Source organism: Saimiri boliviensis, chromosome 6 (genome assembly GCF_048565385.1).
Source record: "Saimiri boliviensis isolate mSaiBol1 chromosome 6, mSaiBol1.pri, whole genome shotgun sequence".
NCBI classification, from domain to species: Eukaryota; Metazoa; Chordata; class Mammalia; order Primates; family Cebidae; genus Saimiri; species Saimiri boliviensis.
Window position 1 is genome coordinate 118,450,397 of NC_133454.1, and position 144,179 is coordinate 118,594,575.

The 144,179-nt window shown below is 42.3% G+C and overlaps 5 protein-coding genes and 1 long non-coding RNA gene across 17 annotated transcripts; 4 read left to right on the plus strand and 2 right to left on the minus strand.

Moving 5' to 3' along the window:
* Positions 1-5,617: 5,617 nt before the first annotated feature.
* FAM111B (FAM111 trypsin like peptidase B) lies at positions 5,618-27,452 on the plus strand. Its single transcript, XM_039470990.2, has 4 exons — positions 5,618-5,946; positions 7,331-7,380; positions 8,208-8,379; positions 22,741-27,452. The coding sequence occupies exons 3-4, from the start codon at positions 8,299-8,301 to the stop codon at positions 24,739-24,741; spliced, it is 2,082 nt and encodes a 693-aa protein (XP_039326924.2). The 5' UTR covers positions 5,618-5,946; positions 7,331-7,380; positions 8,208-8,298; the 3' UTR covers positions 24,742-27,452.
* Positions 27,453-33,179: 5,727 nt separating this feature from the next.
* On the minus strand, positions 33,180-68,227 carry LOC120364665 (uncharacterized). Of its 2 annotated transcripts, XR_012518172.1 has the most exons (4): positions 68,025-68,227; positions 50,594-51,527; positions 45,008-45,116; positions 33,180-34,297 (listed from the first exon to the last, which is right to left on the minus strand). It is a non-coding gene; the product is annotated as an uncharacterized LOC120364665 (long non-coding RNA). The 2 variants fall into 2 exon arrangements; XR_012518173.1 differs by lacking the exon at positions 50,594-51,527.
* Positions 52,842-63,110, plus strand: LOC101049708 (serine protease FAM111A-like). Its single transcript, XM_010334976.3, is given in 3 exon segments — positions 52,842-56,327; positions 59,718-60,626; positions 60,628-63,110. Coding segments are annotated over 3 exon segments (1,656 nt in total). The 5' UTR covers positions 52,842-56,243; the 3' UTR covers positions 61,291-63,110.
* LOC101034567 (FAM111 trypsin like peptidase A) lies at positions 67,763-79,770 on the plus strand. 10 transcript variants are annotated; one of them, XM_074401513.1, is made up of 6 exons: positions 67,763-68,088; positions 68,226-68,448; positions 68,717-68,960; positions 69,717-69,746; positions 72,588-72,697; positions 75,479-79,770. In XM_074401513.1, the coding sequence occupies exons 5-6, from the start codon at positions 72,617-72,619 to the stop codon at positions 77,228-77,230; spliced, it is 1,833 nt and encodes a 610-aa protein (XP_074257614.1). In that variant the 5' UTR covers positions 67,763-68,088; positions 68,226-68,448; positions 68,717-68,960; positions 69,717-69,746; positions 72,588-72,616; the 3' UTR covers positions 77,231-79,770. The 10 variants fall into 10 exon arrangements, with proteins under 10 accessions (XP_074257614.1, XP_074257612.1, XP_074257613.1 ...); XM_074401511.1 differs by having other exon boundaries at positions 68,717-68,949; positions 72,580-72,697; XM_074401512.1 differs by having other exon boundaries at positions 68,717-68,949.
* Positions 79,771-94,900: 15,130 nt separating this feature from the next.
* On the plus strand, positions 94,901-139,373 carry DTX4 (deltex E3 ubiquitin ligase 4). Of its 2 annotated transcripts, none has more exons than XM_074401519.1 (9): positions 94,901-94,957; positions 110,756-111,479; positions 118,193-118,254; positions 118,604-118,765; positions 120,893-120,954; positions 122,201-122,353; positions 125,270-125,431; positions 130,094-130,183; positions 135,476-139,373. In XM_074401519.1, exons 2-9 carry the CDS (start codon positions 110,863-110,865, stop codon positions 135,707-135,709), a joined length of 1,542 nt encoding a protein of 513 aa, XP_074257620.1. In that variant the 5' UTR covers positions 94,901-94,957; positions 110,756-110,862; the 3' UTR covers positions 135,710-139,373. The 2 variants fall into 2 exon arrangements, with proteins under 2 accessions (XP_074257620.1, XP_003920503.3); XM_003920454.4 differs by lacking the exon at positions 94,901-94,957 and adding an exon at positions 101,007-101,506.
* A 1,000-nt stretch (positions 139,374-140,373) lies between these two features.
* On the minus strand, positions 140,374-143,925 carry MPEG1 (macrophage expressed 1). The gene has a single exon (XM_003920163.4). It carries the CDS (start codon positions 143,727-143,729, stop codon positions 141,579-141,581), a length of 2,151 nt encoding a protein of 716 aa, XP_003920212.1. The 5' UTR covers positions 143,730-143,925; the 3' UTR covers positions 140,374-141,578.
* Between the last annotated feature and the right edge of the window lie 254 nt (positions 143,926-144,179).

Genomic DNA, 144,179 nt, shown 5'->3' on the forward strand with positions numbered 1-144,179 from the left:
CTAGAGACAGGTGAGGAACCCTTAGTTAAAATGAGAGGAAGGTGAATTTACAAAGAAGGTTAAGCCACTACGAGGCGAGGCAACCTTGAACTAACAGGTGTATCTTCTGCTGGCGCAGGTGCATCTCCCACGCCCATCCCTGCATTGAGCGTCACAAACGCAGCCTCCTAAAAGTATTGGAAGCTTGGGAGTCAGAGAACGGAAAATTGAGCTACCATTGGCCTTAATGGATGTCAATCTTCCCCCGCCGCTTTCTTCCCCGCCTCCTTGCCGCTCCCTATTGCGGTAAGCTAGTTCTCTGTCGTCATCTGCTGGCAGCGCGCGGTACTACACCAAACGCGCAACCGTACCTTCGCCTGCTCTGAATACTGGCAAACTGCGGGCTGGGCGGGGTTTTTAAGGGCGCAGCTCGCTTGCCCTGAGTGGTGCTGAAAGGAGGCTGCCAGTGCAGATCTCATTCCCACAAGATGCAAGCAAAGAAGCACCGCGGACGCTCGGGAAGGGTCACAGAGCGACAGGCAGGGCGGTTGACCAGCTGACGGGACTCACTTATGAGAAATACAAATTACCAAGCCACAGTCCATCCAATGATATCAAAACAGGATCTCTACAAATGGAGCTCAGCGATCTGTGTCTTGACCAGCTCACAATAGGATTTTCATGCAGTTTTGTTGATGCCCGGATTCGTTAAAAGCTGCTTACTGAGCCTCACCCTAGGCCTACTGAACTTAAATATATTGGGGTCCCAGAATCCCCATTTAAAAAACAAATAAGCCTATCCAAGTGATAGGTTTGAACGTTAAAGTATAGAGAATCACAAACTGGCAGACGTCTTTAATTTACAAATAGGGAATGGAGACCGCCGCCCCCCCACCCCCCCACCCGCCACCACCACCACTACAAGAGGGAAAGGAATTTGCCCAAGGTCTCCCTGCAAGATCCTAATGAAACGTGAAGCTCTATGGTTAAAACCTTATTTGACACCCTTTCCCTCCTCCAACTAGTCATGTGGCCCCTGGCAAACTATCCTGTTCTAATCTGTGAAATGGGAGCAACAGTCACACCTACCCCAACCAGTGACTGCAAATATCAAATGGGACCAAAATGAGTCAACTACCAAGCACCACCCCACTGGAAGTAGAGGTTCCACTAAATTTTGATCACCCTACCCCCATCCATCTCCTAGAACAACTGTGTGGGGCTGGAGGTGAAGCAACTCAGCCACACGTTGGTCCCAAACCATGTTCACATTTACCCACAGCTCAATGAATATTTCTTTTCTTGGAGAGAGAGAGAAAGAGAGGCTCCCTGGAACCTCTGGAGTCCGGGGTGGGGGATGTTATCCTTCTCATGAGTGCACTGTCTTCTTAAGATAGGATGGACTATGGGGTCTATATGGGAAGAGTTAGCTGCCAGGGCTTCAAGGCTGGCTCCTAAGCAGTTGCTGGAGGCTTAGAGACCTCACTCCAGTTCTCTATCAAATAGGGACAGCTTATTAGCAGGAGTGAGTGAGGTGAGCCCACTATGAACCCATAGGAGGAAAGAAAAAGACCATCCCATCTAAGCTTTTACATACCCCAGTGCAAGCTCCAGAATGTGGTGCTCAGGCTCTTATCTCTAACCTATCACCAGAAGCCAGTTCTTCTCAGCCCTTCCTGCCGCTTCTGCCATTGTACATCCAGACAATTCCGCATTTCCTTTCTATCAAACTCCTACTCATCTCTCATCCATCAAGTCTAAATTTAAATCTCTTTCTCTGTGATATACTCTCAGGATAGAGGTAGTGGTGCCTTCCTCTGTATTCCAAGAACATGTTGTTTGCAACTCTAAATACAGAAATCAGCCTACTGTTAAGCTTCAGGTGCATCTTTTAGGGGTTCAAGAAGGAATCGCTCTCCAAAAACACTGGGCTTATTCCCTAACTTCACCAGACCTGACCTTAGTACTTCATCCATTCCCACCTCTCCCAGCCATGTGAGAGGCCTTTTCTTTATGGGTTTGACAAGCACTAGTTATTTGCCCAAAAGTATTCTTGTCATAGTTATAATAAATTCCAGCCAACAAAATGCTTTCTGCCAAGGTAATGTTCCTTTTTATGGCAAACACTTTGCCCCCAGGGATGTTAGACAACTTCAGCAACCTCATATAAGCATTAACTGAAAGTGAGGCTTCCTTGGTGGCTCAAAAGATTCCCCGAGCATCCCTACTCTGTCACTGATGCCAAATTGCAATGAAGTTGCATCAAAGCTCTCAGAGCACAGCTGCAAAGGGAAAAGCAAAGCTAGAGCTCTACTCTGAACCTGCAGCTTTAGGCAGTTAGTTTCTCTCTGAGGGTCCATTTTATACTTAAGGAAGAAATGGAAGATTGCTACCAAAAATGGCATAAGGTTACTTACTCCAATCATGTGATCAGTTGCTACTCCCGTGAGGAGCAAATAAAGAGGAAGATGCATAGCTATTCCTAGGCTCGAGGAGCAGGAAAGCTCTGGAATTGGTCTGCCGCATGTGCTGCATGGGGCACCATTACAAAGGAACAAGAGAGGTCCACTAGGAGGTAAAATACAGAGCATTTAACTCACAGGGGCTCTGGGAAACAGGCAGGCTTCTGTATTTATCATTCGCTGTGATACATCTCTGTGAACCTTCTTCTCCCTTTTAATTTTCCCTGTACTTTAATTATATTTCTGAGACTTGGTATAGTGGCTCAAGCCTGTAATCCCAGCACTTTGGGAGGCTGAGGCTGGCAGAACACCTAAGGTCAGGAGTATGAGACCAGCCTGGCCAACATGGTGAAACCCCATCTCTATTAAAAATACAAAAATTAGCCAGGCGTGGTGGCAGGCACCTGTAATCCCAGCTGCTAAGGAGGCTGTGGCATGAGAATAGCTTGAACCCAGGAGGCAGAAGTTGTAGTGAGCTGAGATTATGCCACTACACTCCAGCCTGGGCAGTACAGCAAGACTTTGTCACAAACAAACAAACAAACAAACAAACAAACAAACTTCTCAGTTAATGGCCAACATTGTTATCATCATAAGTCCCAGTTTCCCTAGCTTTCTCCCTCCATGTATCTTCTATTTTTACCTATGTTCTTCTCACCCAGGTTTGGCGTCTTGCCCCTTCTTAAACCTCCCTGGGCATCATGTGTTGAATGTCCACTTCCCTCCTTATATTTCAGTTGGAGTGCATTAGCATCTCCAAGTCAACATGTCAAAAGCAGAATACTGATACACACACACCACTCCTGGCACACACAGCGTCTTCTTCCTCAGACTTCCCCATATCAGTTAATAGAGACTTAATCCTTCTAGTTGCTCAAGTCAAAAACCCAGGAATCATCACTGAGCCCTCTTTTTCTCTTATTTATGGAACACCCCAGCCACAGCAAATTCCATGGGCTCACCTTCCAAAATAAATGTGGAATCTAGCCATTTCTAACACCTCCACCATTACCATCTGAGTCCGGGCTTCTACATCTTTGCCATCCTGGAATAGAATCTTAGCTGCCTCTCCCTTCCACATCTCCTCTTGTCCTCCTAGAGTTTGTCCCACACACAGCTGCCAGAGTGATTTTTAAAGATATGTCAGTATATTACTCCCTTGCTTCAAATCCTCCATTTAAGATAAATTTCACATTTGTAACAAAACCCAGACTTTTTCATATGGCTGACCAGGTGCTTCATGCTAACGGAATGTGCACGTGCTTCTCCCTAAAGAGTGCTTTTTGCCAGGAAAAAGTCTCTATCTCCAGTGATGTCAGGTAATTTCCACAACAGCATTCTCTGCCACCTTTTGCTTTTCATAGCTTTTTTCCTCCAGATTCTACAATGAAAGGAAGATCAAGTCTCCTTGTGTAGCAGGAGCAGCGGTGAGAAACAGAGCTCTTGAACACGGAATGGAGAAGGAAGAAGTCTTTATTACAGCTGGGAGCTGAGAAATAATTTGTTCAAATTCAGCTCGTCTAACAAAGGAAGGTTCTACCTTTATATAGGCTTATACTTTAGATATTACGTGTGGAAGAAACTTAGGTTTACAGCCTTAGAAATCACATACGAAAACGGTTTCGGTTTACAGCTTCAGGAATCACATATGAAAAGGGTTTCAGTTTACAGCTTCAGGAATCACATGTGAAAGGGTTTCGGTTTATAGTTTTAGGACTCACATGTGAAAAGGTTTCGGGTTTGATTTTGTTTTAAGTAAAAACTGTCTTCCAGAGAGTTTCCCGAAGATCAAGCCTGCCACCTACGGGAAGGTGAATCAGGAGGCGCCAGTCAGCCTTTTCTTCTATTGAAATGCAGTGTGACAGTCAAAGGGGAAGTTGATCCCAGATGCCTGGGTCTCCTTCCTCACTTGTGCAATGATTTACTCTTCGATGGATATTGGTGCCAGTCACTTGTACCACTTTCAGACGATTTAAGAATAACAGCGATTCGAGAGAGTAAGTTTTCCCTTCTCTTTTTCTGTTTGATATTTATTTTTACAATTATACTTACAAAGTTTGCTCTTTCCAAACACCACAAGACCCGTGTAATTTAAGCAGTGATTTTAGGAAATCTCTTTATATTTGACATTAAGTTCAGAAACATGATCATGATTATTCCATCAAAACTCTCAACTTTTACATAAACATCTGCCCTTCTACCAGTTGCAAAATAATTGTCACCATCACCCCTTAATCAGCCATCTTCTCCCCTTCTTTGACCAGCCTCTCAAAAATAACACCCAATACTGAAGGCATGTCCTTCTATTCAGGTTCTTAGACAGTAAGACCTTCTGTTCTTACAGCAAGTAGAACAGTAAGACGTTTGCTCAAGCCCCATGCAAAGCACTTCTTTGATCATCAGTTTAGGGATGCTCGGCTTTGGAGTCTTCATCCGAAGGGTAAAATTCCTCACTCAGTAATGCGTGTCGTAGGAACCAGGCCTAAGCACTGATGGCCGCTTCCTTGTCCAGGATGGCACTGTCCGTGTTCGCCAGCCCCTCCGAGAAGTTGGCTCATATGCGGGGCAGGCCAAGTCCATCCAGATGTCACGCAGACGCGGGTGCATCTTTGGGACCTGCAGTCTGCTGGAGGCTGGGCCTCTGCATCATCCGGGTGTAGCTCTCTCTGCTGCGGCCGCGGGATCCCACTTGGAGGCTCGTCCCGCCACCGCCCCAACCCCGCTGCTGCAGAACAGCAGGAACCGCCAACCACTTTGGCGGGCTATGCCCGGCGGCTCCCGCGGGCTGGCTGCTGCCGCTGGTAATGAAACCGCGGGGAAACTGAAACCGACAGGCACCTCCCATTCCCGCCCAGCTGCCGCGCTGCTCCTCCTAGTCCTCCACTAGGAGACTAGGGACGCCGCTGAGCGGGAAGGAGCAGGGCAGCGATTGCTCCTCCTCATCCTCCACTAGGAGACTAGGGACGCCGCTGAGCGGGAAGGAGCAGGGCAGCGATTGCTCCTCCTCATCCTCCACTAGGAGACTAGGGACGCCGCTGAGCGGGAAGGAGCAGGGCAGCGATTGCTTAGTTTATCCTGGGAGGCGGGAGCGGGCGGTGGACTGAGCCTTGCGGGGAGGGGATCGCTGGGGCATATAGATGGGTCGTCCGGACAAATAGGGAGCTTGGGCGGGTGGGCGCGCAGTCCCCTCGGCCCCGCCTTCCGACCCACCCGTGCGCGGGCGGCTGACTCTGCCATCCCTTCCAGGAACTTCGGTCACTGTCTAGAGCTTGCCAATGGCCTTCCGAAGTGGATGAGCGATGAGTCATTTCCATCCAATGAGAGAAAAGAGCCTCCAGAGACTCTCCGCCCATTGGCCAGCGCGACTGTCTATTCCTAGGCGAGCAAGGGCGCGCTTCCCGGCAGGAAAAGCTGGGCTGAGAGCGACGCCAGCAGCCTTCTCAGCCCCCGCTGGAAGCCGTGCGGACGCTGGCACCTGCGCCGTCTGGACAGACTCTCCGGTTCTGTGAGTGGTTTTTCTGGTCCTGCGTAGGACCTGGAGTTCTTAGGGGGTGGCCGGCAAGGGCAATAGGCAGACGGACCACAGCCCAAAGTAAAGGAGGTTTTGGATGGGGAGCTGGGCAGCCCTGCCTGTTGTGGTAATTCCCTTCCCTCCCCTCGGCTTCAAAGGCCAAGAGTTTTGCTCCTGAAAAGATACATGGGGATCCTCTGGGTGTTCCTGAAGCTCAAGAGAGTCGTTTGACCCCGGTGGGTCCTTTCCCTGTCTTGTGCCCTTCGCACCCATAGGACGAGACCAGGTTCAGTTAAGCAGAGCAGAAACTTTATTCACTGATCAGGGAATTGAGAAGGGGAGCTCCTGCTCAAAGTGCCTTCTCTCCCGGGGTGTAGTGAGGGGGTGCTTTTTAAGGTCTTCTAGGGCACGTAGGTGGAGACTGAGGGCAAGGATTCCGGGAAAGAGATGGGGCTTTCCAGGAAGAGCTGAGTATGGCAGTCTCGTACTTTCTGTTCCCTCCCACCCCCACCACCAGTACGTGTACCTAGCAAGGTGCATTTCTTTCGGGGCAGAGATTTCTTATGGTAATTAGCAATGATTCAGGTTAGGGTAGCGCTGCTGAGCTCCTTTCCCATCTTGTAGCCCCATGGTTACTGACATCCAGCCTTTATTTCTGTAAGCAAGCACAGGTTACCTTCCTAGGTTATGAGGCTTTAGGAAAGCATTGAAGTCATGCTGTGGTGACATAGGCAGTTGTTGAAACAACATGGTGTGCATTTGAGGCGGGGATTGTGGGGCGAGGCAGGTAAAAATGCAGATTCCATAGCTACACCCCGACATACTGAATCAGAGCCTGTGAGGGTGGGATCTGGAATCCTTTTTAAAAGGCTCAGAGGAACCAATTCACAGGAACAATAAAAGTTTGATCTGAGCCAAACTCCTTAATCCAGATATGAGGAAACGGGGATTCCCTAAAAGGGGTACAGGGAGAAAGTTGGAGGAAAGTTAGGCTATAATCGTTTTAGGGTGGTTCTTTCATGGGAAAGAACCTGGGAAGTTTTCTCAGCTGATGCTCTAATCAGTACACAGCCGAACACTTTAGGTGAACCCTCTTCATATATCCGGAGTTTTCTCTCTGTTCATGTGTCCCTCCAGGTCTATGGTCTGTGACCTCTTGTCACTTTGATCTCTCAGCTTTGTCTCCTCAAATCTGGAATTCCAGCTAGCTTTGCCTTGCTGCCCTTCCTTGTGACAGTGGCCTGGAGACTCCCTCAAGGTAGTCTGCTAGAGTAGATTATAGGACACATTTCAATTGTCACTGTCCTTAACTGCATGATTTCCAGTTCCTTGTAAACCATCGTTTCATGTATTTTGCTCTGTTTTGTTTTGTTTTCAGAATAGGGAGAAATCCAGTCCCTGTTACTCCATTTTCGCCAGAAATTCAAGGTAATGACTTTAAATGTTCCTGACTACTAGTTCTATCATCTCTCTCACTTCTGGATCTGTCTCTATTCGCAGATGTTTCTAGTCATTACGGTCATATTTTTCCACTTTTTAAATGCTTGCTGATTTTTGACTAGATATCAAGCTTTGTTAATTTCACAACTCTGGGTGCCAGAAATTTTTACATTCCTATCAACCTTCTTGACCTTTGTTCTAGTATATTGCTATTTTGTATGGAAACCATTTTATACTTTTAAAGCTTGCTTTTATTTGTTGGGTTGGACCAGGACTAGGGCTAATTTTGTCCCACTTTGGAAGCAATACCTTTCTGAGTACTCTGCCTGATACTGCATGAATTATGAAGTTGTCTGGTCAGAATTTGGGAACTGAAACTTTTCCCAGTCCTGTATGAGCCTCAGAAATTGCTGCATCTGCCCCTTTTGGGTAGTTAGTTGTTTTCCTGCTCCTTTTCAACAGTTTCATTATAGTCATGCATTGGTCAAGCTGAAATCTCAAGGGATACCCACTACAGACTCTGATACTCTGTGCTCCTGTGGCTCTCTTCTCCCTAGTTCTCTGCCATACAAGCTCCAGCCATCTTGGCTTCCTAAAACACCCAGCTTGTCTTCTCAACTCAGGGAAACTGCTAGATTCTGCCTGTTTCCCCTCCCTGAGATATGCCTTGGAAACTCCACACAGTAAGCTAGATAGCTACAGGGCTTACCTCATATGACTTCTTTCTCAGATATCAAAGACGAGGTCCCACACTACCTGATGTCCAGGGTTTGAAAGTTGTTATTTCATAGATCTTGTCTTTTTTGTTTTTTCAGACATTTCAGGTGACAGAATAAATTCAATCCTTGGTTCTCCGTCTTGTCCACTAGAAGGAGTGGAGTTAGTTATATTCTCTTTGAGCTCATCATGAATTCCATGAAGACTGAAGAGAACAAGTCACTTATTGCTACAGAAGGTGACCAGAGTACTAGACCTGAAGTTTCAAAGGTATATCTACTTTTTTACAACTCCTCACTAGAGTGATAGTCTAACCATAATGCCATACGAGGTTCGTGGAGGTAAGTTCTTAAGGAATGATACTTATAAGCCCTTCCCTTAGGTTCTTTAAAATATATTTGGGGAGCTCACACACGTGCTTGTGGAAAGCAAACTGAGTTAATAATGCTAAACATGTCTTTAGTTAATCAACAAAATGACTAACAAACAATATAGACACATCATGGAGAGTATAGACAGGCAAAAATAATTAGCTAACGTTTACTGAGGAAACACTGTGTGCCTGGAATTGTGTCCCATCATGTGGATTATCTCATTTAACAATTATAGAACTATATAGTAGGTATTAATACATCCTTATTTTACAAAAGAAGAAACTGAAGCTCAACTTGCTTATAGTTGCATAAGTAATAGACTGCAGAGCAAGAATCTGAAGCTAGGCGGTCAGACTACAGAGACTGGTTTTTGAACCATACGTTTTGCTCAAAATATGCAAAACGATAATACTAAATTGAGACGTGAACAAGTGACTTTAGAATACAGAGAAAAGAATGCTTAATTAGACTTAAGAAATTATAGCAGTGTCATATGAGAAAGATCTTAATGAATGAATAAACCTAAAATTGTCAAACTCATAGATATAGAAGTGGTTGTCAGGGCTGGGAAGAGAGGAAAATGGAGGTATTAGTCAAGGGGTACAAAGTTTACTTACACAAGGTGGTAAGTTCTAGGGATTTGTACAGCATGGTGCTTATAGTTAATAATATTGTATACTTAAATTCTTGATAAAATGATAGATCTTATGTTAAGTATTCTTATTACAAAAATAATAAATGAGGGCAGGAAGAGACTTTTGGAGGTGATAGATTGATGGCATAGATTGTGGTGAAAATGTATCTGCACACTCATCAAGTTGCATACATTAATTAATGCATCATTAATTATGCATTTAGTATGTCTAAAACTGATTTGTTTTTTAAAAACAATGAATAACATTTCAATAGTGTATCAAGAATGAAGGAATGGCCTGAGTAAAGTCATGTATACATGAAAGCATATTTGAAGAACAGGATAGCTGCGTTTGATGGTATGTAAGGATAATTCAAGAATGTGGTAGGCAAATAATGCTTTCTATACTGGTAAGGTAGTGTTGTGCCAAGATCACAGTAGGCTTTGTATCAATAAGAGCTTTCCGTATTGCCAGTAAAAATATTTTCTAATTGTGAAACAATAAAATGGATTCATTGCTTCACATGAGTGGACATTCCAGAATTCATCTGAGCTCTTAATTCAGTGGTATACAATTTCTTCAAAGACTTATTTGTGTGTTTTGTCTCTACGTTCTGCTTTTCTTGTTATACACTGGCTGGCTTTCTGCATAGTGACAAATAGAGCTGCAGTAATATCAAATGCTTTACTCTCCTGATAATGAGTCTCTCCTGGTTTCCTGAGGAAACTTCTCCTTGCAATCTAATTGTCTCAAGTAGCTCACCCATTCCTGCACAAAACCATGTGAGGGCACTTACAGATATTCTTAAGCTGCCATGAATTCATTTCCATACATATATGGCTCCTAAAAAGTAGGAGAGAGGTAGAATAGCTTTCTGGAAAATAGCAGTATCTTTCACTTCTTTGAACTCCATGTGTAGGCTCTGGATTTTCTCGTAAATAAAGGAGATGTGTTTACAGACTTTATCCTTGTATTGTTTAGGAGTTACTCAATTCACTTTAGACTTTGTTAAGTATTAATGTTAAAATACTTAGAACTATTTTTATTCAAGAGAGTTGCCACTAATCACATGTGATTATTTAATTTAAATTCAACTTAACTAAAATCAAATAATGAAAAAGGTGAATAAAACAAATTCTCAGCTGCACTAATCACATGTCAGGTACTTAAGAACCAATGTGGCTGTGGTATCAGAAAGTACAGATGTACAACATTTCATCACTGCAGAAATTCTGTTGGGCAGTTCTAGTCTATGGCATCCGATTATAGAACAGAACTAGAGTGTTAAACTGCCAAACGATTTGTGGAGAAGGAATGAAAGGGAAAAATCAAAATAAAGGAGGCAACGAAGCAAAGGAATATAAATTTAGAAAAAGTAGAAGATACAAAATGATAGAAATGTACACAAAAAAACACAAATCCAAATTATTCAAAAGACTTTAACTTTTATTGTTTCTTTTAAATTTATTTATTTCATATACAGTAAAATTCAGTCTTTTTGGTATACAGTTCAATGGCTTATGACAAACACCTACAGTCATGTAATCATGACCAGAATCAAGAAACAAAGCAGTTCCACACCCTAAATAATTCCTTGTGTGGTTTTATTACTCTAAATAATTCTCTGTATTCCCCACTTATCCCTTTTCACTCCAGTCCCTGGCAACCACTAATCTGTTCATTACTCTAGTGTTGCCTTTTCCAGAACATCATGTAAATGGAACACACACTGAATCATACCCTTTGAGTCTGGCTTCTTAGAACATTCTATATAAGATTCATGAGTGTTGTTGCATGCATTGATGGGTTTTTTTTTGTTTTATGTCTGAGTAGCATTCCACTGTGTGAGTATATCAAAATCTGTTTAGCCATTCACTCACTGAAGAACATTTGAATTGTTTCCAGTTTGGGGACTTTGTAAATAAAGCTATTGTGAACATTTGCATAACAGTTTTCATATGAAAATTGGTTTTCACTTCTCTTGGATTCACCTAGCAGTGGAATTGCTGTCATGGAAAGTGAATGTTTCACCTTTAAAGGAATTGTCAAAATGTTTTTAAAATGGCCATATAATTTTGCATCCTCACTACCAATGTGTGAGAGTTCCAGTTGTTTCACGTACTTATCAACACAAAATTTTCTGATTTATTCATTCTCAGAGGTAGGTACTGGCATCTTTTTGTAGTATTAGTTTGCATTTTACTAATGACTAATGATTTCAGCATCTTTTCATGTTCTTATATCATCCACATCTTCTTTGGTCAAGTGTCTATTAAAATATTTTGTCCATTTTTATACTGGTTAGTTATTGCTGAGTTTTGAGAGGGCTTTACATATTTTGGCAATAAGTTCTTTGTCACTGCTTTTCTCATAACATTTGCGATATTTGTTGATATTTCATCTCTCTGGGGGTTGTCTTTTCATCTTCTTAGTACTGTTTTGGGAGGGAAAAGTTTTCAATTTTGATGAAGTTCACTTTATATATATTTCTCTTTGTGGATCATGCTTTTGTTTTTTACATCAAAGAAATTTGCTAAATCTAAGATCACAAAAAACATTTCTAAGTTTTCTTCCAGAAGTTTTATAGTTTTAGGTTTAAGTCTACGACTGATTTTAAGTTTGTGTTTGTGTGTGTGGTGCAATATCTGAATCAAAGTTTATGTGTTTGTATAAATTGTGTTTTAATTGTATAAAAAAATTAACTCAATTGTGGATGATTAGCATCTTAACAACAGTGAGTCTTCCAATCTTGAACAAGGTACATTCTCCATTTATTTTGGCCTTGTTTAATTTCTTTTGCTATGGGGCATCTGGGAGAATAGCAAACCTGGTGAATGAAGGCAGGATAGGGAGTGGGGGGTTGAAGGGGCAGTGTGACTGGTGCACTACTCTTTCCAAGGCCACCAGACAAGGCGAGAACTATAAAGATCAGAAGTAAAAGGCACAAGTGACAGAAGTTAGTCATCCTAGCATCATGCAGCTTTAAGATTTTCTACTGAACTGTGAGTGGCTCCTCCTAGCAGACTTTCTGCTATTACCTCTAGGTCTCTGGAGTGTGTCTGTACTGTCTTGGTCCTTTGACTAGAAACCCTTACTTCCTCCACCCTCCCTAAATTCCTCAAAGGAGAGACCTCCAGCACTAGAATGTCTCTCCCCAGAAAACGTTCTGCACAGATGAAGTCATGTCTCCATCAGGGGTACCCAGACTAAGAGCCCCCTGCAAACTGGGTGGTCAAGATCAGAAGTTATTGGGACTTATGTATGCCAGATTCAACAGTCTACCGGGAAATTTATACACATCTTATGGGAGTCTCACCACACCAGGAGGGAAATGTTTTCCAATTTGACAGAAAACAGAGGAGAGACATTTGTTCAGAATGCATTTGAAGCCTAAACCCTCAGTTAGCAAACTTTATTGACCAGCTCCTACTTTAGGGACTGGGCGTGTGAAAGGGGACAGAATCCCAGCTCTGTCTACCTCACTTTTCAAAGAGGGAAAGACACAATTAAGGAAACAGACAAATAGAAACGTTTAGTTACTGGATCAAGAACACACAAAGATAATAGAAAGGGGTGAGTGCATGGCTGGGAGTGCTACTCTGGTTGGGGAATCGGAGAGGCCCCTGAAGAGGCCCTGCAAACACCCAAGGAAAGGCCAGACAGAATGGTGAGTGTAGAAGCCCTGAGATTGGCTAGGGATTCCTGTCCAGGGCCTGAGTGTGCAGTGTAGCTGGGACCAAGGAGAGAGGAACTGAGCAGCAGGAGACAGGGCAGAGAGAGGGGTGGGCAAGGGCTAAAACACTCCACCTTCATGGGCCTTGGAAAAGAGGGGATGGGAAGATGCTTGAAGGGACAGAGGGGTTGAAAGTAAAGGCTATTCCCCAGGCATCCAGGCTAAAGAGGCGAGGATCTGGAGTGGCCTGAGGCTGGGAGTTGGAGGGGCGGAGAGGAGGGGATGGAATGGATGAGAGTTATGAAGGAAAATAGAGATAGGAGAATGTAGGACTTAAACTGGAGGCCAGAGAGGGAGCAGAAATGACAAGTGGGTTTTGACCCTAAAACACAAACACTTTAGCACTGACAGGAACTTTGCCTTTTTCTTTGTTTTCTCTCATTGGCCAGGACAGTAATCACTTTGTTCATTTATTCAGTGAACATTTCTTGCAAACCTACATGCGTGGTATGTCATGGGCACCAAGGATATACCAGTGAATACAGTGATATCCTCGTTCTCTTGGAGCTTACACTATAGAGGGAAAAATAAATTGTGTGTGTGTGTGTGTGTGTGTGTGCGTGTGTGCATGCACATATGCCTGTGAGTTTTGATATGGGCAGAAGGGAAAAGAGAATGGAAGAAGCTGTTATGGAAATGGTCATAGTCAGCTTCTCTGATAAGGTGATATCTGAGACTTCAACTGAGTGAGATGTTGAGTCTTAGTTGGAAATATCTTGAGGAAGAACATTGAGTACAGAGAAAGCAGAAAGTACAAAGGTTCATAAGTGAGAGGATGCTTGTTGACTGACCAATAATTCTAGTGCTTGTTGATTTTCATATGATAATCAGTACCTGTGTCCCTTTCATTAGACTTGGAACTCTCTAACGAACATGCCTCAGTTTTCCTCATCAGACAGGAGTGGTCAGAGGGTTGGAATGGGGGCCACTTTTCTCTCTTCATGCTATTCCTCTTTCCCTAACCCTGGTCAGACTTAGAAATGGGGTTCAGGGAAAGACAAGAGTTGAGTCCGTTACAATCTGGAGAAAAGGTAGAGAAAGCCAAGGAATAGGAAGGTTTGATGCTAAGGCCACCACTCATACCCATGCTGTTTCTGCTTTTAACAGCTGGAGGTCCTACTGTGTCATCCAGTTCCCCATATCTGCCACTGTTGTGGCATCTGTAAAGTTTATTCTCCGTAGATTTATTGCCGAGTTAAAAAACGAGGAAACTGAGGCCAGCAAAAGAAAATTAGATGCCAATTTATTCAGCTCCCGGGCGAGGTTCTGTGGTCCTGGGAAGAGGAGCCAGGGAAGTCGTCCCTGACTCCTCTCAAGAATGGGGTTTTATAAGGAGTGAAGGCGTTCAACTGGATTTGGAGAAACAGGATGTGGACGGAGTGAGCTGCTATTGGTAGGTAGGTGAGATTTCCGGTGAGCGGGCTAAGTGCTGAGTGCAGAGGGGATTTCCAAGGGTGGGGTTAGGTGCCGAGTAGAGAGAGGATTTCCAAGGCAGGCTAGGTGCCAGGTGCAGAGGGGATTTCCAAGGCAGGCTAGGGTACCGAGTGCAGAGGGGATTTCCAAGGCGGGCTAGATGATGGGCATATTCTGATAATGTAATTTTCAAGCGGGGAGAGAGATGCGCGTGTTCGAACTCCTGGAGAGACAACCAGCCTTACAGCATCCATCACACTAAAACTCCCTACTTCCCGTCTTAGCAGCCACAAGTTCTTAGGCTCCTATGCAGTAGAAATTGACACAAAGCCAAGTGAATTTCCCAGACAAGGCTTTATTAGGGGCTTCTGCTTGAATACAAGGGAGACAGCATGAGAGTTCTCCAGATGGCTCCCAAAGGAAAGATCCTTTTGGTGTTTTAAGAGAGGTGACATGAAAAGCATGAGATATGTTAATATCATGACATGTGTTGGGTGGAGTGTAGAGTATGCAGGCGCAGTGAGAATTCATGTTAGTACTTATATCACATGATGAAAAAATGGTGAATAAGTAAGTCCCTCTCGTGGGTGAGGATTTTCATGTTATAATGAGGCAAGGAGTAAAGATTAGTCATTCTTCTGGTCCTGTGTGCTCGCAGGTGGTAGGGTTAATGCCCTTGAATGAGATTTATGGTAGAATGCTTCTTATCTTAGTTTCTTTAAGGTCTGCCAGTCAGCAGGGAAGGCAGCAGTGGAAGGACAAGGTCTGGTAGTCAGTGGGTATGGAAAAATGCATTATTGGGGGTGGAGGCAGTCCCCTTCCTACTCTGTCCCACTAAGATATTTACCTCCTGCTGCATTCTTTGCCTCTCTGGCTGTCCTGCCGGGGTTGGGAGTAATCTCACTGTGCGAGTGCTGTGGATGTGGTCAATTCCAGCTCTACTCCAAGGCCTCGAGACTGAGGAGATACTTAGGAGACTCCAGAATCTTAGAATCTCAGCTTAGATTCCACCTAGACTCTGGCTCATGTCCTAGGCCTTAGTCACTTCCTCCTTATTGTTCCTCAGTGATTTCTGTTTGTCTAGCTATCTTGCTGACAGAACATGTTGCTCTAAATTCTGCCGATTCAAACTTCTGTTCTTACCAAAAAAGCGTAACGGGCATCTCCAAATATGCCTGTCCACACATGAACTCTTAGAAGGCATACGGCGAGTGCAGATTACCCAATCCAATAATTTATTCTGATTTTTAATCTAGATACTCCCCTCCTGGTGAAGTGAAATGCAGCATCCCAGAAGGTCCTTCGCACAGAGCATTCTAGGTCTCAGCGAAGGGACCTTCAACAACCAAGTCCTCCTTTCCCATGTGAGCCCCTCTTCTGGGGCCCAGAGCTATAAAGGAAAGAGTGACTGGCTTCTGGGACTCCTGCCTGAGGAGAAGGCAGTTGGGAGACATCAAAGAAAGGCCTCAGAGTATAGAGGAGCTAAGCTAGCTGGGGCTGTCCAGCTGCTCTTTGCCTTTTACTCAGGGGTTCTCAAAACCTGGCCCCTAGGCCAGCAGGATCAACACAAACTGAAACTTCACCCCAGACATACTCGGTCACATACTCTGGGTTAAGCTCCAGCAATCTGTGTTTCAAGAAACTCCCGGGTGATTCTGATGCAGAGTGGTGACAGGAACTCAGACCCAGACTGGGACTATGAGGCAGGTTGAGTCCTAGCTGTCTAGTAGACATTGAATGTGAGAGGTCATGGACAAAGCCCTTCCATTTCTCCATTTGTCAAGCCCTAGGATGTTTACCAGGTCTCTGAGGCAGTGACAGAAGCAAGTGAACATCTCAATGGGAGATGCATAGACAATTGTAACCTTCCCTCTTTCTCACTCTAGAGGGAAAACAAATTAAATGCGGTTGCTTTGAATGTCTTTGGGTAAAGTCACAGGGGATCTGCCTGCCTCTCTGAATGAGCCAGATAATTTGATTTACCCTATTTAGTTAGAGATCTTGCTATACCTTAAGCAGAAAACCTACCACCACTACCACATACTTTCCTACAACCTTGGAAAGGAAGAGATGTTTTAGTTGTAATTTTCTATCCCTAGACCCTCCTCCCTCTTCCACTCTTTTTTGGCATGGGGACTTTTCTGTACTGCCTCCTTAAGAACTCAGGTCCCATGAAAGTGTAGAAAGAACAATTACATTTTGTTTGGCATGTTTGCTTTTTTGATAGTTTCTGGAGAGATTAGGAGGCCGGGTTTTTACATCCTCCTTTAGGGATGCAAGTACGATTACTCCAAAAGTTTTCACTTCCTTCACACTTACCAAGGGTCCCCATAAGAGCCTGGACTTTCACATATATTATCTCACTTACCAACCACAGCTCAGATACGTTAAACAAGTTGCCCAAGGTCACACATTGGGTGGTAAATGTAGCAGAGCCTAGATGTGTGCTTCTTCCCTCTGGACCTTACCACTTCTCACAGAGGCTTCATAGGGTAAGATGGGACTGACACTGAATCCTCAAGCCACTTAGTACCTTGTTCTGCCCTTCAAGGAATCTGCACCCCAGGCAAAGCCTTCCTCAAGGTTAGGGAGTGAGGAAGTGACTCCCCAATTCTCCTGTCACCAGTAGAGGGTCTTGACTAAAAGTTATCCTGCCTCTTGACATTTTAAAGAAGGAATTTGTAAAAAAACAAACAGAGCAACAAAAGAATGGAACAACAAAAGCATAGATTTATTGAAATGAAAGTACACTCCACAGAGTGGGAGCAGGATTGAGCAAGGGACTCAAAAGCACTGGTTACAGAATTTTCTGGGGTTTAAATATCCTCTAGAGGCTTTTCATTGGTTACTTTGCTTAACCCTATGTAAATGAAGTAGTGGTCCACAACCAGTTTAATTGGTTGCAGGAGGGGAGCAACCAGAGTTACTTTCCATTTTTCATCTGCAATGCAGTGTAAAGCAGGAATTGGGGCCATGATTTGCAAAGGGAGTAGCCTCTGATTCTTTTGTTACTTGATTGTGGAGAGGTGGGATTTTCTTTTTGATTAAGTTCTAGGAAGTGAGGGTGAATCATCCTTAGGTTTCCTGCCTCCAGATCCTGTTCTGCCTCACTCCTTCAGTCCTGGGGCATCCTTCTCCTCGCCAGCCTGTTTCTTCCCTTGGCTCCCAGGTTGTTTAATTTCCTGTGATATTTTTTAGGACAAAACTCTTGCACATCTTGTTAAGTTTTCTACATAGATTACCTGTTATCTGTGAATTATGATAATTGTATTAATTTCTTTCTGATTCAGATGCCTTTTATTTCTTTCTTTTTGTTATTGCCCTGGCTTAAACTTCCAGCAGAATTGTGAATAGAATCTGCCAGAGCAAACAGTCTTGCCTTTTTTTTAGTCTTGGGAATGCATTGAAACCTATACCATTAAGTATAATGTTACCTGCAAGTTTTTCATAAATGTTCTTCATGAGATTGAAGAAGTTTCCTTTTATTCCTAGGTTGCAGGTATTCTTATTAGAAATAGATCTTAGGTTTACCAAATGCTGTTTATGTGTCTATTGAGATGATTCTATGTATATAGAGAAATTTTAATTATTCTAAATGGCTTATTACGGTGACATAGTTTTCAAAAGTTAAACTAACCTTGAATTCCTGGCATTTACCTATTAGTTCTTGCATTTATGGTTATATTGGCATGTAATCTTCTTTTCTTGTAATGTTTTTTCTGTATATTATGGAGATATTTTTCCCTATTGCTGAGGCAATATTCTTTTCAGTATTATACTCAATGCCCCATGAATTATGATTTTTTTCTCTATGTCTGGTGGGAACAACAACTATTCCCAGCCCTGTAAGAGCTCCAGGGATTGTTCCTTCTAATGTTTTTGGAAGGATGGTTTTTCTGACTTAGGTGATTTCCTCATATGCATATGCTGATCACTACTCATCTGAAGACTCATGGGGACCCTCTCCTGCTCTTCAAAAGCTAAGCCCATTGGCTTCCCAGAACTTAGTTCCTTTTCCTCAATTCATTTGCTACTCAGCTTTGCCTGGATTCTTTTCCCTGCGCAGTGGCCTAGAGCTTCTCTTCAGGCAGTAAGCTGGGGCAGTCATAGAGTTTGCATCTTTTTTTTTTTCTGTTTCTTAAGGATCACTGTCCTTCCTTGACTAATGGTCAATGTCTTGGAAACCATTTTGTTTATTTTGTCTATTTCACCAGATCTTTCAGGCAGGAGTGTAAATTAGTTCTATGTTATTTCATGGTGGCCAGAGTAGAACCTCAGGATGCTGCTTTTTAAATTTTCAAGAGGCTTTAATTTTAATTAGTGGAAATTATGGGCTATAATGGGCTTACTTTACCTTGGCTGCCCCTATTAATATCAAATATATAAATATAAATATACCAGAAGGCTTCTTAGCTAGATTAAGGGCATCTTCAAAAATCTCACAGGGAACATCATGTTAAATAGTGAATCATTATAAGTATTTCCTTTACATTTCAGGAGAATAGAGAAGTGCTCACTATTGTTGCCTTTATTTAGCTGGTAAATAAAATTTATTTTAGCCAATGCAATGCGATAAGAAAAAATAGTAAAAGATAATATTTGATGATTGAAAAGAAGAGAACAAAGTATATTCATGAAATATCCACAGTTGATATCATTATCTATTTTTGAAATCTAAAAGATTTATAGATAAAATATTAGAATGATCATAATGTAGCAAATTGGCTAGATTTAACATTGATATTTACAAAATGATGGATTTAGCTTAGTAAGCAATATTAGAAAATGTGGTACCCCAAAATTATTTTGTAATATCTAGAGAAATCTTTACCTAGGAATAAATGTAAAAATGAATTGTTAACCATTTATGGAGAAAATTATTTTGTTGAAGACATGAAAAGGAAACATAAATCAATGTCAAGATATACTAATGAGTAGGAAAACTCAAAATTAAAACAGCGTTTGGCAAATATATGGAAAAATATACCATTTGAACAGAGCAGAGAGAGTAGAGACAGACTCACAAATTATATGAAAATATCTTTGTATTAGTTTGTGCTATGACATGAATCTTTGCATCCTCCACAATTCACATGTTTAAATCCTAATCTCCGTGATGATGGCATTATGAGATGGGGCTTTGGTGGGTGATTAGATCATGAGGGCTCTACATCATGTATTTTGTTATAAAATCCAGACTAGACAGTCTCTTATGAGTAATAAAGTACCACAGACTGTATGGCTTAAAGAACAAAAATGCATTGTCTCATGGTTCTGGAGGTTCAAAGTCCAAGGTCAAGATGTGAGCAGAGTTGATGACCTGTTAGGGCTGCGAGGGAAAGGTCTGTTCCAGGACTCTCTCATTGGCTTGTAGTTGGCCACGTTTTTCCTATGGCCCTTTACATCATCTTCCCTCTTGTCTCTGTCTCTATGTCTAAATTTCCCCCTTTGTAAGGAAATTAGGGGTATTGGATTAGGGTCCCATCACTGCAGGGTGACCTCACCTTAACTCAGTATATTAACAAGAACTGTATAGCCAAATAAGGTCACATTTTGAGGTAGTAGGGGTTAGGATTATAACGTGAATTTTGAGGGGACACAGTTCAACCCATAACAGTCTTATGTGACAAAACTGGAGGTACAAATCAGTAGAGAAAGAATGAACAATGCAGTCAGTATTGCTGTAATAATTAGTTATCCACATGCAAAAATAAAAAGTGATAGTTACTTCAAGTTATATACAAAAAATAATTCCAGATTAAAAACTTGAATGGTAAAAGCAAACGTTTACAGTTTTTAGAAAAAAAAGAATATATCTTATGAAAGTTGTTCTAATGACATAAAAAGATTAATAAATTTGACAACATTAAAATTAACAACTCCTATTTTTTATGACACCTGAGATTGAAAAATCAAGAAGAAACTCAGAATATGTCTAACACAAATGATGAATAAGCAATTTGTGTCTACAATATTTAAAGTACTTCTAGAATCAATAATAAAAAGAAAATCCAGTAAAAGAATGAACAAAAGACATAAACAAGCACTGTAGAGACTGAAGCGTGAAAAAGTATTCAATCCCTTTAGTAATTAGGAAACTGTTTAAACCCTCAGTAAGATGATATTCACACCAACAACACTGGGAAGCATTAAAATATGGATATTACCAAGCTTTGATGAAGACGTAAAATAATGAGAGCTCTTATTTCTCACTGGTGGGAATGCAAGGTGGAACAACACTGTAAAATAATATGGCAATATATGTTAAACCATTTTGTAAAATAATATGGCAATATATATTATAGTAAAGGGGATTACACAGTTTCTCTTCTTGCTCTCCTATTGCCTCATATTTTCAAATACTTATGGCTCAAATCTATTTCTGAAGTTGAGCAGTTCTATTTCTAAGTGTGTTCTTGAGAGAGACCCTTGAACGCATGTACCAGGAAACATATTGGAGAATATCATAGCAAAACTTGCCACTGCTTTTGGTAGAAGAACCCCAGAAATAACAGAAATGTGCATAAACAGTTGATTTCTTCAGTGAATTCTCTCTAAATGTAAAAATTGATACAGAACTTTATCAACTAGGATGAACCTCAAAAAAAGTGGTGCAAATCACAGAACACATTCAGCTGGATGTGTTTATATAAAATCAAACAATGTATATAAAATGAAACAATGTATACCCTTTATCTCTTGTATGCTGTGTTTTTAAGAAACTATAAAACATATTAAATATGCAAAAGCAGTTGGTGACACCTTATATTTCATATAATAAACAGCCACGTATCTCCTTCCCAACTTAAAAAGTAACACACTACAAATCATTAGAGGCATAGTGTGTCTCTCCTTCATCTTATCTCCCTTTCTCATTCTCATGAATAACCACTAAACCTGAATTTGTTTTAAAACTATCATTGTCTTACACTTATTTAGGGGCATATACATATATAGTAAAAGCTGAGGACTATTCACAGGATACTAGCTTGGGTCCTCAAATGGGTAATGACACCATTATCAGATTCAGGAACACAGGAAGAGGGACACAATTAAATTTGTAACTCTGGTTTTGAAGGGATTAACAGTGAAATGCCTCTGATGTATCCAAGAGTAGATGTCAAAGAGGCAATGAAATATTAATATCTGGAGCTCAGATTAGAGGTCAGTGTTACAGAGATAGATTTGGACAATAAATATTTGAAAACATGAGGTGATAGGAGAGCACCAAGGCAAAAGGAAAATCACTGTTCCTAAAAGCCAGTCTTATTCCCCTGCACCTACCTACTAAATGATCCAAGCCCAGCTGTCCCTTCTGATTTTACTCTCCAGGCTTATTCTTCTATTCATATAGACTAGATTCAGTACTTCAGGCTTCACAATGATTTCCTTCTAAGTTATGTGACTCTTGTCATATAATATTTTTTACATATAATATTTTTCACCAAAATATATTTTCTTAGTACTATCAAAACCATTGACAGAACAGCAACTAAACAGATTTTTAATAGGAATTTTTGAAAGGTGATGCTTCAAATATCCAAAAGATAAATTAAGTCCAACTCTACTAGTAAGTGAATAAATGTGCATTCTAAAAACATTCAAATTAGATAGAATTTCATCTATCAATTGATAAACATTTAAAATGGAAACACTCAAATAATTTTAAGGAATCAATCACAGGATTGAGGTTGGTCTCCTTGAGCAGCTGGAGAGAAGGGACAGAGTTGATACAATTCTCTGGGAGGCAGAATATATGTTGCAAAATATTTTTATATCCTTAGTTGCAATATTTCCACCACTGGGAATATGACCTATGGAAATATTCAGATGTGCAGACAAAAAAAATGTCATATTTGTAGAAAGTTTCTTCATAGTTAGATTAAAACCTAGAAATGATCTAAATATTCAGCACTGAAAGAATGGATTACGAATTATTATGCAGTGAAATATTCTATAGCCCCTCAATTTGTGGTTTTCAAGGTTGCTTAATGACACAAAGTAGTGACAGATTGCTTAATGAAAAATAAACTCATACACAACATGGTATTTAAGAAGAATAAGATTTAGATCTGCATATGAACCAATATAGGGCCATTTCTGATCCATTTCGAGTTAGGTATAAAGTAGGAGTCCAACTCATTTCTTTGCATCTGGATATCCAGTTATTCTAGCACCATTTGTTACAAAGATGATTACTTCCCCCCATTAAATGGTCTTAGAACCATTGTGGAAAATCAGAGTTCTATTCTTAAAAATCAAAAAACAGAATCAAGTTATACAGGGGAAAAAAATAAAAATAAAATGTAGAATGAGTATCTCTGGTAATAGAACAGTGATTGATTTTTTTCTCCATTATTTGTTAGCCATTATACTATCCAATTCTTCATAATATCTATTAGTTCTATCATTAGAAAAAATATGAAACATTATTAAAGGTGATTCTTTTTAACCTCTTTAATCTTTTCTTTTTAAGGATACTGTGATAAAGCAGACATGTGCTGACACACCTGTTGATCATTGTCTATCTGGCATAAGACAGTGTAGCAGCACCTTTAAGCTTAAAAGTGAAGTCAACAAGCATGAATCAGCCCTGGAAATTCGGAATCCAAATCTGAACAATAGAGAATGTTGTTTCACCTTCACTTTGAATGAAAACTCTGGAAAATTAAACCACAGTGTGTTTACAGCATATGGTAAACCCAGTGAGAGTATCGACTCAGCTCTGAGTGCTAATGAGCATTTCAGTGAAAGGATGAAGAATCATTGTAATAAGAACATTATTGTTTATGAAGAAAAAACAATAGAAGGATATATAAATTTAGGAATGCCTCTCAAGTGTCTGCCTATTGGTTCTCATTTTAAAATTACAATTGATAAAACAAAGAGTAGTGAAGAAGATGGACACATATTACGTCAATTTGAAAATCCAAACATGGAATGCATTCTTTTTTATGTTATTGCTATTGGAAGGACAATAAAGAAGATTGTTAAGATCAAGAAACTTCATGAAAAAGGATGTAAACTTTGTATTTATGCCTTGAAGGGTGAGACTATTCAAGAAGCCTTATGCAAGGATGGCCGATTTCGGTCTGACATAGATGAATTTAAATGGACACTAATGGAAGGTCATAAGAAAATTTATGGAAAACAGTCCATTGTTGATGAAATATCTGGAAAAGTCTTAGAAATGGACATTTCAAAAAAAGAAACATTACAAAAGAAAGACATCTATAAAAAAATTAAACAGAATGAAAATGCCACTGATGAAATTAATCACCAAAGTCTGGTCCACAAACAAGAGAAAGATGGAGAGACTGAAGATGTAGAACACAGCAGAGAGAAAATTCTCTCACCTCAGAATCTAGGGCATGATATTAAATCTAGGCAGTATGCTATTAATCTGGATGTCCAAAAGGAGGCAACTAACCTCTTAAAGAATTTGCAAATGTTGAATGAAACCATAATATCTCAGTATCCACATTTTAAAGAGGAGGCACAGTGGGTGCGAAGATATTTTCAGGAAGAACAGAAGAGAATGAATCTTTCACCATTTAAGCAATTCAGCATATATAAAAAGTTCTTTGGAAAAATTACTGCAAACGCTATTTCAGTTGCAACCTGTGAACAACTTACTTATCTTAGCAAGTCAGTTGGGTTCCTGGAATGGGACAATAATGGAAACACAGGCAATGCTACTTGCTTTGTCTTCAATGGTGGTTATATTTTCACCTGTCGACATGTTGTAGAACTTATGGTGGGTAAAAACACAGATCAAAGTTTATGGCCACACATAATTAGCCAATGTGCAAAGGTAACCTTCACTTATAAAGAGTTCAGCCCTACTGGTAACAACTGGTTTTTTATTGAGCCATGGCTTAAAGTGTCCAATGAAACTCTAGATTATGCCATTTTAAAACTAAATGAAAATGGAAATGCATTTCCTCCCGGCCTATGGAGACAGATTTCTCCTCAACCATCTACTGGTTTGATTTATTTAATTGGTCATCCCAAAGGCCAGATCAAGAAAATAGATGGTTGTGCTGTGATTCCTATAAATGAACGATTGGAAAAATATCCAAATCATTGTCAAGAAGGGTTGGTAGATCCCCATGGTACTAATAGTAATGTGTACCCTATGTTTACCCAAAGAAGTTTCCTATCAGAGGTTTGGAACACAAAAACTCTTAGTTATGATACTTGTTTCTCTGATGGATCCTCAGGCTCCCCAGTGTTCAATGCATCTGGAAAATTAGTTGCTATGCATACCATTGGGCATTTTTATAAACATGGATATAATGTGTTTGCCCTTATTGAATTTGGTTATTCTATGGATTCCATTCTTTGTGATATTAAAGAGACAAATGAGAGCTTGTATAATTTATTAAATGATGAGAAACTTGAGACTTACAATGAAGAGAAAAGTAAACAAGAATTATTACTTCAAGATCATCAAATTGAACCCATGGAATGTTAGAAAAATGATGCTGTCTTCAAGAAAATATGCCAATAATTTTTGGCAAAGATTTCATGACAAAAACACCTAAAGCAATTTCAACAAAACTAAAAATTGGCAAATGATAGCGAATTAAAGCTACTGCAGAGCAAAAGAAACTATCAACAGGGTAAACACACAACTTACAGAATGAGAGAAAACATTTGCAAACTAAGCATCCAGTAAGGATATAATATTCAGAATCCATTAGGAACTTAAATAGATTAACAAGCAAAAAACAAGCAACCCCATTAAAAAGTGGATAAAGGACATGAACAGACACTTTTCAAAAGAGGAGATACATGTGGCCAACAAGCATATGAAAAAATACTATCATTAGTCATTAGAGAAATGCAAACTGACAAAATGTCATCACACTAATCAGAATGGCTGTTACTAACATGTCAAAAAATAACAGATGCTAGCACAGTTGCAGAGAAACAGGAATGCTTACACACTGCTGATGGGAATGTAAATTAGTTCAGCTATTGTGGAAAGCAGTTTTGTGATTTCTCAGGGAACTTAAAACAGCTACCATTCAACTCAGCAGTCTCATTCCTGAGTATATAACCAAAGGCATATAAAGTGTTCTACCTTAAAGACACATAGACATGTATGTTCATTGCAGCACTATTCACAATAGCAAAGACATGGAATCAAACCAAATGCCCATCAGTGGTAGACGGGATAAAGAAAATGTGACACATATACACCATAGCATACCACACTAGCCAGAGCAATGAAGCAAGAAAAAGAAGTAAAGGGTATTCAATTAGGAAAGGAGGAAGCCAAACTGTCTCTATTTACAGATGACATGATTGTATATCTAGAAGACCCCATCATCTCAGCCCAAAATCTCAAACTGATAAGCAACTTCAGCAAACTCAGGATGCAAAATCAATGTGCAGAAATCACAAGCATTCGTATATACCAATAACAAACAAAGAGCCAAATCAAGAGTGAACTCCCATTCACAATTGCTTCAAAGAGAATAAAATACCTAGGAACACAACTAACAAAGGATGTAAAGGAACTCTTCTAGGAGAACTACAAACCACTGCTCAACAAAATAAGAGAGGACACAAACAGATGGAGGAACATTCCATGCTCCTAGTTAGGAAACATCAGTATCGTGAAAATGACCATAGTGCCCAAAGTGATTTACAGATTCAACACTATCCCCATCAGGCAACCAATGACTTTCTTCACAGAACTGGAAAAAAACACCTTAAACTTCATATAGAACCCAAGGAGAGCCTGCGTAACCAAGTCAATTCTAAGCGAAAAGAACAAAGCGGGAATCATCACACTACCTGACTTCAAACTATGCTACAAGGCTACAGTAATCAAAACAGCGTGATACCGATACCATTATCCTAAGTGAACTAATACAGGAACAGAAAGCCAAGTATTTCATGTTCTCTCATGTGGAAGCTAAATATTGAGTACACATGGACATGAATAGAACAACAGATATAGGACCTACCTGAGGGTGGAGGATGGAAGGAGGCTGAAGAATTAAAAACTACCTGTGGGGCACTCTTATTACCTGGGCGATGAAATAATCTGAACACCAAACCCTGGTGACATGCAATTTACCTTTATAACAAAATTGCACATGGACTCTTGAACCTAAATAAAAGTTTATATATATATATATATATATATATATATATATATATATATATATATATATATATGATGCCAATAATTGAGAGTATTGGGGGCTGTTTTCTTTTATTCAATTTCCTGATTAGAAAACTGTTAGATAATTATGTGGATGTGCAAAACATGTACTAGAGCTCAAATGCTGATTTTATCTTGGCTTTTTAAAATTTTTAAACAAATCTCATGCCTCACTTCAAATGTTTAGCTCACTTTTACACTTAAAAATAATTTGTTATTTGTCATTCTAAATGCCTATGATGGTATACCTTCATTACTGACAAGGTAGTTCTTGTTCTCTGCCTAACTAGATAGTGGTAAATACACTGTTAAAAAAGGAAAAAAAATATGTATAGTTCCTCTACAACTCAAAATTACTCAGTAAACATAATTTATTTCCTTCCACGCTGCCTGTGACTCAACCTACATTGCAAATGGCAGTAGAAAATTACAGTTTTTCAGTTCTTTGCTCTAATCGAGGAATAGCTCACACTTTTCTAGTAGATATGAAAAGTAGCTTGCTTAGTCTTTATCCCCATCCTCCTATTTTCAGAATCTAGAAAGATAGAAGCTATATATTTTAGGCTGATTTGTAACTAAGATTCTGAATACAAATGAGATTCCTCCAAATAGATACTATTTGTAAGATAAAAGTAAAATGAGGGTCATCCTTCTTCCACTCTGGCAAGCTGGGTCATAGAAAAGTGAATGTCTAGAGATAGTAATGCTGCTGACTACAGTGTCAGTGTCTAGTCACCAGTATCATGGATATCCACAAGTAGTTTCAGCAGTAGCAACAACCAGAAGCAATGTTGCAGTGTCTAGTCATTGACTTTGATAAAGTGGAAAGGTGTTTCTGATGGTAATGATTTCCTAATTCAGTTTCCTGATTTCTGGATTGCAGATAAGAGAGATGTGTTTGTGAACTTAATAATTCCATTGTTGGCCTCCTGATTCTCACTGCTGTTATCATCCTAAAGATTTCCAACACTTGATCTTTGTATTAAATCTCTTTAACTTGCACTCAACCCTGACTGATATACTTTCCTTGACAAATTGCAAATTGTTGGACTTTCCAAATATGTGGTAGTCTCAGTGGTGCAAAACCTTAAATCTGACCTACAGAAATTGTTCATTCAGAAATGCTAATCTTTATTCAAAAGAATACTAAATTTCGGAAAAAACAAATCAGGAACTTAAGCAAGAGAGAAGTTTATTTCTCATATAATAGTCCAAATGCACTGTCCTTTGTGGTCATGGGAGTTCCAACCTGTGAGATATTATTTCTTCAATGAGGCTATACTATAGACCTCAACATGCAACATGGCCAAAATGGCTGCTAAACTAACCAGCATGCCTGCACTACAGCCGGGAGTAATTAGGAAGAAGGAGAAAGCACCTCTTCTTATTAAAAACAGCATCTGAAAACTACATATAGCATGGCTGTTCACACCCAGCGTTCACAGCTCAGTTCACTGGAAAGGAGGCCGTGGAATGTAATGTTTATTCCATACGACCAGATGTCTAGCCTAAATTCTATAACTGGAATAAGGGGAAAATGGACATTGGGCAAACTCATAGTCTCCTAAGAGAAGTAACCAGGAGTTACTCACCACCCATCTCACCCCTCTAGTACATGTATGTATGTATGTCCGCTCCTTTCCACATATGAAGTGTACTTACCCACTTCCCAAGATGATCCAGATTTTCTTGTCAATGTGTATTGCTCTTCAGCACATCCGAATGAGGCTCCCTATGGTGCAGAGACTTAACTCCATACCCCCTGCTCCATCCACATACCCAATATACTATAGTGGAGTATGGACATAATCCAATAAATTTTATTCATAAAAAGAAGAAATGGGAAATGTAGCAGCCACAATCCTATAGCAATGACCAAATTCTGTTGTGCAGGAATTTACAGGATGTCCGGCTCTGGCAGGGGAGTACAATTTTTGGTTAGCTCATACTGCAAGTCCTGATTACTTCTCTTTGGAGTTGGAATGTCCTTAACCATTGTCCTTCATGGCCGCAGACTTTGTCCTGCAGGGTGTTCTCTTGTGTCTGTCTATAGTGGCCATTTATTTTTAAGTCTAGTTATATTGATCTAGTATTTATGTGCAGGAAATTTCACTCTTTTGATGTACAGGTCAATGAATTCTGACACAGACATACTGTTGAGTAATTACTACTACAGTCAAAAAATAGTACTTTTTATAAAATAAAACTACAGTCCTGTCAACATGCTTACAAAACTTCAGTGGTTATCTTTCCCTAACTTCTATATTTGTTTATTTTTGTTTTACATATGAATTGCTCGTCAGAATCAAAAAAGTCTACATATTTTGTTGTGTGAGTCTCCAAAGTCACAATTTAATGTGTATATTCCCCCTTTTATTTTTTCTAATATTTGCTTGTTGAAGAAAGTCATATTTTCTCTATGAAGTGTTCTACATTCTTCACTTTACCATTTATTCATGTGATGTCTATTTGATGTGTAGCTGTAGACCCAGCATTTCTTGTAAACTGGTAGTTAAAGCTAGAGGTTTAATAATATTCAGTTTTTACTTTTTCCCAAGAAAACTTCCTGGGGGATGCCAAGGGATTTCCATCCTCTTACTTGCATTAACTGTGGGCCAGTATCTGATTCGTATTTGCATGAGCATTATGAAATTTATTATAAATACTACTGGCTTCCCAGGACTGAGTGTTAAATATAGAATCTTCGGAGAATGCACCACTTCAAAAACTAAACCAAAGTAGTGTTCCATCTTCTTTTATTGAGAAATTTTAAAATCAATTCCAACACAGTTTTTGATGACAGAGTTTAGTAATTTCTGACAATGATCTCTACATACAATTTGTCTTTTCCACCCAATCTTATAACAAGTCTTGCAATGGAAGAGGCTGCCACTAAGGTCTCTGACATGCCCTGGAGATATTTTCCCCATTGTCTTGGCAATTTGGCTCCCTGTTACTTATGAACATTTCTGTAGCCAGTTTGAGTTTCTTCCCTGAAAATGGGTGTTTCTTTTCTACCGTAGGGTCAGGCTGCACATTTTCCAGACTTTTACATTCTTCCCTTTAAACACAAGTTACAATTTCAGATCATCTCTCTCAAGTTCTGATGTAGTTTGATTGTATCCTCACCCAAATCTCATCTTGAACTGTAGCTCCCATAATCGCCATATGTCCTGGGAGAGACCAAGTGGGAAGTAATTGAATCATGGGGGGCAGGGTTTTCCCATGCTGTTCTTAGGATTGTGAATAAGTCTCACGAGATCTGATACTTTTATAAAGGGAAGTTCCCCTGCACATGCTCCCTCTTGCCTGCTGCCATGTAAGCTGTGCCTTTGCATCTCCTTCATTTTCTACCATGATTATGAGGCCTCCCCTACTATATGGAACTCTGAGTCCATTAAAACCTTTTTCTTTATAAATTACCCATTCTTTGGTATTTCTTCATAGCAGTATGAAAATTGACTAATGCATTAAATTGGCATCATAGAGTGGGGTGCTGCTATAAACATACCCAAAAACATGGAAGCAACTTTGGAACTGGGTAACAGGCAGAGGTTAGAAAAGGTTAGAGGGCTCAGAAAAAGATAGGAAATTGTGGGAAAGTTTGGAACTTCATAGAGACTTGTTGAATGGCTTTTCCCAAAATGCCAATAGTGAAATGGACAGTGAATTTCAGGCTAAAGTGGTCTCAGATGGAGATGGCCCTGCCCTAGAGATCTGTGGAACTTTGAACTTGAAACAGATGATTTAGGGTATCTGGTGGAAGAAATTTCTTAGCAGCAAAGCATTCAAGATGTGGCTTGGGTACTCTTAAAAGCATTCAGTTTTAGTCATTCACAGAGATACGGTTTGGAATTGGAACTTAGGTTCAAAAGGGAAGCAGAGAATAAAAGTTCAGAAAATTTACAGGCTGGTGGTCTGATAAAAAAAATAGCTGAGCATGGTGGTGCGTGCCTGTAATCCCAGCTACTCAGGAGGCTGAGGCAGGAGAATTGCCTGAACCCAGGAGGCGGAGGTTGCGGTGAGCCGAGATCGCGCCATTGCACTCCAGCCTGGGTAACAAGAGTGAAACTCTGTCTCAAAAAAAAAAAAAAAAGAAAAAGAAAAAGAAAATAAAACCTCATTTTCAGAAGATAAATTCAAGCCAGCCAAAGGAATTTGCATAAGTAATAAGGAGGCAAATGTTAATCAACAAGACAATGGGGAAAATGTATCCAGAGCATGTCAGAAGTCTTCATGGCACAGCCTCCCATCACAGGCCCAGAGGCCTAGAAGGAAAAAATGGTTTCATGGCCTGAATCCCAGGCCTTCCCACTTTGTGCAGTCTTGGGGCTTGGTGCCCTGTGTCCCAGCTGTGGCTAAAAGGGGTCAAGTTATAGCTCAGACTGTAGATTCAGATGGTGCAAGCTCCAAACCTTGGTGGCTTACACATGCTATTGGGCTTGCAGGTGCACAGAAGTGAAGAATTGAGGTTTGGAGACCTCCACCTAGATTTCACAGGATGTATGGAATTCCTCGATGTCCAGAGAGATGTTTGCTGCAGGGATGGAGCCCTCATGGAGAACCTCTGCTAGGGCAGTACAGAAGGGAAATGCAGGGTGGCAGCCCCCATAGAAAGTCCCCCCTGAGACACTGCCTAGTGTAACAGTGAGAAGAGAGCCACCATCTTCCAGATGCTAGAATGGTAAATCTATCAACAGCTTACACCATGCTCCTAGAAAAGTGGCAGACACTCCATGCCAGTCTGTGAAAGCAGCCAGGAGGAGCACTGTACCCCACAAACCCACAGGGGCACAGCTGCCCAAGATCATGGGAACCCACATCTGGCATCAGTGTGACCTGGATGTTAGACATGGAGTCAAAGCTCATTTTGGAGCTTTAACTTTTAACTACCCCTCTGGATTTTGGACTTGCATGGGGCCTGTAGCCTCTTCATTTTGGCCAATTTATCCCATTTGGAATGGGTGTCCCCATGCAAATCTCATCTTGAATTGTAGCTCCCATAATCCCCATGTGTCCTGGGAGGGACCCAGTGGGAGGTCATTGAATCATGGGGCAGGATTTTCCTGTGCTATTCTCATGACAGTGAATAAGTTGCATGAGATCTGATGGTTTCATAAAGGGCAGTTCCCCTGCACACACTCTGTTGCTTGCCACCATGTAAGGCATGCTTTGCTCCTCCTTCGCCTTCCACCATGATTGTGAGGCCTCCATAGCCATGTGGAACTATGAGTACATTAAACCTCTTTTTTTTTATAAGTTACCCAGTCTCAGATACTTCTTCATAACAGTATGAAAATGAACTAATACAAGTTCAAAGTTCTACAGATCTCTAGGTCAGGGGTAAAATGTCTCCAGTCTCTTTGCTAAAGTATAACAAGAGTGAACTTTGCTCCAGTGTCAAATAAGTTCCTCATCTCCATCTGAGAACCCCTCAGCCTGTACTTCATTGTTCTTATCATTCTCAGCATCTTGGTCAAAACCATTCAGCAAGTCTCTAGGAAGTTCCACACTTTCCCACATCTTCCTGTCTTCTTCTGAGCCCTACAAACTGTTCCAAACTCTTCCTGTTACCCAGTCTCAAAGTTGCTTCCACATTTTCAAGTATCTTTCTAGCAGTGTCCCAAACTCGTGGTACCAATTTTCTGTATTAGTCTGTTTTCACACTGCTACAAAGAAATACCCAAACTGAGTAATTTATAAAGGAAAGAGGTTTAGTTTACTCACAGTTCCAAATGGCTAGGAGGCCTCAGGAAACTTATAATCATGAAATTAGGGGAAGTAAATATGTCCTTAGTCAGGGTGGCAGGAGAGAAAAGAGTGTATAGGAATAGCCCCTTATAAACCCATCAGATCTTATGAGAACTCACTGTCACGAGAACAGCATGGGGGATCCAATCACCTTCCCCATGATCCACTCACCTCCGATCAAGTTCCTTCCTTGACACTTGGAGATTATGGGGATTAAAATTCAAGATGAAATTTGCATGGGGACCCAGACCCAACCCATATCAGTTTGACTTTTATGGGGAATCTGACAATTTGGAAGAGATGGCTGAGTAGCTGACCAGACATTTGAGTTAGAATCATGAAACTGAGGGAGGAAAAATTTAGAGTTTAAAGCCCGTCAAGTGGTAGAGAACATAGTAAACACCACAGAATTTTGGATAGGTAAAAAGTTGTTGTACTCAAAGAATAAAAATGTTCCAGAAATATCCCAGTCTTCACAAGTCAATTTGAAATCATCTCAATCCCGATTAAGCTAATGCAATCTAGGATTACAAGTGACCCCACACACAGCTGCCTCCAAAAATTAATGGTAAAGTCTCTTTCAAAGAAAGTTTTATCATCCTGGGCTTCTAATTTTTCCTAGAAGACAAAATTTGCTACTGCAAAATAAATGTAAATCTTGGACTTTTATAGAAAGTTAAGGAACTTTTGCTGGCAAAATTAATCAGGAAAGATAGTAGAACTGTAGATTTAATGAGAAATATGTGACAGTATTTTATCCAATACTAAAATGGGAGATACATATTTTAACTATAAGTATGTACCTATAAGCCCATTCAAGGGCTCACAGTGCTCATTGAAGTGATGAGCCTTCTTTCTTCATTACTACCTGAAGAGGATTGGATCCTACTCTCTGCACAGACTCATTCTTTCCTTACCTGAGCATGTATATTGACATTTCCTGTTTTAGATTTTATTGAAACTGAAAGAAAGAACTGTACAACTAAAGGTGAAGTATAACTTTAATGAAAATTACATCTTCAGACATTTTCATAAAGCCATGGATGCTCTTATTAAATGCTGGAACCCAGTCCTCCTCCTGCTACAACCACACATATTGATGTTTTCAAATTACCTGATCCTACTATTGCAAATAAATCTCCACTGAGTTATGCATGGAAGTATTTAATAGGGTAAATCAGTTGCAAAAACCTATTTTTAAATAGCATGAAAATAAAGCAAGCCCTTCTTGGCCCCAATTCTGAAAGCCCTGTCATATCACTGCTTAAGCTTACCTGCTGTATTCCCTCTGCCTCCATCCCTCTGAACTGAAGATGGGTCCCATAAGATGGACCAGCCCCACAATGGTTCCAAGTGGTTATAGTAAGATTCGTTTGCCACCTAAATTTTAGGTAAAATTTGTCACTGGACTTTTCAGGACCTGAGCACATAGACCCGAGAATTTTGCAAAAACAAACACATCTGAATTTGGAATCTATATCTTAAATGTTATCACCTCTGTGACAGTAGCCCTGAAACCCTCTCTGTGCTACCACTGAAGCCTATTTGCTTCTGTATTATGGTTATAATTCTTTTTTAAACTTCTATTCCTCTACTAGATTGTGACTTAATGAATGATGAGGACAATGTTACATTCATCTTAGGAATCCCAATGCTTGACACTATACCTGGCATGCACTAAAAATTTTCTCCATAAAGACTGAATAAAATTTATAAAAGGATACTTTAGGTTTACAGGTCATAGACGTAAATTAATGGAAGGTAACAACTATCCCATAGAGGACATTAGAGATACTGGTTTTCCAACAGCTACATGGAGTGGGACCATACAAACCAGCTAAAGGTAAGGCCCTGCAGGTGCAGCTTCTCCAGCACTTTCTTTCTGTCTTTGCTGCATGATTCTCATGAGCTGCATCCAACCTTGTAAAGTCAGCCAAGAAGGGAAAATCAGAGGCTGGTTCATTCCTTGCTGGTGTGATGATATGAGGAGTCATCATTTTTGGACATATCTCATTGGTTTCTGTAGTTTTTGTTGTTGTTGTTTTGTTTTCTTTTTATTCTGGTCAATCCAATCATTTGGTTCAACTGCTTCTGCAATGGCCTGCCAAAGGAAACGGGGCTGAGTATATGAATTAATTCCCAGGCTTCAGGGAGTAGAAAATGCCTGCAATTGGTTTGGGCGTTGCAGTGTGGTTTTGCTCTTGCTGACTATAAAAAGTTTAGGGAGAAAAATGAAAGTTAAGGAATTAAACTCCTTACTATATAATATATTGGTTTACAAGAAAAAAAATGTTTCTCACACACACACACACACACACACACACACACACACACGCAGAGTAAATAAATATATTTAAGGACCTGAACTGCTGTTTTCTTTACAGGGCCAGAAATACTTGGCAGCTAACTTAATAAAACAGAGGATCTTGAAAAGTCATTCGGGCTCTTGCAGAGTCAAGAAGGTCTTGGGTAGTCATTAGGACGGTGAGGCTTGGAGGAAAGAGGGGTGAGTTTCTGCATCCCGCGGTAGGAAGAAGACGGAGTCCACAGCAGATTGTGTGCCCCAACTAGTCCCTGTGGCCCGGGTGCTTGAACCTCAGGCTACAGCTAGGACAGGCACGTGGTTATTTCCTTTTCTGGAAGTAGGGAGGCTAGCAGCCTCTGGAGGTTTGGTAAAGCGGACATCCCCTTAATATCTAAACAGAGGCTCCTTATGAGGGTGTTACCCTCCTAGAGGTTCTTTGCCTTCTGGGTCTTGGACTGAGCTGGAGTCTATGATCTGATTCTTAAGAATCCCAATCTCACAACACTTTTGACCTGAAGTGGAAATGAACATCACCTTTTCCTGCTAGTGGTCGAGTAATTTGGTAATATTTATTCAAACCTTAAAAATCATGTACAACCATCTAGACAGTATATATCAAAACAGAGTTACATGGTAGTTGTAAGAGAAGTAACAAAGGCAAAGTCACCCTATCATTTCTGGAGCGTTTATGCCACGTGCAACTCCACGACCATCCCATAGGCTACCTCATTTAGCCTCATGCCCTCTATGAGACAGTATTAGCAGGGGCATGTTCTTTACATGCAATGACAGAACCAGTACAGAGGCAAACAGAAAGATGTAATGGCTTTCAGGGTCGCGCTCAGCACAGTGTTCTGTCTACATTTTACCACCCAAAGCCCAACATTGATGGGATAGGGAGAAACTGCAAATGCACCTGGCAACAGGTGTGTATACAAGGAAGGGGGAAGATCTGAGAACAATTTTCTACACTTGGTGACTAGTTCTTCCAATTCTCCAAGTATTTCAAACTAGATTACAAAGCAAACATGTATATTTAATGTAGAATGTGTGTGCATTTTAATATATTGAATAGGCTATGAGATGTGACCTTGAAAAGCACTAGGCTTAGATACAACATTGCATTAAACTGCTGTGGATCCACAAATGTGAGAATCATATTCATTCACTTCTGTTCCCCAATATCCAGCATAATACCTGGTACAAAGTAGGAATTAACATGTCTTTTAAATAAATGAAACTATTTTGGAAATGGTATTATTTGTGTACCTTTTCCATCCTCCCCATTTCAGGGCAGAACTCTTAACATTTTACCCTTCATAGAATCTGGGACCGGATCTTGTAAATTGTCACCACAAATTTATACCTTGAATAGATGATTGGATAGATATAAAAAGAGTAAAGCAGGAAGAAGTAAGGCACTATGCCTTTTTGCATTTAGATACAAGAGGCAGCCATCATTCAATAGAATGAGTTTGGCTTCTAGTTTCAAATGGGATTACAAATTCTGATGAGGATGTTTCTGCACAATTATTTACTAAAGCTTTTTGTGAAATGGCTAAGATAATCTCCCCTTCCCCACAAGGTTATTAAGAGTATTAAATGAAACAGACACATGTAAATGCCAAAATCAGGGAGGAACTCAAAGCAGTACAGCAGCAGATGTCATTTCCCTTCTACACTCTCCTGGTCCTTCCTTGGGCAGACATAAAGTGTTAGCCAGGCCAATGAAAGCAGCGAAGCAGCCAAGTTGGACTTTGCCAAGGGATCCCACGCCATCACTACTTCTTTTAAAAGTTACTACATCCAGCCAAACTAAGCTTCATAAGTGAAGGAAAAATAAAATCCTTTACAAACAAGCAATTACTCAGAGATTTCATCACCACCAGGCCTGCTTTACAAGAGCTCCTGAAAGAAGCACTAAACATAGAAAGAACAACCTCTACCAGCCACTCCAAAAACATACCAAATGGCAAAGAGCATTGACACAATAAAGAAACTGCATCAACTAACAGGCAAAACAGCCAGCTAGCATCAAAATGGCAGGATCAAATTTACACATAACGATTTTAACCCTAAATGTAAATGGGCTAAATGCCCCAATCAAAAGACACAGACTGGCAAATTGGATAAAAGGCCAAAACCTATTGGTGTGCTGTATCCAGGAAACCCATCTCACATGCAAGGATACACAAAGGCTCAAAATAAAGGGATGGAGGAAGATTTACCAAACAAATGGAGTGCAAAAAAAAAAGCAGGAGTTGCAATTCTAGTCTCTGATAAAATAGACTTTAAACCAATAACTATCAAAAGAGACAAAGAAGGACATTACATAATGGTAAAAGGATCACTGCAACAAGAAGAGCTAATGATCCTAAATATATACACACCCAATACAGGAGCACCCAGATACATAAGGCAAGTTCTTAATGACTTACAAAGAGACTTAGACTCCCACACAATAATAGTGGGAGACTTTAACACCCCACTGTCAATATTAGACATATCAACGAGACAGAAAATTAACAAGGACATCCAGGACTTGAACTCAGACCTGGACCACGCAAACCTAATAGACATTTACAGAACTCTCCACCCTAAATCCACAGAATATACATTCTTCTCAGCACCACATCACACCTACTCTAAAACTGACCACATAATTGGAAGTAAGTCACTCCTCAGCAAATGCAAAATAATGGAAATCACAACAAACAGTCTCTCAGACCACAGTGCAATCAAGTTAGAATTCAGAATTCAGAAACTAACTCAGAACCACACAGCTTCATGGAAGCTGAACAACAGGCTCTTGAATGTTGACTTGATAAACAATGAAATGAAGGCAGAAATAAAGATATTCTTCGAAATCAATGAGAACAAAGACACAACATATTAGAATCTCTGGGACACATTTAAAGCAGTGTCTAGAGGAAAATATATAGCAATAAATGCCCAAATGAGAAGCAAGGAAAGATCTAAAATCAACACCCTATCATCACAACTGAAAGAGATAGAGGAGCAAGGTCAAAAAACTCAAAGCCTAGCAGAAGACAAGAAATAACTAAGATCAGAGCAGAACTGAAGGAGATAGAGACACAAAAAAACCTTCAAAAAATCAAGAAATCCAAGAGCTGGTTTTTCAAAAAGATCAACAAAATAGACCACTAGCCAGATTAATTTTAAAAAGGAGAATAATCAAATAGATGCAATAAAAAAATGATAAAGGGGCTATCACCACAGATTCCACAGAAATACAAACCATTATCAGAGATTATTACAAACAACTCTCTACACATAAAGTAGTAAACCTGGAAGAAATGGATAAATTCCTGGACACTTGCATGCTCCCAAGCCTAAGCCAGGAAGAAGTTGCAACCCTGAATAGACCAATAACAAGGTCTGAAGTTGGGGCAGCAATTAATAGCTTTCCAATCAAAAAAAGCCCAGGTCCAGATGGGTTCACAGCTGAATTCTACCAGACATACAAAGAGGATCTGGTACCATTCTTTCTGAAACTATTCCAAACCATCTAAAAAGAGGGAATCCCTGACCACATAATTGGAAGTAAATCACTCCTCAGCAAATGCAAACGAATGGAAATCACAACAGTCTCTCAGACCACAGTGCAATCAAGTTAGAATTCAGAATTCAGAAACTAACTCAGAACCACACAGCTTCATGGAAGCTGAACAATAGGCTCTTGAATGTTGACTGGAAAAACAATGAAATGAAGGCAGAAATAAAGATGTTCTTCGAAATCAATGAGAACAAAGACAAAACAGACAGACCACTAGCAAGATTAACTAATCCTTCCAAAATCATTTTATGAGACCAACGTCATCCTGATACCAAAATCCAGCAGAGATTCAACAAGAAAAGAAAACTTCAGGCCGATATCAGTGATGAACATAGATGCAAAAATCTTCAATAAAATACTGGCAAACTGATTGATTGCAACAGCACATCAAAAAACTTATCCACCATGATCAAGTAGGCTTCATCTGGGGATGCAAGGCTGGTTCAACATACTCAAGTCTATAAAGATAATGCACCACATAAACAGAACCAAAGACAAAAACCACATGATTATCTCAATAGATGTAGAGAAGGCCTTTGACAAAATTCAACAGCCCTTTATGCTAAAAACACTCAACAAACTAGGTATTGATGGAACGTATCTCAAAATAATGAAAGCTTATTTATAACAAACCCACAGCCAATATCCTACTGAATGGGCAAAAACTGGAAGCATTCTTTTGAAATCTGGCAAGGGATAAGGATGATCTCTCTGATCACTCCTATTCAATATAGTATTGGAAGTTCTAGCCACAGCAATCAGGCAAGAAAAAGAAATAAAGAATATTTGATTAGGAAAGGAGGAAGTCAAATTGTCTCTATTTGCAGATGATGTGATTGCATATTTAGAAGACCCCATCGTCTCAGCCCAAAATCTTAAACTGATAAGCAACTTCAGCAAAGTCTCAGGATACAAAATCAATGCACAAAAATCACAAGCATTTCTATACACCAATAGCAGACTTAAAGAGAGCTAAATCAAGAATGAACTGCCATTCACAATTGCTACAAAGAGAATAAAATACCTAGGAATACAACTAACAAGGGATGTAAAGGACCTCTTCTAGGAGAACTACAAACCACTGCTCAACGAAATAAGAGAGGACGCAAACAGATGGAGAAATATCCCATGCTCATAGTTAGGAAGCATCAGTATTGTGAAAATGGCCATAGTGCCCAAAGCGATTTAAAGATTCAACACTATCCCCATCAGGCTACCAATGACCTTCACTGAACTGGAAAAAAACACCTTAAACTTCATATGGAACCCAAGGAGAGCCTGCATAGCCAAGTCAATTCTAAGCAAAAAGAACAAAGCTGAAGGCATCACACTACCTGACTTCAAACTATACTACAAGGCTACAATAATCAAAACAGCATGATATTGATACAAAAACAGAGATATAGACCAATGGAACAGAACAGAGGCCTCAGAGGCAACGCAACACATCTACAATCATCTGATCTTTGACAAACCTCATGAAAACAAGCAATGGAGAAGGGATTCCCTGTTTAATAAATGGTGTTGGGAAAACTGGCTATGGGCAGAAAGGAGAAACTGGACCACTTCCTGACACCTTACACTGAAATTAACTCCTGATGGATTAAATACTAAAACAAAAAACCTAACACCATAAAAACCCTAGAAGAAAATCTAGGCAAAACCATTCGGGACATAGGCATAGGCAAGGACTTCATGACTAAAACACCAAAAGGATTGACAACAAAAACCAAAATAGACAAATGGGACCTAATGAAACTCCACAGCTTCTGCACAGCAAAAGAAACAGTCATTAGAGTGAATTAGCAACCAACAGAATGGGAAAAAATTTTTGCATTCTACCCCTCTGATTTAGGGCTAATATCCAGAATTTACAAGAACTAAAACAGATTTACAAGAAAAAACAAACAAGCCCATTCAAAAGTGGACAAAGGATATGAACAGACACTTTACAAAAGAAGACATATATGAGGCCAACAAACATATGAAAAAATGCTCATCATCACTGGTCATTAGAGAAATGCAAATCAAAACTACATTGAGATACCATCTCACGCCAGCTAGAATGGTGTTCATTGAAAAATCTGGAGACAACAGATACCGGAGAGGATGTGGAGAAATAGGAACACTTTTACAGTGTTGGTGGGAGTGTAAATTAGTTCAACTATTGTGGAAGACAGTGTGGCAATTCCTTAAGGACCTAGAAATAGAAATTCCATTTGACCCAGCAATCCCATTACTGGGTATATATCAAAGGATTATAAATCATTCTATTATAAAGACACATGCACATGAATGTTCATTGCGGCACTGTTTACAATAGCAAAGACTTGGAACCAACACAAATGCCCATCGATGATAGACTGCACAGGGAAAATGTGGCACATAGACACCATGGAATACTATGCAGCCATAAAAAACAATGAGTTCATGTCCTTTGTAAGGACATGGATGAACCTGGAAACCATCATTCTCAGCAAACTGACACAAGAATGGAAAATCAAACACATGTTCTCACTCATAGGTGGTTGTTGAACAATGAGAATACATGGACACAGGGAGGGAGCATCACACACCAGGGTCTGTAGGGGGTTACATAGGGGAGGGACAGTGGGGGCTGGGGAGTTGGGGAGGGATAACATAGGGAGAAATGCCAGATATAGGTGATGGGAAGGAAGGCAGCAAACCACACTGCCATGTGTGAACCTATGAAACAATCTCACATGTTCTTCACATGTACCCCAAAACCTAAAATGCAATTAAAAAAAAGTTACCACAAAAGTAATCATTAGAAAGTTTTATATATAATAACAATGGCACTTTTAACTTGATCTCACATCTTGATTTAGCAAACAGGTATTGATTTTCAGTGGCTTTCAATGATTAAGAATAAGTTATAGCAACAACAAAAAAAGGAAATTTGTGTAGAATGTGATGAACCTGGAATTTTTGGTTATATATGTATAGGTATACATATATTATACACACACATAGAGAGAAAAAGAGGAAGAGAGAGAGAGAGATAGCAGTAATGGCTTTTAAAATAAACTCAAATGATAACAGAAAACAAAATATCTTCATGTATATCATAATCTTTTTTCTACAACAAAGCCTTGTTTTTAAAATGTACACAAGGTTATAAACTTTTATGTATTTTATATAGTTTCTTAAAGATACATTATCAAATTAATATTTTCTAGCTGGAGTGTCATATTCAAGGGTGATAGCAAACACTCCAAGCACACCAACTGTTACAAAATAATTATGTCTATGTGTATTATTGTTTTAATAATAAAATTAATCATAAATGATATGAATTATTGATTAAATTTAATGTTTATATACTATAAATCTATGAAAAGCCACAACAGCATTATTTTTACACACTTTTAAAGAAGTCAAATAAGAAGTGTAACCTTTGAGTATAACAGAATTCATTTCTGCAGCAGAATTACAAATACAGGAATTATAAATACAAATGATACTCCATTAAGTCCATTCTACTTTTAACTGTACAACTATTCACAGCCACAGGCAGGAATAAAAACGTGTATATAGGTGTGGAAGAAAATTAATCTATGCTGTTACCTTTATATTTGACCTTGCATGTAAAATAATTTCAAGAAGGGGTTTTCCCAAATAACCACTAACAAACAAGCAAGCGGAAATACACGAAAGAAAAAAAAAAAACTACTTACTGACAGTGACTTAAGTGTGGAGGAAAAATCCCTTTGCAGCTAATGTTGGAACAAGTGTGTCCCCTGTAGATTTAGTCTAAGAATTAAGAAATTGGCCGAGCACTGTGGTTCATGCTTGCAATCCTAGCACTTTGAGAGGTCGAGGCGAACAGAATGCCAGAGCTCAGGAGTTTCAGAACAGCCTGGACAATAAGGACAAACTCTGTAGCTACTAAAAATAAAAATAAAAAAAATTTAAAGTAAGCCTAGCTGGGCATGGTGGTGCATGCCTGAAGTCCCAGATACTCAGGAAGCTCAGGCATGAGAATCGCTTGAATGTAGGGGATGGAGGTTTCAGTGAGCCAAGATTATGCCCCTTCACCCCAGCCTGGGTGACAGAGCGAGACTCTGTGAAAGAAAGAAAGGAAGAAAGAAAGAAAGAAAGAAAGAAAGAAAGAAAGAAAGAAAGAAAGAAAGAAAGAGCGAGCCGGGCGCGGTGGCTCAAGCCTGTAATCCCAGCACTTTGGGAGGCCGAGGTGGGTGGATCACGAGGTCAAGAGATCGAGACCATCCTGGTCAACATGGTGAAACCCCGTCTCTACTAAAAATACAAAAAAAAATTAGCTGGGCCTGGTGGCACGTGCCTGTAATCCCAGCTACTCAGGAGGCTGAGGCAGGAGAATTGCCTGAACCCAGGAGGCGGAGGTTGTGGTGAGCCGAGATCGCGCCATTGCACTCCAGCCTGGGCAACAAGAGCGAAACTCCATCTCAAAAAAAAAAAGAAGGATAGAAAGAAAGAAAGAAAGAAAGAAAGAAAGAAAGAAAGAAAGAAAGAAAGAAAGGCGGGAGGAAGGGAGGAAAGGAGGGAGGAAGGGAGGGAGGAAGGAAGAATGATAGGAAGGGAGAGGAAAGAAAGAAAGGAGAAAGAAGAAAGAAAGAAAGAGGAAGGAAGGGGAAAGAAAAGAAAGAAAGAAAGGAAAAAGAAGAAAGAAAGAAAAGAAAGAAAAAGAAAGAAAGAGGGAGATAAGGAGGGAGGGAGGGAGGGAGGGAAGGAAGGAAGGAAGAAAGGTAGAAAGAACAGAAAGAGTGAGTGAACCTGTTTAATGAAGCATTGACACAGAGCCCAGGCTATGATTATAGAATAGGGCCTTCATAGTAATTGTAAGAATTCTGGTCCTTAGAAGACAAAAGTTAAATTCAATAAAAAAGTTTAATGTCAAAATAGCTTTTTAAAACTTGTTTGTAGTCTTTATAATGTAAACTTTATTTGGCTTAGATTGTACTAAGCTGTATTTTGTAAATGAAATTGACACTTCATTTTTGCCTGAAATTAGGAGTAAAAACAATAGCCAAAGTTTGCTACAGAGAAATAAATGTCAACATTAGCTTTTCTTTGAAAAGGTAGGGAACTTTAATTAGTAATACAAGTTAAGAAAACAACAAAGATGTGGGATAATGAAGAAAAATATGTGACAGTAATTTTTCATCCAAAAAAGGGTTACGTTCCTATTACCTAAAGCCAAAATCTGTTTCACTGCAAATATATATAAAGATTAAGAATTGTTATTTTATGCCGTTTCCCCAATAAGCCAACATATAACTTATCAAGCCATAAATGTTTTTAAAAGAAATATGATTAAAATTATACAAAATTTTATAAAAATTTCAGAAAGAATGTTGATAGATATCTTGGTACATAGTAGGTTTAGTTGCACAGATATTAGGCAGAGGAACATATTTTATATCTTCTATACTAATAATTTTTTATTATCTCCTTGTGCACTAATATTTCAATGTATCAAAATCATTTGAATAACCTTTCTAGTAAATTTCAACTTTGTAGATTTAAAAATCTTTTTAAACTTTATTTAAGTTTAGTGGTGCCTGTGCAGGTTTGTTTTATAGTAAACTAGTGTCCTGGGGATTTGATGTACAGATTATTTCACCACCAAGGTGTTAAGCCTGGTACTCATTAGTTATTTTTCCTGATCCTCTCCTTCCTTCCACCCTCCACTCTCCAAAAGCCCCCAGTGTCTGTTGTTCCATGTGTTATCATCATCTAGTTCCCACTTGTAAGTGATAACATGAATAATGGCCTCTAGCTCCATCCGTGTCCCTGGATAGGACATGATCTCATTATTTTTTATGATTGTGCAGTATTCAATGGTCTAATCAGTTTTGTTTTCTTTCTTTGTTTTTTGGTTTGTTGTTGTTGTTATTGTTGCTGTTTTCATTGTTTTGTTTTGTTTTGTTTTGTTTTGTTTTGTTTTGTTTTGTTTTGTTTTCTGACAAGGTTTTGCTCCTTGCCCAGGCTGGAGTGCAATGGCATGATCTTGGCTCACCTCAACCTCCGCCTCCCGTGTTCAAGTGATTCTCCTGCCTCAGCCTTCCGAATAGTTGGGATTACAGGCATGTACCACCATGCCAGGAGTAATTTTGTATTTTTAGTAGAGATAGGGTTTCTCCATGTTGGTCAGGCTGATCTCAAACTCCTGACCTCAGGTGATCCACCTACATCAGCCTCCCAAAGTGCTGGAATTACAGACGAGAGCCACCGTGCCTAGTCCATACTCAGTTTTCTTTATCCAATCTACCACTGATAGGCATTTAGGTTGATTCTTTGCTATTGTGAACAGTGCTGCAAGGAACATATGTGTACATGTGTCTTTACGACAGAATGATTTATAGTCCTTTCAGAATATACCCAGTCACAGGATTGCTGGGTTGAATGGTAGTTCTGTTTTTACATCTTTGAGGAATTGCCACATTGTTTTCCACAATGGTTGAACTAATTTACACTCCCACCAAGTGTATAAGCATTCCTTTGGAAACAAATTTTATCACTGTCTTCAATTCTTAACACCCATGTTTTAGAAAGTGTTAAGCCTATTGTCCTTAAACCACTATTTGCATACACACTGAAATGTAAAATAGGCAAAAGAGAAAGAAGGAAGAAAGGAGGGAGGGAGGAAGGGAGAAAAGAGAGAGAGAGATGGAAAGAAAGATGAAAGAGAGAGAAGAAAGAAAAAAGAACGAAAAAGAGAGGAAAAAAGAAGAAAGAAGGAAAGAAAGAAAAAGGAAAGAGAGAAAGAAAGGAAAGAAAAGAAAAGGAAGAAAGAAAAGAAAAGAGTAACTCATCTATGAAGAAGGTCCGTTCCGCACCAAGTCTCAGACGCCTGCACTAGTGACTTTTAAGGACTTTCCCCTCCAGTTCCGTGGGATCCAGCACTTCGGTAGGAGAATAGAACTCACCTGCCGAATGGCTCGTCTGGCCAATGGACTTGAAGATACTGGAGTTTATCTTCTCTCTTTAGACAGCAACTCGCCTACTGCGGAAGCGGATTGGCTGCGCTGGGGACACCTGCCGGCGTGCAAAAAAGAGTGATTGGGAAGGCGAGGCCGAGGGAGTGCGCCAACCTTTCCCAGCCACCGCGCTCCCCCTTGACGCCGCGAGCAGGACCCTGTCTCCCTGGTCCCGCTGCCCGCGGCAGTCCTTGCCTGCCTCTATTCTCCCGGTTTGCCCAGTCCCGAGTATTGGGAAGCGAAGTCACCGGTAGGTTGGGCTGGGCAGGCCTGGAGAGGGAGCGGGAAATCTAAACTCAGGAGCGGGAGGAGCTGGGACGCTGGCGGCAGAGCCACTAAGAAGCTTTTTCGAGGGGAACGGAGATGGAAGTCGGGGTGCAGGAATGTGGCTATCCCCGCCTGTAAATCATGGCTGCGGAGCAGGCGCTGAGGCAGCAGGCTGGGATCTCTACTGCGGCACACAGGAGGTGCTGAGGCTAGTTGGGTGAGTGGGGAAATTCAGGCACTTCCCAGGGGGCAGCATGCCCAGCAGGTGGGATAGACCCCTGCGACCAGGACAATCACGAAGAAGCCACGGATGCATGAGGAGTAAACGCCCTTGTCATAAATCGATTCTCCAGACGTTCATCAATATGTGCAGACGCTTATGGCAGTGATGAAGAAGATGATATGGGCCCTAGGAATATGCATCTCGAAGCTTGTAAGGTTGACCGAAAGGAGGGAGAGACAGACCTAGAATCAGGTTTAGCAAATTTATTTCAACCTGCCAGGCAGCCTCACCACAGGCAGGAAAGGCAGCAGCCTGGCTTACAGACTATAAGGGTTATATAGGGGGTTTGCAAGTAGCTGGGTGCTATTCTAAGAAAAACTGCATCTTGGTTCTCAGGGGCTGACATTCTGCTTAATCAGATCAACATCCTGGGTTCCAGAGCTGGGTGTGACCATGTCCTGGAACCTAGGCGCCCTGTTTACAAGTTTTGAGGCTGTTTTTGGTGACAGCGGCTTAGCAAGGAGAACGGGAGGGGGTCTATGGGCTTGCCTTGATGTGACCCTAACATTACAGTCTTTTGTTACATATATAAAAGGAAAGAGAAAGGGGACATTGTTTTTAGCTGCTTTGTACTGAATGGGGATGTTTGTGAGGTGAGACTGGCTTGTAAGTTGATAGTCTTGGAACATCATCACATCTTATATCATGCAGTGGGTAACAGCCCATATTTGCTTCTGTAGAAACTGGATGAGAAGGCGTAAGAGGCAAAGGCCAAAGACTAAGAGGAGGAGGAGAGTTATGGCAGGACCAAGGAGGGGAGGTAGCCAGAGGGCCTAGGAGCTGAGAGACCAAGCAGGCAGCGGGGCAGGAAGAATTGTTATCTCTTATTTTCTGGGTTTGTCTTTGAGCCTTTTGATAGCATTTTGTACTAACCTAGATTCACCGAGGTAGAAACAGCATTGTTTATTTAAAAACAATTCTTTTAAATCGTTTATTTAAAAAGCACAGACTTCCTTTTTCAGCAGTGAGGAGGTCTAGGCCTCTGCGGGTTTTGTAGGATGGTTGCTGCTAAAGAGTCTAGTTGGTTTTGGAGGTGAGTGATAGAGTTTGCTAGTTTTTTTTTTTTTTTTTAAGTGATAATTGGAAGCTTTGGGAGAGTGACTAGAAATATGATAATGAGGTTCTTAGGCTTCCTGCTTCTAACCTGACCCTGGTTGTGACACTAAGGGCTACTAATAAGGGAATGAATTCTATTTTGAGTGGGGGATGGGTGTGTAGTGTGGCAGGGACAAGGAGTTCTTGGTTTGGAGGGGCAAGGTTAATGTTGCAGGTAAGGTAGACTAGGGTGCAAGTACCTGTCTAGTTAGTAGGGAGACAGAAGTAGGTTGTGGATCTGCAGAGGAAAAAGATAAGATGCCTGCGGTGTTAATGTAAACAGACAAGTGGATTGAGAATAGGTGTTGGAGTGTTTAGGTTCCTTGTTTGGAGGGACTTGGTCCAGCTTCAGCAACCTAGAGGGAGGAGGAGGATAGAGAGAGACCCTCTTTGAGAGCTCTGTCTAGGGAAGGGGTTTCCATGTTTAAGAGGCAGGAGGGGAAGTCACGAGGAGGGACTCGGTAAAGAGGCCATTAGCTTCAGGCGAAACTGAATAATTTACCTGGAGTGAAGTATGGGAAGAGGTATGGGAGAGGGTTTGAGCCACAGGCAGCGGGCGGGATGGTGCCTAAGTGTATGTGTCGATTGGAAGAGGTGACACATAAAGGGGCTTGGCCAAGTTTGGGGGTATGTAGGATTGTGGGACTTTGGATGGCAGGGTGAGGGAGTTTTTCACGCTCATAATCGGCAGTATACGCGAAGAGAAGTTTGGTAGCTTTGTTAGCGAAGGCAGTGGGATAGTTTTTAGTGAGGGTCAGGGCTCTGTCTACAAAGTCAGAGCCTTTTTGGATGGTGTGTGAGAAGCGAATGGGAATATGGTCCTAGGGCTGAGAAACTGGGATAGCTGAGTAGGCAGTAGAGGAAAGGGAAAAACAGGTCCAGCAACAGGAAGCAAGTATAGAGTTGGTTGGAATGCAGTAACAAAGAGAGAGATTGAGAGATTGTTTGACTCTTGTCGAAGTGGGAAGGGTCTTTGAGAGCGCAGAGGCAGTGGGGCTGACTATTAAAAGAGTTAGGAACTTGAGGAAGAATTGGAGTCTGTATTTGGGGGAAGGAGTTAATAGGGGTTGAATGGGGAGATGGCCTCTTTTAGAGAGTTTATGAGGTGGCTGATACAGTCCGGTGGATACTCAAACTCTCCTTGCAGATGAGCAAGGAATAGGTGAATTAAGACTTTTTTTGTTGTTTGTTTGTTTTCCTGTGGGAATGGGGAGAGAGGAGAGGACTTTTAACGTTTGGTATGCTATCGGGAAAGGCTGTTCCTCTTAGCTGATATTTAGGGATAGGAGAGGAGTGGAGGGCCCCTTGGGAGGAAGTGACAGAGCATACATATCAGTCTGAGGTTATGTCTTTTAGTGTGGTAAATAGGTTGGGGGCAGAGAAGTAAGGGTGAAGGAGAAGGTACAGGAGGCGTGCACTGATAGTGAAGGATACGTGAAGAGATGTTAGAATGTTCTTGGTTTGTTCTTGAAGGAGGATGCGTTTTTGATTTTTGACTATCCAGTTTCCTTGGGAGGAGGCTTTTTGTTTTAACAATGAAGATTTTTCAGTGGGGCAATACTGGGGTTGGGTTGTGGGGGTGACGAGGAGGAGAGAGGCAGGGGCAGAGGAAAGGGAGGCTTCTTTTGCTGCCTGGTCGGCTTTTCTGTTTTTTGAGTTTTTTTTTTTTTCTTTGAGATTTCATCTGATCCTGTTTGGTGTCCTTGGCAGTGTCCTCTCTGCTTTAGCTGGGAGGTGTGCAGCTTGGAGGAGTTGGCAAATAAGGGGACCTTTAGTGATGGGGGTCCCTGCCTAGAATGGAAGTAGGACAGCAAAGCATGATAAGGAAAGAGTGTGAGAAAATGGTATTAGATAGGGAACAAGTAAGGGTTTTGGTGGCACGTGGATGCCAGATAAGTTCATCAACCTCCACAACTGAGACCTGTGAGGGAGGAGTTGGTCCTTAAAATTCAAGTAAAGCTGAATTAGGTGGCCTTGGTATTGATTAAAAAAGAGATTGGCTTACCTGCTGCTAATAGAGTTACCCTAGGCTATGATATAATAAAGGCAAATGGAGCCCAGGGCCCTGGGCCCCATCAGTCTTCAGCAGCTAAGCCACGGAACTGTGGGAGTGCAAGAGATTTTTTACCTTTTGTCTTGGTGAAGGGGTTGCAAGTTGGAGGTACAGGCTTTTCTGTCTGCCTGTTGAGAGGACAGTCAGACTTCCGGTGACCTGTCTGCTGGTAGATGGAGCAAGGGCTTTTTGGTGCCCATGGATTGGGACATGCGTAATGGCCTTCCTTGCTGCACTTGAAACATGCCCTCGGAGGTGCACTGCTATCAGGTCTTTTGTGCCCCTGGGTGCCACAGCCAGGCTGTTTAGGTTGGCGAATGGCTGCTGCTGCTAGAAGCCAGTATTTAGCACGATCTCTCTGGGCCTTGTCTGTTTTACTTTGCTTATCCCTGTTATTGAAGACCTTGAAGGCCAGATTAAGGAGGACTTGTTGGGGGGTTTGAGGGCTATCTTCAGCCTTTTGAAGTTTGTCCAGAATGTCTGGAGCAGACTGGGAGATAAAATGAGCTTTAAGAATTGTGGTGTCTTCTCAAGGGCATAATCAACAAGGGTGTATTTTTGGAGGCCTCTGTAAGGCAGGAAAGAAACTGGGCAGGATGTTCATCTGCCTTTTGGGAAACTCCCTTGAGTTTTTCAAAATTCATGGCCTTATGGGAAGCTCAGTTAAGGCCTGCAGTAAGGCAATTATCTGGTTACAGGATGCTCGGCCTGGATCTGTGGGCTGGTATTCTTAGGCTAGCTCTTCCCAGTGGATGGTGGCAGCTTATAGGGGCTTAGCAGGATCTTGCCATGAAGATTGTGGGTATGTGCCTGGGCTGCAAGCCACACGAGGGAGAAGGGAACATGGACACCGATGATCCTTTTGGCTCCTGCTACCTCCTAGAGGGGAAGCAAGGGAGCTGGTTGGTGGGCATGTTGGGCTTGAGAGCTGGTAAGGGGTGGAGACCAGGAGGACTCAGGGTCAGGATGGTTGGAGAGAGAGGAGGAAAGGGGTAGGGCTGAAGTGGGGGCATACGGTGGGGGATTATGATGTTGTCAAGAAGGAGGAAAGTTGGCGATGTTAAAGGAAGAGGAGTCGTCAGCTGGGGCTGTGGAGTGTGGCAGGAGAGGAGTCGTCGGCTGGGGCTATGGAGTGTGGCAGGAGAGTAGTTGTCGGCTGGGGCTGTGGAGTGTGGCAGGAGAGGAGTCGTCGGCTGGGGCTGTGGAGTGTGGCAGGACACGAGTTGTTGCCTGGGGCCATGGGGAGGGTGATGGGGTGAGGTGGGTTTGGGGCTGGCAAGGAAGATTTGCAAATCGATCAGGATTTGGAAACAGGACTGGCAAAGGGAAGGATGGCTGCGGAGAGTAGAGAAAGCCTGAACATAAGGAATTTTAGACTATTTCCCATTGCGATGGCAAAAGTTGTTTAAGCTTCTAAGTATATTGATATTAAAAGTGCCATTTTTGGGACATTGGGAGCCATTGTTTAATTTGTATCAAGGCCAAGCAGTATTGTAGTAAAAGATAAGCCTCTTAAGATGGACTTCTGAAAGGAGGCCGAGAGCATTAAGATTACACAGGAGACACCTTTGGGAGAGGTAGACTAAGAGGCTCCAATAGTGAATGGAGGAGGGAGGTAGAGGAAGAAGAGACTGCCGATGACGAGGATGGCCAGAGAGGGCATCCTGTGTCCTGCGGGCTTTGTCTGGAATAGAGGAGGTAGCCACGTGTCAGGCGTCCCTGAAAAGGAGGAACCGGAGGCCTCGAGGCCAGAAGTCCTTGGCCCAGAGCTGGGTCTTTTGGGAAGGCAAAGACAGTCAAGGGTTCAGGGCAAACCACAAGAGTCTCTCTTACTCACCCTAGCTGAGGTTCTGATGGTGGATGAGGTTGCCAGCAATGGGAGAGTCTGAGATTCCTGGGTCTAGAAAGAGGTTCAGACTGGGGGGGCTAGACACGGAAGAAAGGAGAGTGGCCAGCACCTACTCCTATCCTGGGTTTCAGCACCAAAATTTTGTTAGTTGAAAGCAGTGAAGGCAGCAACCTGGCTTAAAGACTATGGGGGTTATATAGGGAGTTTGCAAGTAGCTAGGTGCTAGTCTAAGAAAAACCGCATCTTGGTTCTCAGGGGCTGACATTCTGCTTAATCAAGTCAACATCCTGGGTTCAAGAGAGAGCCGGGTGCAACCACATCCTGGAACCTAGGTTCCTGTTTACAAGGCTGGAGGCTGTTTTTGTTAGAAGCTCAGCTTAGCAAGGGAAAACGGGAGGGGCTCTATGGGTTTGTCTTGCTGTGACCCTAACTATTGGAGAGACTAGCTCCCAATATATCAATGTGGGTTTAAGATCTCTCAGAGTGATTGAGTGTTTGGTGAAAACGAAAGAGAGGCAAGGAAAATGTTTTCCTTAAAGCTGGTTTCCTTAAAACCACATAATGCTCCGTGGATGGCTGACATTCCCTTGAAAAATCTCAGTTTTTTTTATTGTGCTCCTTCAATAGGGGTGGGGGAGTGAGGTTACACAAAGTTTCAGCGATAATTATACAAAAAGAATACATTTGCAAAAACTGGTGCACAAAATTCACAACGTGGTATTATAAAAGCAGAACAATGTAAAGATAACTTTCTGTGTGTCAGCATAGAAATCATACACCTTAGCAAGAATATAGGTTAAACATGAACTTACAATTATCAGCAAAAACATATTGGGCCCACAGCTACAGGGGGAACAGGATCTGACACAGGACAACCAGCCTGACCACAAAAACCACAAGAGGAGGGGGACTCCATGCAGGCCTGGAGGAGCAGTGAGAGAAGAAAGACGTTTACATCCTTGTCTCAACCACAGAGACAGACACCCCTCATGTGTCCGTTATAGGCTCTCCATAAGGGTCGTATTCCCTTTCCAGGGCCCTAATCAATATGCCTTTCCTGGGAAAGGAAGCTGGGTAATGAGCCTGTCTATTACACATCTGTTTATAGGCTCTCTGCAACGGGAAGCCTACTACACGCTGTCATCTCTCTCAGACAGTCAAGCTGTGTGGTTAGTCCCTTTCAGAGTTCCTGTTTTTACCGTAACAGTTCTGCAGAGCTAAAGTTACAAGTTGCAGCTCAGCAGAGCCAAAGCTATAAGTCACATCTCAGCATTTCACATTACCCTTCATTTTCTCAAATACAATCAATACAGTAAGTAACAAGCAGCACAAAGCAAATAACTCATTTCGGGGAAACCAAATTCTAAGAGAATTTACAGGTTAAAAATCAACAATAATCTCTTCTTGTTATTTCAGATAGCTTGGATTTTGCCAGTTCTTCCAGAAGCTTGGGGTTGCTCAGTCACCACAGAGGGGTTCAGAGTATTCCCAGCACCTAACAAAGTTGATGATCAAAGAATATTGGAGGAGTTTTGCAAGGCAGCCTGCTGTTAAAGAACCTGCATTCTGGGTGTCCCTGCCTTTCCAGGGGTCCATAGAAGCAAAAGAAAGGAGAGAGGGAGAAGGGGAGAGGTGCATGTGAAGTTTAGGCTGGAAGAGGCATGGCTGAATTAAAAGTGAAAGAAAGTAATTGGTTCGCAGAGAACCTTTCCCAAAAGGCAGGCAATTCAAATCCCTAGTCCCACCTGCTCCTCTGGAGCTCTGGAGCATTTGTTTCTTCAAATAAGAGCGGGACCTGCTTTAAGCGCTGGATTCCAGGCCAAATGCTGGCAAGTCACACAGTGAGCCAGCACACAGGGCGCTGGGGTGCTCCGAGGGGTGTGGGCGCTGGGCTGCAGCAGGCTAGAGTCCAGGCTGGGAGGGGAAGGAGCTTGGTGCTCCAAAGCCAGGGACTGACAGCACCGCCCATCTGGGAAGCCTGGAGGACACAGGTTTCATTTCAGTGGTGCTGCAAATCCCCATATGTGCCAGGGAACCGAGGCGGCATGGTGGGATTGAAAGAGGCTTAGAGTTGGCTTCAACCCCTGCCCCTGCCCCTGGAAAGGCAGAAAGGTGGGCTTGGGGTGGGGAGAAGCAGGAAAAAAAGGAGAGTGAAGGAGGGGAGGAGAGAGAGGTAGGGGAGGAGAGAGAGATGGGGGAGGAGAGAGGAAAGGAAGGAGAGATTGAGAGACAGAGGAATTCCTAAGGGGAGCTGTCAGGTGGGCTGGACATGGGCCCCGGGACGGGACAGGCTGTGCTGCTTTATCCCTTTTCTGTACGAACTCAACCAAGTTCTTTAGGTAAGTAGAACCTTGACCTCAAGTATGAAACAGGGGTTGGAATAAGATAGCTAATGGCACTGTATATTTTGAAGTAGCCTGATTCATCCTGGATTCTGAAAACAATGTAGGGAGAGGAAGGATACTGGAGTGTTTTCTTAACCTCTTGCCCCTTTCCACCGTGATTGCTCAAGTGCATGCAAAATTCATGTTTCCTTCTGCCCGTTTGATGTTCCTTTTTTAGTCTGTGTATATTAATCACTCCTAAAGCACCTGGATCCTCTCTCGAACATCATAAGATGAGACATCATTAACAGACACAGTGAATCCCCAGATTTTCCTAATAGTTGGGCAACAAGTTTCTGCATTTAAGGATCTTGCAACATAGCCCAGTTCTGCAATTATATACTTTCTACTTTTGTTTTCCTAGGTTCTCTGCTATTTCAAGAGTACCCCTGTGGTAAGCGTATTGATACTGATAACATTTACATCACCTTTTTATTTTGCTAGTTTATTTACTGGGCAACCTATCACAAACATTTAAAACACTGGTATGTCATATATGTATGAAGAGAGAGAGAACCGGAGTCTCACTCTGTTAATCAAGCTGGATTGCCGTGGTGTGATCTTGGCTCACTGCAACCTCTGCCTCCCAGGTTCAAGCCATTCTCCTGCCTCAGCCTCCCAAGTAGCTGGAATTGCAGGCACCCACCATGCTCCACTAATTTTTATATCCTTAATAGAGACAAGTTTTCACCAAGTTGGCCAAGCTGGTCTCAAACTCTTGACCTCAAGTGATCCATCAGCCTTGGCCTCCCAAAGTTCTGGGATTATGGGCATAAACCACCGTGCCTAGCCCACGTTGTATTTCTAATCTTCACAACAAGATTGATTCCCATCTTACGGTGAGAAAAATGAAGGAAGAATAGTTAATTCCAACATCATGCAGCTAATAAGTGGCTGCCTGATATTTGAACTCATACAGTCTTATAAGTTCTAATATCGTTTTAGCACGTCCGTATTCCTTATCTTGTATGGAATCATTGCTTCGTTTTACAGACAAGAAACGGAAGCCCAGAAAGGCTAAATGAATTTCCTTAATCATTCATTGACAGTAAACTAGAAAGCCAGGACTCTTGCTCCATAGTGGAACAGTTACACGAGTAAACATAGCCTTTAGGTAACTGCCATTTGACAAGAAATACATGGACTAGAACATAAGTTCAACAATGACATGAGGAAGTAACCCAGAAGGTCAAAAGCTCTATAGAGACAAAAACTCTGTTCTCTTCAACAAATCAATGCTTTTTCTAGAATAAAAGAGCCTTATGAGACATATAAAGGAAACTGATACCTCAGTTGAATCTTAGTGTGAAAAAAACAGTATTGTGATTATATAAGAAAAAGTACTTAATTTTTTGAGATAGGAAGTGACCACTAGAGTTTAAATGTCATGATGTCTCTAGCTGTAACAGAAATAGTCTAGTAAAATAAAAGGATGGTGTAAGGGTAGCCAAACCCAGGTCCAGCAACTCACACCTCAAAGCCAAACATGAAAGATGACGGTGGGATGAAAAGCATGTTTCTTCAGAGAGCGAGCCAGCAAACTGAGAATATGGCAGTCTAGCATCCCAAAGTACTCTCTTAAATGAGTACAAGATTCAGGCTCTTTATGTGAAAGGCACAGGAAAGAGAAGGAAGTTACAATCAAGAGGTGACCATTGACTGCAGACATCTGAGCATCATCACGGGTCAAAGAAGGTTGGGAATGTCTTTGTCCCCTGATGTTCCAATGAGCCCAAGCATTGATTGTTGAAGAGAACAGATAAATCATCTCTACAGAATGTCAATTTCCTGGGCTGCTTCTATGTGCTGTTGGTTAACTTATATTCTAGTCCCTGTATTTCTTTTCAAATGGAAGTCATCTAAAGATTATATTTATTCTACAGGTCACAATGCTCCTATAAATCTTTAACAATGCATAGTTGTTTACATACGTTCCCTTTAATCCCAGAGTTAGTTTTTAAAACTACGTGAGTGCTGTTTTTTCATGTTATCTCACTGCTCTAAAATTAACCTAGCCTCCATGCATAAATAGTTAAAGGACCCTTGAACAAAAATATATTTATGTTAGTTCTTTTACTGTTTCACTGTTATATAAGTTGGCAAAAAAAATGAACAATTATTAACTCTATGTGATAGGTATGTGGAGGTTCATTATACCATTCTATTTTTTTCTGTAATAAATTCTTCATAATAAAAAAATCTTGAAAGTATATTCTCTCAGTTTCATGACATTGAGTAAAGTTTAAGCTCCCTGGGTATTTGAGCTTTTTACCAGTTAAATGAATGAATAATACCTATCTCCTAGAGTTGTAAGAATTACAAGGTAGTTGATGAAAAGCACTTAGAACAGGGCAAAGTACACCATATGCCTACTCCATTTTTTAATTGAATATGTCTTTAGAAACGTATCTTTTTCAAGGGCCTAACATGTGCCAGACATTGTTTTAGACATTGAGGTTCTAAGGACCGACATGGCTGCTGCTGTCAATGGTATTTATCCTTCTAGTGGTATTTATTACTATTGATGATGTCACTATTTTATTTTTTAGGGAGACGTCAGAGGAAACATAGAAGGAAAATACTCTTTAAAGAAAAAAACCTAAAGCAGCAACTAAGGTTTCCATCATCCTGGGCAAACTTTCCAGATTCCTTTTTAAAATCTCATTCCAAATTTCTTTCATCAGCTCTTTCCTTACCACTTCCTTGTAATTTTATCTTCCTTTGCCATCTTCATCTTAAATGAAGACCAGATTTTAACATCAATGTAATTAGAACACCTTTTTGAAATTTCCAACTGAAAATTATTCTGTAAGGTATTTATACCTGCACTTGAATTCCATCTCCGCCACATAACTCTGGCCTTGGGCAGCTCATCCACCTTCTCTAAGCTATACTTTCCCCATCAGCAAAGTGTAGATATATCTAATTTGCCTGGTATCTATAAGAATTTAGATACAACTAGAGATAAATTTCATGAAGTATTTGGTATAATTTGCATAAAGTGCCTGACATGCAGTGTTCTGGAAAAGAGAGCTTTTATTGTTGGGGTGATTATAGTTGGTGAATAAACTATCTATTTGCTAATGTAACATCTCCAGAGAGAGCAAGGCTGGAGCTCAAGGGGAAAGGTGGGACATAGGACATCAGCTTATATTTTCCTCTGTACAATTAATGACAACTTTGAAGATACTACTATAACTTGAAAATTTGAAATTAGTGTTTCAGCTGAACTATCCATTCATCTTCAAGCCATCATGAGCTGTAAGAAGAAGAGATCACGGGAAGAAGACTCAGTCAAAGAAAAACCTAATATGAAAATCAAGCACTATTTTTCTCCGGTTTGTCTGTAAATTTTACTCATACTATACAGTCATTTCTTTGTATCCATGTTGGATTTCATCCAGGAACTCATTAGATACCAAAATCCATGAAGCCTCAAGTCCTTCATATAACATGGCATAGTATTGCCATATAATGTATCATATGCTCCTGTATACTTTAAATTATCTCTAGATTACCTAATGAAAGATAAATGCTATGTAAATTGTTGATATACTATATTGCTTATTGAATGATGACAAGAAAAAGTCTATACATGTTTAGTTCAGGCACACTAAATTTTTTCCCCCAAAAAATTTTCAATCTGTGGTTGGTTGAACCCGTAGATACAGATCCCATGGGTACTGAAGCCTGACTGTTTACCAATATTACCTGCTACCCTTGGCATTGGGATTTATAGTTACTCTTCCCAAAAAATTACCTTGTGTGTTGGGAATATTAAATAAGATAAAATCATTCTTACTTATTTTATCCTCTCTATTTTGGGGGTAGCATGGGGAAAGGAGTTGTAATACAAATCTTAGCTATATCAAAGCAGTCTTTTTTTTTTTTTTGAGATGGAGTTTTGCTCTTGTTGCCCAGGCTGGAGTGCAATGGTGGGATCTCGGCTCACCATAACCTCTGCCTCCCCGGTTCAAGCACTTCTCCTGCCTCAGCCTCTGGAGTAGCTGGGATTATGGGCATGCACCACCACACCTGGGTAATGTTTTGTATTTTTAGTAGAGATGGGGTTCATCATGTTGGTCAGGTTGGTCTCAAACTCCTGATCTCAGGTGATCTGCCTGCCTTGGCCTCCTAAAGTGCTAGGATTATAGGCGTGAGCCACTGCACCCAGCCCAAACAGTCTTTAATAAAAAACTATTATAATATTCCTTGAGCAACAAAAAAAAAATTCCATACAATATGTTACAGTAAACTATGTAATAAACCAAAATTAATACTATTTCATAGCATGAAAACATATACCATTCCAAATATGGCTGATCTCTTCAATCATAATTATGAGCTACATTTGAATACAGTTTATAAAACAATGTTTTATGTATTTGTTCTTGCCATAACCTCATTAGGCAGTTAGGAAGGATTCTGACAAATCTTCAACTTGCTTATTGGAGGAGAGAGGGAAAGTGAGTCGTTGCTTGAGGCAGGAATGAAGTGAAGACTTGGAGTTAAGTTTAATGACATGTAGTTGGGCCTTTTTCTACTGATTGGGCTCTGTTATCATATCAAACCATTGTATCTTTCCCTAAGTCTAAAATGCTCCTTGAATTTATCAAGAAAAAAAGTAGAGGAATGGTAAACATTTGAGTGTGAAGCTTACAGTTTCTCAACTTGTTTTCTTTTGTCCTGATTCTGGAAAACTAGAATATCCGAGTATCTAGAAAGTCTAAGGCAAACTTGGTTATGTTTTTCTCTGCCCTACTTCATGACAGAGCTAATTACTATATTCTATTCCTCTTCCCCTTTCAGAGGGGTCTATATCTGCCCAAGAATCATTTAAATAAATAGGAAGTTTATTACAGTACTCCAATGGAGTACATGACAAAAATGTTTCTGACAGCATTAGGCTGAAGGGATGCTCTATGAGGGTCCAGGTAAATCTGTATTACATTAAGTTCTATTTATTCATTTTTTTAATCTGGAATATTAGTATGAAGAAAGAAAACAAATGTTAATATATTATGTGCTAGTCATTGTGCTAGGTATTGTCATACAATAATGCTACACTTAATCTTTACAATATTTCTGGTATTGTTATTCCCATTGGTAGTAAGGGGTGTGGCTGGCATATGAACCCATATCTGCTGGTACCCATGCCATGATGAATATGACTTGGGGAAAATGTGTCTTTTAGACATAGAAAACAGACACTCTAATTTTTCATCGTGTTTCTTCTATTTGATTGATCATCTTTATTTAATTCCTCTCCCTGCCTCCATCCGTTTCTTGTGATAATGCCCTGCAAAAATGACAGTAAATACAAAGTTTCCAAAAAAGAATATATACACTAGTCCAACTGAAAAAATAATTGCACTAGAAATTGCAATTTTGATACTTTATTTATTGATTATTATGTGGTCCTAGAAAAGACACTTATAAGAAAAACTTTCTGTATCTTAGTTTCTCCATCAAAAGGACAGAACCATCATGTTTGTTCCTCTTTATTTTATGAAATTTTGGGATTAGTTGATGTAATAGAGAAATAATTTGAGGTTTTCATGATATATGCTGGGTGAATAGAAGTATTGATTATTACAAATAACTATATTTCAACCAAATGATTAGCTAAATAATGATGATTTTGTTTAATACATATTGCCTATAATAAATTGCGGTAGCTTACTGCTGAAGTCAGTATTTCAAGAACAAATTTTTGGCTGTATTTCATAATTGTCCTCAGAAAATATAAAAATTATATAGCTGAAGATAATAAACCAGACCTGAATTAACACTATTTCAGATACTAGTGGACTTCGTTCTTTTTTTGAGGTGGAGTTTTGCTTTTGTTGCCCAGGCTGGAGTGTGATGGCATGATCTCGGCTCACTGCAACCTCCACCTCTCGGGTTCAAGTGATTCTCCAGCCTCAGCCTCAGTAGCTGGGATTACAGGCATGTGCCACCACATCCCGCTAATTTTTGTATTTTTAATAGAGACAGGGTTTCACTATGTTGGTCAGGCTGATCTTGAACTCCTGACCTCAGGTGATCTACCTGCCTCAGCCTCCCAAAGTGCTGGGATTACAGGCATGAGCCACCATGTCCAGCCACTAGTGGACTTTTAAGAATGTGTGGTTTTGATGCAACTGGGAAAAACTTGTTTCTTCTCTCATTTTTTTTTTTTTTTTTTGAGACGGACTTTCACTCGTTACCCAGGCTGGAGTGCAATGGGACAATCTCGGCTCACTGCAACCTCTGCCTCCTGGGTTCAGGCAATTCTCCTGCCTCAGCCTCCTGAGTAGCTGGGATTACAGGCACGTGCCAAGATGCCCAGCTAATTTTTTGTATTTTTAGTAGAGACAGGGTTTCACCATGTTGACCAGGATGGTCTCGATCTCTTGACCTCATGATCCACCCACCTCGGCCTCCCAGAGTGCTGGGATTATAGGCGTCAGCCACCGCACCCGGCCCCTTCTCTCATATTTTTCAGGAAAAAAAAAACGCACTAGTGTAGTTGTATCAAGACTTTATCTGACAGATGTTATAGGAAGCTCAGCTTTCATTTTGGATCCCAAGTCAAACACTGACTTAATTCTATTCACTGGCCCTCTTAGATTGGTTCTGAGTTTCTCATAGGAATTTTGTGAATCGCATGCCTGAAAATAGAAAAAAAAAAAAAAAAAGACTAAGGTTGCAGCCAGAGTTTTAAAGTATCTAACATTCATTTTTAGGTCTCTAAAAAGCAAAAGACTAATCCCAGTACTTCTCAAACGAAGATGGTGTCTAGAGGCAGCCCAAGTGAAATAACTAATACCCAGGCTCAAAGATTCCATTCACCTAAGAAAAATCCAGAAGACCAGGTCATGCCCCAAAATAAGATAATATATGTTACCCTGGAGGTAAACCACAAGAAAAACCAACAAATGAAACATCTGCTCACACATAGTGAGAATGGTAGCTTATATACAGCTCTCAACACTCTCCAGGCTGTCAGAAAAGAGGTAGAAACTCACCAAGGCCAAGAAATGCTTGTGTGTGGTGCAGAAGGAATCGAAGGGTACATAAACCTTGGAATGCCACTCACTTGTTTTCCTGAAAGATGCCATGTGGTCATTACCTTTTACAAAAGTAAAAGTAAGCAGAAAGAAAATAACCAAGTATTTGGCCGGTATGACAAGGCATCGACTGAATGCGTCAAATTCTACATTCATGCAATTGGAATTGGGAAGTATAAAAGAAAAATTGTTAAATGTGGGAAGCTTCACAAAAAGGGGTACAAACTCTGCGTCTATGCTTTCAAAGGAGAAACCATCAAGGATGCTCTGTGCAAGGATGGCAGATTTCGTTCCATTCTGGAGAATGATGATTGGAAACTCATTGAAAACCATGACTCCATTTTAGAAAACACCCAGCTAGTTGATGAATTAGAAGGCAAACTCTTCCAGGTTGAGACTGAGAACAGAATGGGCCCCAGTGAAACAGGTCCTCAGAATCCTGAGTCAGAGAAAAGAAACACCTGTGTGTTGAGAGAACAAATCATGTCTCAGTACCCCCATTTGAAAAGAGAAAGTGAAAAAATCAGGGAAAACTTCAAGAAAAAAATGAAAGGAAAAAATGGGAAAATGTTATTTCAATTGGATATTTAAAAACTTTGGAAAAGTAACAAAAAACTCTTATTCTGTTAAAGTACTGAAACTTCTTGGACATCTCAGTGACTCAGTTGGGTACTTATTCTGGGACAGTGCAACTGCAGGTTGTGCCACCTGCTTTGTTTTTAAAGGATTGTTCATTTTAACTTGTCAGCATGTAGTAAATCTCATTGTGGGAAAAGGAATAGAGCCAAGTAAGTGGGCAGACATAACTGGTCAATGTGTAAGGGTGACATTTCATTATGAAGAGCCACAAGAAAAGGAAATGAACTGCTTTTCCATTGAACCTTGGTATGAGATATATAATGAAGGGCTTGACTATGCTGTACTGAAACGGAAGGAAAATGGACAACAAGTACCTATGGAACTTTATAATGAAATTGCTCCTGTGCCACTTAGTGAGTTGATACATATTATTGGCCATCAAAATGGAGAAAAAAAACAAACTGATGCTTGTGTTGTGATTCCTCAGGATCAGCGAGCAGAGAAATGTCAGGAACGTGTTAAGGCTAAAGAAGCAGAAAGTCCAGAGTATGTCCATATGTACACTCAAAGAAGTTTCCAGAAAATAGTTCCCAACCCTGGTGTGATTACCTATGACACTGAGTTTTTCTTTGGGGCTGATACCTTGGAAAGACTGGGGCTTATGTCTTGAAATATAGCTTATTGTACTTTCTCCTAACTGAGCTGGTTCATCAGAACCAGACACCACTATGGCCATTCCTGCATCTAAAGTACACCCACCTTTGATCACTTAAGAAATATTATAAGCATTTCAGAATGTGGCAAATACCTTTTTCTGATTTTCTCTTGTCTCAGCTCTAAAGACCAGGTAGATAGAAAATTCAGCTTAGGCCTGGATGTATCACCACTCACTCCTCCAATTCCCAGTTACAGAGCTAACCCACTATCCCATTATACTCCAGATCTCTCTCTGAAATGGGATGATCTGAACAAGGTTGTAGTGGGTTTAACTGTGCCTGACCCTAAGTGCAGGTACTATCCTCACCCTGTATTCCTGTAAATGTGACTTTATTTGGACAAAGATGCTCTGCAGGTGTAATTAAATCAAGATTCAGGAGACAAGATCATCCGGCACTAACTGGGTGAGCTCTAAATCCAGTAACGAGTGTCCTTATAACTAAAGAAGAAACACAGAGGAGAGACCCAGAAAGAAAGACTGTGTGGAGATGGAGGCAGAGATTTGAGAGATACATCTACAACCAGGGATTGCCAAGATTGCCAGAAGCCACCAGAAACTAGGAGAGCAGCGTGGAATAGGTTCTCCACAAAATCTCCGGAAAAAAACAACCCTGGTTACATTTTTATTTTAGACTCTGGTCTCCAAAACTGTGCTGTAAGAGTAGATTTCTGTAGTTTTAAGCCACTAAGTTTGTGGTAATTTGTTATGAACTTGATGGATTAAAATAATTTATTCTTTCACAATTATAAGAGGACAGATTTGTACAACCTGAAGTCAAGGTGTTTTCAGGGCTGTGCTTTCTCCAGAAGGTGCAGTGGGGGTGAGAGTGAAGGAATTAAGGGCCCCCCACTGACCTACCTGTTAATGAGTCTCAGTGGCCAAAGGTATGATTGAAATAAGCCACCCAAAGGATTCTGTGGTTTTTACTCATGTGACTCAGTCTCCTCTGGGCAGGAACAGGAAGGGATGTTCTCATGACAATGTAGCAGCAAGCCCCACAGCCCAACAGAAAAGCAATGTGGTTGTGGCCACTGAGTAAAGAATCCCTAAAATTAACATACATGGTGTCAGCAATAAGAACCTTGATAGCTGATAGACAGCTTCAGGTGAACAAAAACATTTGAAATGTGTTTGTTGAATCCAAGCCAGCCATTCAAAACTAAAAATGGATGTAGCCAATTTCTTTTCTTTTTGCCCCCTTTTAGCCCATCTCTTCCCTTTTGCCTCAACCTCAGCTGCTTTTGGAGAAAGATCATTAGAGATGCAACTGAGATCTCTCTGTCCTTAAATGGGAGGAGGGTTATGCACACCTTTGTGCGTAGGTCAGAGAACTTCAGGGAGTGAGGGGCTCAAGCTTATGGCTCTGTTGGCTTCAGGTGCCCAAGTCACCATCTACCCTGTCCTGTTAAAGAACAAGATGTTGGGCACAGGAATGGCCAAAGGCACCAAAAACTAAAGAATGGAGCAGAGGCAGTTGTGTGTAGGGGTAATAAGGGATCTCTGGCCAAATCTCATCTTGAACTTTAGCTCCTATAATCCCCACATGTCCAGGGAGGGAACCAGTGGGAGGTAATTGAATAATGGAGGAGGGTTTTCCCAATGCTGTTATAGTGACAGTGAATAAGTCTTACAATATCTGACAGTTTTATAAAGTAAAGTTTCCCTGCACATGCTCCCTCTTGCCTGCTGCCATGTAAGATGTGCCTTTGCACCTCCTTCACCTTCCGCCATGATTATGAGGCCACCTTATCAATGTAGAAGTCTGAGTCCATTAAAACCTGTTTCTTTATAAATTACCCATTCTTGGGTATTTCTTCATAGCAGTATGAAAATTGACTAATACAGTGAATTGGCATCACAGAGTGGGGTGCTGCTTTAAATGTACCTGAAAATGTGGAAGCAACTTTGGAACTGGGTAACAGGCAAAAGTTGAAAAGAGGGCTCAGAAGAAGATGGGAAACTGTGGGAAAGTTTGGAAGTTCATAGAGACTTGTTGAATGGCTTTGCCTAAAATGCCGATAGTGATATGCCAGTGATTTCTAGGCTAAAGTGGTCTCAGATGGAGATGAGGAACTTACTGGACACTGAGGCAAAGCTCATTCTTGCTACACTTTAGCAGAGACTGGTGGCATTTTGCCCCTGCCCTAGAGATCTGTGGAACTTTGAACTTGAAAGAGATGATTTAAGGAGTGATTTCTTCTAGTAGAAGAAATTTCTTAGCAGCAAAGCATTCAAGATGTGGCTCGGGTACTCTTAAAAGCATTCAGTTTTAGTCATTCACAGAAATATGGTTTGGAATTGGAACTTAGGTTCAAAAGGGAAGCAGAGAATAAAAGTTCAGAAAATTTGCAGTCTGGTGATGTGATACAAAATAAAACCTCATTTTCTGAAGATAAATTCAAGCCAGCCACAGAAATTTGCATAAGTAACAGGGAGGCAAATGTTAATCACCAGGACAATGGGGAAAATGTCTCCAGAGCATGCCAGAGGTCTTCACAGCACAGCCTCCCATCACAGGCCCAGAGGCCTAGAAGGAAAAAATGGCTTCATGGCCTGAATCCCAGGCCTTCCCACTTTGTGCAGTCTTGGGGCTTGGTGCCCTGTGTCCCAGCTGTGGCTAAAAGGGGTCAAGTTATAGTTCAGACTGTAGATTCAGATAGTGCAAGCCCCAAACCTTGGTGGCTTACACATGCTATTGGGCTTGCAGGTGCACAGAAGTGAAGAATTGAGGTTTGGGGACCTCCATCTAGATTTCATAGGATGTATGGAATTCCTCGATGTCCAGATAGATGTTTGCTGCAGGGATGGAGCCCTCATGGAGAACCTCTGCTAGGGCAGTACAGAAGGGAAATGCAGGGTGGCAGCCCCCACAGAAAGTCCCCCCAGAGACACTGTCTAATGTAGCAGTGAGAAGAGAGCCACCGTCCTCCAGATGCCAGAATCGTAAATCCACCAACAGCTTATACCATGCTCCTAGAAAAGTGGCAGACACTCCATGTCATCTGTGAAAGCAGCCAGGAGGGGAGCCGTACCCTGCAAAACCACAGGTCATGGGAACCCACCTCTGGCATCAGTGTGACCTGGATGTGAGACATGGAGTCAAAGCTCATTTTGGAGACCCAGACCCAAACCATATCAGTGTGGCTCTTTGGGGGACCTGACAATTTGGAAGAGATGGTTGAGTATCTGACCAGACATTTGAGTTAGAATCATGAAACTGAGGGAGGAAAAAGTTAAGAGTTTAAAGCTTGTCAAGTTGTAGGCAACCTAGTAAACACCACAGAATTTGGGATGGGTAAAATCTTGTTGTACCCAAAGAATAAAAATGTTCCAGAAATATCCCAGTCTTCACAGGGACACAAGTCAATTTGAAATCATCTCAATCCTGATTAGGTTAATATAATCTAAGATTATTAGTAACTCCCACTCAGCTGCCTCCAAAAATTAATGGTAAAGTCTCCTTTGAAGAAGGTTTTATCATCCTGGGTGTCTAATTTTTCCTATAAGACAAAATTTGCTACAGAAAAATAAATGTAAATCTTGGAATTTTATAAAAAGGTAAGGAACTTTTATTGGCAAAATTAAGAAAGACAGTAGAAATGTAGATTTAATGAGAAAAATGTGACAGTATTCTATACGATACTAAAACGGGAGATACATATTTTAACTATAAGTATGTACCTATAAGCCCATTCAAGGTCTCACAGAGCTCATTGAAGTGATGAGCCTTCTTTCTTCATTACTTCCTGAATAGCAAAGCGTTAGGTCCCACTCTCAGTATGAGACTCATTTTTTTTCTACCAGACCATGCCAATTGACATTTCCTGTTTTAGATTTTATTGAAACTAAAAGAAACAACTGTACAACCAAAGGTAAAGTATAACTTTAACCAAAATTACATCTTTAGACATTGTCATAAAGCCATGGGTTCTCTTATTAAGTGCTGGAACCCAGTACTGCTCCTGCTACCACACACATTAAAGATTTCAAATCCCCTGATCCTACTATTGCAAATAAATCTCCACTGAGTTATGCATGGAAGTGTTTAATAGGGTATATCATTTGCAAAAACTTATCTTTAAATAGCATGCAAATAAGGTAAGCCCTTCTAGTCTCCAATTCTGAAAGCCCTGTCATATCACTGCTTGAGCTTACTGCTCTATGACCTCTGCCTCCATCCCTCTGAACCAAAGATGGGTGCCACAAGATGTACCAGACACACAGTGGTTCTAGTAAGATTCATTTGCCATCTAAATGTTAGGTAAAATTCATCGGTGCAATGTTCAGGAACTGGGCACATAGACCCTGGTGGTTTACATATTTATACATATGAACATATATATATATATATATATATATATATATATGTTTATATATATATATACATTTATATATATAAACATATATATATACATTTATATATATAAACATATATATATATACACACATACACACACATAAACAGAGCAGCAGAATAATGGCCTCTAGCTCCATCCATGTCCCTGCATAGGACATGCTCTCATTATTTTTTATGGCTGTATAGCATTCAATAGTATACTCAGTTTTCTTTATCCAATTTACTATTAACAGGCATTTAGGTTGATTCTTTGCAATTGTGAATGTCAGGTCTCCATATGCAGCCTGGAGCCTGAAAGTCTGAAGTCCTGCTTGCCTTGGCTGATGGTCTCCCACCTGCCACCTGCATTCACCATTGTCCCTGATCACCCAGCAGAGCTTCCTAGGACAAGCCCCTCACCCAACCCTGCCATCTTGACTGTTCTTATGATAATGTGAATACCTCTCACCCAACCCTGCCATCTTAACTGTTCTTAAGATAATGTGAATACCTCTCACCCATCCTGCCATCTTAACTGCTCTTCTGCCTCACCCCCACCCGCCACTGTAACTGAACTTGTGGTCATATATACTCCTTGCCCCTACCCCCACCACTGTAACTGATCTTACTCTGCAACACTCCTGCCCCCCAAAAAAACTACCCCAACCTATAAAGCCAATTCCTACCTTACCCCTTCGCCTGTCCTTTCTCGGATTCGGTCCACTTGCACCCATGCAAGAAATAAAACAGCCTTGTTGCCCACACAAAGTCTGTTTGGAAGATCTCTTTATTAAATGCACTTAATATTTGGTACTATTGGATGCATGTAACAGTGAACAGTGCTGCAAGGAACATACGTGTTCATGTGTCTTTATGACAGACTGATTTATATTCCTTTCAGTATATACCCAGTCATGGGACTGCTCGGTTGAATGGTAATTCTGATTTTAGGTCTTTGAGGAAATGCCACACTGTTTTCCACAATAGTTGAGCTAATTTACACTCCCACCAAGTGTATAAGCATTCCTTTTGTAAACAAATTTTATCAGTATATTCAATTCTTTTTTCTTTTCTTTTCTTTTTTTTTTTTAAGTATATTCAATTCTTAACACCCATGTTTTAGACTGTTAAGCCTATTGGCCTTTAGTCACTATTTCCTTGCACACTGAAATGTGAAACAGGCAAAAGAGAAAGAAGGAAGAAAGGAGGGAGGAGGGAGAAAAGAGAGAAAGACAAAAAAAGGAGAGGGAAGGAAGGAAGGAGAGAAGAAAAGGAAGGAAGAAGAAAAAAGAAAAAGAAGGAAGGAAAGAAAAAAGAAAGGAGAGGAAGAAAGAATGAAAGAAAAAGAAAGAAGAGGAAGGAAGGAAGGAAGGAAGGAAGGAAGGAAGGAAGGAGGGAAGGAAGGAAGGGAGATACAATTGTCTCCGGGGTAGAACTGTTGCTGCTACTGTTCGGATACTGGGTACTAGCTAAGATTACCCTTTCTGAATGTAGGAATGCACAGATTCCAAAAGTGGTCTCACTGAAAAAATCTGCATTCAAATATTTTTTAAGGTTACTCTATCCAAAACTCAGAGAACCCACAGAAGATGAAGCAGTAATTTTAGCTTCTTTTGGTGTATCGTACAGGCATTTAAGGCCAGTTCCTTCCTCCAAATTTCCATGTGTTTTGTAGTTACTAACAAATCTTTCAACCCTATTAGTTTACATACATCATATAGTCCTCTATCAATTGCATAAAAGTTGTCCCCTTTGTGACCCTGATCCCCTTCTCCAATACACATCTACTCAGAATGGAGGTCTTTAAACAGCAGGCTGCCTTGCAAAACCTCTCCAATCTTCCTTGATCTTCAGCTTTGAGATGCAAATTCCTAGAGCCCATATCATCTTCATCACTACCATAAACGTCTGCACATATTGAACGTTTTGAAGAATCGATTTATGACAAAGGCGTTTACTCTTCCTGCCTCCGTGGCTTCTTCCCGATTATCCCGGCCGCAGGGCCTATCCCACCTGCTGCGCATGTCCGGGGGGGGGGGGCAGGAGGCGGGGCGGGGGTCGTGCCCCGGGAAGGGCCTGAATCTCTCCATTTACCCAGCTAGCCTCAGCACCTCCTCTGTGCTGCTGCAGACGGCGCGCTGCAGACAACAGCCTGGTGCCTCCGCGCCTCCTCCCCAGCCGTGATTTATAGGAGGGGACAGCCATATTCCTGCGCCCTGACTTCCACCTCCGCTTCTCTCGCGCGCGAGACTCAAGCTGACACAGTGGCTCTGCCGCCAGCGTCCCAGCTCCTCCCACTCCTAAGTTTAGATTTCCCGATCCCTCTCCAGCCCTGCCCAGCCCAACCTACCGGAAACTAGGACGCTTTCGCTTCCCAATACTCCGGACTGGGCAAACCGGGAGAATAGAAGCAGGCAAGGACCGCCGCGGGCAGCGGGGCCAGGGAGACAGGGTCCTGCTCGCGGCGTCAAGGGGGAGCGCGGTGGCTGGGAAAGGTTGGCGCACTCCCTCGGCCTCGCCTTCCCAATCACTCTTTTTTGCACGCCGGCAGGTGTCCCCAGCGCAGCCAATCCGCTTCCGCAGTAGGTGAGTTGCTGTCTAAAGAGAGAAGATAAACTCCAGTATCTTCAAGTCCATTGGCCAGACGAGCCATTCGGCAGGTGAGTTCTATTCTCCTACCGAAGTGCTGGATCCCACGGAACTGGAGGAGAAAAGTCCCTAAAAATCACGAGTGCAGGCGTCTGAGACTTGGTGGGAACGGACCGTCCTCTTAGGTGAGTTACTCTTTGGTTCTGGGGCTGACCTGGAATTTTGTACTGCAAGTAGTGTGTGGATGTAGCTACCTGAGGCCCCCGGAGCAGCCAGTCTCTCCGCTTTTCCAGCGGTCCATAGAAGCAAAAGAAAGGAGAGATGGCGGTTTAGGCGGGAAGCGACGTGGCTGATGTAAAAGTGAAAGAAAGTAACCAATTGGTTGGCAGGCAACGGTTCCCAAAAGGCGGGCGATTCAAACTCCTAGCCCCACCTGCTCTGTTTCCCGCCCAGCTGGAGCTCTGGAGTCTTTGCTTCCTCAAAGAGCGGAACCTGCTTCGAGCGCTGGATTCCAGGCTGAGTGCTGCCAAGGCGCGCAGGGAGCCAGCATACAGGGCGCTGGGGGTGCTCTGCAGGGTGCGGGCGCGGCCGCGGCGGGCTCAAGTCCAGGCTGGGAGGGGAAGGAACGGATGCCCTGAAGCCAGGGACTGACTGCGCCACCCATCTGAGGAGCCCGGAGGACACAGGTTTTATTTCGGTGGTGCTGCAAGTCCCCTTGTGTGCTGTGGGGAGTGGAGCGGTGTGGTGGGATTGAAAGAGGCTTAGAGTTAGCCTCAACCCCTGCCCCTGCCCCTGGGGGAAAGGCAGAAAGGGTGGTGGGGTTGGGGTGAGGAGAAGCAGGAAGAGGAGGATGAAGGAGAGGAGGACATGGAGAGAGAAGCAGAGAGTGGGGAGGAGAGAGAGAAGGTAGGAGAGATGAGAGACAGACAGATTCCTAAGGGGAGCTCTCAGGTAGGCTGGACATGGACCCTGTGGGACAGGCTGCTCTGCTTTATCCCTTTACTGTAGGAAGTTAAGCAAGTCCTTTAGGTAAGTAGAACCTTGACCTCAAGTATAAAACGGGGTTGGAATAGGATAGCTAAGGGCACTTTACATTTTGATATAACCTGATTCATCCTGAATACTGAAAACAATGTAGAGAGAGGGAAGATATTGGAGTGTTTTCTTAACCTCTTGCCCATTTCCACCGTGATTGCTCAGGTACATGCAAAATTCATATTTCCTTCTGCCCGTTTTATTTTCCTTTTTTAGTCTGTCTATTAATCACTCCTAAAGCACCTGGATCCTCTCTCAAGCTTCATAAGATGAGACATCATTAACAGACACAGTGAATCCCCAGATTTTCTTAATAGTTGGGCAACTGTTCTTAACAGTTGGGCAAGTTCCTGCATTTAAGGATCTTGCAACATAGCCCAGTTCCGCAATTATATATTTTCTATTTTAATTTTCCTAGGTTCTCTGCTGTTTAAAGAGTACCCCTGTGGTAAGTGTATTGATACTGATAACATTTACATCACCTTTTTATATTGCTAGATTATTTACTGGGCAACCTGTTACATACAAGCCAGTGTTTTAAAGGCTTTGCATGCAATATTTATGTATATGTATATATACACACACGTATATGTATGTATATATATACTTTTTTTGAGACACAGTCTCGTCGTGTTGCTCAGACTGGATTGAAGTGATTTGATCTTGGCTCACTGCAACCTCTGCCTCCCAAGTTCTAGCCATTCTCCTGCCTCAGCCTCCCAAGTAGCTGGGATACCAGGCAGCCACCACCATGCCCAGCTAATTTTTATATTCTTAATAGAGAAAGGTTTTCACCAAGTTGGCCAAGCTGGTCTTGGACTCCTGACCTCAAGTGATCCACCAGCTTTGGCCTTCCAAAGTTCTGGGATTACACGCATGAGCCACTGTGCCAAGCCCACACTCTATTTCTTAATCTTTACAACAAGGTTGACTCCCATCTTAGGGTGAGGAAAATGAAGGAAAAACAGTTAATTAATATGCCCGAGGTCATGCAGTTAGTAAGTGGCTACCTGATATTTGAACTCAGCCGGTCTTAGAAGTTCTAACATTGTTTTAGCACTTCCATATTTCTTATCTTGTTTGGAATCATTGCTTCTTTTTACAAACAAGAAACTGAGGCTCAGAAAGGCTAAATGAATTTCCTTAGTCATTCACTGACAGTAAACTAGAGAACCAGGACTCTTGCTTTATAGTGGAACAGTTACGAGAGTAAACATAACCTTTAGGTAACTTCCATTTGACAAGAAATACAGGGGCTAGAACATAAGTTAAACAACGACCCAGAAAGTGAACATTCTATAGAGACAATTTCTCTGTTCTCTTCAACAAATCAATGCTCTCTCTACCATAAAAGAGTCTTAAAAGACATATAAAGGAAACTGTACCTCAGCTGGATCTCGGAGTGAGTAAATCAGTATTGTGATTATGTAAGAAAAAGTACTTAATTTTTAGAGATGAGAAGTGACCATTAGAGTTAAATGTCATGATGTCTCTAGCTGTAACATAAATAATCTAGTAAAATAAAAGGATGGTGTAAGGGTAGCCAAACCCAGGTTTAGCAACTCACACCTCAAAAGCCAAACATGAGAAATGGGAGTTGGTGGGACAAAAAGCAGATTCCTTCAGAGAGTGAGCCAGCAAACTGAGAATATGGCAGAATAGCATCCCAAAGTTAGTACAAGATTTAGGCTCTTTATGTTAAAGGCATGGGAAAGAGAAGGGATTTACAATCAAGAGGTGACCACTGACTGCAGACATCTGAGCACCATCATGAGTCAAAGAAGGTTGGGAATGTCTTTGTCCTGATGTTCCAAAGAGCCTTGATTTGTTGGAGAGAACAGATAAACTGTCTCTATAGAATGTCAATTTCCTGGGCTGTTTATATGTGTTATTGTTTGACTTATGTTCTAGCCCCTGTGTTTCTTTTCAAATGGAAGTTATCTAAAGATTATATTTATTCTCCAGGTCACAACGCTCCTATAAATCTTTAACAACACATAGTTGTTTACATACTTTCCCTTTTATCCCAGAGTTCGTTTTCAAAATTACATGACTACTGTTTTTACATATTATCTCTCTGCTCTAAAATTAACATGGCCTCTATGCATAAATGGGTAAAGGCCTCCTTGAACAAAAATAGTTAGTTTTTTTCGTTCTTTTACTGTTTCACTGTTATAGAAGTTGATTTAAAAAATGAACAGAAGTTCATTATACCATTCTCTCTTTTTCCTGTAATAAATTGTTCATACTAAAACATCTTGAAAATATGTTCTCTCAGTTTTATGATCTTGAGTAAAAGTTTAAGCTCCCTGGGTGTACAAGCTCTTTATCAGTAAGATGAGACAAATAATACCTATCTCATAGGGTTGTAAGAATTACATGAAGTAGTTGATGAAAAGCATTTAGAACAAGGCATAGTACATTACTTACTCCATTCATTTATTCAATGTATCTTTAGAAATGTATCTTTTTCAAGGGCTTCGCATGTGCCAGACATTGTTTTAGATATTGAGGTACTAAGGACAGACATGGCTGCTGTCCTCAATGGTATTTATCTTTTTAGTGGTATTTATTATTATTGAAGATGTCACTATTTTATTTAAAGTTTGTTTATCCTCTTTTAGGGAGACATCAGAGGAAAGATAGAAGGAAAATACCTCTTTAAACAAAAAAATCTAAAGCAGTAACTAAGGTTTCTGACTATCATTCTGGGCAAACGTCCCAGATTTCTTTTTAAAATCTCAAATTTCTTTCATCAGCTCTTTGTTCACCACTTCCTTGTAATTTTATCTTCCCTTGCCATCTTCATCCTAAATGGAGACCAGATTTTAACATCAATGTAACTAGAACACCTTTTTGAAATTTCCAACTGAAAATTATTCTATAAGGTATTTATATCTCCATTTGAATTCCATCTCTGCCACGTAGCTCTGCCTTTGACAGCTCGTCCACCTTCTCTAAGATATACTTTCTGTCAGCAAAGTGTAGATATACCTAATTTTCCTGGTATCTATGGGAACTTGCAACTAAAGATGATTTTCATAAAGTGTTTAGTATAATTTTCATAAAGTACCTGACACACAGTGTTCTGGAAAAGAGAGCTTTTATTGTTGGGGTGATTATAGTTGGTGAATAAACTATTTGCTAAGGTAACATCTCCAGGGAGAGCAAGGCTGGAGCTCGTCAGGAAAGATGGGACATAGGACTTTAGCTAATCTTTTCCTCTATACAATTAATGACAGCTTTGAAGATACTGCTATAACTTGAACATTTGAAATTAATGTTTCAGCTGAACCATCCATTCATCTTCAAGCCATCATGAGCTGTAAGAAGCAGAGGTCACAGAAGCACTCAGTCAGTGAAAAATGTAACAGGAAAATCGAGCACTATTTTTCTCCGGTATGTTTGTAAATTCTACTTATGTAACATAGTCATCTCTTGGTACCTATGTGAGATTTGTTCCAGGACATCCCTTGGATACCAAAATCCATGAATGCTTAAGTCCTTTATATAACATGGCATATTATTGACATATAATGGATCATATGCTTCTGTATACTTTAAATCATCTTTAGATTATTTATATTACCTAATACAAGGTAATTGCTATATAAAATGTTGATATACTGTGTTGCTTAGAGAATAATGACAAGAAAAAGTATATATATATGTTTAGTTCAGGCAAATTTCCTGAAACTTTTCAATTAAAAATATCCCTGAATATTTTCAATCTGCAGTTGGTTGAACCCATAGATACAGAACCTACGGATACTGAAGCCTGACTGTTTACCAATATTAGACTTAGCTATCCTTGACATTGGATTTTATAGTTCTTCTTGCCAAGAAATTACTTTGTGTGTTGGGAATATTAAATAAGTTAAAATTATTTTTACTTATTTTATCTATTTGGGGGTAGCATGGAGAAGGGAGTTGTAATACATATCTTGGCTATATTGAAGCAGTCTTTAATAAAAAAATCTATTGTAATATTCCTTGAAAAACAACAAAATAAATTCAATAAAATATGTCACAGTAAACCATGTAATAAACCAAAATTAATACTTTCATAGCATGAAAACATACCATTCGAAATATGACTGATCTATTCAATCATAATTATGAGCTACATTTGAATACAGTTTATAAAACAATGTTTTATGTATTCGTTCTTACCATAACCTCGTTAGGCAGTTAGGAAAGATTCTGTCAAATCTTCAATTTGTTTATTGGAGGAGAGAGGGAAAGTGAGTCGTTGCTTGAGGCAAGAATGAAGTGAAGACTTGGAGTTAAGTTTAATGACATCTAGTTGGGCCTTTTTCTACTGATTGGGCTCTGTTATATCAAACCATTGTATCTTTCCCTGAGTCTAAAATGCTCTTTGACTTTATCAAGAAAAAAGTTAGAGGAATGGTAAGCATTTGAGTGTGAAGCTTACAATTTCTCAACTTGTTTTCTTTTCTCCTGATTCTGGAAAACTTGAATATATCTAAAAAGTCTAAGGCAAACTTGGTTATGTTTTTCTCTGCCCTACTCCATGACAGAGCTAATTACTATATCCTGTTCCTTTTCCCCTTTCAGAAGGGTCTATATCTGCCCAAGAATCATTTGAATAAATAGGAAGTTTATTATAGTATTCCAGTAGGGTACATGACAAAGATATTTCTGACAGCATTAGGCTGAAGGGATGCTTGTTTATATGCATGCCCAGAGTAAATCTGTATTAGCTTAAGTTCATTTTATTTATTTTTGATCTGTAATATTAGTATAAAGAAGGAAAACAAATGTTAATATATTATGTGCTAGTCACTGTGCTAGGTATTGTCATATAATAATGCTACACTTAATCTTTACAATATATCTGGCATTGTTATTCCCATTGGTAGTAAGGGGTGTGGCTGGCATATGAACCCACATCTGCTGGTACCCATGCCATGATGAATATGACTTGGGGGAAATATGTCTTTTAGACATAGGAAACAGATACTCTAATTTTTCATCAAGTTTCTACTATTTGATTAGTCCTCTTGCTTTAATTCCTCTCCCCAACTCCACCCGTTTCTTACAATAATGCCCTACAAAAATGGCAATCATAAATACAAAGTTTACAAAAAAGAATATATACACTAGTCCAGTGGAAAAAAATTGCACTAGAAATTGCAATTTTGATATTCACTTTATTTATTGGTTATTATGTGTCCCTAGAAGATACCTTCAAAAAAACTTTCTGTGCCTTAATTTCTCCATCAAAAGGACAGAACCGTCATGTCTGTTCCTCTTTATTTTTTAAAATGCTGGGATTAGTTGATGTCCTAGAGAAAATAATTTGAGTTTTCATGATATATGCTTGGTGATTCAAAGTATTTATTACTACAAATTACTATAACCAAATAATTAGTTAAATAATCATGGTTTTGTTTTATATGTAATGCTTATAATGAATTATGGTAGCTTATTGCTGAATTCAGTATTTCAAGAACAAATTTTTGGCTGTAATTCATCATTGTCCTCAGAAAATATGAAAATTATGTAGCTGAAGATATTAAAGAAGACCTGAAATAACACTATTTTGATACTAGTGCACTTTTTTTTCTTTTGAGATAGAATTTCACTTTTGTTGCCCAGGCTGGAGTGCAATGGTGCGATCTCGGCTCACTGCAACCTCCACCTCCCAGGTTCAAGTGATTCTCCAGCCTTAGCCTCCCGAGTAGCTGGGATTACAGGCATGTACAACCACACCCAGCTAATTTTTGTGTTTTTAGTAGAGATGGGGTTTCACCCTGTTGGTTAGGCTGCTTTTGAACTCCTGACCTTCAGGTGATCCACCCGTCTCAGCCTCCCAAAGTGTTGGGATTGCAGGCATGAGCCACCATGCCCAGCCACTAGTGGACATTTAAGAACCTCTGTTTCTGATGCACCTGGGAAAAAAAAATTGTTTCTTCCCTCACATTTTTTAGAAAAATTCACGAGTATAGTAGTATCAAGAGTTTATCTCACAGCTGTTATAGGAAGCTCAGCTTTCATTTTGGATCCCAAGTCAAACACTGATTTAATTCTATTAACTGGCCCTTTTAGATCAGTTCTGAGTTTCTCATAGGACTTTTATGAATTTCATAACTGAAAAGAGAACCAAAAGACTAGGGTTGCATTCAGAGTTTTAAAATAGCTAACATTTATTTTTAGGTCTCTAAGGAGCAAAATAATCCAAGTACTTCTCAAATGAGGATGGTGTCTAGACGTGGCCCAAGAGACATAACTAATACCCAGGCTCAACAATTCCATTCACCTAAGAAAAATCAAGAAGACCAGACCATGCCCCAGAATAAGATAATACATGTTACCCTGGATGTAAATCACAAGAAAAACCAAAAAATGAAACATGGGCTCACACATAATGAGAATGGTAGTTTATATATGGCTCTCAACACTCTCCAGGCTGTCAAACAAGAGATAGAAACTCATCAAGGCCAAGAAATGCTTGTGTGTGGTGCAGAAGGAATCGAAGGGTACATAAACCTTGGAATGCCCCTCGCTTGTTTTCCTGAAAGATGCCATGTGGTCATTACATTTTCTGAAAGTAAAAGTAAGCAGAAAAAAGATGACCAAGTATTTGGCCGGCATGACAAGGCGTCAACTGACTGTGTCAAATTCTACATTCATGCAATTGGAATTGGGAAGTATAAAAGAAAAATTGTTAAATGTGGGAAGCTTCACAAAAAGGGGTACAAACTCTGTGTCTATGCTTTCAAAGGAGAAACCATCAAGGATGCTCTGTGCAAGGATGGCAGATTTCGTTCCATTCTGGAGAATGATAATTGGAAACTCATTGAAAACCATGACTCCATTTTAGAAAACACCCAGCCAGTTGATGAATTAGAAGGCAAACTCTTCCAGGTTGAGATTGAGAACAGAATGGGCCCCAGTGAAGCAGGTCCTCAGAATCCTGAGTCAGAGAAAAGAAACACCTGTGTGTTGAGAGAACAAATCATGTCTCAGTATCCCCGTTTGAAAAGAGAAAGTGAAAAAATCAGGGAAAACTTCAAGAAAAAAATGAAAGGAAAAAATGGGGAAATATTATTTAAATTGCATAGAACAAACTTTGGGAAAGTAACAAAAAGCTCTTACTCTGTTAAAGTAGTGAAACTTCTTGGACATCTCAGTGACTCAGTTGGGCACTTATTCTGGGACGGTGCAACTACAGGTTGTGCCACCTGCTTTGTTTTTAAAGGATTGTTCATTTTAACTTGTCGACATGTAATAGATGACATTGTAGGAGAAGAAATAGAGTCAAGTAAGTGGGCAGACGTAATTGGTCAATGTGTAAGGGTGACGTTTGGTTACGAAGAACCAAATGAAAAGGAAACAAACTGCTTTTTCGTTGAATCTTGGTTTGAGGTACATGATAAAGAGCTCGACTATGCTGTACTTAAACTGAAGGAAAATGGACAACAAGTACCTATGGAACTATATAATGGAATTGGTCCTGTGCCACTTAGTGGGTTGATACATATTATTGGCCATCCATATGGAGAAAAAAAGCAAATCGATGCTTGTGTTGTGATCCCTCAGGATCAGCGAGCAAAGAAATGTCAGGAACGTATTCAGGCTAAAGAAGCAGGAAGTCCAGAGTATGTTCATATGTACACTCAAAGAAGTTTCCAGAAAATAGTTCACAACCCTGATGTGATTACCTATGACACTGATTTTTTCTTTGGGGCTTCTGGCTCCCCAGTGTTTGATTCAAAAGGTTCATTGGTAGCCATGCATGCTGCTGGCTTTGCTTATGATTACCAACGTGAGATTCGTAGTATCATCGAGTTTGGCTCTACTATAGAATCAATTCTCCTTGATATTAAGCAAAGACATAAACCATGGTATGAAGAAGTATTTGTAAGCCATCAGGATATAGAAATGATGAGTGATGAGGACTTATGAGAATTCAGTCTATTAGATTTAAAGGAATGGCTTATGGAGTTATTATTTCATAGGCATTGATGAGAGTTTTCTAAATTCCAAAATGATCAGTTTTATCAATAACAATACTATTAACCATTTCCTATCTGTCAGGCACTTTTCTAAGCACAAGAAGAAATTAGTCCTAACACCACTATGAGATGGACTAACCTGCAATATTTTAAAGTCAAGCAATGTGAATAATAACAAGATTAAATAATCAGTTTCATGACACTGAAAGTCATGTAATCACTATTTTTTTCATCTTTCATATTTTTGTGTAAATTCATTTGCTACAGTGCAGGAATCAAAACTTGTTCATCTCATTATTCCCTACATCTGACATAAGGAAAGTAAATACTCAGAAAATTGTGCAGGTCACTCAGTAGCAAAAGTTGGGGCTATCATTAATACTAACTTAGGAGCTAAATGCTTGATTAGAAATGATCTCAGAATCTTTTAGAATTTCCAAAATCCTCATATTACTGAAACTGTCAGAATACATGGGTCCTGAAATTCAGAAGATGATAGTCATTCTTCCCATGTTTATAGTCTATTAAGGCAAGGGATATCTTAAACGTCATATTACTTTATTTAGATTTCTTCTATTCCAATTATTAATGGTATATAATTCTCATTGTTTTACTTCTTCATGGTATTGTGAAGACTATATAGATGATTCAGCCAAGCCTGCAAATCTCCCTCATCTGGAATTCCACTGGACCCAATCTGTTTTCCATTGCCAGTGCAATGCTACTAAAGCCATACAATATCAAGCACCTTCTGTCTAGGTCCAGGGACTATCACAGAAGAGGTGGGCATTTAAGATTGTAAGGGCTGGTTTCAAGCGGTGCAGTGTAGGAAAATAGCCTGTTGCATTGCAAGGGTGATGTCATCTTGAAGTGCAGCTGCCATGATGACTGCTGTTTGACTCCTGCATACCAAGATATTCTGCAGCAATGTCTTTAAACAATGCCGGTAGTACAGATAACCCCTCATAAAGATGCTTAGCTAACCTCCCCAGTGGTCAGGTGTTTCACAAGAGTCTGAGATGTGACCAGCTACACATTTTGCCAAAAAGGCTTGCTATGTAAAGGGTATTTTGGGGAGGGTGAGTGCTGCCATTTGGTGGCTGCAGGAAACATTGCTTCTGTTTTTAAGTTCCTATTAAATGTTTCTTTCTGAGAAACTAATTGTCAGCCTCTTTAGCCTCTCAGTTTCTTTGGCGTTTGGGGGTAGGTTTGCATAGACCTGCTCACCATGGAACACCCGGAGACTTTTAATGAAGAATGGTAGTAGAAACCAAGATCTAGATACTAGATATGCTCATTGCTACTGGGGTGTTGTTTCTTTTACACTCCCACAGCTGACAGGTCCCAGAAATATATGTGAATATATTTACTCATATATGTATATGTACACATATGTGTACATGCCTTTCTTATCTGTAAATTCCACCTCCAAACGCAGAAGCATAACGCCTGCCGTCTCTCACACATTCACTTAATTGCTTAATCCACGTATACATATATAGCAGTGTCAGAATTGTTAACTTCTGCCTCAGTGGGAAATAACTTTATCAACTCAAATACAGTGTCTATATGCAATTTCTGTGCTTGTAGTCTTACATACTCCATTCATTCCCAAAGTTGTTTCAGTCACCATCTTGTTTCTCACCTCCTTCAGTGAGGTTGTTTTACATGCTTATAATACAGTTATACATACATACAATAGTTAGATTATCTTGTCACAGGGTGAATTATTTCCTTTGACCCCTTGTCCTCCTAAATGATAATTTAATGTGTATACATTCATTCACTCTGTGCTGTAAAGTTCTGAGTTTTATCATACAGAATAGTTACATCACCCTAGAAATCTGTGCTTTACCTATGTATCCCTCCCCTCTCCCCTCTCCCCAGTAAAAAAACAAATCACTGATCTTTTTACTGTCTTTATGGTTTTTGCATCTTCTAGAATGCTATATAATCAGATTCTGTTATATACTGACTACATTTTCCACCTTTTTTTTTTTTTTTGATGGTGGTGATTTTTCTGCTTAAATGGGCCCCACGCATAAAACTGAAGTTCAGTCTGGTGTTCCCAAGCAAAAGGTGGCTGTGGTATGCCTTATAAAGAAAATGTATGTATTAGATAAGCTGGATAAACTTTCAGACATGAGTTACAGCATATTTGACTGTAAGTTCAATATTAAGGAATCAACAATATATAATAATGTCTTTTCAACAGAAACACACATAAAACAAGTTTATGTACTGACTGCGATGAAAATGTCATGCCCAGAAGATAATAGGAATTCAACACTGTGTTACTCCTAAAGGCAATGCTTCAGTATTTGTTAATTCAGTATTTGTGACATCTTTATAGACCGTAACTACCACAAATAATGAGATTTGACTGTATGATTTGAAATATGGCTTCAAGTCTAATGCCTGTCTAATCGCCACAGAGACTTAAAACGTGGCTTTACTGTTTATTAAATAATTTATGAAATATTATCCTAATACGTATTAGATAGAGCAGATATTATTATACCTGTTTCCTATGTGAGAAGGAAGTATCACTGAATTTTTGCTGAAATTGCTGGTACCTTGGAAAAGACTGGGGTTTATGTCTCGAAATAGCTTATTCTTTCTCCTAACTGAGATGGTTCAACAGAACCAGACAGCACCATCGCCATTCCTGCATCTAAAGTACACCCACCTTTGATCACTTAAGAAATATAAGCATTTCAGAATGTAGCAAATACCTTTTTCTGATTTTCTCTTGTCCTAGCTCTAAAGACTTTCAAAGCTTGTACCTAGAAAATTCAACTCAGGCCTGGATTTATCATCACTCCTCCAATTCCCAGTAACAGAGGTAACTCACTATCCCATTCTACTCCAGATCTCTCTCTGAAATGGGACAATGGTCTGAACAAGGTTGTAGTGGGTTTAACTGCACCTGACCCTAAGTGCAGGCACATCCTCACCCTGTATACCTGTAAATGTGGCTTTATTTGGACAAAGATGCTTTGCAGGTGTAATTAAATTAAGATTCAGGAGACCAGATCATTCTGCACTAACTGGGTGAGCTCTAAATCCAGTAACGAGTGTCTTTATAAGTAAAGAAGAAACACAGAGGAAAGACCCAGAAACAAAGGCCATGTGAAGATGGGGGCAGGGATTTGAGAGATACATCTACAACCAGGGGATTTCCAGGGATTGCCAGAGGCCACCAAAAGCTAGGAGAGAGGCATAGATTAGGTTCTCCTCAAAACCTCCAGAAGGAACCAACCCTGGTAGCATCTTGATTTCAGAATTCTGGTCTCCAGAACTGTGCTGTAAGAAGATTTCTGTAGTTTTAAGTCACCAAGTTTATGGTAACTTGTTATGAACTTGGTGGCTTAAAACAATTTATCCTCTCACAGTCATGAAGGGACAGAAATGTATAACTGATGTCAAGATGTTGGCAAGGCTGTGCTTTCTCCGCAAGGTGCAGTGGGGGTGAGGCTGAGGGAGTTAAGGATCTCCCACTGACCTACCCACATGAGTCTCAGTGGCCAAAGGTATGATTGAAATAAGCCATCCAAATGATTCTGTGGTTGTTACTCATGTGACTCAGTCTCCTCTGGGCAGGAACAGGAAGGGATGTTCTCATGACAATGTAGCAGCAAGCCCCATAGCCCAACGGAAAAGCAATGTGGTTGTGGCCACTGAGTAAAGAATCCCTAAAGTTAAAAACATGGTGTCAGCAATAAGAATCTTGATATTTGATATATCGCTTCAGGTAAACAAAAACATTTGATTGACTCAAAACCAGTCATTCAAAACTAAAAATGGATGTAGCCAATTTCTTTTCCTTTTGCTCCTCTTTAGCCCATCCCTTTCCTTCTGCCTCAACCTCAGCTGCTTTTGGAGAAAGATAATTAGAGATGCAACTGAGATCTCTTTGTCCTTAAATGGGATGGGGCCATGCGCACCTGTGTGTATATGCCAGGGAACTTCGAGGACTGAAGGCTCTCGAAGCTTATGGCTCTGTTGGCTTCAGATGCCCAAGTCACCATCCTACCCTGTCCTATAAAAGAACAAGATGTTGAGCACAGGAATGGATAAAGGCACCAAGGACTAATGGATGGAGCTGAGGCAGTTGTGTATAAGGGTAGAAAGGGATTTCTGAGCCTGGGTTTTCACCAAATACTGAGAGGTGCATATAAAGGAATTGACACTTGTGCTTGGATGCTGACCCTGGAGCAAGAAGCTAAAGTAGGGAAAAGGCTAACAACGAAGTTTTTCTTCCGTCTCTCTCTACTGTCTTTTATTTGCCACTCCAGCTGTCCTTTCTCGGTCACCCTGAACTTCCTGGGATCCTGTACAGGCGCAATTGTTGGAGCCTGATTTTCATTGTATTCCTTTGCGGGGAAAGCACAGGACTTCAACCGACGGGGTTTAGGCATGCTTTGCTGTGGGCGAGCTAAACGTTACGGATGGGGCTCCTTGGGCGGATTCAAGGTACAGTTGTGGAATGATGTTTTGTGCCTTCACTTCCTCATCTCACCCTGTTCCGCAACTGCTTCCTGCGGGACCTGTAGATCATCCTCTCAATCTGTTTCCCTGTCCCCTCACAGTAGTCTAGCAACAGCAACATAGACTCTCAAAAGAATGGGAAATCCCAGCTTTGCTTAAATACAGGAGCACTCCGAGGCCATTTCCTAGGACAACATTGCCACCTACTGGAGGCAGCCACCACGTACACACCGACAAAGGCAGCCATCAATTAACCTGCTGCTAAACCCTTCAGATCCACTGCCTAACTCAAGGAGGCCTCTTCTATCTGGCATCCCTTTTTGGGGATGGGTCAACTAAGACTCATTGATTAACAAAGGAAGAATCCAAAAGGCCAAAAAAAGCAGTTAGATGAAAATGGTATATTCAAGAGCTCAGCCTGGGTGGTCTTGGCATCATACTGGTTTTGCAAGAAAAAAAATAAGTCAGATGCTTTTCTGGGTGAAATGTTATCTCTTACTTTGTCACCTGAATTTTGTTATTTTCCTCCAAGGAGGGTTTACTATATCCTCCTGATACCGAGTGAAATCAGATCATTAAGATCTGATTGATAATCAGACCTCTTTAATGATCATATTTCAGTCATGGATGAAACTGACTTGAGGCTGAGTTGCACATGTCAAGATTCTGTCTACCTCTGGAGTTGGCTTCACTCCTGGAGTGTAGCCTGGAAGGGGCCCAGCTGAGGCCTTGAGATGTTTACTAATGTACTCCCACTTTCTGCCTTATCACATTCAGAACTCCGATTTTTATCTCCTCAGCACTGTAAGTCTTTAGGGCACTCTGCTCCACTTTTCATTGGATTACTCCAATGGGCACAAGACACAAAACTTAATGCCATCCTTAAGGATCTAAAGGATACAGAAATGATGTTCCCTGTCATGTATGCATTTAGTTCATCAGTTGTAGAGAATGACGGCTCTCTATCACAAAGTCAACCAATTGGTGAGCCAATTGCATCCACTGTACCAGAGGTGGAATCTTTGCTAGAGCAAATGCACATTGACTCGGGTATATGGTATATGGCCATCAGTTGAATTAGTTTATTATCTTCTATCTCTATCAGAAAAGGGGATCATAAATTGTTCCACTGATGTGGAATAGACAATAGCATACATGTGTATTTTTGCCCTAGGACTATATTAAATATAGTCTTCCTTTTGTTATAACATAGATAGAAAAGGTCTTGACTACTTGTACTTCCTTCAGACCATCACACCTGTCTACTACATCAATGTTAACATACTAATTAGGCCAGATAGTAAGAAGTATTGAACACTTTGAAGGTGCTGGTACATAGGCATTTCAGGTGACAGGAAATAAACTCTGTGAGTAATCAGAGGCCCTCTAAACCAGGGCATGCTAAAACAACCCATCTAAAGAAAATGATAAATTATTGAATCTTGCATTTCCCATGAAGAAAAAGAAAGTACACTGCCTGATAAACTTCTTTGGGTTCTGAAAGTAGCCTATTATACACATGGGTATACTATTTCAGCCAATTTATAGGAGACACCATAGGCTGCTGGCTTTGAGTGGGGTCTGGATTACGAAAGGGTCTCATAAGATCCAAGCTATAGTGAAAACAGTACGGCTACTTGGACCATGTGTTCTGGCTGACCCTCTGGTATCAGAAGTATCAGATGTGGGAAAAGATACCATGTGGAGTTGACAGCAAGCCCAAGTGGGAACATTACAAGGCAAACTTTTGGGGTTCTGGAGAAAGGCCATTTTTTTTTGCAGTGGATAATTATGTATCTTTTGAATAACAACTCCTTTTGAATTACATACTATTTGAAGATACCTTTTGGACCCTGGTATGGAGCACCTAACCATAAGACATTAAGTGACTCTGCATCCAAATCTCCCCATTTTGTAGTGAGTTCTATCAGATTCATCAAGTCATAATATCAAGTGTGGCCAAAAAAAAAAAACAGTCTCTCATATGATGGAGTTGAAATGCCAAGCATTGAGCACCAAGAGCAAGAAAGGAGACCACAAGTGAGTTGTATGAGAAATGTGGGGAGCAGGCTCCCAAAGACATTCACACCCTAATCCCTGGAATATGACTAAGTTTGGTTATGTGGGAAAGTGAATTAATGTTGCAGAGAGGATTAAGACTGATAATCATCCCCTCCCACATAGTGGGAGCTCTTTCCCTTCCTGGATTTCCCCTCTGGGGTCCCCTTCCACACTCTCTCGTGGAAGCCTGTCTTCCCCTCCTAAACTCCATCTCTCTCTCTCTCTCTCTCTCTCTCTATTCCCTTCCACTTGGTGTGGAAGCTGCTTTTCTCTCCTGGATTCCATCCTTCTGGATTCTCTCACTCAGCATGAGAGTTAACTGTTTCTCTCTTCTTCTGTTTCTTTCTCTCTCTCTTTCTCTCTCTCACTCTCTCTCTCTCTCTCGCTCTCTAAATAAATAAATAAATCACTTTCTAAAAAGAAAGAAAGAAAGAAAAAGAAAAAAGACTACTAATCATCTAAGTTTAAGAAAGCAAGGTTATCTTGGATTTCTGGATGGCTCAATGTAATCACAATGATTCTTAAAAGTGAGAAAAGGAGGAATCAGAAATTCAGAGGGAAATGTGACCATGAAAGAGGTACAAAGAGATGCAACACTGCTCGCTTTGAAGATGGAGGAAGGAACCATGAACCAAGAAATGTGAGCAAACTCTAGGAGCTGGAAAAGACAAGGAAACAGACTCTCTTCTAAATCATCCAGGAGAGAACTCAGCCATGATGACGCCTTGATTTGAGTATGACAGCAAGACCCATGTCAGATAGCTGACCTATTTAGATAAGCTTATATATGGACCTGGGAAACAAAGGGTAGCAGCAGGAAGGGCCCTTCTTACCTTTATCTGTATTCCCAATAATACACTTAGGGAATTTGTGCTTCTTGGCTCTCCCTTTACCATCCTTGCCCCTGCCGGCCCCCAGTTCAGGGCTCTGTAGGATGAGAGGTCCTGATTTCCTATGCGGAAATACTTCTGCCAGGGGACATGGAAAAAGTCCTGCTGAGCTCTAAGCTGTATCTTCTGCTTGTCACTGCAAAGACTTTGCATCCAGAGACCATTATGCAAGAAGAGTCACTATCTGGGCTCAGGAAATTAACCCAGTTCTTCAGGAGGAGGAAGTGCTTTTGTAACCCAGTAAGGGCAGGAAAAAATGTCTTTACCCACCCAAATAACCCATTTGGATACTTCTGACTCAAATTTGATAGAAAACAGACAATCGCACCACACTAGCTTCAAAATAGCATGGCAGCCAGGGCCTCAGACCCCTCAGAAATGAAGATTTGGGTCATGTCACCAGAGAAGACACCAATACTAGGAGAAGCATTACCTGAGGCTGAGGATAATAAAGAATGGACACCATAGAATGGAGACAGTAAAAATCAGTTACATCCCCTAAATCAATTGCTGTGAGAAAAGGGAGAATTTTCTCTGAAATTCTGAATAAAATAAATTATCCGTTTTATTTATTATTTTATTTATTTGAGAGAATTCTCTCTCAAATTCCAGCTGTGAATGGTACCAACTGGAATTTGAAATTAAAAACAATACCATTTATTTGAGCAAGTCCCCTCCTTCCCACCCAAACTAACTTGCAGCAATTCTGATTGCAGTTGCAATGAATCTATAGAACAAGTTGAGAACTGATAACTTCCCAATATTGAGTATCTCTATAAATGTACATCGAATATTTCTCCATTTATTTAGTCATTCTTTGATTTCGTTCATCAAAATTTTGTAGTTTTCTTCATATAGAGCTTGTTCAGTCTTTTTGTATTTATGCTCCAGCTGTCCTTTCCCAGTGGAGTTGTGTGGCTAGTGCTATTTCTCTGAGCCATAATGTGTGACAGTATACAAGAAGTATTGTCAACCAGGGAGCTCACCTGAGCTTCAGTGTCAGGGTTTTTACTAGGAGCTAGTTATGTAAACATGGCTGATCTTAGTCTCCAGATCCTCCAGAGGTGGTGCTGATAATGCATGGCCCAAGGCCACCACCATAAATATTAAATACAATGGACTGCAGATCAGAGAAAATTACCAGAGACAGAGAGTGCTATCATATAATAATAAAAGGACCAATCACCCAGAAGACATAGCAATTATAGATATGCAAATACAAAAGAACAAAGTGACAAAATACGTTAAACAAATCCTAATATAACTAAAAGGAGAAATTGACAAATCCACAATTATAGTTGAAGAACTCAACACCTTCCTCTCTCAACAACTTATAGAACAACTATACAGAAAATCAGCCTGGGTATAGAAAAACTAAACAATGTGATAAACCAACAGGATCTAATGGTTATTTATAGAACACTCCATCCAACAGTAGAATACACATTCTTTTCAAGAACCCACAGAAAAACACAAAAATAGATCATATCCTAGGCCATGACACAAACCTCAACAAATTTGAGAGTTGAAATCATACTGAGTACATCCTCTGGGCTACAATGGAATCAAACTAGGAATCAATAAGAGAACAATAACAGAAAAACCTCCAAACATTTGGAATCTAAAAAGCATATTGCTAAATAGTGCATAGGTTAAAGAAGAAGTCTCAAGGGAAATTTAAAAAGACATTGAACTGAATAAAGGTGAAAATAAAGCATATCAAAATTTGTAGAACACAGCTAAAGCCATGCTGAGAGGAAAATCAATAGCACCAAATGCTTATGTTAGGAAAGAGGAAAAGTCTCAAATCAGTAATATTAACTTTTACTACAATAACCTAAAAAAAGCAAAATAGGTAGCTGAATGAAGACAATAATAAAGATAAGAGCCACAATAAACAAAGGGTTGGTTCTTTTTGTGGAAAGTAAAAAGTTTTTCTTTAAAGTTTCTTTTCTTGTTAAAGAATAAATAATAAATGTTAAAAATAATAGTTTCTTTTAAAGACTAACATCCTTCAAAATCTTCTTGCTTTTTATATTTTATTTTATTTTATTTTTTGCTAATAAATATTTGTTAGGCCCTATCCTATGTAGCTACTAGATATAAAGGAATAAGTACATTCTATGTCCTTGTACTTTAACCAAGATATTTGTTGCAGACATGCTCAGGCATGTCCCAGCTCACAGCCTATACCCCTTCCTTATTTAGAAATGTTATTACTTTTCTAAGACCTTTCACAAGCAACTTCCTATTTTCCTTTTGTTCTCCATTGCCTTTACCTATTTAAGAAATTTTTAAGTTGTTAGCCAATCAAGTTTAGCTTAGACTGTGAGGTCCAGCTCCAACTGACAGATATAGGACACAGCATAAAGGATAAATATTCCTGCCTTTCTTTGTTCATTGTGCTTTTGTGGCAAGATTGCTGATGGGTAGCACCCTTTCTGCAGAAAGTAAAATTGCCTTGCTGAGAAAACTTTTTATCTAAATGCTAAATTTTCTTTGTGGCATCAAGGAACAGACATTTTGTTTCCAACAATCTGGTGACCTGTACAGGGAGCCATTCTTGTCCAGTGGGGGCAGTCTCTGGTCCTCTCTTGTAAGGAGGCACACCCTGCTGCATTGCTGCTGCAGCCTCAAGTTGAGGAATCAGGACCCACCCAGTGTGAGGAGTAAACCTGGACTCTCAACAATGGAAAGAAACTGGCCAACAACCTAAGAAAAAGAATCATCCCATACCATGGCAACCAGGTAACTCTGTGCACAGACAAAGGTTAAAAAAAAAAAAAGTTGCAAAAGCAACAAAGCATTTCCTTGTTAGTCAGGACCACAGAAAGAAAAGCCACAAGAGTGGTAAAGTGTTTCCTTAGTAGTCAAAACCTAGGAAATAAAAGCCACAGGGGCAGTAAAGTATTCCTTAGTCAGAACATAACAAAACAAGAAAAAGCTGCAGAGCTGGTGAAGTAGTCCTTAGTCAAGGTGTCTTATAAGTTAAAGAGGTGAGAAATTTTAATAAAAGAAATTGAGCCTCACCCCAAAAGATGAGAAATTTTCAATGAAAGAAATTGAGTCTCACCCCCAAAACCATCAAGATAAGAAATACCCCAAACAAAGTAAGAAGTGAAAAAAATAAAGCTAGCAAAACAATAATATTCCTCCTGATAGTCCCCTAGGCCTATTATTAAAATATCAGAAATATAGTGAAAACACAAGAATAAAAAGAAGCAACAAATAATAAAATATTGTTTTATGTTGACTCAAAACCCAATCCTCAAACCCTCCATTTTCTGGCCAAAAAATTTAAGTCAAATGAGGATTGGATCTGTCAGTTTTTATAGAGTATGTTAATAACAAGAGTCCCATCTCTCAGGAAGAACCAAATTATGCCTTATGCCAGGCCTGCCAGAGCTGCACAAAGAGTATGAAGAGGACCACTCCTCTGCTAAGAAATTCCTGTTACTCAAGTAGAAGTTAATGAAAACACTTACAAAGGTGGCTCCGACATACAAATAGCAGAGAACAGCAAGAGCATAAAGACACACCAGACACAGCCTAGAAATCAGAGAAGCAGAGAGAGAGAGAGAGAGAGAGAGAGAGAGAGAGAGAGAGAGAGACAGACAGACAGAGAAACAAAGAGGGAGTCAAAGAGAGAGAGGCAGAGAGAGAGAGAGAGACAGAGGCAGAGAGAGAGAGAAAGAGAAAGAAAGAGACAAGGAGGCAAAGAGAGGAGAGGCAAATAAAGAGAGAGAGGGGGGCCGGGCACGGTGGCTCAAGCCTGTAATCCCAGCACTTTGGGAGGCCGAGGCAGGTGGATCATGAGGTCGAGAGATCGAGACCATCCTGGTCAACATGGTGAAACCCTGTCTCTACTAAAAATACAAAAAATTAGCTGGGCGTGGTGGCACGTGCCTTCAATCCCAGCTACTCAGGAGGCTGAGGCAGGAGAATTGCCTGAACCCAGGAGGTGGAGGTTGCGGTGAGCCAAGATTGCGCTATTGCACTCCAGCCTGGGTAACGAGCGAAACTCCGTCTCAGAAAAAAAAAAAAAAAAGAGAGAGAGAGAGAGGGATAGAAACACAGAAAGACAGAGGCAAGTGGAGAGAAAGAGGACAAAACAAATATTTCAAATTAAAAATAAGTCACTTCAAAAGAGAATGTCTCAAATAGGAAAAAAAAAGTCATATCTAAAAGAAAATCAGCTAATATTAAAATTTTGTTAATTCCAAAGGCAAGAACAAACCTATAAGAGAGAGATTTAATGTTAAAATTTAGCTTCAGCCTCTATATTAATCAAGGAAAATTCCTCTCCTCCCTAAACTTGCTCACCACCGCAGACAAAGAACACATCCATCCCAAAGTATGATTGAAAGAGAGGAATTGAAGAAATTACTGATTTCTCTGATTAATATTAAATTAAAAACCCCTAGGAAAATAATAAAAAGAAAACAATACCCTATTCCTTTAAAAGCTAAAGTAAATTTAAAACCTATAATTAATAATTAAAAGTCTTCTCCGTGATAGGCTTCTTGAACTCTGTATATCTTGCTGTAACACTCCAATACTGCCTGTAAAGAAGCCAGACAGGTCATATGAGTTAGTGCAAGACCTTAAAACTATTGATCGGATAGCCAAACAGGCTACCGTTTCTTAGCTATACAACTGGCCTGCTTTACAGCTAAATAAAACCTAGGACACATAGAGCTAAATGCTAGAATAAGCCAGATGTTATCTGCACTTCTGTCTAAGTCAGAGGCTCTACATCTAGCACACAATTAAAATCCCAAACTCACAAGGTTTTCAATGAAAGTAAAGTTTACTGAAAGTTAACGTAACATGTACTATCCTAACTTCCAATTTTGTGGCCTTAAGCAGTCTAGTCCACAGACATAAAGGAAGTTTGCCTTAGAAAAAATAGTTATCATCTTTGACATTAAAAAGGGAAAATTTATGTAAAAAGATTCTTATATGGTAAATTCTTGTCCTAAAGTAAATTAACTAGTTGTTTAAAGAAAAAGATGTTTACAAGTCAGAAATTTGAAGCATGTCAAAGATTGTCTGTGAAATTCATAGAAAATGTTATAAAAGAGAATTTTTTTTGCAAGAAATGTCATATAATTTAAAAGTAATTAAGCCTCCTAAATGCAAAACTATTAAAGAAACAGTTTATGTGCAAAGAAAGTAAAGTTTACTTTTAGTAAAAAGATTATAAAGAAGCATAAGAATGTAGATTTTTACCTACATTAAAAAGTTTTTAAAAATTGTTTTGAAAGTTTAAGCAAGTGTTAAAACATTAATTATAAAAGAAATTCTGTTTGTAAACATATTAGCTAAAGTTAAAGACTGTCGTCAAGTTTTTCTGCACACTAGACATTAAAATAAAAGCATAAGTTTTTCTTAAAGCACTAACCTGTTCTTTAACAAAAATTATAAAAGTTAAAAAGAGTCTATAAAAATCTTATGTTATAGTCAGACATTAAAATTAAATAAATATGTCTACAAAATATTATTAAAATTAAGTTTAACATTAATAGCACACTAATATAAAGGTGAAATTTAGCTTATCTAGTATAAAATCATACAGGAAGCATTGTCAAATATAAAATAGTGTTCAGCTTTCATTAGTCTAAAAACTAATAAAAATAAGTGCTAATGAGAATTCAGAAATTCAGATACTGCCAGACCAGAAAAAAAAAAAAAATGTTATCCAAACCACTTATGAAGAAAATCTTGTTCTAATTGCCTCCAAAGACCCATTAAAGGCCCCAAGCTATGTGTGATGCAGTTCTCAAAATTTGTAAGTGCATTAAAATTTATACTTTAGCAAAACAAGTTGCAGACAGTTGTCTAATTGGTAAGAAAACAAATGAACAAGCCCTAAGAAAATTACCCATGGACTCCATGTTTGGGTCCCCCTTGACGAACACTCTCTCATGGAAGCTGCTTTCCCTCTCCTAAACTCCATCTCTCTCTCTGTTCCCTTCTACTCAGTGTGGAAGCTGCTTTCCCCTCTTGGATTCCTTCTTTCTGGATTCTCTCACTTAGTGTGAGAAGAGCTTTCCTTCTCTGGTTTTACCCTCTGGGAATCCTTCTCACTCAATGTGAGAGCGGCTTTTCTTTCTCCCACTCAAGTGTGAAAGTTAGCTGTTTCTCTCTCCTTCTCCTTTTTCTCTCTCTAAATAAATCACTTTCTACAAACAAAAAAAAAAAGAAAGAAAAGAAAAGAAAAGAAAATTACCCCTTAGAAAAAGAAATCCAAGACTCAGACCATTTCAAAGTGTCCAAGTTGATTACACTGAAATGCCCCCAATTAGTCAGTGGAAGTATTTATTAGTAATAGTAGATCATTTCACCCATTAAGTAGAGGCTATTTCTTTTTCAAGTGTAACCACTAGTAACGTAGTTAAAGCATTAACTGAATATATTATACCCAAGTTCAGACTAATAGAAAACATTGATTCAGACAAAAGAACCCATTTTAATGCACATACCATTAGAAGGTGAGTGCAAGTACTAGGCATAAAGTAGGAATATCACATTCTTTAGCATCCATACTCCTCAAAAATATTAGGAAAAATAAGCCAAACCCTTAAAAGCCACCTAACTAAATTAGTCCTGGAGATCCAGTTGCCATATTCTAAATGCCTTCCTATGGCTTTATTAAAGATTAGAACCACTCCTTAGAAAGATATTGCCCTATCCCTTTTTAAAATGTTTTACGAGTTGCCTAACTTACATTCCACTGCTGATTTTCCCATATTTGAAACAAAAGATGAGTTTCCCAGAAATTATATACTTAGTATCTCCTCTACCCTTTCTTCTCTTAAAACCAGAGGTCTTTTAGCACAGGGAGCAACTCTAGAATTTCCAGTACACCAGCACCAGCCTAAGGACTATGTCTTAATCAAAGGATAGAAAGAAAAAAATTCGAGCCAGCCTAAGGAAGACCCTACCTCATGCTTCTAACCACCAAGATTGCCATTTGCCAGCAGAAAAAAGATAGACACATAACACCCAAGTCGTGAAAGCATCATCACTATCAGAATCAGAGGCCATTGTCCCAAGATAAAGCCCTACCAAATTAAAGTTCAGAAAAGCTTAGTCTATTTTTTCTTTTTCTGTTCTTCCCTTTAACCACTCCCCATCTTATTATTAATGTAATTAGATCTAACTCACCTCTAGTTATTATTTTTGATGCCTGTTTAGTTATGTCTTGTGGAGATTTACATAACCAGAGACAGCTTACGACTTCAGAAAAATATCTCTGTCCCTCTTAAACTTCCTCAAATTAAGAAGACATTATAAGTTCCTGTAAAGATAGTAGTAATCTAGAGAATAGTAGCTGTAGTAATTAGTAAGGATCAGAATCATGCCCCTCTAAAACAAAATCTCTATGTTCTGCTAAGTCTAATTTCCTATAGAACACTAAAAGTTTGAGATAGACGGCTTCCACAAGTCTTTGTCAGTCCTTAAAACCACATATCCATATCACCAAAAGAATTACTCCTGTTAGCTGTTAATATGACCAGTGTAACCCTATACAGCTTACTATTACTACTGCAACATCTAAAAACTCTTCCTTTTCATTAAGCTGTGTTTATAGTATAAGAGCCGACATTTCAGGAAAAGATCTTAAAAGATTTTTTAAAATATGCTTTATTGCTCCTTCAACCTATCAATCACTTCTCCTAGACACAATGACAAAACCAAAGTCTCTGTAGTAGAAGTAAAAAAACCTAAAGCAAATCATAGCAATTAAGACAAAATATCAAGATGTAAATGCTTGACTAGAATAGATTAAATATTCCATCCACACTCTAAATAAAAGTAATCATTATGCTTGTGTGCACAATAAGCCAGAAGCCCAAGTTGTCCCCTTGCCACTTAGATAGTCCTCTAATCAGTAAGACATAGACTGCATAATAGCTCTTTTTCAAAATCCTACAGTCTAAGATAATGAACTGTGCCAAACTCCCTGCTATTTCCTGAAGTATAGCACCCTGCAAGTGAGCCCCTGAAGGCCATCCAGCCTCCATCTTTGAAGACCAACTTTATCTTGTGCCTCTAATGACAAAAAAAAAAAAAAAAAAAAAAAATTTAGCATTCCTTAACTAAGTAACAGAATGCAGCGAAGTCAAGCACTAGCAAGAGCTGACCCATCAGTCCACCCTTATTCATTCCTGAGAAGATGTATAGTAGTATTGTAGAAGACCTTCACTAGACACTCTGCTAAATAATTAGAGCAGTACTTGTGTTCTAGTTAAATTAGCTATTTCTTTTAACCTAGCATTTCATCAATCAGAAAAAAGAAAAACCATGACATCGTAAAACAAAAGAAGCCCCTCACAAGTTTCTCAACCTCCATATCTATTTAGATGCAATCAGCATTCTACAAAGTGTACCAGATGAATTTGAAGCTAAAGACCAAATAGCTGCAAGAATTAAATCTATCCTCCCATAGATAACAAAAATATAGATTAGATAAACTATATTTATTACAATTAACAATGATTTATTACACTAAAGATGCTGTCAAAAGAACAGCAGAACAGTTAAAGTCCACTAGCCAAATAGCCTAGAAAAACAGAATAGCTTTAAATATAATATTAGCTGAAAAAAGTAGTGCTACGTTATGACTAAAATACGATGTTGTACTTTCATCCCAAACAACACTTCTCCTAACAGAAGCATAACAAAAGCTCTATAAAGCCTTAATACTTTATGTAGGGCTGTAGGGCCCCACAGGATCGTGGAGTGTCCCTTATGCTGTGCTGAGATGCAGGATCCAGGAAGTAAAGAGACAGGATACTGAAGAACTGGTGAAGAGCATCCGGACCCAGGGGGCCATGCAACCTATGAGTGGAGATCAGCGAGAGCCCCACCTGCCCAGAAGCATCTGTATTTATTAGGTACAAGCAGGGGGCAGGGTTGTGAGTGAGGTCATCATCTATTGGCTTAGTAATAGGGCATACATAATCACGTGAGTCACAAGCGTGGGGACCACCCCATTATGTCACCTGGGCAGAGAGGTGGGCCGTGTGCAGCAGGGGGCCATGCTGTGCCCAGTAGTAGAGGGTCATGTACAGAAAAGAGATCCACCCCCATTAGGCCACCGAGGCAAGGAGGTGGGCTGTGTGCAACAGACGTCATGTGCAACACTTCTTATCTGGGGGCTGGAGACTTCAAAGGATTTCTAATAGAAGGATACTGTAAGGCCAGTGCAGTGGGAGCTGACAGACTTGTGCTCTTCTCTTAAGATATTTATGGGAGGATGATTTGAGGTAGCACAGAAGCAAGAAAAGACTAACAGGATGTACAGCCGCAGTATCTGGTCACACCAGAGGGGTTCTTCTCCCTCAGTTATTTCCAGGATCTCAGGCCTGAGGCCTACTTTCCACAGGAACTGGATGCAAGGTGCTACAACTCCTTTATCCGGAGGAGAGGCTCTTGCTCCAAGCCTGCCATACAGCGTGTGCTTTTTCAGGCGGGGACACCACTGCCTGGGTCTTTGGTTCTTGTCCTGGTCTAGCTATTTCCCCATGTACTGCTTCTGTTCTGTGACTGCTCTAGGCATTCCTCCTACTACAAACTACTATATGGTTATATGGAAGGATTATATAAATCAGCACTAAACTGATTACATAAATCAGCACTAAATGCATCACTACAGCTCCGACTACAATAGCTATATGATTATAAGAAAGATTATATGGGACTAAATATGATTTTATATATATATATATATATATATATATATATATATATATATATATGAGCTAGATACAGTAAGCAGTGAGTTATATTTCAGGTACTAACTGTGCCTGGAGTCTGCACAGTTCTCCTTTCTCAGTGCCCCTGGGGGGTGTTAACCACACTTTATGTAAAGAACTAGCTAAAACTTTTAGAATTAATAACGCTGTTTCAAATTGGCTAGAAAAGTAGTTCAATAGAAAGAACCATAGTCTCAATTCTTACCTCTTTAGCAACAGTAATAAGTATGCTCCTTCTTCTTAAGTGTTATGTTATACCATGCATTCAAGAGTTAGTGCAAAAGTTAATAAAAACAGCTTTTACAAAGCCTCCCTTAACTTTCTTCCACCTTATTCAGAGAAGCTTTTTTTTTAGACTCAAGCAGAACAACTAAGCCAAGACATGCTAAAAAAAGTTTGAAGAAGAACTATAAAATCAAGAGGAAGAAATTGTGGAAAGTAAAAAGTTCCTCTTCAAAGTATCTCTTCTTGGTAAGAATAAATAATAAATGTTAAAAAAAAAATAGTTTATTTTAAATACTAACTTCCTCCAAAGACTTCTTGGTTTTGTTTTGTTTTGTTTTCTAATAACTCTTTGTTAAGCTCTATCCTAAGTAGCTATTAGATATAAATGAAAAAGTACATACTATGTCCTTGTACCTTAACCAAGATGTTTGTCTAGACATGCTCAGGCATGTCCCAGCTTGCAGCCTATGCCCCTTCCTTATTTAGAAATATTATTAATTTTCTAAGTCCTTTTGCAAGCAACTTCCACTTTTCCTTTTGTTCCCCATTGCCTTTACCTATTTACGAAAGTTTTAAGCTGTTAGCCAATCAATTTTAGCTTAGACTGTGAAGTCCAACTCCAACCAGCAGAAATAAAACACAGCAGTAAAGACCCAATATGAAAAAGATAAATATTTCTGCCTTTCTTTGTTCATTGTGCTCTCATGGCAAGACTGCTGACAGGCAGCACCCTTTCTGCAGAAAGCAAAATTCCCTTGCTGAGAAAACTTTTTGTATAAATGCTAATTTTTCCTTGCAGCACCAAAGGGAAGACATCTTGTTTCTAACAATCTGGGAAGGAAAAAAAAAATAAAATTGACATACTGCTTAGAAAGACTGGCTGGGAGGTAGGGAAACAGAAAGGGAGAGGTGAGGGAGAAAACCAAATTGCCAATAAGAGCAAGAATGAAGCAGTGTTATCACGACAGCCCTTAAAGATATCAGAAATATAAAAAGTGCATATTATGAACAACTCCCCACATAAATTTGACAACTTGTATAAAATTGACCAAGTCCTTAAAAAACACAAATGACCACAACTCATCTGATATAACACAGATAATTTGAATAGTACTGTAACTATTAAGCAAATTGAATTTGTAATTTAAAATCTTCTGAAAAAGAAATCTCCAGGGCCAGATGCTTTTACTGGACAATTCTATCAAACCCTTAAAGAAGAATTAACACCAATTCTATACAGTCTGTTCCAGAAAACAGAAGAGGGTGGAAAACTTCCCGATTCATTTTATAAAGCTACTATTATTCCTACACCATCCTTCTCAAAATGAAAGAACGTATTAAAAGACAAACTTTAGACAAATTTAATTCAATGGAATTTCACAGAGCAAAGAACAATTCAAGAATCAGGCAGCTCCCCAGCACTAGAATCGATTTGGAGACACTCCAGCGCTGCCACTTAGCTGAAGATAATTTATGAACAGAGAAAGGAAAGCAGCTTAAAGAAAACAGAAGTGAGGTATAGAAACAGCTTCCTTGGCTGTAGTTCACAATAAGGGAGAGACTCAAATAGCTAGAAGGATGTTGAGTGTTCTCAACACAAAGAAATGATAAATGTTTGAGGTAGACGGATTATGCTAGTTACCCTGATCTGATCACTGTATATTATATGTATCAAAACATCCCTATGTACCCTATAAATATGTACAATTATGTGTTAAGTTTAAAATGCAATTTAAAAAAGTATTTTGAAAATTAAAAAGGTTAAAAAAAGAAGAAGAAAAAAGAAATAGCTGCCTTGGCTACAGCTGGACACTCGCCTTATTTGAATACCATTGGAACAGTTGGCCGCCTGAGAGTGGTTGAGGTTTTGCTTCTGTGATTGGCTGAGACTCAGATACCTGTTATAAAAGCAGGCTAGTCTGTTTCCACTGTCAGTTAGATTATAGTTCACTATGTATTGAAAAACATCTAGGCCAAACTTAAAGTATATAAGGAGGTAGCTTTAGGCTAGATTAATTTAACGATAGATTAATTTAACAAAAGAAAAAGAAAAATAAAACTATACACCAAGATTCTTTGTAAAGATAGACCACCCCCAATTTTTTAAAACTTTTTTAGACAGGATCTTCCCCTGTCACCCAGGCTGGAGTGCGGTGGCTCATCATAACTCACTGTAACTTTGAAATCTTGAGCTCAAGTTACCCTTTTCCCTTAACCTCTCAAATAAGTAGGACTACAGGTAGGCATCACCATGCCCAGGCCCCCAAAACCTTTAACAAAATATAGCAATATTTTAAAATAATTATACACTATGACTAAGTGGGGTTTATTTCAGGAATGCAAATCTCATTCAATATTTTGAAAATCAATCAATGGAATCTACCATATTAGCAGTCTAAAGAGAAAAAACTTATGATCCTATCATTGATAACAAAAAAGCATTTAATAAAACTCAATATCTGTTCATGTAAAAAAAAAGACTCTCAGAAAAATAGGAATAGAATAAAACTTCCTCAGTTTGATAAAGAGCATCTAAAATAAACTCCTATAGCTAATATCATAGTTAATGATGAAAGACTAGATGTTATCTTTGTAGGTGTGATAAACCATAAATGATTATGGATTATTAAAATAAAGATATTTTACAACTATAATTGATTCCTAATGTCAAGTCGTACACACACAAAAACATGAGGGGGCCAGGTGTGGTGGCTCACGTCTGTAGTCCCAGCACTTTGGGAGGCCGAGGCAGGCAGATCATGAGGTCAAGAGATTGAGACCATCCTGGCTAACAAGGTGAACTCTGTCTCTACTAAAAATACAAAAATTAGCTGGGCGCACTGGCATGCACCTGTGGTCCCAGCTACTCAGGAGGCTGAGGCGGAAGAATTGCTTGAACCCAGGAGGCGGAGGTTGCAGATTGTGCCACTACACCCCAGCCAGGCGACAGAGCAAGATTCTACCAAAAACAAACAAAAAAAACCATGAGGGGACTTCAAAAGTTTGTGAAAAATAAAATTAAAAGGCAAAATAAAAAATGTACACTTCATATCCTAACATAAGCACCATTAAGCTCAAGATACTTTTGTAGGTGATGATAAAGTCATTAAGTTCATTCCTAAAGAACTGAGTGTCCTGGGACCCTAACCATATCGATGCAGTCTTTCTTTAATATATAAAAACAGGTGCTCTTTAAAAATTTTTTAAGATCAGGAAACAAAAAGAAGTCAGAGGAGCCAAATCAGGACTGTACAGCAGACGCCTAAAGATTTTCCATCCAAATGCTCACAAGAGTGTCTTTGTTTCAAGAGAGGAATGAGCAGGGACATTACCTGGAGAAAGACTCTCTGGTGAAGCTTTCCCAGGTATTTTCTCCTAAAGCTATTGCGAATTTTCTCAAAATATTCTCATATTAAGCAGATGTTATTGTTCTCTGGTCCTCCAGAAAGTCCGTAAGTAAAATGCCTTGAGCATCTCCAAAAACCTGTTGCCATGGTTCTCTGCTTTTTTGCTTTGTCTGGACCACTTCCGTCTCTTGACAACCATTTATTTTGTTCTTCCTTGTCTTCAGGATTGTACTGGTAAGGCCTTGTTTCATCTCCTGTTACAATTCTTCAAAGAAATGTTTAATGATCCTGATCCCACTCATTTAAAATTTCTATTGAAAGGTCTGCTCTTGTCTGCAGCCACTGGGTGCAAGAGTTTTGGCTCCTATCAAGTAGTGGAAAGTTTGTTCAACTTTAGTTTCTTGGTTAAAATTGTGCCAGCTGAACCAGTTGAGATATCTACGGTGTTGGCTATTGTTTTGTGCTAATCCTTGATCCTCTTCAATTAGGGCATTGTCTTACTCATCTTACTGTCTCAAACTAGATTCTGTCCAGACAGGCTATAACAAGTTGGTAAGAGTTTATGTGGGTTCAAAACAAGATCTGAACTACACGCCTAGCTTTTTTCATAACATGCATTTTCCACAAACTTTTTTAAGACTGCTTTTGTGTGTGTATATGTGTGTGTGTGTATTTCACTTCTTGCAAATGAATCAGACTACATATAAACCTCCTTACATGTCATAAGATATTTTTATTCTTCTGTAATACTCTGTTGTGTTTAACATGGAAGATACAAGAAGACCAGATACAAAATTAGGCTGGTTATAGGCAGGTGGGAGTCAGTTACCTTCTGTCTTTTATTGATTCATCTTTCAAACAGCTCATCTAACATTTGCTAATAGTTTTCTTATCTAGTTTAGATTTTTTTCACCTGGGAATTTCTGGCTTAGCTGGTCAGGTGCTATATTTTCCCTGTACTTCCAATATCCCCTTAAAGCATTGCTCTTCACTTTTTGATTCATACCTACCCTGACTATAAGAAAGTTTCCTGAGTTTTGATACTCCCCACTCTTATGACTAGAAGTAAAAGTAGCCCAATAAAATTTTATATTACCTTTTCTTCAATTTGACTTTTGTTTCTCTTTCAGAATATTCTACCCTCATTTTCTCCCTTCCCTTTTTTCACCCGGAGACACTTTTACATGCCTGTTATTGTGCCACCTCTATGTCACATAGGACATGTTATGGAACAGGCATTTTCTTTTGAGTCAGCCCAACTGAATTTTGAATACTGGTTTCCTCTCTAACTAGATATGTAATCTAGGGCAAATAGTTTAAATTCCTTAAGTCCTGTCATTTGTAAAATGGTAATAATAATGGCCTGTGATGGACTTAATTGAGGTATCCTTAACTCGATTTCTTTTTGTTCTTCTAATTCCGAAACTCAGCATTTTAATGAGTGGTGTTGTTTGTGTTGATTAGGAGCAGTCCCCAATTAAGGGAGAGGTTGACTAGGCATTTCAGAGGTCAAGCTGTGCAAGGAGACCTGAAAGAACAAACCTCAGAGGTCCCTTGAGCCTGGTGCTTTTAGAGGCCTGAAGAAAAAGAGATCTTACAATTTTGCTTTGTATTTACAACTCTGCTGGGAGAAGGATAAAGGTAGAGGGATGGAAAATTCTAACAATGGGAGAAAGAACAGCTGTAAGGAGGGGTAGGGGGAAGTAAGTTCTAAAACATAAAAAGGTCATATGATATTTATGAAAAAATTGATTATTTCAAAAAGATTCTCAATCTCATTCTCTAACACATAATCTGTTTTTACTTTCCCACATCCTATGTCTTGGATCTTGACAGACTCAGTTCGTTGTTTTATGTGGTTTGCAATCTCAACAAAACAAAATTTGTGTTCTTTGACAAGATTAATGTATAATACTGACTTCAGTATTCCCTTTTAGTCAGAACCGACCTATTTAATTTTATTTTCCATATTAACTATTTACGATCAAAATAAAGTCCAGCTTCTGTTTGTCCTGGTGTTTCATAATTTTAGTCAAAGAAACGATCCAGACTAAATTAATTTAGCATGTGTCTTCTTGACTCTAGTACATTGAATCTGGCCAGAAAAACCACATTTGCTCTATACATAGGTAATACAAATCCATCATTAGCCAAATTCTTGCATCCCTTTGGACTGGATCTCATTATCAGAGACTGGGGTGGCCATTGGCCGGCACACGTTGCTTTAGGCCAGCAGGGGGCAGGTTAGCTCCAGGGCACCCGCCTGGGCAGGAGAGGGGCGTGGCTTCTGTTTCCTTGACGGACAGCTGAGGAGGATTGGGGCGAGGATGAGGTAATAGAAGCCCGGGCAAGGAAGACGTGGGGTGTGCGCGCGTGTGTGTGCGACTGTGAGTGTGCTAGTGCGTGCGCAAGGCCCGAGACAATGCGTGTCTCCAGCTCGCGCTGCGGGCACTGGTCATGCTGCATTAAGAAAAAAAAAAAGATAGAGAATGACATTTTGGGGAAGGAGGCTGCACAGTTGCAGCTGGGCGAAGTGGCAGTCCCAGGGCCGTGTCATGGCGGGTCGCTCCTCCGCATCAAGCAACCAGGGAAACCCACGCGGGCACGAGTTTGCCTTCGCGCCCCGCTTGGGAGGGGGAGGTTCATTCTGGAAGGGACTGAGCAGAGCCGCAGGGAGGGGGAGCTCTCCCAGCGGCGGCGACTGCAATTCGTGCGGCGAAGGGGTGGGGAGGGAGGGAGAGAGGGGAGGGGACCAGAGCGTGCCATTCGGAGCGCGGCCGTGCGGCGAGATCCCACCCCGGCGTCTGCAGAGCCCGAGGCGCAACTGGTGCTAGGGCTGGGTCCTCGCCTCGCCGTCAGCCCCAGCTCGCGGCCGCCGGGGCTCGGGCCGCGCGCCCGCCGGGTGGCTTTTGCAAGGCGGGGGCCTGTTTGCAGAGAGCCGGGCATTTGCATGAAGCGACTCGACCCCACGGAGCAGCGGCAGCAGCGGCGGACCCCGGCGGCGGCGGCGGCGGCGGCGGCGCGCGGTCCGAGCCAGGCGGCCCCGGTGTCCCGGCCCCGGTGGATGCACGGCTGGGGAGGAGCCCATGGGCCGGAGCTGAGGCTGCCGGGGGCGGCGGGGCGCGGGGCAGGGGGCGCGGTCGAGGCCCGGAGGCGGCGGCGCAGGAGGAAGCGGAGGAGGTCTGGCGCTCGGGGCCCGGGAGGCGGGCCGCGCAGCGCCGCAGCCCCGGGCTCGCCATGCTCCTGGCCTCGGCCGTGGTGGTCTGGGAATGGCTGAACGAGCACGGCCGCTGGCGTCCCTACAGCCCCGCCGTGAGCCACCACATCGAGGCGGTGGTCCGCGCTGGCCCCCGCGCGGGGGGCAGCGTGGTGCTGGGCCAGGTGGACAGCCGTCTCGCGCCCTACATCATCGACCTGCAGTCCATGAACCAGTTCCGCCAAGACACGGGTGAGCCGGCCGCCCCGTCCCCGCCCCGCCCGCTCCCACCACCTCCCCAACCTGCCAAGGTACCTCCCGCCCTGAGAACCCACCTTGGCCACCTAGTCGGCGCCTCCGTGCAGAAGTGTCGCCGAGAGGTGGTGGTGAGAGGCGCGTCTGTCACTCCCCTGGATCCTCGCAGGATCCTCCCTCCCCCCAAACGTCTGCAAGTAGTATCAGTGTTCCACCTTCAACCTACTCGCTAAGAATCCACTCCCCAACCTCTTTCGCGCCCCTACTTTTCGGCACTTGGTGGCCCTTAGTCTTCCCGTGTAGAAATTCTAGGGCCGCCCCCAGCCTACAGGCAATCCCAGCCCCTCGAAAAGGCTTCCTGCCCTCATCCCCGGGCTGCCAGCACCGTGGCTGACCTGACCCAGGCACGCTGGGGCTTGCCACATGTCCCCTCACCCCTGATCTCACTACCTCAGGGTCTCCGGTGTGGGATTCCTCCCAAGAGCTGGGTCCTCGGTGTGGGAACTGGGGGAGGAAGAAGGGATTCCCCGGAGGCTGTCGCTACAGTTGGGTAAGGGAAGCGCCGGGCTCCCTGGAAGGAGAGACTGGAGCTGGGGGACCCTGGACGCCGTGGCTTTGGCGAATGCCTCTGCTACACGCTCCAAGCGCGGAAGCAACAGGCCGGAGCAGATTGAGAGACTAGAGGGAGGCTTGGGGCTTCGGAATGCCCGTCAGGGAAGCTGCTCCCTTTGTCTGCTGAGGAGGAGGAGGCAGATTCCTAAGAAGAAGCTGTCCCCAAGGCTTCCTCTTGAAACCATAGCCAGTAAGGAACCCTTGGCCTCTCGGAGCGCCAAGCTCCCGTCTTTTCCTGAGAATCAAGTTGCCACTGTAGCCAGCACAACCCCGCTTCCCAGCTGACCTGCCTTTCCAGGTCAGAGCCGGGAAGGGAGCCTGCAGGATGGGGCCATAGGGGGCGGGGGTGGGGGCTGCCGTAGGGAGTAGGACGGCGGAACTGCCCCTCTTTGCTCGGTCCTTGCTTAACTGATGAATGGGAAGAGTTTCTGTCTCCTTCAGTGACAGGTGGGAAGGGGGCCATTGTTTCTGGAATTCTGGCTGGGCTTTCCCTAGAGTGTAACCGAGGAGCCTGGAGAGGCCGGTGTGCTGGGGAGGAAGTAGAGAAGATGACTGGGAGAGGCCCTCCCCAGCAAACAGCTGTTTGAGCAGGGTTTCTCCGCTTCCTTGGAAAGCCCCCACATCCTGTGTGCTAATTAGGATTGTCATGGGAAAGGGGTATCTTTCCACCCTCATGTCCCCATCTTTAGTCATAATTCCCATCAACCCCTTTGCCAAGGACTCTGCAGACACTGGCTAATTGAGGAGAGCTTTCTGGGGACAGGATTTCTGGAAGTGTTTGAATTTGCAGGGACTTAAACCGTATAGGGAAGGGAAAGAGGTGGAGCTGGGAGAGACTGGGAGGAGGAGAGAATAGAGAGGAATGTGAGGAGATTGAGAAAGAGGATTAAGTGTGGCTGAGGGGGAGGGAGAGAATGTCATTGTGCAACTTGAGTAGAGGTTGTGGAGGTGAGGGTGGAGGCAGCAGGTTAGCAGAGGGATATGTGTTGTGGGGAGCTGAGCCATGGAGGTGGGACCAGAGAGAGAGACCAGCAGTTAAAGCATCTGCCAGGGGATTCCAGTCCTGCTCAAAAAAAAAAAAAAAAAAAAAAAAAGTAGGTGTTAGCTTTTCTATGTCAGACTAAATCTCTTCAGCATTTGGAGAACCACCCTTGTGGTAGAAAAGTCTCAGCCCCTTTCCCATATTTGGGAAGAGCAAAGGTGGAATCTGTGTTTGGGGGTACTTAGGATGGGCAAGGTATCTACAAAGATTCATGACCCTTTCTACCAAAGTGAAGTTATAGAGAAAACTGGGCAGAAGAAAAGAAGCCACGTGTCCCAGGTCTCCTCACTCTCACCTGAGGACAGGTTGAATACCTCCTGATGGTGAGCAATTTAGTGAGAGGATGGCACTCCCTGGACTTCAAACCGCAGAGAACTTGCCCTGGATCATTTTAAAGGCTGCCTGAGGGTGTGTTTTACATCAGACTGCTTTGGTTTCATCCACTCATTGCTACAGTCCGTCAGTCGGTCAGCCATCCTGAGTACCTCTGTCCTGTGCGCCAGGCCCTGTGCTGGGTGCTGCAGGCACTGGGCTGCATTCCCAGAAAAGCTGGGTCTGTCCAGGCGCTTGTCAAAGTAGAATAGAAGAATCTCTGGGTTTCTGAGCTCTGAGCCCCCTCCTCTCCCTTCTCCACCAACGCACACATAGTTTCTCTCAGTCTCATTGATGAGGCCGTGACAGGGTAGGAACTTTCAACCAGTGGCTCCCAGGCAACCTCAGCCAAGCCCTTGCAATGTTTAATTAAATTACCCACCATCCTTAAGCCATAATTCAAAGCTGGGAACCAGAAACATCCCCATAAACAAAAGAGAGCTGGAAGTCCCCTGCCCAGAGGCGATTCCTCTCCTTTTTTGTTGCCTCCTCTCTATGGGGACATTTCCTGACATGAGAGCTTTGTCTTTTTAGAAGTTGCTTGCTGGCTGCTTAGAGTCCTCAGTCTCTCCACTGGCCTGGGCTCCTGACCTCATCCAGCCTGTCTCCAGGGAGATGGCTGGGAGGTTGCAGACACCCATCTGCCCGCCTCTGTTTGCCCTGGGTCCTTCTCCTTCCCCAGACTGCCTAGGGTTCTGAGCTTATTTACATTCTGTGCCAGTCTATTCTAGGCACTTTGGGCTAGAGAAATTGGAAGAAGGGAAGAGGTGGGGTGAGATAGATGGGACTTGCTCTCGGCCACTTCCAAAAGCCTTGATGGGGTCCTCTCCACCTGCCATCATTTACCCTGACTGGGTTGCCCTTTTTCTGTTATAAGGCAGTGACTGAAGAGCTTTACTGCAGCATCACTTTCCCCTGTACCTTTCAACACTGCCTGACCCTACCATCTCCAGGGCTTCCGTAGCAGGATGGGGAAGATCCAGGCTGAGAGTGGGGAGAAACAACTGTGGCTCTCACTCCAGGCTCACTGCTTACTCCATGACCTTGAGCAAGTCCCTAAATGGTCAGGCCTCATTTTTTTTTTTTTTCTGTAGAATGAAGAGCAGCCTTAAGATTTCTCCTTTCCCTCTTATTCTTTCCTCCTGTCAAGCAGATCAACAGGTGAATGGGCTGGCCCCCGTGCCAGTGATGATACCGATAAGCACAGGGTGAGGGAGAGTTCTTTCCAGCTCAGATTTTTCTGTGCAAGTTTTGCCTTCTTTATGTCTTAAAAGTGGTGAGAAGCGTCAGAGGGAGAGAAAGAGAGTGAGTTGAATTAAATGATGTGACAGGCCAGGCGCAGTGACTCACGCCTGTAATCCCAGCACTTTGGGAGGCTGAGGCAGGTGGGTCATGAGATCAGGAGATTGAGGTCAACTGAGCAACATAACAGAACCCCATCTCTACTAAAAATACAAAAATTAGCCAGGTGTAGTGGTGTGCGCCTGTAGTCCCAGCTACTTGGGAGGCTGAGACAGGAGAATCACTTGAACCGAGAGGCAGAGGTTGCAGTGAGCCGAGATCATGCCACTGCACTCCAGCCTGGGCTATAGAGCGACACTCTGTCTCAAAAAATAAATAAATAAATACAAATAAATGATTTGACAGAAGCTGAGTGTTAGCCCCCTGCAACACCCTCTACCCTATGTTGGCAAAGGAGTGGAAGAGGCAGGCATCACAGTGACCGCGTGATACTTACCATGCACAGGATGCGCCATGCTTCTGCATCACACCAAGCACATTGCACACACTATCTTGTTTAATCCTCACAACAGTCTTATGAAGAACCTATTATTATCCCCATTTTGTAAGGCAACAAGTTGAAAGAGATTAAGTTGCTCAAGGGTTTACAGCTGTCGATGGCAGGGCTGAGATTCTGAATTAGGTGGCCTATGTCCTATTTCTTCATTCAGTGAATACTGATGGAGCAACCATTGAGTGCAGGCACTGTTCCAGACATGTGGGATATAGCAATAATAGAGCATCCAAATGTTTCTTTGTCCTCGTGAAATATTCTGGTGGGCGTGGGGGATGCTGGTAAGAGTGGCCTGGGATATCTTGGACACAGTACATGCTCTAACAGCAGTGAGTCACTTACATAGATGTATGTAACATGCCCTAGAGACCTCTGTACATGCCTGGAAGGCATTGCCTTCCACTTCCCAGAAGCTGAAAGATTTTGGGTGCTTTGTGAGGCAGGTGGAAAATCTGGAAAAAACTGATTTTCTTTCTCCTTCTTCATCCTTAAATTATGAATATCCTCAGTCCCTATCCTACTGGAGTTCATTTCCTCGGGTTACTTCACAGATTATCTGGTTTATAATCCTGATTCTAGTCAAGCTGAGATGTAGCACATCCAAAATGGAGTGGTCTTTAAAAATAATCAGAGAATAAAATCCCACCGTGTTGTCTCAGCACTTTGGTTCTGAGATCTGTATTTTCTCTCTGACTGTCCTCTAGGGTTGGACTCAACAACATCCCCTCTAAAACTAGCTCTGCCTCTTGACATCCCTCTGACCCATTTTACCATGTTCCCAGGGTCTAAACCCAGGATTCTTTGACTCATTCTGTCATTTTGAGTCTTACTTGGGCACCTAATATGTACAGGCATATAGATCCTGCAGCCCAACCGCTGAAATTTGAGTGTTCCTGTGCACCACTCAAGGTGGTCATTCACATGCAGATTCCCGTGCCCAGGCCCTGGAAATGCTGGCCCATAGGTCTCAAGGGCATTGATGACTCAATTCATACCCCAGGAGATTCTCAAGGAGGCAATCCTCAAACCTCACTTGGAAATCATTCAGCTCCTCATGGTCAAGTCTTAGCCATGGTTTTCTCTGTAGGGTCTCTCCAGTTTGTCACCTTCTTTTCATTTTCCCTGTCAACACCTTTCCACTCACCTGGAACTAAGGGACAGAGTAGCTCTGGTCTTGTCTCTTTTCTTAACGAACTTTACTAGCTCTTCATTGATTACAAATTAAATCTATCATGGCCTGGCATTTCAGAACTTCCAGGCCCTCCCTGGCTCTAACATACCTTTCCAGGATTGTCTTCTCCTATGCCTTATATTTCCCTCCAATCTGCTAAACAGAGGTCACTTCTGTCCTCACACATTCCTTTAGAGTTCTCTGACACCCTTCACCCCCCAACTAGTCTTAAGGTCCTTTCTTATAAAACGCTGTCCTTTGCCATTTCTACCTGTCAAAATTCTCTTTATTATTCGAGTCCATGCCGTTTGTTATTCATTTCTTAAAATGTTCTCCACACCTTGAAATGCTTTGCAAACAAACCATCGTTACTTCATTTATTCAATCAATATTTTTCAGTGCCTAGCACATGCTGGTATGGAGAATACAGCAGTGAGCACACACCTTAATGCCCACTCTCATGGGATCAGGAGTCTACTGAAAGGGACAGATATTCATCAAATTAGCCACACAAATACATATGTAACTGCACATTGAGATGAGTGCTATTAAAAATTTTTTTTAAGGACCAAGAATTTAACCTGGCCAGGTCTGCCTAGGCAGGGTTCCTTGAAGAAATGAGCCCTTCCTCTAGGAAGAGCTGTGAAAAAGATGTCAGAGAGTTTTAGGGAGGAAGCAGCATTGTGAAGAGGTCCAGAATCAGAGAAGCCTGGCAATGGGCAGAGATTGAATGCCAGTGTAGCTGAAATGTGGGCAGAATTAGGCTTTGAGGGGGCCACGTATGTTGGTGGGTCAGGGGCGTTTAGATTTCAACCTAAGGGGAAGTCATGGAAGGGATTTATGCAGGGGGAGACGTGGTCAATTTTCCTGCCAACATGCATTTTGTTGGCATCCTCTTTGTAATGTATTCTGCCTCATAAAGAGTCATTTGCACACTTGTCTTCTAACCCTGTTTTAGACTAAAAGCTACTTGAGGAATGCTTGAATCTGCATTCCACATAGCAGTTAATGGGTTCTCAGTGATACATGATAAATGATTAAATATTAAAGTAGCCAGAAATCTTCAGTCACAGCACAGTTGCTGGAGCCCTTGCAACTTCCAGGCATTGGGCACTAAGAATGCAAAGAGCTCCACAGCAGCATGTCTGCCCCCACTTAATGCAGGATGGTATAAAAAGTGTTGCTGAAACATCAGTGCACATCAGCGTAGTCAAGCCACACACCTCAGGCTTCCTGAGGGTGGGGCCTTGGCTGCGAGAACGTTTTAAGAAATGGATGGAAAATGGAGTAAGACCTGAGAAGTTCAACAGGTAAAAATGACAAAGAAGGCCATTTCAGTAGAAGGGATGTAGCGAATTGTGGGGGAGGGAGCCAGGGAACTCTGAGGGAATGTGTGAGGATAAAGGGGACCTCCGTTTGGCAGGAATAGAAGAAAACACAGAGACTGAGGAAGATACACCTGGAAAGTTATATTATAGACCTATAGTATAGTTTCCAGAAGTTCTGGGACCACTCTCAGGCATCTCCAGGACTGATAACACTATTGTGTAATATATATATATATATCTCCCTCTCAGATGCACCTAAATATATATATATATATATATATATATATATATATATATACACACACACATATATACTTATACATATATATTTTAGACACATCTGTGAGGGAGTTAAGTGCACTGTCCCTGCCACCCTGGAGAGAATATAAAATAGTGCCATTTAAACTCTCTATACTTAATTTCCTCATTTGTGAAAGATATTTCTAGGATTGCTATGAAATTACACGGGACATGTGAGGTGCTTTGTAAGTAATAAATATTGTACAAATACCAGTTATGAGAGCAGGAGAAGGCAGCCAAATGCTTGGGAAGATAGGGGCAGGTCCCCAGGGAAACCCCACCTTCAAGCCCATACCAGCCTGAAGGCTTGAAGACTGGACTGCTGGTCTGGGATGAAACCCACAACCCAGAGTGAGAACTTCTGTTCCTGTTTCCCCACCCTTTCCCAATTGATTCTTTCTGAATAATGCCTTTTAACCACTCAAATGTTGCCTTTTCCAGTACAACCTACAGCCTGCCCCTCCCCTATTCTGAGGCTAGGAAGGCCCCGGACTCAGCCACATTGCAGAGACTTTCCCAACTTTGTATAGGGGGACCACCTCTGGGTCCCCTCTCTGCTGAAAGCTGTTCCATCACTCAGTAAAACTCCCCACCTGGCTCGTTCTTTGATTGTTAATGTATCCTCATTCTTCTTGGGTATGGGACAAGAACTTAGGAACTGGTGTGCAGCCACACTTGGCCCAGGTGGGCCGAGTGGGCGGGCCGTCTCCTGCAGCAGGTAGTTTGGTTGAGTGAGGCCCAGGCAGGGTGTCGCTGGCCAAAGGTCCCTGGCTTGCAAAGTGACTGAGAAGAAAATCTTGTGTCAGTTATATAGAAACTTTCTCTCTCTCTCTCTTTTCTTAACACCCCTTAGCATCCTACATACACACACCCCAACACACACACACATCCCCTGAACTAAACCTTTCCATGGCTTCTCGATCCTTCTTAGACATATAATAGAAAATAAATTACAATAATAATCACCAATTTTCATTGAGCTCTTGCCATGGTGACAGGTGCTATTTTTGAGTTTTATGTTCATTTAATCCTCAAATCCACCCTCTGAAGTCTCTACCCAGGACCCAAACAGAGGAGGAAACTGAGGCTTGCTCGCACAGCTGAAAAGCACAGAACCACCTCTGTTGGCCCCAAAGCCCACATTCTTTGTTCCCCAGCAAGCTGGGCACTTAGGAAGGAAATGGAGGCCAACCAGGGAACTATCGCCTCCCCTTCTCCTGCCCCCCCCCATTCTGATACCTCCATGTCCCCCAGCAGAGGCCCTGATGATGAATAGGGGATTGTTCTGCTTCTCCGTTGTGCCTCTGAATGTTGATGTTTTGGGTCATTAAGGGGCTTGGAGATGGGGTGGGGGGCGGGTTATGACCCTGGCAAAGGCCTGAATAGCCATTGTTTCTTTTCTTCCCCCCTTGAATGGGATTCTGTCCCCAGCCTTGGTGTCCCCCTCTGGGTTGGAGGAGGGGTGGGTCAGAGGCCGGTGAAGGGAGTCTTTTCTCACCACTTTGATGGATAGAGCTTAAGCTGACAGATGCAGAGATTCCAGCATTCCAGGGGCCCTCCCCAGCCTCCCCACCCTGCCCTGAGCCAGGCATCTGTAGCCTTGATGTTGATACCATGAAATGAGCCCTGGTTGAGGATGGATCCGGATTCAGGTTTTGAGAAAAGGAGAAAGAGGCAACAGTTAGAGGCTCAGTTCCCTTGCAGTCCTACCAGTTCATATCTGTTGTACCATTACCCTGTAATAACCATGACCTCTTCCCGGCCCCAAAGTGAGACTGTCAAAACTAAGGCAATCCTATCCTTAGGAGGGTTTGAGCTTCTTGAAAGAAAGGCATCAGATAAATATAAAATGATTCTCATGACCATAAGAATGTTACATTTGCTGCTGATAGAAGATTTAATCCTGGGAAACATGAGAGAGTTCTAACCTGATTTCCCTTCTTCTCATAGTAACACACCTTTTTTTTTTTTTTTGACAGCATTTATAAATGTATAGAGACCCAGCTTCCTCACACCCGCCTCTGGGCAGCCTTCCCACACGGAGAAAGAATCTTCCCTTAGTCCTCTAGGTTTCCACAGCCTTGTATTCTTTTCTTCATGACTCTTGGTGCAAGAGCATTTAGAGGGACAAGAGAAGGAATATGATCATTATGAGCACCACTGTGTGACAAGGGCTTTACATGCCTTAGTGCATTTATAGAGTTCACGTGAAATGCAGAACGTGGCATGTACAAATACATATTCGTTGAATTAACAAGTGAGCTATACTTAATTTGTACAAAAACTCTAGGAAGGAGTTATCCTATTTCCCAGGAGGGAAAAGGAGGCTTAGAGGTTCTATGTCAGCTAGTAAATGGAATGAGTTTGGCTGCAAACCGAGGTTTTCTGACTACAAACCAGGAGGGAGTCCTTCTGCTAGCCTGCACTGCCACCCATATCCTTCAAGTTGTAACTCATCTGCTTCTACTGAGGTTGGACTGTAGACATCTTAAAGGGAGAAATGAGTTTCATTCAAAGCTGGCACTTCAGGTAGTGTCATGCCCAGTACACATGTGACTTGCTTATGTCATGCCATTCAGTATCATTGCATGCTGACCCTGACCTCTCCTCTATCCCACCCTGGCAGGAACTCTCCGCCCAGTTCGCCGCAACTACTACGACCCCTCCTCGGCCCCTGGGAAGGGCGTGGTGTGGGAGTGGGAGAACGACAATGGCTCCTGGACGCCCTACGACATGGAAGTGGGCATCACCATCCAGCATGCCTATGAGAAGCAGCACCCCTGGATCGACCTCACTTCCATCGGCTTTAGCTACGTCATTGACTTCAACACCATGGGCCAGATCAACCGTCAGACCCAGCGCCAACGCCGAGTTCGCCGGCGCCTTGACCTCATCTACCCCATGGTGACAGGGACCTTGCCTAAGGCTCAGTCCTGGCCAGTCAACCCTGGGCCAGCCACCTCGCCCCCCACCCCACCCTGCTCCTGTCCCCAGTGTGTCTTGGTGATGAGTGTTAAAGCAGCCGTGGTCAATGGCAGCACTGGACCCCTGCAGCCCCCAGTTACCCGCAAGAACACGGCCCCTCCTGGAGTGGTCAAGCTGCCCCCACCACCAGGCCCTGGGGCCAAGCCACTGTACAGCACAGACACCATTCAAGGCCCGATGAAGACCGCCCCGTCGCAGATGATCCGGAGACAGGCCTCCAGCATGCCCAGTGGGACAACTTCGGGCTCTCCTGCCAGCCCCCCAGGACCCAACAGCAAGACCGGAAGAGTGGCCCTGGCCACCTTGAATCGTACCAACCTGCAGCGACTGGCCATTGCCCAGTCCCGGGTGCTGATCGCCTCTGGGTAGGTGCTTCCACAGCTGCCTCAGGCATTTACTCACTGCAGAGATAGGCCACAGCAAATCTTCTGGATCAGAAGAAGGAGGGGCTACCAAGACTTAAGCTTCTCCTCATCTTGCACTGACCCCTGGCTGCAGGTGAAGGCAACATGGGGTGGTAGACAAGGGAGGGTTAGATCCTAAGGCTCTGATCTGGACTCTGGTTGAGACTGCCTCTTACTAGCCATATGATTTAGGACCAGATTCCTAACATTACAGAGTCCTAACTTGGTCATCTGTAAATGCTGGCAGTATTACTCCTGTTGGGGGGAGCTGTAAGGCTTAAAGAAGATTGTGGTCATGCATGGTGGCTCACTCCTGTAAAACTAGCACTTTGGGAGGCTGAGGCTGGAGGACTGCATGAGCCCAGGAGGTCAAGGCTGCAGTGAGCTATGATCGTACCACTACACTTCAGCTTGGGTGACAGAATGAGACACTGTCCTAAAAAAAAAAAAAAAAAAAAGAGATTCTGCCTACTAAGTAGTAATATGCAACATTGATTGAACTCCCACTATATTGTAGTTTGGGGCTTTATTGTCTCATTTTATTTTTACAAAAACTCTATGAAGTAGGCAAGTAGGCATTATCCCATTTACAGCTGAAGAAAGGAGATGTTCGCTTAAGGGTACATAGCTAATCATTGACAGAAAGTGGGATTCAAACTTCAGGATATCTGACGCTAGACCCCAGATTCTGATTCTGCTGTGCTCCTCTTCCACCAAGTACCTGGCACAATGCCCAACATTCAGTAGGTGCAAAACGAGAGTTAGTTTCTTTCCTCTAGTCTCTCTGGAAGCTGGAGAGGTGACTCTAGGTTGGAATACCGGCCTGTTTCAGTGGTGACTTATTATTTGCCAGGTCCCTTCCATATATTGTCTCAGTTATTCCTGTGACAATCTGGTGATGCTGTACGTCCTGTTTGCATTGCTTTTTATGTTCTGAATCTTCCTGATCATAAAATCGAAGTAATCCAGATCCATGTGGGGGCTGCAACATTTGCATGCCAGCCCCTACTTTCTTAGCATCTCACAGCCATCCAATCTTCCCTTTCTGTCTCCAGAGAGGCCTGGCTCTGCCTGTGGCCTCTGAGCCCAGATGATCAGGATGGTTTTCGATTGCATTGGGTGCTTAAGTCTGAAAGTCCGGGCTGCTCTAAGAAGGTGGTTTCGATACTCAGCTGGGTCCCTGTACACAGAGGTTTGACACTGGGAGGAGGGTTGAAGAAGGGTACACCACAGAGTGGGAGGAGTGCCCAGTTGAAAGTCCAGAGGCCCAGCCCCCACTCCTACCTCTGTCACTGGGGTGAGCCAGAGAATCTCTGCAAGATCCAGTGGCCTTACCTACTCCATGGAGTCATCGTGAACATCTCCACTCAGGGAGCCGGCCCCTTTGCAGTGCATTCCCTTACCCTGTGATCTAAGTGTTAAGCACAGACATTCAGCTCAGAATTGATTTCCCCAGGAGGAACACAGAGCTGTGTTATGCAGTGGGGATTGGAACCCAGGTTTTGGTCTCCTGATTCACTGTTCTTTTGGCTAAAGCCCAGTTCCTCATTGTATGCAAAGTCAGTTTGTAAAAAGCAAAATGCTGATGAGACTCGTGAGATTTCCCCTGAGACGGCAGAAGTATTTGGGAGCGGGGAATACTTCTGGGGGAAGTCATGAAATGACTTAGCCGCGGCAAGGCTTAACCATTAGTAGATGGAAAACAAGAGTTAGTTTCTTTCCTCTAGTCTCTCTGGAAGCTGGAGAGGTGACTCCATGTTGGAATACCGGCCTGTTTTCAGTGGTGACTTATTATTTGCCAGGTCCTTTCCATACATTGTCTCAGTTATTCCTGTGACAACCTGGTGATGCTGTACGTCCTGTTTGTATTGCTTTTTATGTTCTGGATCTTCCTGATCATAAAATCAAAGTGACCCAGATCCATATGGTGGCTGCAACCTTTGCTACCACAAATAGCTAAGCCTTGCCACTGCTTAACTTCTCCTCACTGTCACAGAGAACTGTCCTGGGGGTGCCTAACTGAGTTCCAGGGTGATCACTGGCATGGAGGAGGAAGGCTCCTTTGCTGAATAAGAGCGCACCCTGCAGAAGTTAGGACTGTCTGGGGCTTGAACCCAAGTGCCTTGCTGTGTCCCTTGGGGAAAGATTTGCATCCTGTCTTCAGTTTCCTCATCTGTAAGATGGATAGTAATAGTAACTTCCTTTTTTGGTTGTCGTAAGGATCAAATGACATATTAAGTGTATAGACTTAGCACAATGCTTGACACATAATGAGTACAGTCAGTATTGGCTGCTGTCATTGTGATTGCTGTTATCATTGTTAACAGGTATCCATGGAGTTGAAGTCAAAGCTGAGCAGGGTCTGACATCCCACCTTGTCTCTGGTGCCCTTCACAAATGCCAAGTGACTTCATGCCATCACTGAGGGAGAGGCACCCAGGTGGCTTTGAATCTCGATGAGCAGCTTTCTCTCTCTTCTTTATTTCCTCTGCCTGTTCATAGAACTGGGGCTAGAGAATGTATGGAGGTCCAGGCAGTCCAGTTTCAAAAGGGCTACAGAAACAAGTCGTTTTTTTTTCCCTCGACTCTGTTTTCCTGATGAAGGAGGCCCCTGCCTGCCCCTCTCGATCTACCAGCCCTTTGCTTTTCACCTCTTCCCACCTCCCTCACCCCCATTCCCATCTTCTCCTCCAGCCTTTCTTGGCCATTTAATTAGCGTGTTTATTCCCTTTGTCTGGCATTGCCATCGACCTTCTGTCGTTCAGGGCCCCTTCCCCCTCCTCTGTCTGCCTATGACCTCTTCCAGCAACTTTCCCACGGAAAAAGGAAGACCAGGGAGGCGGGAGGAGTGGGATGAAGAGAAAGGTTTGGGGGCAGGAACAAAAGATCCTGTGAATTATTCAGAGACAGAAGCAGGGGGTTTCTGAAGGGAAGCAAGAAGGGGTTTGCGCAGTGGAGGCGAGCATCACCCGGTAGCCCCCTCCTCTAGAGTTGAGGATTCTCTGTCTCCAGCTAGGCCTCAGTTGCCGTAGAGACGAGACCCTTGTCCTTCTGGAGGATTCCTGGGCTGGTGCATAACTCCGAGAAAAACACTGCTTCTCGTCATGGTGCCTACAGAGATATCCTCCCTCCCCGCAACCCCCTTCCTCTGCCGCCTTGCCAGCTCTCTTCTTTTGTCTTAGTTTTATGTTTCAGCAACAGAAAAAAAACTCAGACCCTCCGTAACGAGGAACAGCCCAACTGAATGGGGGCACAGGGTGTCTTCTGATTGGCCAAGATGTGGTTAGGACAGACATTTTGGCTGATGGAATTGCCAGAAGGATGTGAGATGCATGCCTGCCATTGGGTTGCTGTTTTCTAGGAGAGCTCAGGCTTTTGTAGCTGGAGCCCCAGCAGAGCGTGACCAGCTGGAACTTCATGGGCTGTTCTCCAAGGTTTCCACTTTAACCAGTAATAGTGGGGGAGGTGTGGTCAGGTGTAGCCAACTCAACAGTCTCACATACTGCCCAGCACTCAACTTTATACCTGGATACCCATGAGCTCAAGAATCAGAAAATTGGAATATTAGAGCAGAAAAAGTCTTTATTCAGCCCAATGCCCCTTTTATACTTGGGAGATAAAAGCAGAAACAATCACCCCAACTTGCACAGGGCTCAACTGTTTGCACAGTTATTTGACCTAGTTCCTAAATCCTCATAGGGACCCCGTAGGGCACACATTTAGGATGCCCTGTTCACAGCTGTGGTAACTCAGACATGGTCAACAAAACACAGAAAGGCTTTGTGGCTCTCCCAAAGGCAAAGCAGGTCCGTGCTGAACGGGGCTAAAACAGAGACTCCCTGACACCAGGGCAGAGCCCCTTCCATTACACCGTTCTGGATTTCACAAGCAAGTATCCCCCTTCTCCCCAGGCCCCTCCTTCCCAGAGCCCAGTGACAAGCCCACCCACCATGTCATTCCTCTCCTCAAGTGGCAGGGACATGGCATCTCTCCCACCTGTTGGCCCAACAGTCTTCTGTGTGTCCCAGGTCCACATGCAAGCCCTTCCCTCCCTCTCTCCAGACCTTGCCCCAGAGTTCTTGAGCTGCCTGAGATGTGTGGTTTTCTGAGGATTGGATTATTTCCTGGTTGACCAGATTGGGTGTGAAACCTGCCAGTCCAGTTTATGGGAACAAAGGTAGCTTTTGTCACCCAGATCACAGCTACTTATCAGCTAGAGTGGGGGGGTCTGTAGATGGTGAAGGAGAAGGCAGGTGCAGGGCTGGCCCTGTGTGCCGCCCCCTGCTGGGGAGCTGGGAGCAGGACACAGGAAGCCAAGTCTCCCCAGGCCTTTCCAGAAAGAGCTGGGTGAGGAGAATCTGCAGTAAGTGGGGGGGACTCAGGACTTGGGTGTTCACCTTTGTGTTGTCTGCTATTCCCGATGCCGGGGGTCGGCAGTGATCACACAGCTCATGGCCCTTCTTCACCCACACATTATAATTGCCAGCATGTACAGAGCTCACCTGCTCCCAAGAATGGCTCCAAATGCTCACAGCCTATAAACCTGTCTAATCCTTCCAGCGTCCTGTGTAAGAGGTGTACTTATTAAGGTGAGAAATTGTCAACCAGTTTCTCTGGCATCTTCTAACCCAAGAACCTCATGGGACTTGAACCTGATTTTTCTGACTCCCCGTCCACCCTACCATGCCTGGCCCTGGGGAGCAGGTCACAGAGTCCAGAGTCAAGTCCATTCTTCTTTGCTTGGCCCACTGGCCGTTGTTTTATATTCGGCTTTCGCCTCCATCCTCCCATCCTGGTTTGATTTTTCCTGGGGACGATTTCAAAGAAAAGTGGCTTTGGGCGGCCCAGTGAGACACAAACATTCCCATTCCCACATCTGTTCTTTCACATCCATGTCCCAGCATTGGTGCACATGTCGTCATCACTGGGAAGGCACAGAGGCCCAGGCAGGCTCAACGTAGCTTGGAGCTGGGGAAGCACGTCCCTTACAGGCATGAGAGGCAGAGACAGACCCCACTGCTGGCGTGGAGGTCCCGTTGCAGCTTCCCCATTCCTAGTGGTGGGTTTCTTCATGACACTCTCCAAGTTTCTGGTCTGCGTCTGCAGCGTGGGATGTACAAGGATTACATAAACACACGAGCGCGCCATAGTAAATGGGCTCTGGTGCCAGATTTTCTGGCTTAGCTGTGTGATCTTACCAGGTTTCCTTAACCTCTCTGTGCCTCAATGTAGTTGTCTTTAAAATGGAGTTAATACGTATACCTCTTGCACGGGACTTTGGAAGTATTAGACAGGTTTATATATTGAGACCAGTTGGAGCCACTCTTGGGAAGAAGTGAGCTCTGTGCATGTTGGCAATTATAATGTGGGTAAAGAAGTGCCATGAGCTATGTGTTCACTGCTGACCCCCAACATCAGGAATAGCGATCAACACACAATAGGGCTCAATAAACACTTTCTGGATGGATAAATCAATAAATATTCTTTTTTTCTTCCCCTTGCTTTCCCAGCACCAACCTACCCCCATAGCACAGCTGTTGGCTTTGCAGGCTGTCTCCGTCCTGGAGTCATCTGTGACCGGGCTAGCCTCTCCAAGCCCAGCTGCAGGAGCGTGGGTGGCAGAGGGGATGGTGCAAGACCCAGCCCCATGTGTCCCATATTTTCCGAGTCAGCGCTGTGGGAGGGCCATGCCTTTCCCAAGCAGCTGTGCTATCTCCTCTCCAGCCTGGCTGGAGTTTCTGGGGAGAAGGACAGAAAGTGGAGGAGGCTTTGCCTAATATTTATATATGTCTCAGGGAAAAGGGGAAGTGACAGCTGTTCCAGCAGTGGTTCCAAATATTTGGGGATTGCTACATCTGCATCCTCTCAGGAGCTTTGGGAAAGGCAGCTTCTTGTGCTCCGCAGGTGGAGATTCTGGCCTAGATCTGGGAGTCCGTCCTTCTAAAAGCATCTTAGGTGACTCTTTTGTACACCCTGATTTGAACTTGCTTCTTTATTTTTTCATTTCTTCAATAAATACCAATTGAATGCCTACTAGTGCCTGGCTCTGAACAAAACAGAGAAAGATATTTGCCTTTGTAGAGCCTAGATTCTAGAAGGGGACAAAATAAGCAACCATTTCTTTTAAAGAATCCTAAGTAGAGCAGGAGTCCTGGCATGGGATGGAGGGGTGGGTAGCAATACTAAATCTGATGGTCTCAGGAACCTCACCTGGTAGGTCTGAGTGAAGCCAGGACCGAAGGAGTTGTAGGAGGAAGCTAAGCAGTTGTCTGGTGGAAGAGCATTTCGGGTACAGGGAACAGCATATGCAAAGGCTCTGAGGCAGGAGTGCAGCTGGCATGTAGGAGGAGCAGCAAGAGCTGAACAGAAAGCTGAAAGATATGAGAAGAGGCAAGGAGGACAAGGGAACGTTCGTGGCAGCGTAGGCAGATCCAGGCTGTGTGGGCCTTGCTAGGACTTTAACTTTGAGTGAACTGAGGAATCATAATCATAATCATAATCATAAATCATAATTCTGGGTGGCAAAGTGACATGGTCTGACTTAGGTTTTGAAGATGCCACCTCCTGCCTGCTGCTGTCTGTGTTAAGCACTTACTGCATTGTGTTAGAATTAAATACTAGTCCATTTTGTTCCATGTGTCAAATGACATTGCATCTGCTCTTTCCTTCCACAGGGTCCCCACGGTCCCAGTGAAGAACCTGAACGGCTCTAGTCCTGTCAACCCTGCCTTGGCAGGTAAGAGAAACCCCAGGATGCTCTGGGTTAAGGTAGAGAAATCAGGTCGTGAGCATTTGTGGGGAATAAAAGGAGAGAATCAGATATTAATGAAAGCAAATGGTGATTTTAGGGATTGCATGGGAAGGCTATGAAGAGTTTGGAAGAGAACTGACTGCTAAAAGCAAAGCATGCAATTGAAGATAAGTGAATGAATAACTTTCTGGGGAAAGTACAGGGCAGAGAATCCAGGAATTCTGAGAACTTTCTGCTGGAAAGGAGGAGAGTAGGTTAATGGGGAAAGAGGAATTTGGGGAGTGTTGAGAGCTAAGTCTCCAGTCCTTCCTCACCCATGCCCTGCCCCTTCCAGGAATCACTGGGATCCTCATGAGTGCAGCGGGGCTGCCTGTGTGTCTCACCAGGCCACCAAAGCTGGTCCTACACCCACCCCCCGTCAGCAAGAGTGAAATAAAATCCATCCCAGGGGTTTCCAACACAAGCCGCAAGACCACCAAAAAACAAGCGAAGAAAGGTACTAGCCTCTCATCTTATGGGGTACTGAGAGTCGCAGACTTGGCTCCCAGCCCTGACTCTGCCTCCACCTCCAAGGGTCATAGCCACAGCTTAACCCTCTGTGCCTCAATTTCTGCATCTTCTAAGTGGACCTAACCAGTAAATGTTGATGACTGTACAAAAGCTGATGGTATATGGATCAGATGGAAACACCTTGAGAAATAAAAGTATTCAGTGCAAAAGTATAGAAACCTAAAAATATACGATGTGGTACAAAGAAAATACGTTAGAAGAGAAAGATGACTTTGACATTGGAACCAAAACATACTGGATTCAAATCATACCTTTGTTTCTTGCAAGTTGTGTGGCCGCACGTAGCCCCTATTTTCTCATCTTTATAATAAAGTAAAAATGGTCATAACTGATATCCAGGAGGGATATCCTGGAATGCATCAATGACAGGAAGCAGTCACTAACCTGTATCCCCCTAGAACCTACAGATGCTCTGGCCACTCGAATCCTCCTTTAGGAACCCCCTCCTACCTGCACACAATCCAGCAAGTAAGGGGTCAATATCTGTATCTTTCTTTCTTTTCTTTTTCTTTTTTTTTTTTTTTTTTTTTTTTTTTTGAGACGGAGTTTGGCTCTTGTTACCCAGGCTGGAGTGCAACGGCATGATCTCGGCTCACCGCAACCTCCGCCTCCTGGGTTCAGGCAATTCTCCTGCCTCAGCCTCCTGAGTAGCTGGGATTATAGGCACATGCCACAATGCCCAGCTAATTTTTTGTATTTTTAGTAGAGATGGGGTTTCACCATGTTGACCAGGATGGTCTCGGCCTCTTGACCTCGTGATCCACCCGCCTCGGCCTCCCAAAGTGCTGGGATTACAGGCGTGAGCCAACGCACCCAGCCCCAATATCTGTATCTTTCTAGCACTGCAGGACCCCAGCTTAGCTCTGTGAGTCTTTCTGGTCCCTGGCATTGGTTGTTAAATCTGACCCATCACTCTAAGCCCCAACCTTGCAAGCTTGTGAAGTTTAAATTGGATCATGTGTGTGTTGCACTTAGCCCAGGGCCTGGCAAGAAATAGGCTCTTAATTACTAGAAGCTTAATTCTTACAAGAGAAGCAGGGCAACAGGAGGAAAGGGACCACATCGAAGCTTCTGGCTGTTGCATGATCCACTTCCTCAAACCCTTGTCCTACTTTCCAGTCTATCAAGATTTCCCTGCCTAAATGAACTCAATTGCGTTGCTCATAGTCTTATCAGAAATAACAGCATTTTACACTTTCCCACTCTTCCTGTTATTATTAGTAGCACATATCAGGCCCTTATCTGGCAGAGAGCTAAAGGGCAGTACATCCATTTGCTCATTCAATTGTCAAAGCAACCCTTTGAGGTAAGTGTTATTGCTCATCCTCATTTCATAGGTGAGGAAACAGAAGCTTAGAGAAATTAAAGGGAGTGGCCCAAGGAGGCACTGAACATTTTTCAGGCAATATCATCCTACCCTCTACCTTCAGGTTGGGCTGCCTTTTACAAGTCCAGTCCCCTCCAAAATCCCTAAATCATTGCAACCCCCCAGGGCACTTCCCAGAGGATCACCCTCCCCCTGCAGCCGGGCTGTGCCTGCTGGCAGTGACAGTGCTGTCCACAGCCAGGAAAGACTGTTCTGGAGCCGTGGATCATAACTTCCTTGTTTCCCATAAAAATAATCTCACTTTGACACCACATTATAAATTGAGACTATACTTAGCAAGCTGTAAAATGAAGGCAGTAAGACTGCCTGTGTTTATTTAACCTGTAACAGTTTACAGAGGGCTTTCATTTCTGTGGTCGAATCATTTGATTGCAAGGAAGAGAAACCCACCCAACTCATCTCATTTAAAATGTGGGTCTGCTGAAAATAGGCAGAGAGATGTCAGAAAAGGGACTACAAGAAGTAGAACCTTCTTATCAAACCATCTCATTGCTTTTCTATAATCCATACTCTCTTCCACGTGCTTCACTTCAATTGCAGAAGGAATTCCTCCCCTTTTTGCTTTTGACTCGCCTTATAACTTCCCCATCTGCCATACCTAACGTGGCAAGATGTTTGCTCTCTTACCTCTGCCTTGGTGGCCCACTGAACCTCCTGTCTCTACAGGTAAAACCCCAGAGGAAGTGCTAAAAAAGTATCTGCAGAAAGTCCGGCACCCACCAGATGAGGTGAGTTCAGGGTTAGGAGAGCGGGATTCACCTTCCCCGTCACCCACAAACATTCCCTCTGCCATTGTCAGTTTCTACAGGATATGGCAGGGGCTGCTTTCCAAGCTCTCATGGCTACAGGCCGGGTCAGAGCTGACAGTGAGGCTGAAAGATCCACGGTCTAGAGCTGCAGCTGCACCTCTCCCACCTCCCCTTTCAGCATAGTGCTGGTTGATCTTAAGCTATCTTAACATGCAGTCTCAGTTTAAGAAAAACATTACGGGCCAGGTACAGTGGCTCATGCCTGTAATCCCAGCACTTTGGGAGGCTGAGGCAGATAGATCACCAGAGATCAGGAGTTTGAGACCAGCGTAGACAACATGATAAAACTCTGTCTCTAATAAATAACAAAAATTAGCTGGGCGTGGTGGCGGGTGCCTATAATCCCAGCTACTTGGCAGGCTGAGGCAGGAGAATCGCTTGAGCCTAGAAGGCAAAGGTTGCTGAGATGGTTCCATTATTCTCCAGCCTGGGCAACAGAGCGAGACTCCTTATCAAAAAAAAAAAAAAAAAAAAAAAAAAAGAAAAAGAAAAAGAAAAAAGGAAAACAGAGAAAAGCCACAAGAACTCACCTTAAAATGAGTTTGTAACAGAATAGTGGTTCTCAACCAGAGGCAGTTTGGTCCCTGAGGGAACATTTGGCCATGTTTGGAGACCTTTTTGCTTGTCATGATTCACGGGAGAGGAGATGTCACCAGCATCTTGTGAGTAGAGCAGAGGCCAGGGATGGCACTAATCTCCCTACAATGCCCGGGACAGTCCTCACAGCAAAGAATCATCCTGCCCAAAATGTAAATAGTTCTGAGGTTTAGAAACCCCGTGGGACATTTATTTAAACAGCGGTCTCTCTGGTACAGTTAAAATACAATTCCTTTACATTCCTTTACAAGTTCACCTTAAGTAAAGCTTGTCAGTGGGTCTGTTGACAGCATGTGTTTAAGACAAAACAGGACAGGGCATTGTCACAGCCCTCAAGATTGCAATAATTTAGGTGATAAGTCCAAGTTCATCCAAACCAGGAATTATTTCAGGATGTTGTGTAAAGTAAGACAAAATGATATTTAGATTCCAGAAAGCATATACACCCTGATTTGTGGGCTTTTTAGAAGAGAAGTGGTAACAGTTCATCTGACTTCTGAGATCATGTGGGTATGTCCCAGGCTGGGTAAGAGCTGACAGCCTCTCTGCTGTGTCTCCCCCTCCCCAGGACTGCACCATCTGCATGGAACGCCTCACGGCCCCCTCAGGCTACAAGGGCCCGCAGCCTACGGTCAAGCCTGACCTAGTGGGAAAGCTGTCCAGGTGCGGCCACGTCTACCACATCTACTGCTTGGTCGCCATGTACAACAATGGGAACAAGGTCAGTGCCAGCCTCTGGAGCTCCTGCCACCCTTCACACTGGGCTATGGAGTAGCAAGATTGTGAAGGCCCTACAGGGCCCTTGCCCAAGTGATCTCAGGAGTCCTAGAGGTACCCCTAGGCAAGAGTGATGATCTTGGCTATTCTCAGCACGATCAGTTCTTCACTCAATTATGGTGCTGGTGAAACCCATCTTCACCTTCCCTTTTGGGCTGTCCTATCTAATTCTCAATCTTTGGTGTCAGGTCTAAGAGGAGGGTGGGTTTTTGTCTATGGGGATTCTGAGGGGAGTGGCCCATTCTCGTGGCCTGTTGCTAGGTGAAGTGTGTCCCCATCAGTGAGAGAGAAGGAAGTTCTTATCACAGCGCTAGACCCATGCTGAGTATTCATTCACAGCATTGTAAATGGGTTTTGCAATCACTTTTTCTTCTCCAGGGATAGTGATTTTCAACTATAATTTTCTTTGACAATTTCGAAACACCCTTGACTGGTCTTTCAAAGATATTAAAGACTGTTGCCACAGTACACCTGGTAATCCCTGCCCTAGAATGTTGGAAGAGGGTAAGGCTGTTTGGGAATGCTTGTCTATTATCTGACAATGTAGTGATATCTCATTGAGCTGGTTCTTTGGAATCTGGAAGTCCCCATAGGTGACAATGATCTCCTTACAATGTCTGAGCATTTCCTATGTCATTGACGCATGCTCTTTCCTGTACCTGAGATAACTTTCACTCCCCATTTCCATGAATTTGAATACTACTTATTTCCCCAAGCTAAGCTTGGATTACCTTCGAGTCTGAGATATAACTGATGGCTCCCAACCTCTCACTAAGCAAGAAGTATGTCTGGATTTCAGGGTCTGTTCTGTATGTCTCTTACTGTGGGAAAGAAGGAGAGGCAAGAGAGGTGGGAGACCTGAGCTTGAATCGGGGCTCATTAGCTGAATGACCTTGGGCAAGGTTTTCCAGTCTCTTTGAGATTTCACTTTCCATCTGGAAAATGGAGATGAAAACCATACCTGCTTTATGGGGTGTTAGGCTATTATTATTCAAATTGATACGTCCTTTGTATTAAAGGCTATAATTTTTTCCTTCATCTTCAGGTAGCCTATTTGATTGAAGTTCCCAAAGTACTTTCTTGTTGTCCTTGAGAGACTAGCTCATACTGGTGGTCAGGCACTGATGGGGGATGCAAATCCAGATCACTTGCTCACTTTCCCAACCCTGGGCTAAAAGCTTTCATTGGCATCTTGCATTTCAAGAGGTTATTTTGGGCTTAAAGGGGTTTCTTAGCACATTTGTTCCCTATTTGATGCCTATATCCAAGAAGAGTACGGTAACCCTGCTTTTATTTCCATGGGGCTTTCAAAAATATTTCTCAAGACTCTATGCTTTATTCTCTTTCGCATGAATACTTTGAAGCATGCGTTTTAATTTTATCAAACACATGAGAGAAAAGGGCCCAGGAAGAAGGGACTGATTCGCCCTAGATCATGAAGCAAATCAAGGCCAAAGCAGAGAGCGGGAGCGTGGTTTCGGAGAATAGTCGCCGAATACGAGCTATTGCTTTAAGTGAATAGAGTGGAGAAGTCCCTAAATAGCTCAGCAGAGGATCCCTGTCTTCCTGAGGAGATGGGGATATCCTGGCAAGCTTTCATCCCAGCTGCGCAGCAGCACATTTCACACACAGCACTCCCAGCCCGTGCGCCTTCCTTTTCTTCACCCCTCCTTTCTGCTAGCCTGGGAATAGGATTTGGCGCCCAGGTCCTCACCAGGCCCTGCAGTGAAACCATAACCCTGCCCATCCCTGCATCCAGAACTGCCTCTTCCCACTAACGGAGCCACTGAGTTGCAGTGTAAAGTGGGGGGTTTAAATAGACCTCACACCCTGACAAGCAGCAAGTCCTTTAATCTTATCGTGCCTCAATTCCCCTCTCTAAAAAAAGGGGCTAATAATTTCTTCCAGGCCAGGGTCAGAAGCTGTGGTCTAAATGAAACAAGAAATGTTAAACTCTTTATAGTACGATTTAAAGCACTTTAATGAATGGCATCATTCTTTCTTCTAGGTATCTGTGCAGATGTTATACTCCATCCTTCTAAGCAAATTCATAACTATTCATCAAGGACCGTTTTCTTGAAGTTATCCTCATTTACTCTAGCTCTTAGTGGCCGATTTCTTTTTTCAGAGCAGTAGTTTCCAAACCTGTATGAGCATCAGTCTTTCCATAGAAATTATAAAAGTGCTAATAACATTTAGATATACCACAAGCTAAAAGCTTCCTATGGATTATCTCATTTAATTCTCCCAACAACCCAATGAGACCAATATTTTTTATCTTTCTTCTATAAGGGAAACTGAGACTTAAAGAAGTTAATTAATTTGTCCAAGGTCACACAGCAGGCAGATGGCAGAGTTAAGAATTACATCTAGGTGGTTTGATTTTTGCATTTGTAGTCTGAACCACTACACTCTGCAGCTTCCCAGTTCTGATTCAGTGGACCTGATGGGGCCAGGCTTAACAAGCTCTGTGGGCGATTCTGATGCTCAGGAACTGGGCAGTTGCTGCTCTCCTGGTCTTGCTGTCTGTTCCATCCATTTGGTATTGAGTGGCTGAATAATGACTTCTTGTGTATGCTCCTCTCAGTGTATGCTCCTGCCCTAGTGATATGGTCCCCTCCTCAGGGACAGGGGCTTCTCTTACATATCCCTCAGCTCGAAGTGTGGTATCAGTTGTGGAATTTACCACCTGTTGCTTTGAAGAAAGCAGAAATAGCCTGGGTAACTGGGCTGGAAGGGAAAAACTAAGATCTGTCACTCATCAGGGTGCACCTTTATCTCTGATACCTTTTGGGACTGGGTGATGAAGTTATTACCAGAACTGTTTCTCAGTCTGGCTCTTCTGGCCTTGGCCTTTCAGGATGGGAGTTTACAGTGTCCAACCTGCAAGACCATTTACGGGGTGAAGACAGGCACCCAGCCTCCGGGGAAGATGGAGTACCACCTCATCCCCCACTCCTTGCCTGGCCACCCGGACTGCAAAACCATCCGGATCATCTACAGCATCCCCCCTGGCATTCAGGTGAGCCTTTCTCTTAGGTGGGCGTTTCTCCCAGCCCTCAGTTTTTATTGTTTTAGGTGTTTGTAGGTAAAATGTTACACATGAAGAGTCTCCTTCCCACACTTGTTCCCCGTCTACCCAGCCTCACCAACTGACACCACATCCCCCGACTTCATCACCACTGTTCTGACTTTCCTATGGATCCTTCCAGGATTCTTTGTGCACATGCAACAGAGAACTGCATCCGCCCCTCCCATTTTTTTCACAAACAGTGACATTTAGGCACATTGTTCAGCACCCTGCATTTTTCAGTTAACAATATAGTCTATAGATCTCTCCACATCAGTATAGAGACAGCTTCCTCGTTCTTGTGTCAGTGTAGTCATCCATTGTATAAACGTACCACTATTTGCATTCAGCAGTCTCTGTTTGATGGGCATATGGATTGTTGCCAGTCTTTGTCTACAACAAATAATGCCGGAATGAATCACCTTGTACACCTGTGAATGTATCTGTAGAATTATTTTCCAAAAGTGGAATTTTTCAAATGGTATTTGCATTTGTAATTTGATAGCTATACTTGACTTTGATTTTGGAGGGCATTTCTTTCCTCTTTTGATTCTCTGAAAGTCCTGAAGAACACATTTGAACACTATTCCTGACTAAATACAAACGTAGCACCTTCCTTCACACAATGAAGCTTTTTCTGAGTGTTCTAGGGCATTGACTATATGTATTTCTTTAGCAAATATTAATTCGTCTAGCCTCTTTTCCTTCCTCCTAGTTTTCTTCTTCCAGTTTGTCTTTTATTTAACAAATATATGAGTGCGGATTACTGTCCAGACATGTTCTAGATGTTGGAGAAGCAATGAGCAAAATAGATGCAGTCCTCGCTCCCTGAAGCCCTTATTCTAGTGGGACCAGGAAGGCCATAAAGGAAACAAATGAATAAACAAGGTACTTCCAGATAGTGAAAATTGGTGAGGAGGAAATAAAACAGGAAGTTGTGGTAACTTGTAAAAAGCAGTGAATAAATCATGGTTCTTCCTGGAGGGACTTACTAACCAGTCAGGGGAAGATAAATGCCTATTGCTAACAAAACCTATGAGATGCAATGTACACAAAGTGAGAAAATAATGTCTTCAAAGTCTGATGGACCTGAGTTTCACTTCCTGGCCCAGTCTTTATTAGCTGGTGCCTTCAGCCCAAGAGTCCCCAACCCCCAGGCCACCATAGGGGCCACACAGCAGGAGGTGAGTGGTGGGCCAGCCAGTAATACCACCTGAACTCTGCCTTCTGCCAGGTAACTGGGGCATTAAATTCTCATAGGAGCACAAACTCTATTGTGAACTGTGCATGCGAGAGATCTAGGCACGCTCCTTGTGAGAATCTAATGCCTGATGATCTGTCACTGTCTCCCATCACCCCCAGATGGGACCATCTAGTTGCAGGAAAACAACAAGCTCAGGGCTCCCACTGATCTTCATTAAGAATAATTGTTTTAGGTTAGGTGTGGTGGCTCACGCCTGTAATCCCAGCACTTTGGGAGCCAAGGCAGTTGAATCACAAGGTCAGGAGATCGAGACCAGCCTGACCAACATGATGAGACCCTCGTCTCTATTAAAAATACAAAAAAAAATTAGCCAAGCGTGGTGGTGCACCTGTAGTCCCAGCTACTTGGGAGGCTGAGGCAGGAGAATTGTTTGAACCTGGGAGGTGGAGGTTGCAATAAGCCAAGATTGCACCACTACACTTCAGCCTGGGTGAAAGAGTGAGACTCTGTCTCAAAAAATAATTATCTTATTATATATTACAATGTAATAATAAAGAGCACAATAAATGTAATGCTCTTGCATCATCCAAAAACCATCCCCCACTACCCTGGTCCATGGAAAAGTTGTCTTCCACAAAACCAGTCCCTGGTGCCAAAATGGTTGGAGACAGCTGTTTTAGGCAACAGTCCCTCGACATCGCTGAGCTTGGTTTCTTCACAAACGCAGCCAGGAGCCCAAATGGCAGAGGTTTGGTGAGGATATGAGATAACGTTTTCCTATGCATAGCGAAGGAAGGGCACAGTACCAAGGTGTTCAATACCTGGTTGTCAGCATTATTTGAGGTCCTGCTTGTCATAGGAAGGAGGGGGGCTTATTTCTGTCTGTCTGTCTGTCTGTCTGGGAAGGTCAGAGGGGACTTTCAAGTGCACGGAATTCTCTAGTTGAGTCTAGAAAGACATAAGGAAATGGAGGAGAACATTTTTAGTGGGAGGAAGTAACAGAGTTGTAGAGGAAAAAATTGAGTACTGAAGGGCAAGAAGGAAGGGTTTAATTTGCGGCTCAAGACTTGCAAGGAAGTAGAGGGAGGGAGCATAAAGGAGGTGGAGGGAGAAGACTAGGCTGTGAGGGAGGTTGCAGCCAGATCACAGAAGGCCTTGAATACCAGGGCAGGGGCCGTGGATTTTACTCATCAGTTATTGAGTGTGAGGTTAAGAATATGGACCATGGTGTGATTTGAATTATGCTCTATGAAGGCTAGTCAGGCAAAAAAGTGGGGGTTGACCAGAGGGAAGAAGACCAATTAAAAGACCTCTGCCATGGTCCAGGCCCTAGGAATGGGGCCTGAACAAGGGAAGGCCAACATAAGGAAGAGAGAGACGTGGTTGGATATGGGGTCAGGTGAGTCTGCTGGAGTGTCTCGGAGGCGGTGAGTCAAGGTGATAGGGACGTGAATGAAAAAACAGAACTTGGGAGAAGCAGCCGATGGCCTGGTGAGCAGTAGAACAGACCAAAGCATGCAAAGGGAAGGGTGGGGCTGCCATTTCCTCCAGGATTAAAGAGCAGAGAGCCTACACTAGGGGATAGAGGTGGTGCATGCTGCCTTGATGGGTGCTCCGGTGGCTCTTCCTGAAAAACCCAAGCTCGCATCATGGGAAATGTAGGTCTCCACAGTTAGGATATGCATTCATCCCTGACTGTAAGTGGCAGGATACTCAGTGCCATGTTACTCAAGTTTCCAGGGACCACACAGGCATGGGCTTCTGTGAGGAGTTGAGACCTTCAAGCTCTGCATTTGCTGCAGAGAACCATTCCCTTGGGGAGATACTCGGGCTGGGCTGGGCTGAGGCAGAGTCGTGACTGCTCCACTTAGCAACGAGCTGGGAGGGTACAGCCATGTTGGGTCAGTGCCAGACAGGCATCTGAGTTGGCCACACAAGCGGTAGTCCCAGGCAGATCAGGAGCAGTCAGAGCCATGGTTAGAATTGGCCTTTCAGTCAGGCAGCTTGATTTAGAAACAGCCGCGGCCATGGGAAGGTTGTAAATTTGCAGGGATTTCCTGTGAATGTGAAATTCATAACTGTTGGATTCTGCATCTCCGAGTAGGCATCGTTGCTTCTCTCAGCTCACAGTGGCCTCTCCCTTCTGAGAGAGACCCCACCGCATTTACCGTGCCAAACCACACGTGATCTTGAATCATGTTAGCTATTTTAAAAAATGGAGAACCACAGAATTTCTTACCATTTTGGAACCATGGTCCATAATAAGAGAAAAAGAAAAATCTGTTTTTTTTCTTACAGGTTTCTCATTCATTTGTTCTTCCACACTCATTCATTTAATCAGCCAGGACATATTTGCTGATCATCTACATGAGAGCTTCTGCCAAGAGCTGCATGCAATTATCAATATCATACTGGTTGAATCTAGAAGGGGTCTTTTAAGAGGGTTCCGGTCCTGAGGGGGTCAGGGATACTCAGAAATTAGAGACAACCCTTTGTATGGGGAAGAGGGGATATGGTCATTGTTACCAGGAGAAAATTTGTCCCTTTTCATGAGCTTCTCAAAGACAGCTGTGGACCCATTCTGGGCATTGATTAGGAAGCCTGTTCTCACTCAATTGTGCTTCAGTTTTTTCCTCACCCAGTGGCCAGAGCCTGCCTACTTACTAAATAGGGGTATTGAGTGGCAATAGTTGAAATGCTGTTAGAAGATTTTTAGTCTTGACTATCCCAATTGCTATTGGTAAAGAAGAAAACAAACAAAACCCCATGAGGATGAAGGAGAAAATCCACAAGAATCGTTCAGAAAATTCTGATGGCATGGCTCATAGCTTGGAGGCACTTTCTTTATTCTGAGTAGTTAAAAATCTAGAGTGTGCCTCAGGAAACCTGGGCTTCAATTTTAGCAAAGCTACTAATATTACAGAAGCCACTGATCTTCTCTGCACTGCACCCTTTTTCTTCTGTAAGACAATAGATGATGAAGATGATGGACGATGATTTTAACATTTACTGAGCTCTTACCGCACATCAGGTACCGCTCACTTAACGTTTATAACAACCCCATGGACTGAGCTCTTACCGCACATCAGGCACTGCTCACTTAACGTTTATAACAACCCCATGCAGAGCGAAGGACTCTGCATCATTCCCCTTAAAGAGATGGAGAACAAAAACCCCAAGAGAGGGCTCCAGCTAATGCAGTGCGAGGTAGCAGCTCTGCATCTAAACCAACATCTAAGGATGCAGAAATGTGTTAAATGACCACTCACACTGCTTTGTCGGTCTATTATCCATTGAGGTTCTAGGGGCATTATTATTGTCATCGTTATTGAAATTAGTCACAGCCTAACCCCCCTCTTATCAGAAATATTTTGAAAAATGCCATTTGCTTGCTTGCTTTCTGCTTTCAGGGACCAGAACACCCGAATCCTGGGAAGAGTTTTAGCGCCCGAGGCTTCCCACGACACTGTTACCTTCCAGACAGCGAGAAAGGGAGAAAAGTAAGTCTGGGGATTTCCACATAGAACTAGGTTTTAGAATAGATCCGGACAGTTGACTTCTACGTCAAGGTCCAAAGTTTTGCTTCTTACAATGTACAGACCAAAGAGAACTGTGACTCTTTTAACTGTGACTCTAGATGTACACAGTAACAAGGTCAAATTTGAGTCAACCATAGGCAGGGTGTGGCTATGACTAGAAATTTTTTTAATTTTTATTTCTGTAGTTGGGGTGGGAGTAGGACATTTCATTTGTGTATTAGTCTGGTCTCACACTGCTAATAAAGACATAAATGAAACTGGGTAATTTATGAAGGAAAGAGGTTTAACTGACTCACAATTCCATGTGGCTGGGAAGTCCTCACGATCATGGCAGAAGATGAAAGGCAAGTCTTACATGGTGACAGTCAAGAGAGATTGAGAGCCAAGTGAAAGGGGAAACCCGTGCCGGGCGCGGTGGCTCAAGCCTGTAATCCCAGCACTTTGGGAGGCCGAGGCGGGTGGATCACGAGGTCAAGAGATCGAGACCATCCTGGTCAACATGGTGAAACCCCGTCTCTACTAAAAATACAAAAAATTAGCTGGGCATGGTGGCGCGTGCCTGTAATCCCAGCTACTCAGGAGGCTGAGGCAGGAGAATTGCCTCCCAGGAGGCGGAGGTTGCGGTGAGCCGAGATCGCGCCATTGCACTCCAGCCTGGGTAACAAGAGCGAAACTCTGTCTCAAAAAAAAAAAAAAAAAAAAAAAAAAAAAAGAAAGGGGAAACCCGTTATAAAACCATCAGATCTTCTGACACTTATTCACCACCAAGAGAACAGTATGGGGAAAACTACCCCCATGATTCAGTTATCTCCCACTGAGTCCCTCCCACAGCACGTGGGAATTATGGGAGCTACAATTCGAGATGAGGTTTTGGTGGGGACACAGCCAAACCATATCAGTTTGTTTGTTTCCTCTCTAGGGCATTACTGGCAATAATTCATCTATTTTAAGATCCTGTGTCTAGAGCCCTGCTGCTTAAATGCTGGTCCTGGGACCAGCACCAGTAGCACCACATAGGAGCTTGATAGAAATGCAGAACCAGAAACTACTTCATCTTAATGAGTTGCATAGCTGATCTGACAACACATTAAAGCTTGAGAAACACTGGTCTGGGGCAGGGATCTTAATAGGTAGATTATTTTCTTTTTGTGGACTTTCATATCATTTGACTTTTTCCCTTTTGGGGAGAGTTTCTGTCCTTTTCTCAAAAGGACAGGGAAAACAATCATTGGGTTTCTGGATTTCTAGTGATTTGTGATCAGGCTTTTGTGGTTCTATGAACTCTAAATTTAGAATAAAAATTTATGTTTGTATTTCTGTGGATGAGGCCAGAAAATCATTGGATTTTCAAAATCTTTCCTGATCTCAAAAGAAGTAGGAATCATTGATCTAAAGGGAGTGCTAGGGGAAATATTGGGCAAAATGTATTTTAGAGAGCTTCCTCTCCAAATTTCAACAGGTTACTCCAACAAGTATTTATTTGTCATGTACTTTGCATGTCAGTAGCTATGGCTATGTTGTTGCTATGGGTCAGTGTCTTAGTCTGTTCTGGCTGCTGTAACACAGTGCCGTAGACAAAGTGGCTTATAAACAACAGACTTATTTCTCACAATTCTGGAACGTGGGAAGTCCAAGATCAAAGCGCTGGCAGATTTGGTGTCTGGCTAGGACTTGTTTATATGAACCCATCCTGGTTCGTAGATGGTGCCTTCTCACTGTGTCCCCCCATGGGAGACGGGGCAAGGAGTTTCTCTGGGCCCTCTTTTATAAGGCACTGCTGTCATCCATTAGGGTTCTGCTGTTATGACCTAATCACCTCTCCAAGGCCCCACCTTCTAATACTGTCACTGGTGAGGATTCCAACATAGGAATTTGGTGAGGACACATATTCAGACCATAGCAGCAGCTTCAGTTGGTTCTACGTGTCTTCCTGTTCTAGATCCCAGGTGGAAGGAGCATCCCTTCTCTGCTCCGTGCCCTTCCCATGGAAGGGGGCAGAGGACAGAGAACCCGGTTGGAAGTGTATCATCCCATTTAAAAGTTCCTGGTTGCTTGTTACTTTCACTCATCCTCACAGGCCTCAAGAAGTCCTAGGCAAGCCAGACAAGCGGTGGGACAGTGACCTGCCTACAAGGAGGCAGTTTGGGTTTCATGTCAAAGGGTATGGATCTGGTCTCTCCCTACAGGTGGGAAGCAGGTATTTTGGAGGAAATAGATAATCAACCACATCGAGATGTGCCAGTGCAGTGTCTCCAGATTAAAAGTCAGGACAATTCTTAATACCGTTTGCCTTGAAGGGCCAGATTTCTGTGCTTGAGCCCTGGAGCTACATCCCAACTATTGGCAAAATGTCTCTGCTGTAAAGTCCTGCAGTTACAACTAGAATCCTATTGTCAAGAGCTGCTTTTCTTCCAGGCCTCCCTCTTTATGTCAATGACATACTCAGCATCCCTGGTACCCAGATGGGCACACTAACCTTCTTGGACTCCTGTTCTTATCCATCACATCCATTTAGCTCATTCCTCCCCACACACTCACTGCCTTCCAAACCACTAGACCCCTCTTCTAACCCTACCACCACCAACATAGATAAGACTTCTTCATCTTTTATCTCCTGCCAGATTCGGTGTCTCAAAGAGTTTCTAGAATCAAGGTTTTCGTGTGTAAGAAAAATAAAGAAATAACAAAGTGCAGTCTTCTCAACTTGACATATAAAACCGACTGCAGTGTGGGCTAAACTTTCTCCTCACACTAATTTCCCATTCTTCTCCTTCACATCTGCTGTTCCAGTACCCTAACCTTGGGCTTCATTGTAGATTGAGGTATGATTAGAGGAGAGGCTTTGGAGCCAGACCAGCCTGGGTTCAAGTCCCATTGCTGCCATTTACTAGCTGTGGGAACTGACATGAAACTTCATGTCTTGAAGTCTCAGTTTCCTAATCTGTAAAATAGTGGTGATGATTTCCATCTGTATGGACAGGATGTTGAAAAAATGAAATGAAAATATCTTTTGTAAAATGCACAGCATAGTGACAGCAATTGTAATTTATCCATGCCTTGAGTTTATATTTGTTTACTATGTTTACACATTCTTCTCTATTGACATACCTCAAATCCTTCCCTTCCCTTCCTTTACTACTCAGCTCAGAAGCAGCCTCCTCCATGAATTCTATACTGATTCCTATCTGAGAGTCAACAAAATGGTGATTCAGACCATGAGCTATGGAGTCAGGCAGTCCTGAAATCAATCCCCGAAACCCACCACCCCCATTCACTTACCAGCTATGAGACCAAAGCAAGTCTTTATCTTTTGAGCCTCTGTTTCCTTGAGGGGGATAATGAGAGTACAGTTATCTGTCATTTAATGACAGGGATATCATTATCATTAGACAGCTTCATCATCATACAAACATCATAGAGTGTACTTACACAAAACTAGATGGTCTAGCCTATTACACACCTAGGCAATATGGTATAGTCTATTGCTTCTAGACTGCAAACTTGTACACCATGTTATTGTACTGCATACTAGAAGGAAGTTATATAATGGTAAGTATCTGTGAATCTAAACATACCTAAACATTGAAAAGGTATAGTAAAAATACAGTATAAAAGATAAAAGTGGTATATCTGTAAAGGGCACTTACCATGAATGGTACTTGCAGGACTGGAAGTCATTTTGGGTGAATCAGTGAGTGAGTGTGAAGGCCTAGGACATTGCCATACACTACTAAAGACTTTGTGAACACTGTACTCTTAAACTACACTAAATTTACATAAAACTACCTTTCTTTCTTCAATAATAAACTAACCTTAGCCTATTGTGATTTCCCCATTTATAAACCTTTTAATTTTTTTAACTTTTGACTTGTTTGTAACAACACAGCTTAAAACAGAAACATATTGTTCAGCTGCAGAAAAATATTTTCTTTAATCCTTGTTCTAGAGGCTTTTTTTATTTTTAAAACTTTAACTTTTTTTTTTTACTTTTGAAATTTTTTATTTAAAATGAACCCATGAACATACACATTAGCCTTGACCTACTCCAGGCAGAATCATCAGCATCACTGTCTTTCACCTCCAAATCTTATCCCACTGGAAGGCCTTGGAGGCAATAACAGGAATGGAGCTGTCATCTCTTATGATAACAATGCCTTCTTCTAGAATACCTCCTGAAGAAACTGCCTGAGGCTGTTTTACAGTTAACTTTTTCTCAATAAGTAGGCATGCACTCTACAATAATGATTAAAAGTATAGTATAGTAAGTAGTAGAGCAATAGGAATTTCTCAGCTCTATTGTAATCCAATGAGATCACCATCGCATATGTGTTTAGTCATTGACCAAAATGTCACTATGTGGCACACGGCCATACCTATATCATTTTATTACTGTAACGATTACATGTCTCATTGCCCAGCACTTAGAAAGTACACACTCAGGAAATAGCCGCTCATATTTCTAATGTCTGCTTTTATTATTACTAATACTATGATGGTTTCCTCTCCTCCAGCCCATACCATGTTTATAGTAGTTCAGTTCTGAACCCAAGACTTTTTTATTGGATGTTTTTTCTTCATGCTGGACACTACTCTGACCAAGGCCTGGAACAGGGCGTTAGGCATTAGTCTTGCTCAACAAACATTTTTAAAATTTAACTGATTTAGAACATTCTACAGGCCCCAAAACTTTCTTTGAGCCTCAGTTTTCTCACCTACAGAAAATCAAAGTGCTCCAAGATGTCACTAGATAAATATTGCACGTCAGCTTTGGATAAATTAATACCACATTGAGGTAGTGGTGTGGTAATGAAGGGCAGAGCTTCAGAAGTTCTCAGATCACAAGCGCCTTCAACTCCTAGATTCTATCTTTCCAAATGCAGCCATTATGTTAGTAGATAACATTTATCAAGTAGTGCATTGTAGGCACTGGTGTGAAAATACTTTTCATGTAGTACCCAGTAAGATGTTCACAATCTTCAGAGGCAAATTGTACCACTGCCATTTCATAAATAAGAAAGTTAAAGTTCAGAGACATGCTGTAACTTCTCCAAGGTCACACAGTTATTCAGTGACAGAGCCAGAAGTCAGCCTCTAGCTCCCAAACTCCAAATCCAAATCTCTTTCTTTCCCCTGGGCTACTGAGAGCATCATGATGCAGGAAGGGATGGGACCCTTGGGCTTACTCTCTACCAAAGGATGGTGTTTGATTGCCCATGAGTGTCTGCCTTTCATGTCCCACTTTTGTCCCTCTAGGTTCTGAAGCTGCTGCTCGTGGCCTGGGATCGCCGCCTCATTTTTGCCATTGGCACCTCCAGCACCACGGGCGAGTCAGATACCGTCATCTGGAATGAGGTCCACCACAAGACAGAGTTTGGCTCTAATCTCACTGGCCATGGCTACCCAGATGCCAATTACCTGGATAATGTGCTGGCTGAACTGGCTGCCCAGGGCATCTCTGAGGACAGCACTGCCCAGGAGAAGGACTGAGGCGAGAAAAGCTTTGAGGTGGGAGGGGCCGTGGGGACTGCAGGACAGGAAGTGGGGAGAGTGAATCAATGTAGAAGAAGTTGGTGTCGTGCCCTCCCAACTTTCTCACCTCCCCTCCTGTCCTGTGTCCATCCCTCGTCCCTCCCAACCACAGGGGGAGCCAGACTGAATAAAGCGACATCATTCATAAACCTCATCCACACAAAGGGAGATGGGATGAGGGCCATCCTGGGTCTGTTCCCATGGAGTTTTTGGTGCTGGGTAGGCAAGAATCCCCTCCCTACCCCACCTCCAAAGTAGGGGCATGGTCAGCACACCCAGGACCATGGACACAATGCCCATGGACAGTGCCTGGGCATTTGGAAGCTGGGGTTTCTTGCCTCAGCTGGCTTCTTGCTTCTTCCACTCTGCTTTGAGAGTGGAGTTTCTGCTATTCTCTCCTCCGCTGGAGGCAGGGAGCTTTCACTGTGCAAGGTTGGGGGACAAAGGGGTGAACCGCTAAACTTCTGTGACATCAGAAACTGATGCCTTGGTGTAGAGCGAGGAAGCATGACTTCCCAAGAGGGTCAGAGAAGGAAAAGCCTCGGGGAGCACATTCTGCTCTCATCACAGCCCTTGGCTTCTCCGGGCCCTCCTCTCCTCCACACAGCTCTGACCTGTTCAAAGAGGCATCTGGTTCTCTCATGTGGATGAAGGGACTCTGGAATTCTTCCTTGGGGGTGGCATCCCATGATGCTCTTTCTATCCCCTCTCTGATCAAACCAGAGCCTGAGTCCCACTGAGTATCTGAACTGTCCTCAGGGAGAGGAGCCCACAGCCTTCTTCCCAACTCATTCTAGACCAGCTCAAAGATTCCATGAGTTTCATCAAGTCACTGTGAGTGGAGCCCACGCTGGGCTCTGTGCCCTCTGTGTCTGTGCATGCGTGTGTGTGTGTGGACGTGTGTGCATCCCTGGGCCAGCTTGATGGGAAGGCCCATCGTGTCTCTGCACTCTGTTCTGCAAGATGCCAAACCCCAGTTCTGATGGGGATCCAATAGTGAGACTGTGGTCCTTTGACGTTCCTCACCTGTTGCTAACCTATCCCATAGTGAACTGAAACCCCAATGGAGACAGAACTGTGCCTGGGGAGATGCAATGAGGTGAGGGCTGGACTCATCCTTTTATAGTTCTTTTCAAGACTGGATCAGAGGTCATCTCCATCCAGTCTTGTTTCTATGAAGGCTTCAATCTGTTTCCATACAAATTTGGTAATCAGAGCCCAGAGCTGCTGGGCTTCTCATCTCCCTCATCTATTATAGATTGACTTAGAGCAGGGAGGGAGCCTCTTTAGTTCATTTCTAATGGGATTGGGACCACAATATGGTCTGGTCCAATCTGCATCTTGGTTGTGTCCCAAGGCCCTATCTCCTCCCCAACATTCCTGTTGCCTTTGGCTCCCAGTAAGGAATGAATTGGGAGCCAGGGAGGAGAAAAGGGGGGATCAAGAAGGGAAACCCAATTCCCCCTTTGAAAGTGGGTTCTTTGAACTATGTGTTTGGGGGAAGTTCCTCTGGATACTAATTTGAATTTATATACCTCAAGTTTTGGGGGTTTGACGTATATATATGCATATATATTTCATAATATTTGGAAGGTTTTTGATGCTAGAAAAATGGAAACAAAAGAACCTTCAAAAATGGTACTTAGATGGGAACCGGAGGCCGAGCTTTCATAAAAGCCAGCAAGCCCCATAGCTGCTTACTGTTAGGCCTCCAGCCATTTTGATGTTGGTGTGGACAGTGGATTCACCTGCCTGTCACCCAGTTCTATGGATGTGCTGGTGCTGAGCCTTTGCTCCCTTTCCAAATGGCTGCAGGGACGTTGATCAGCTCCACCAGAGGGAGCTCTGATGGGAGGAATCATTCTGCCATCCTTGTCCCTGTATCTCTTGTCAGCAGGCAGCCCTTGTATCTCACCAGCCAACCAGGAGACTAGTCCCCAGCTTACTGCACCACAGGGCAATTTCCTGCCACAGTTAGGAAGGAAACACCTGAACTAAATGGAAAAGATATCCCTGTGGTTTTAATGTCACACCCGTGCCCTTTGTCAGGTTACCACGTACCAGAGATTACCTGGAGAGCCTCATGCCGTCTCTGCCTTCAGCACGCTGGTCAAGTATCTGCTGAGCTTCTTAGCTGCAAGGGTGCAGAAATAGGCTGAGGGTCCCCGGGAAGAAACACAATGAGGCAGTAGGAGGTGAGGAAGAAGAGAAGATAGATTTTCACAATGGAAGAAGGCAGTGGGGAGAGACCAGTTTCCCCACATTAGGCAGAAGAAGGTATAGGTGGGGAAGGGGGTGACCAGGAGCAGAAGGAAGAGGACTCAAGATGGAAAGGGAGCCACTATGCCCGTGGCAATACCACTTGGAGAGGTAGTCTTCATACCTTCAAGCCTTTCCCCCTAGGATTTGATTGTGTCTATGCCCCATTTCTTGTCCTCTCTGCTGATGCCCAGTAGGGGCTACCTCATCCTCGTGCTGTTCCTGTGTGGCTTTCTGGGCTGTAGTGATGTTGAATTTCCTTTCTAACACTGTGCCAGGCAAGGCAGGGAGCATTCCTCTGCCCTTTCTCTTGTGCCAAAATGGAAAGGTGTGGTCTGGATTTTGGTGAGAACCCTGCCAGCCAAGCCCTGTGCATGCACTACCTTGACACAGGGTGTTTTCCCACCAGAAGCCCTGCTGTGCTCTCCTGGCCTATTTAGGGGATTCCATGCCTTCCGTTTCCTGGTCGTAGCACCAGCAGCCTAGTTTCTCCCTTCCTGAGTCTCCAGGGATGACAAATTGGATTGGAGACAAACCTTGTCAGATGCTCATCCCCTAAAAGCTTCATTGTGTATATGTGGCTGTGTGTGCCTTTGTGTTTTCATTCTCTTCCCCTTTTTGTAAAATTTGGTCTTCTCTGTGGTTTTATACTTGGTTGAAAGTCCTCATCTTGGTATTGCACTGTTGTGTGCATGAGAAAATTGGGGGAAGGCTTGTGTGGTACAAGAAAAAAAAAAAAAAAAAAAAAAAAAAAAACCCTTTTCCTTGTTTGTAGTCCAGGCATTAGATTGGGTTTCTGCAAGAGGCAGGTGAATGTCCCAAGTGAATTGTTCTGTTTGTAACTGGAGTGTTTTGAAGTCCTTGGTGTTGCTCTGTGAGAGGACATCGCCACCTGGTGCTCATGAGGTGTCTGTGCAGAACAATAAATGGCAAATGAACAACCACAAAGTTGTTGCTGTTGTTGACCTTCTGCTTTTTGTAGATAAGTGCACCTATCTGTGAGGGATTTGGGTTACCTCCCTGAGTCTGTAAGCAATCACAAGCCCTTCCACTGGGTGGGGGAAGTCCTCCCCCTGACCACCTAAAAAAACATTTTCCCCATATTACCCACCCACACATTTGATCTGGCTAGCCTCTTTGTTCACCTAAAGGAACAGACCACATGGCTGGGAAAATGAGTAAGAGAACATGTGGGAGTTAAACCACCTTTAAAATCACGAATATTCACTTTTAAAGGTCCCTTTGCCTGACTACAATATAGTGTGTGTTTAAATTGTTTCCAAGCTGTTTCTCAAATAAATGTTTAATATTAATCATCTCAAAACTGACAAGAACACAAAAATAAAATGCAAATGAAGAGCCACCTTTGTCACCCAAATCTGTGTCTATTTCTGGTAGTATGTGGAATGTGGTTTTCTTGGAAGCCAGGCTTGGTCTCCCCACTGACCCCAGCCTAAGACCACCAGTTAGGAACCCAGGGCTTGGAAGTTAGAGCTTGTCAGCTTGTTCATCAGGTATCTGACTCCGCCAAAAGGCTTGATGAATGCAAACGGCAAATTCCCATGATCTGACTTCATATGCATGAGCCGTTGGGCAGAGAGTTCCTTAGTACATATTTTAATGCATATTTATGTGCAATCTTGTTAGTAGGAATATACATTTATAAAGAACTTTTCATTTCAATAGGCAGTTAGTGCATTAAAAGCCTGGGAATTGGGTGCTATATTTTGCCTTTCTGACTCAATAATCTTCAAAGAATTCATAGGAAAATCAGTATTTGCAGATAAGTGATTAGCTTGGCTAAAATGTAGAAAACACCCAGAACCCACAAAACACTCAGAGGTTTAGGAGACTGTTTTAATGCTTAAGGGGCAGGGTTAAGTGAAGGGGTTACAGAAATCAGTGTCTCTGGCTGAGCGGTCAAGAGAGCAGGGCTCAAATTCTGTGACTAACTTCTCTGTGTCTCAGTTGGAAATGAATGGGTGTCCTGGTTCCCACCTTCCCACATTCTGTAATGCTTCAAACTCCTTGGGGAAGGGCCTCTTCTCAGCCCAGGATCTTGATTGTGAACATTAACAAAGAGAACAGTCATCCTCCACAGAAGATAACTCCATAATGACATATGATTCAGTGAATAAACAGTATCATTAAACAAATATTGTAGCGGGATCATAAAAGTAGTGGAGGTAATTACAATCAGGAGTGATTGATATTAAAATTGAACACAGTCCCAACTATTGCCAGCTGAGGATCATGCCTCCTGCTAGATGCTCCAGGGCGCTCCATCTGGAACTGAAATAAACTTGAGGTGACCCCAAAGAGATAACACAAAATGGTGCTAGATGCCTTTTTCAGTTCATTTGAAAACATGGATTTGATCATGTCAGCTTCCTTTCTGCTGGAAAAAAAGTAGGGTGCATAATTGGTGTTATCTACTCTGTTTTGATTCTACAGAGTAAGTAAAACTTAGTTGTGGGCTTACTTTAACTTCTTGCCTTTTTTACCCTCAAATTTTTTTCAGTTTTTACCTGTTTTTCCTTATTCCTTGTCTCCAAATCATCCCTTCCTCTTTAACTCACTAATAGAAGTTTATGAATTAAAATATTTTCTGAGGACTTGATGACACTATTGAGAAGTCCAAGAGTGGTCTGGTCTAAGTGAGTCTTCGTCATGGGCCAGCTGGAAAAAGTGGAATTGGCACAGGCAACATCATTCTTTTCAGATGTTTTTGAGGTGACCCCAAGGAGATAACACTGTCAACACGGAGCCCTCAAAGTTAAAAAGCAGTAGCCAAGCAAGACTTATGTCTTTTCAGGGCTCTTCCAGGCTCTAAGACTGTGAAATTCAGACAGCTGTTTAAAAATCAAAATAGAGCCAGGCGCGGTGGCTCACACCTGTAATCCCAGCACTTTGGGAGGCCGAGGTGGGCGGATCATGAGGTCAAGAAATCGAGACTATCCTGGCCAACATGATGAAACCCCGTCTCTACTAAAAATACAAAAATTAGTTGGGCGTGGTGGTGGCGCACACCTGTAGTCCCAGCTACTCGGGAGGCTGAGGCAGGAGAATTGATTGAATCCAGGAGGCGGAGGTTGCAGTGAGTCAAGACAGTGCCACTGCACTCCAGCCTGGCACCTGGTGATAGAGCGAGACTGTCTAAAAAAAAAAAAAGAGGGTAGTTCTTACAGGCAGAAATTCTTAGAGCTCAGAAATTGGAAGCAGTGGCAAACTTCAGAGTAAATTCAGAGCTTCCAAATCCAAACATTAACACTCTCCTCTATTTTTACACAAATGCATTCAGGTGAAGACAGCAACACACATCGGGAAAGGACACCTGCTTCCTATTTTAGTCCCAGAATGGCTTTTGCTTCTAGTCCCAGCTGTTCACTCTCCCCAACCCCTCTTATCCATGTAACAATATGAATTTCCTGACCCAGACACCTAAACAAGAAGTCACAAAGTTACACCTACTTTTGGTGGCACTTGCCATTTCAATACTTAGGAAAACAGAGTGATCAGAAATGACCACACTGGTAGGAGATGAGAGAAGCCATTTTCGGGGAGAGATTTAAGCTGGACTCTGCACCTGCGCTGGGTCCAGGGTGTCTCCAGTTGCTACAGTGCCTGGAACCAAACTCTGCCTCTCTTCAATTGCCTGATAAGCTTTCTTCTTGAACTTCCGGGTGCTGTAGATGGCCAGGGTGATGACAACAGCCAGAATGGTGGTGACCCCCACTGTGACCCCAGCTGCAGCCCCTCCTGACAGACCACCACCATCCCCATGAATGACGTTCATGGCCCTCCGCAGCTCTGTCGGCTCTCCCAGCCTCCATTGGTGGGTGTGGGAGTCTTTAATCCAGGATCTTGCATTCTCAGAATTGGTCACTATGACAGTATTGGTGGCAGCCTGACTCATGAGGGGTGGCCGAGTGAAAGGTGGGAGCCTGGCAGGGGGCAGGGACCTTCCTGTAAAGAGCCCGGACTTGACACAGTAGGACACTTGGCATCCATCACTGATAAGGGCTAGGTGCTGGCTGAAGCCCCCGGGGCACTTTTTCAGAGACGGTGCCCCTAAGTCTTTGGATATAGCAGGATCCACCAAGGGGTTCCCAACTGTGCAGCTGAAGAACCCACCAAAGGGAACCGCAAACCTGCTTCCCAACTCATAGTCCTGAGAGGCACATACCTTGAGGTTTTCAAAGAGTCTCAGTGGAAAGTAGCCGGCTGGGCATGACTGTGCATTTGTCACGGGGTTTATGCTCTTACTGCTGAAGAGGCCCCCAAAAAGCATTCCTGAGTTTTCTGGTACTTGGCTACTAGCTGCACACCAAAAAGCCCTAAATTCAGCCTTTGCCACCTTGAACACATCTTCACACACCGTCTTGCAGAAGATGTGGAGGGTGCACTTCTTACGACACTCCAGGTAGTTGTAACCCTCTTCGTGGATCTGGGACAGCAGGTGCACTGCGGAGTAGCCAGAGGGGCAGGAGAAAGCACCAGTGAGTGGATTCTTCTGCTCCAACTTTTGGCAGAGGAGGACATTCTCATGCCCTGAGAGCTGAGTGCATTCCTGATAAACTCCACCAAAAGAGAAATTGGTCATTTTTCCTTCACAGGAGCCATCATCTGTGTTGGCCTGAAAATTGAAGTTGGGAGAATTGAGATCTGTGCAGCCAGGGTAGGTGTTGAACGCATAATAGCGCTTAATGGCAGTTTCCACCGTCTGTGACACCTTCTTCACCAGGGGACCTGGCAAGTCAGGCAGCATGTTGGGGTTGATGAAGAAATGCAGAGGCAGGCCAGTGCGGTCGATGGCCACCAGGTGGTTGGCGATGCCCTGCTGCCAAGCCTGGAGGGTGATGCCTGGGTAAAAAGGAACCCCTCCGATGCTCTGCACCCTGGAGTTGGTTCTGTTTGAGAGGTAGCTCTTGGTGAGGACATTCTGTGAGGCATAGTCCTCCTCAAATTTGAAGTTCACAATGTTTTGGAAGACAGCTCCAGCAGATGCGGTCACGGCACTACGACTGCTCTGGCTGTCTTGTAGAAAGGATGCCCTGATGTGGTCCTCCTGAATAAGAGCAGCCCCAGCATCCACACTGGTGATGACGTGGGTGCCATAGTTGAGAACCAAAAGTTCTGCCAGGTAGGTGGCCATCCTCGTCCGGTTGTTCTCTAGATAGTCAGAGATGTCCAGGAGCTCCTTCCTAAAACCCCAGGTTAGCTCTAAGGCTGGGTTGATTTTGACTGTGTAGATCAGGTTTCTCACCTGAACTCGGGTAGTAACAGCCTTGTCCTTCACTTGAAGGGTCTTCATTCTTTGGAACTCGGTGGAGAACTTGCCATTGACTTTGGAAAAAAGAGAGAGTTCTGTGTTGATGGAGTAGGACGTGCTGCTCTGGTAATTTGTCCATGATTCCAGGATTTCTGAGTTCATCTCCAGGTTGCTCTGTTTCTGGGGAACGGTGAAGATTTCATCAGGGATGATATACTGTCCATCCTCTGTTGTCCTGCAGTTGGTGTAAGTCAAGTTCATCACCCGTCCCAGGTCCACATTCCGCAGATTGTCCCAGCCCCCTCCAGGTAGGACTTCCAGGACAGGTAGTTTCAAGGCATTCTTGCATTTTTGAACTCCAACTTTATCTGTCTCTCCTGGAGGCTTGCCTGATTTAGCCCATCCTGCCACTGCCCAGAAGAGGATGGCAGCCCTGAAGCTGTTCATGGCCCAGACAGCCCAGCCACACACCAGCCCTACACAGCAGCCAGCAAGCTTCAGGCAAACTAAATAGGGAAAAAAAGTAGGCAATGAAGCAGAAAATTCAACAGTTCTCTGAAAGTTACAAGTTCCTCTTTAAGCTAATTTAATTGCAAAATGAGGAAACGAGAGTTGGCTGGAATATTAAACACCATCAGGACTTTGAAGAATGTATGCCATATTAAACATCCAAACACAGTTCTACATGCCTAACAGTTAACCATTCTAATTTTCCCCCAGCCCAGGCTGGTTACGCTGCTGCAGGGGTGGGCACTTAGGAAAAAAAAAAAAACAACCGTGACCCCACACCCTACTGCTTCCTCCACTAGAAAGTTTGGCTTTGCTTTTTGCTCACTCTCTTGGACTTGATGTTTCACAGTTTCCCTGACTGCTCTCTCTTGGGCCTCCAATACCAGT

Bases quoted from the DNA above. Each gene is read 5' to 3' on its own strand.
- LOC101034567 (XM_074401513.1), top strand. From the start codon at position 72,617: ATGAGCTGTAAGAAGCAGAGGTCACAGAAGCACTCAGTCAGTGAAAAA. The intron at 72,698-75,478 runs GTATGTTTGTAA...ATTTATTTTTAG, and splicing joins TCGAGCACTATTTTTCTCCG to GTCTCTAAGGAGCAAAATAA.
- FAM111B (XM_039470990.2), top strand. From the start codon at position 8,299: ATGAATTCCATGAAGACTGAAGAGAACAAGTCACTTATTGCTACAGAA. The intron at 8,380-22,740 runs GTATATCTACTT...TTTCTTTTTAAG, and splicing joins CTAGACCTGAAGTTTCAAAG to GATACTGTGATAAAGCAGAC.
- DTX4 (XM_003920454.4), top strand. From the start codon at position 101,296: ATGCTCCTGGCCTCGGCCGTGGTGGTCTGGGAATGGCTGAACGAGCAC. The intron at 120,955-122,200 runs GTGAGTTCAGGG...CCCCCTCCCCAG, and splicing joins TCCGGCACCCACCAGATGAG to GACTGCACCATCTGCATGGA. The intron at 122,354-125,269 runs GTCAGTGCCAGC...TTGGCCTTTCAG, and splicing joins TGTACAACAATGGGAACAAG to GATGGGAGTTTACAGTGTCC.
- MPEG1 (XM_003920163.4), bottom strand. From the start codon at position 143,729: ATGAACAGCTTCAGGGCTGCCATCCTCTTCTGGGCAGTGGCAGGATGG.